This window comes from Diceros bicornis, chromosome 7 (assembly GCF_020826845.1).
Source record: "Diceros bicornis minor isolate mBicDic1 chromosome 7, mDicBic1.mat.cur, whole genome shotgun sequence".
Taxonomy (NCBI): domain Eukaryota; kingdom Metazoa; phylum Chordata; class Mammalia; order Perissodactyla; family Rhinocerotidae; genus Diceros; species Diceros bicornis.
The window spans coordinates 66971400-67113763 of record NC_080746.1 but is presented as its reverse complement, the minus strand read 5'-3'; the positions used below and the strand labels follow the sequence as shown (position 1 = coordinate 67113763).

General features: G+C 47.0%; 3 protein-coding genes and 1 long non-coding RNA gene across 14 annotated transcripts in view; 2 read left to right on the top strand and 2 right to left on the bottom strand.

Annotated features, from left to right (window-relative positions):
- The window catches only part of LMO1 (LIM domain only 1), a 41470-nt gene extending 33993 nt beyond the window's left edge, over window positions 1–7477 (top strand). The window contains exons 2-4 of the mRNA XM_058545919.1: window positions 2612–2825; window positions 5446–5571; window positions 7106–7477. Coding sequence (XP_058401902.1) covers window positions 2612–2825; window positions 5446–5571; window positions 7106–7211 — 446 coding nt within the window. The 3' untranslated portion in view covers window positions 7212–7477. The remainder of the gene's footprint in view (window positions 1–2611; window positions 2826–5445; window positions 5572–7105) is intronic.
- Window positions 7478–31675: 24198 nt separating this feature from the next.
- Window positions 31676–58589, bottom strand: LOC131408855 (uncharacterized). Its single transcript, XR_009220817.1, has 8 exons — window positions 58536–58589; window positions 58301–58439; window positions 46585–46730; window positions 45973–46016; window positions 44929–45001; window positions 39363–39475; window positions 37209–37367; window positions 31676–32733 (listed from the first exon to the last, which is right to left on the bottom strand). It is a non-coding gene; the product is annotated as an uncharacterized LOC131408855 (long non-coding RNA).
- Window positions 58590–58709: 120 nt separating this feature from the next.
- RIC3 (RIC3 acetylcholine receptor chaperone) lies at window positions 58710–111632 on the top strand. 8 transcript variants are annotated; one of them, XR_009220816.1, is made up of 8 exons: window positions 58710–58854; window positions 82337–82563; window positions 83781–83856; window positions 86125–86218; window positions 95142–95287; window positions 106309–106670; window positions 107043–108118; window positions 110911–111632. XR_009220816.1 is itself a non-coding variant. In XM_058545915.1 (8 exons), the coding sequence occupies exons 1-7, from the start codon at window positions 58731–58733 to the stop codon at window positions 107151–107153; spliced, it is 1140 nt and encodes a 379-aa protein (XP_058401898.1). In that variant the 5' UTR covers window positions 58710–58730; the 3' UTR covers window positions 107154–107197; window positions 110911–111632. The 8 variants fall into 8 exon arrangements, 7 of the variants coding, with proteins under 7 accessions (XP_058401898.1, XP_058401897.1, XP_058401895.1 ...); XM_058545915.1 differs by having other exon boundaries at window positions 107043–107197; XM_058545914.1 differs by having other exon boundaries at window positions 107043–107197; window positions 107724–111632.
- TUB (TUB bipartite transcription factor) lies at window positions 111264–137117 on the bottom strand. 4 transcript variants are annotated; one of them, XM_058545907.1, is made up of 12 exons: window positions 136806–137117; window positions 127603–127654; window positions 126954–127116; window positions 123323–123466; window positions 121900–122067; window positions 120743–120864; window positions 120081–120278; window positions 119667–119779; window positions 118670–118787; window positions 116972–117070; window positions 116580–116751; window positions 111264–116096 (listed from the first exon to the last, which is right to left on the bottom strand). In XM_058545907.1, the coding sequence occupies exons 1-12, from the start codon at window positions 136841–136843 to the stop codon at window positions 115963–115965; spliced, it is 1521 nt and encodes a 506-aa protein (XP_058401890.1). In that variant the 5' UTR covers window positions 136844–137117; the 3' UTR covers window positions 111264–115962. The 4 variants fall into 4 exon arrangements, with proteins under 4 accessions (XP_058401890.1, XP_058401893.1, XP_058401892.1 ...); XM_058545910.1 differs by lacking the exon at window positions 121900–122067; XM_058545909.1 differs by lacking the exon at window positions 123323–123466 and having other exon boundaries at window positions 136806–137116.
- Window positions 137118–142364: the final 5247 nt, after the last annotated feature.

Sequence of the window (142364 nt, the reverse complement as noted above, 5' to 3'; positions counted from 1 at the left end):
CAGGGGATGGGGGACCTGGGGCAGCCTGTGACTTCACTCCTCGTGGCCTCCCTGGGTCCTGTAGGTGCCAGGTCCCACTGAGGATGGAATTGCCGGGTAGTGCTGTAGCTCATAGCCCTGCAGGCTCAGTGGCCAGGCGTGCTGGCACCTGAGCTTGAAAGGCCAGCCTGTCCTGGAGCCAAGCCAGATGGAAGAAGGACCGGGACAGACACTCCTAGTGCTGGGATCCTCCTTCATTTTGGGGTGTAACAGTGGGCCTGGCGTATCCCCTGAGTGTGGGTGTTCCAGCCACCCACCCCCCCTGCCAGTGACAGTACAAGTGTAGAGGCCTGGGAGAGCCCAGGACTGCGGGGAAGGGAGCCGGGCCTGCTGCCAGCCCAGGTGTGCAAGGCGAAAATCAGCCTTGGTGGAGCCACGCTAGAGGCCTGGCCTGAGAGTTTCCAAGTTGGTATTTATATGCAGAGCATAGCTGGCTGGGTGCTCCTTCCACAGGCCCCAGGGACCATAGTCCCGCCTGGGACCCCCAGACCTCCCCACATCCAGCTCTCTTAACCTCTCCCCATTTGCCCACATCTGGTTCCTCCCTGTAGGTCAGGCCTTGGAAGAAGCCCACAGGCCCCCTTTGCTCGCAGGAGTACCTGCACCCCAGCTGGCATCCACAGGTTCCTCAGAGCTCTGTGACCAGGCTGGACCCTGCTGGAGGAGACACGGGCAGGCCTGAGGACATAGTCATCCTGAGCCCCATCACTCTCTCAGACCAATTAACCTTTAGAACTGCATTAAGAAAATTAGGTAGTGGACTTGCCAGCTATTAGACAGCCCTGCAGGGCTGGAGGGGGGAGGAAGGAGAGAGCCCACAGCAGCCTGCACTGCCTCCTCCCTGCCCTCACCTGACCCCCTGCTCCTGGGCTCTGGAGGGCCGCCCTGGCCCAGGGGCCACCCCTTCCCCAAGAGAAGTCTGAGGAGGCAGTGAGGCTGAGAAGGAGCACAGGAGGCAGGGAAGGGGCCCCGGGGCCAGCTTATCTGTGGCTTACACTAGCACCTCGGACAGTCTGGGCCTCAGTTTCCCCATTTGTGGAATGAGAGCATTTGCCTAGAGGAACTCTGAGGGCCCTTCTGACCTGACATCTGTGGATTCTGGGACTGAGGCCCCTTGGAGGCTGGTTCTCCACTGAAGCCTGAGGAAGGGTCACACCTGGAGGAGGGAAGGGAGAGGAAGAGCTCAGACTCTGGGCTGGGGGCAGAGAGGGGAGGGAGGGAAAGGAACTGAGCCTGGAGCCCTGGAGGGTGCAGGCGTCCCTTGGAGAGGATGGGGCCAGGAGGAGGGGAGACGTCCAGGGCTTGTGGGAAAGCCAGGGAGGCAGGAAGGAGTGGACTGTTCCCTCCAGAGTCCACCTCTCTGTCCACCTGAGCCTTGGTCAGGGAAGGCACCCCCCGACCCCCACCGCCTTCATGAGGGGCTCTCAGGCAGCTCTCACGGGCAACCCCTTGTCCAAGTCGGGGCTTCTGAGCCTCCCTCACTTCCCTCCAAGCCGAGTCTTCACCACACTCAAGCCTCAGGGCTCCACGTGTATGTCCAGGCTCCCCGACGTCTCTCCCCATCTCCTCCTCAACTGTCACTCCTTGTGGCCCCAGGGCCAGGAGCTAGGAGCCCATGCCTCTGTGCACATGCAAGCCCATGCTTGTACACTGTGCCTCTGTGCATGGGGTGTGCGTGAGTGTACACGCTTGCCTGCTAGGAGGTCTGGCCCTCCCTCCAGTGAATGCCTTGCCGAGATTCCTGGCTTTTGTACTGGGCACTTGCTTTTACATTGGGAAGCTCATATGGGCCCTGGGAGAGGCCCAGTGGCTCAGAGATTCTTGTCCTGGTGGGATGAACAAGGATCCAGAGGCTCGGAACCTCCCCTCCCTCAGGCCAGGGCAGGTAGGAAGTTTGAATCTAGCTAGAAGCATTCCTGAGAGCCCCAACTAGGCCAGACTCAGCTGCCTCCCGCACGTACCTGCCAGGAGCTCCAGAGCTCCTGCTCCCTCCTGGGGATATCACGGGGCCACCTCACCTTCTTCTTAACACCTCCACAGTTCTACATGAATAGACCCAGAAGCTTATAGACTGACTTCTTTGGTTAAAGTAGTCAAACACACAAGCAGTGTGAGGAAGTTTTGAGGTGGCAAAAAGATCTGGGAGTTCTAGTGGACCTCAAGCCCATTGAGATTCTGTTCTCAGAGATGCTGAAAGAACCGATGGGATCAGACTACCGTGGTTCAGACTGCACAGGGGGCAGTGGCAGGATGGGGAGGATCAACTCAGGGGGCTGGTCCTCCGGACTACGTGTGTGCCCTGCAGCAGAGCAGACATGGGGCTCCCCATTGCCGCCTTCAGCTTCTGGAGGGACCTTCACAGGGCAGGGGAACAGGCTGTGCCGTGCCGCCCAAAGGACGGGACCAGGGCCAGGGGAGGAGTTCGCTGGGGAGAACGTGGGGGGCCCTGGAGCCCCAACCCTGAGGGGCAGCAGGAGAGGCAGTGGGCTCCGTTCCTGGAGGTGTGTCCCCTGAGGCCTGGAGCCACAGCGCCACCCTTGTGTCCATCTGTCTGTCCTCTGTCCACCCGCAGGCGTGCCGATGCTCTCCGTCCAGCCCAAAGGCAAGCAGAAGGGCTGCGCGGGCTGCCACCGCAAGATCAAGGACCGCTACCTGCTGAAGGCGCTGGACAAGTACTGGCACGAGGACTGTCTCAAGTGTGCCTGCTGCGACTGCCGCCTGGGCGAGGTGGGCTCCACCCTCTACACCAAGGCCAACCTCATCCTGTGCCGGCGCGACTACCTGAGGTGCGCCGCCGCCCGCCCGCCCCGGCCCTGCTGCCCACAGAGCCCGTCCTCCAAGGCCCGCACTCTGCCCCTGCTCCAGACCCGGTACCCCGTGTGCCCGCCTGTGTCTGCTCCTCCCAGACCGTCCCGCCCCTGCCCTGCTCCCCCAGACGCCCCAGGAGCCCCCAAGGGCAGGGCCCACCTTTAACTCCTTGGACTCATTGCCCAGCACAGGTCCTGGGCAGGCGTTTGTAACCGTTGGGCACCTGCGATAAGCTTCCCCAGGGCACCAGCCTGGCTCTGCCCCTGCCTTTGCCAGATGCTTCTGACCCAGCCATTCCACCTGGAATCTGAGAGGGGATGCCTCAGAGGGGCTTCCAGGAACAGGTGGGGAGGCTCTGACTTCCCTGGGCCCCTGCTGCCTGAAGTCTCCTTCCCTGCTCCTCCGTTGTCGGTGGGCCCTGAGATTAGACCCGGATGTCTGGGGAACCTGGCAGGTGGCCAGACCCCTGGAGAAAGACCCCGGATGTTGGAGCTTAAAGACCTGGGCTTGAACTAGCTCTGAGCCTTTTGGCTTCAAACCTTCTCCAAGCCTCAGTTTACCCTTCTGTGAATGGTGAAAAGACTGATGCTTCCCCGCCTCGCATTCCTCAGAGCCCTAACCCACCCTCCCCTACAACCTGGATCCTGTTCCCTGGGGCTGCCTCCCCCAACTAACCCTCCCTTAGGCTATCTATGACATCAGCAAGGCTGGAAGGAGGCCACAAAGCAGGGGCCTTGGCTGAGACCCAGCATTTGCATTTGGCTCCCACGCAGGCTGCTGGGTGGTGGCTGGGCCTTACGGGGAAGGAAGGCCCATCGCATTAATTAATAGGTCGGGGCAAGGGCTTTGTGGTGCTTCCTCTGCTCAGGACTGGGCATGTTAGGGGGTGGGGTTATCGGCGGAGTTTCTCCTACTTCCCAGAAGAGCCTAAGATTTACCTGCCTGCACTTTCTCTTTTAACTTCTGCCTTTTGCAGGAGTTTTTAAAAGTGGTGCAATAAACCAGGATCTGTGACTCAGTGCTCCTGGCTGGGGCTGGAGGAGGGAGGCGGGGCCAGGAGGAGGGGTTAAGGAAGGATGCTCTGGGGACTGACCCCTCAGCAACCTGGAAAGGACCTCCAAGTCCAGAGGTTTAGGACATCACTGGGGGCTGAGCCTACCGGGTCCAGGGGAGGTGGCAGACCATCTGATGAGTCCACAGGACCTGGAGAGGGAGGACCACCGTGCAGGATGGGCTTGTCAGCAGAGCGGAAGGCCCCACCAGCATTCTGGGCCCTGCCAGCTACTGGAGCATGGAGGTATCTTTCTAGGCTCCAGCAGAGGCCAGAGAATGACTTTGGGGCCAAGTAGGCCAGTGGGCGGGGTGGGGGTGGGGCTTCCTTGATCTGCGTAGCCCCAGTGAATGGCTGTCCAGAGCCTGCCCCTCTGCAGCCACTGCTCATGGACTGGGGGCAGTAAGCCCCCTCCTGCCGAGCAGGTGCTGTGGCCCAGCCTTTGTCTGCCTTAATCTGAGCCACCAGGCAGCTCGGGCTGGTGAATAATGGAGCCAAGGCCGTCTGCAGGCGCCTGAGCTTGTACTGGACAAATCAGGGATTAGAGGGGCCTCCTGCCGCCTCTCGGCCCCTTGCCTCACTTGGGGCTTGCTCTGCCCATGTGCAGAAAGGAAGCCAGGAGGAGTCTGGCTGGCTCAGGCCATTGGAACATCCAGGCAAGGATTGGTCTGCATGGCGGGGAGTGAGCTCCCCGTCCCTAGAGCTTTGCCACCAGCAGCTAAGAGGAAGGGTGCCTGCCTCAAAGAGGCGTTGTGCCAGATGTCCTTGGAACTGGCTTTTGGCATCAGTCCTGGTTTAGAAGCATCTTTGAACAGGACCATCTAGAACACACCCCCATTTTAAAGAAGGATTAAATGAGGTCCAGGAAAAGGAAAAAGGGACTTAGGCAAGTCACACGGTGAGTTGGTAGCAGAAAAAGACACCCCCCCCACCATAGGATTATTGTCAGGATGAAATGAGTTGATCTTTGTAAAGCCCTTAGAACAGTGCCTGGTGCAGGGTAAATACAGAGGTGTTTACTCAATGAGTTGTTACTGAGACTTTACAAAAGTTTTCACAACAAACCTGTGAAGAATGTATTTTGGTCCCCATTTTACAGTTGAAATAAATGAGGCTCAGAGAGACTCAGTGACTTGTGAGAACACACAGCCCACGGTCAGCTGACTGCCTCTAAATTCGGGCTTGTGTGACTCTGGAGTCCTCGCTCAGGGTCCAGCCCAGTGTTCTCCTGGTGGCCCCAGGTGCTTGGAGGATCCCAGTGGGAACCTGGGAGGGAGCCCTGGCAGCCCAGCCTGGGGGTGGGCAGTGTCAACCGACCCCTGAGCCCCCTACACTCACCTCCCTGGGTGGATGTGCCGATTTTCTCTGAAGCCTGATCTCTTAGCAGAATCTCCATGCTGCCGTTTGTGCTCCTACCACCTTGCCCAGACCCACCTGCTAAGCCCACAGGGGTGGGAGACAGGTGGGGCCCCGGGTAGAGGCAATTCCCCTGCCCACCCCCCAGCTCCTTGGTGGGCCCCTGAGCCCTCTGTGCCCTTCCCCTGCAGGCTCTTTGGCACCACAGGAAACTGCGCGGCCTGCAGCAAGCTGATCCCAGCCTTCGAGATGGTGATGCGGGCCCGGGACAATGTCTATCACCTTGACTGCTTCGCCTGCCAGCTCTGCAACCAGAGGTGAGTGCTGCACCGGTGGCAGAGCCAACCGACTCACCAGACTCCAGCTGACGCCTGCTGGGACGGACCAGGAGCGCTGTGGAGGCGTGCATGCAAATGTGTGTTGTGTGTGTGCACGTTGTCATGAGCATGCACGTATGTACATATGTTTTATGTATGCCTGAGCCCTGTAGCCAAATGTGTGCACTCAATACTGCGTGTGCACGTTTGTAGGGCACAGTTCGTGTAAAGGTAATAGATGGGGGCCTGCATGAGCTTACTGTGTATGCACAGTGTGAGAGTCATGTCATGTCTGCATTTTTAAATGTCCATGTACAAGGGGGGCATGTGTGTGCTGTGTGTGCATGATGGGTGAGTATGCACGTGCACGTGTGTTTTAAATGTGCACGTACAAGGGCCCTGTATGCGTGCCCTATGCCCTTGTGCATGTGCCACGTGCATGCATGTACGCTCTAGTGAGAACGGGTTCCAGACCTGAGGGCGAAATCCCTTCCGAGAATGGCCACTCACTCCTGTGGTTCTGGTTCCAGCCCAGCCTCCTTTCTGGTCTGTTGGCTGCTACACAGTACCCCAGCCCTGTGGGAGGCCCCAGGGACCTAAGGAGCCAGAGCCCTTCAGCCCTGGCTGGGGGCCTAGCCCAGAAGGCAGGCCCTTTTCTCAGGAGCCCTCAGGTCAGGAAGAAACTCATGCTAGTGTTCCCAGAGGGTCAGGTCCAGAGGGACCTCCAGGGAACTCTGGTCTGGCTGGGGCTCTGACTAGACTCTCTGCTAAGAGGGCTCGGTGAAGTTGCAGCGCCACCTGGTGGTTGGACTTGGATGTGCTGGGACTGGGCCTGTGACCCTGGGGTCCCACTAAAGGCCTCAGCCACCCTGGGGGCATCTTGGGGGAAGTGCTGAATCCTCCAATACTTGAGGAGGACTGGGGGCGGGGAGTGCCAAAGCAGGGCCTTCTTTGGGCAGAAGGGAAGATAGTGGGACACGGCCACCTCTTCCTGGGATGATGCTCCAGGAAACCCACAGATTCTGTTTAGAGGAAAAGTGTCCTTCACTGAGCCATCCTCTCAAGTTGGAGAGGGGAACAGAGGCATGAAAACCCAACCATTTTATCCATTCCGCCTTCTCCATCTCTCCCTCTCTCCATCTCTCTCCTTTCTTGGTCTTTTCCTGTTTCTTTGTCCTTCTCTCTTTCTCCTTCTCTGGGATGAGGGAAGTTATTCCTACACCTTCCCACCAACCCCACCCCTGGCCCCACCTCCATGGAGACCTGGCTGTGGAAGGCCTGTAGCCCAGGCTTGTCTGTCCATCTGTCTGTCCTACACCCCAGACTGCAAGGCCTGGCTGAGGGCTGGGCTGACCCGGGGTGACTGACCAGGTTTGCTGTGGGACTTTTGGGGAACCGCTTCGGAAAGTTCAGGAGCAAACTCCCCAGAACCTCACTTCCCACATGTCCACCTCCTGGGCTGGGCTGGGTCCTGTCTGGAGCCCGCTGTCTGGGACCCCTCCAATGGCCTCTCTTTCCTGCTTGGATTTTCCAGATTTTGTGTGGGAGACAAATTCTTCCTGAAGAACAACATGATCTTGTGTCAGATGGACTATGAGGAGGGGCAGCTCAATGGCACCTTTGAATCCCAGGTTCAGTAACGCCCGGCGCCTGGCCTCCAGGCCAGTCTGTCTGTCCGCCTGCCCACCCACCGCCGTCTGCCCGGCCAGCCGCTCTCCTGCAATTAGAACTCCTCTGTCCTTGTTGGGAGGGATGGCCCCCCCTCGCCGCCGCCCGTCTGTGTGTGACCCTCCTGGGGCCAGGCTGGGCCTGTACAGTCTGTCTTCTGTATATAAATGGGAACATTTATTTTATGAAAAATGTAATGCGATTTTATTACTGGCGTGGATTAAACTTATGAATGTTTCCGGGGAGGTTTCTCTTCGTTGATCACATGACTGACACAGACCTGGGGCCCCTCCCCTCTGCTTGGGAGTGGGGCAGGGCCCTCCCCTTGGCCCCTGCGGGGGCAGGCATGGAGCAGGGCCTGGGGCTCCAGCTGTGCTGTTACCAGGCAGGGGAGCTCCAGGTGGGCTTTAGGGGGAAGAAGCTGGAGGGATGGGGACAACCCCCAGCCAGAGATGGGAACAGGGTGTCCTCCCCCTCCCTTGGCAGAGCATATTCCCTGGCCCCCAAGATGAAGAGAGGCAAGATGAAACCCTCTCTTGCCTGGGTTCCTGTGTTACATCTCCCCACTGAGACCCCCGACTGCCCAGACAGGGACCCAGCTCTGACCTCCTCCACAGTAGGAGCCCAAATCCTGCCCCCTACCACGGGAGTACCATCCTTAAACCGCTCTTCCCTTTCAGGGTGACGGGCAGTGTTTGCTGTCTCCTCCCTGCAGCGGGGGCCCAACCTGGGGCCTGGCTTTCTATTCTTCTGGGTGAGCGAGAACAATCGTGTTGCCCTGTAACTCAGCCCACACAGGTGGAGGTTTTCATTCATTCAATCAGCAAACCTTAATCCGCTCCGTCTCAGCCCCATGCTGCAAGCACCAGACATGAGGATGAATCATGGATCGGACACAGTCCATGGCCTTGAGGAGGATAGAGAAAGCCAGGGAAATAAACGGAGCACATTATGGTGAGGACAAACACCGCAGGGAGACCTGAACAGGCCCGTTCCCTCCAGCAGACACAGGCCCAGAGTCAGAGGCAGGCAAGCCAGTGCACACTCAGTCAGACAGATACATGTGCTGGCAGGCAGGAAAGGTGGACACACAAGTAGACCGGTGTGTAGGTAGAGATAGGTAGGGACAGACAGACAGGCAAGCTGGCAGGCACTCAACTCAGGCCAGAAGACAGCCAGACCAGCAGCTGACAAGCAGACGCCAGGGCGTTTTCCCTCCGCCCGCTGAACTTGGCTCCCCCAGGGCAGCAGGGATGCGGTCAAGGTCTTGGCTGCAGCCACAGCACCAAACACAGAGCCTGGAACTGGAAAGGTATCACTGAACAGTGTTAAAAAGAAGGCTGTATGGACAGGCTCCCCCCGCCGTCAGGCCACTCGCTCCTCCTTCCCCGGGGACTGTTTTTACCCTGGCCGAGGACCAGAGCCCAGGGCTGATGGAGCCAGCCCACTGCTTCAAGCTCTGCCTGCTCCTGGGCAGAGAATTGGCTGCCAGGGTTGGGGCAGGGTTGGGCTGGGACCTCCCATAACGCCGCCCCCAGGCCTGCTCCTCCACTTCCAGGGAAGCGAGAGGATGGCTGGGCTCTTGTGGGCACTTGGAGGAGGCTGCGTCTCCCCGTTGTACTTTTGTGGTCAGGGGTCTGGTCTGTGGAGAAGGGATTGCTGGGGCCAAGGATCTTGAGATAGGAGTTCTCAACCTTGGGGCATCCACCTTCTGTGAAGGAGCTGCACCCACGTGCGTGAGAGAAGAGAGGCAAAGAGCCGGTCCTTTGGCTGCAGAGGGTATTTTTGCATGAGTCCCACGAAACTGGGGAGCTGTCTGTATGTGACCATGTGAGATTGTGAATGAGCTGAGTGCATGAGGGTGAGGGCTGGAGTCCGCATGTGGCATTTTCCTTGCTCAACATGAAAAAGCAAATTATTTTCCTGGATTGTAGCAGAGGCCCCAGTGCCAGCCCCTCCCTGGGCCCTTAGGTCGAGGATGGCTGTGCCCATCCCAAGGGCCCCAACTCCTAACTTCAGAGTTTGCTGCAGATAAAGTTGTAGCACAAGTTAATGACATGGTTATCGAGAGATAACGGAGACACTCGAATGCAGTTTCTGGGCAATTACAATTGTTTCCAACAGAGTTACCATATTGCAGCCATGAAATAACATGTCATTTTGCAGTAATTATGTGATTAACTTGTCTTACTACTCTAGGTTGCACAACAATTAATTCACTCCCAGTGAGATAGACTCAAAGTCAGTCAGCCAGGCTTTGAAAGCCCCCAAGAGCAGCGCTGGCCTTCTAAGAGGACCCCAGCCCGACTCTGCCCACCCCAGGCCTCGCCAGCGGGCTTCCTCAGCTCAACATGGAACGGAACACGCCAAGTCCAGCATCGTGGCCCCACTTACTGCCGTCTCGCCATCCTCACCTAGGAAATGAGGATAATCTGTTTCCTGGGGCAGCCACAAGGCTGAGATCTACACTGTGAAGTGCTGTGCTTACATGAGCTGGGGTCACCATCCTGGACATCATGAAGTCCTGGTAGGAGACCCTTCACCCAGGAAGTCCCATAGCAGTCCACAGCTGCCCCCAAGAAGAGGCCACACAGGCCTTTCCCCAGCAGGTGTGGAACCAATAGGAGGGAAGGGGGGAGCAGAGAGGAGACCAGCTTTCTCTATAGCAGGCAATAGAGGTGGGGCTGGAATGGGTACTGGGGGGCTGGGATTTTGCACCTGGAGAGGTTTCACAACCTTGGGGGACCCAGGAAAAGCCACCACCCCCCTCCCCCTGCAGCCACTGTGTAGGATAAACTTGGTTTTCAGTGTAGGGCATGAATGGTCCTGGCCTGGTTCTCCTTGGGCTGCAGCACCACAGAAGACTGGGGTACAGGGGATTCAGGGAGTACTGACCATGAACCATTAGAGGCTACAGCAGCTCGAGCCTCAGCCTGGGGCAGTGGATGGTGGGGGTGTGGATGGGCATTGTGCTGTGGCTGTGCACGACTCCCTTCTGCCCCAACCAGCCCATGGGACCCCATCTCCCCTTCCTGCATTCCTTGGTGGCCTGGTGTCAGAGGTACCCTAACAAGGGACCTGAGACTCATGGAATATGGCACCTGCTTAGCCCCTGACTCCTGGGCCTGAAGCTGGACCACATAGTCTGTGCTTGAAAAGAAGTTTGATTCCAATCTTGACCCTGCTGCAGGGCCCATCATGAAATCTCATGTGGGTCCTCTCTTCTCCCGGGCCTGGTCCCAGAAACCATGCCCCACATCATGAGATATGCAGGAGCCATGGGCAAAATCCACGTGAAATTCCTGCCTGGAAAATCTCATCTCTACATGAGACAATTTCTCTTTCCCTTAAAGCTGTCAGAGAACGTCACAGCCAGATGAACTAAATCTGGTGCTGAGTGATCCCCAACACCACTGATCCGGGGATGCCACCACCAAGTGAGGGTAGGTTCTGGAAAGATGCTTTTTAGCTGCAACTGTCTATCAACCTTGGTGAAAATTCCAGTGAGAGAATGCTGTCAGTCTAAGTTGATATTTAGCTATATTTTACCTCTAAAACTATAATTGCCAAAAAATGAATGAATAAAGATGGGCCGATATGAAGACGAGTTGGTCCAGAAAAATTCTTGGTCAAGCCTGGTTTAGCATGATAAAATAATCATGATATATTTAGCATGATAAAATAAGACGAAACACACACACACACACACACACACACACACACACACACACACACACACAGAGCTAAAACCCAGAAAAGAGTGCTAATTAATCAGAACCTCATGAGCAAACCTCATTTCTGCCCCTGGCGCCTGGGGACAGACTTTCCTACTGCCTTATCCCAACAAGGGCGGGAGTCTCCTGCCCCCAGACATGAGGTGGGGGGTGTCCCAAAGCTCTCAGACTCTTGGCTTCTCCAGAGAGGGTTTTTCTTGAGCTCCCTCCGGTTGGGGCCCTATTCCTTGCCCAGCAACAGCCTCTCCTGCCGGATCCGCCCCCAACACAGCAGTGCCTCTCTGCTCCTGCCTGCTCCTCTGCCATGTTGACCGACCTGAGGCCCCGGTGTTCTCCAGCACTCATCAACTCTCCATTCAGGGCTGGGTCCGGTGCTCGCATAATAAGTTTCACATCAAACTTCTTCCACCCTGTGGTTTCCCCCTTTCACCACCTGCACCCCCTTCTTGGAGCAGGGACCTCCCTTGCTGGGGCTCCTTCTACCTGGGTTACACCCTCATGACCCTCTCTAGGGGGTCTACGAAGGGGAATGCAGTTGCTGCTCAGAACATCCATCAGGCGTGCGGGGCAGAGGGGAGAGGCGCTTTGCTATGAAACTGTGAAATTGCCAGAGAAGGAAGAGGAAGAGGCTGGACCAGGCCCTGGGGCAGGCCTCAGGGGAGGAGGGAACCCTGCCGCTCAGAGAGAGAGAAATTAGCTTCTTGGTTTTTTTTTTTGGCAAGGAAGATTAGCCCTGAGCTAACATCTGTGCCAATCTTCCTCTATTTTGTATGTGGGACGCCGCATACAAGCATCAAGCGTGGCTTGATGAACGGTGTGTAGGTCCACACCTGGGATCCAAACCTGTGAACCCTGGGCCACCGAAGTGGAGTGTGCAAACTTAACCACTATGCCACTGGGCCAGGCCTGAGAAATTAGCTTTTAAAGCCTACTTCCAATGGAGAAAAAAAAAAGACTCAGATTAAATACTTCGGAGTCTCCAAAATGGTTTTTATTCTGGGGCACCATCCTTCTCCTTGATGAGAGCTGACAGAAACCCTGTCTGCTTCTGGGTTCCCCAAGACGCCAGTGGCTGCCTGGGGCACCCAGGTTGGGGTCTGCACTCTCTCGAGCCCCTGCCTTCTCTGGGGGCACACCCAGATTCCAGAGAGGAGCTGGTCCAGGGACTCCTTCCTGGGGCTGGATTTACAGACCCTTACCTCCTGCGTCTGCTCTGTGAGCGAGTGGGGAGCCCTGTCTGTTGGGGGCTGAGGTTTCCTACAGTTCTGGCAAGTTCAGTTTTGTCTTCCAGAGTCTGAAGCTGCTAAGAGACTGAGGCAGCTCCTGCGCCACACTTCTTGTTCTAACGGGTCTCCCTGCTGCACTTGGGGAACATGGGGGCTCTTCCCACAGGGGGTCCTAGGGCTCCTCAGAATGACCCAGGCTCCCCTTCTCCTGCCTCACTCCCCATCTGCCAGCACAGATCAGGGGTCATAGATAGCACACTTACGTGAGATGGAGAGAGGAGCAGGGGAACAGAGAGGGAGAGATGAGAGAGGGGATGAGAGAGGGAAGGAAGGGAGGAGAGAGAGAGGAAAGCGAGGAAAAAGAGGGGGAGAGGGAGAGAGAGAGATGAGACAGAGGGCGAGAGAGAAGAGAGGGAGAGAGTGGGCGAAGGGTCTGAGAAGAATCTTCTACCTGCAGGGAAGGCGTGGGGTGAGGGTGGCCGTGGTGGCAAAGGGCAGTGTGGCATGGTGTTGGCATGTGGCCCAGAAGCCTGATTACGCAGGTTCAGATCATAGCTCCTCCACTTGGCAGCGGCACAGCCTTGGGCAGCTTGCTTGCCCACGTCTTACAAATGCGGAGTGTCCTTATCTTTGCAAGGGGGATGTTGCCAGTACCTGCTCCTTGGGGCTGCCCTGGGCATCAGCTGAGTCGTCGCGTGGACACACTCACTCACAACTGCAGCTGGCTCGTGGTCAGCACCAGGACACAGAGTTGCTGCTGAAACATCACTTTATCCACCCAGCACTGCGTCTGCTGGTTCTGAGGACTTGGCCCAGTTCTAGGGCAGCCCCAGGGCCCCCCTGCAGGAGGCCTGGGCTCCCCACAGCAGCCTCTCGCCTCACCCCGCAGGCAGTTCCTGGGCATCGGTGTGTGCTCACTGGGAAGGGCACTGCACCCTGGGACCACTGGGTTTTCATGAATAAAAACAGGCCTAACCCGTTTAAGCCACTCCCTAACTCTATTAGGGAGATGCCATTTTTATCATCCCATTGCTATGGGTGCTATTATTATCATCACCCCCGTTTTACAGTCGAGGAAACAGGCTCAAAGAGCCATTCTAGTAACTAATAGCATCTGGATTTGAATTCAGGCCTGGGCTGACTTCAGATTCCATGCAGGTAATTCCTGTGTGAAACTGACGCCTAGAGGCAGCCGCTTGCAGTGAAAGGATCCGGGAGTGCACAGGTAGACTCCACCCATGATAAAGCCCCTAGAACCCCCACCTTGCCCGTGTCTCTCTCTACAACCCAACCCCCCACTGAGAACTTGTCCTTGTGTAAGGGGGGCCCTTGGGCACGTCTGTCCCTCATCGCACATCCTAACTGAGCCTGTCGCTGGGCCGGGCCTGTGCTGGTTGGGATGAACAATTCCAGATGATGTAATCAGAGGCAGTGCAGGGTGGAGCAGTGGTCCAACACCAGGCAGCTCATCCAATCCCTGGGCTGGAGGTTTCTCAGTGGGGCAGGGCCCAGTGCATCACCGTTCATTCAGTCAGGAAGCCAGCCCATCAGTCAGTCAACAGACATGGATCAAGTGCCTGCTACGAGCCAGGCATGGTGCTGGGCGCTGGGGAATGGAGACGCCAGTGGAGAAGGCAGACAGGGTCCTCCGTGTGGAGTTTACAGTCTAGTGGGGGAGACAGACGATAAACAAATAAAACATAAATAACAAGCTAAAGATAGTGCAGAGTGGCTGGAGGGAGGCCTACTTTAGATAAAGCAGGAAGGAATGACCTTTTTTTTTTTTTGGTGAAGATTTGCTCTGAACTAATACCTGAGGCCAATCTTCCTCTTTTTTTTCTTTTGCTTGAGGAACATTAGCCCTCAGCTAACATCTGTGTCAGTCTTCCTCTATTTTGTATGTGGGTTGCCACCGCAGCTTGGCTTGATGAGTGGTGTAGGTCTGCACCCGGGATCTGAACCCACGAACCCAGGCCACCAAAGCAGAGCACGCCAGACTTAACCACTATGCCACTGGGCCAGCCCCGAATGACCTTTTCTTGCCCACCCTTACAGACCATCTTATCCAATGGGCTCACTTTGGGGAAACTGAACAGAGAGGAAGTGATGGCCAGGGCCCACTGAGCCAGCCTAGGTTGGGCGCCTGACCTCCTGGCCTCAGCCTGGCTCAGGGCTCTGTCTCCTGCATCCTGGGACCTACATTCCTGTCAAGGATCCCACACAGGCACAGTGCATGGAGGAGAGGAAGCGCCACTCAGCCCTGACTCCTGCTCAGTGCTTCTCTCCCTTTGTTTTCCAGGTTAATAAGAAATATTATTCTTTAAAATAGCAAGAAATTAGGCTTGGGTCCTTGGCTGCCATCACCAGTCTCCCTAGCCCATAATGCCACTAACTTGGGACACGTTGGCTGGATCCATGGCTTCTGGGGATTCTAGCCTGATTGTTCTGGACACTTGGCGTTACTTTTCTCTACAGAGGATGCATCAGGAAAGTAGGTTTCTCTGCAGACTCTGCATGACCAGTTTTCCAGGGAAAGAGAGGATTTGCTGTAAAAGCAGGAATTGGCGATGCCCAGAGGACCACAGGACATTGGGGGCCGGCACGACCAGCCCTCCTTCTCCTTTTCTCCAGACCTTATTGCCTTCAGCCCAGCTGGTCTGTTAGGAGGGTGGAGGAGCTCCTGGTTGAGGCTCAGCCTCAGGGCTCCTAATGGACTGTCCTGCCTCCAGGGATCCAGAGGGGGGCCAAGGCAGGTGGATTTCTCCTGGCTGTGCATAACAGGGCTGAGGTGTGGGGCCCCTGTCTGCTGCCAACAGTGCACCCATCAGGCGCCCCCTGGAGGAAGGGTTGATTTGTCTGGCTGCTGTGATGCCCTCCCTGCTTCCTCTGGGCTTTCACGCAGGGCTGTGGATTTCCAGAATCCTGCCAACAGTAGTGCCCCTCGCTGCTAGCCTGAGGACGTCAGGCCACCATCCACCCCTAGCCTCCCAGAGTGAAAGAGTGAGGGGAATTTGCACAAAGTAGGGTTGGGGTGGGCACTGGTTCCGTGGGACTCAGGAGACCCTGGACTCCCTTCTCCGAGTTCCCACATGCTGGCTGCCCCTCAGCCTGGGGCCCAGGGGGCCCGGCCCCGTCCTTCACTCCCTCTCCTGCACCTTCCTTCTTATTTAGGGCCTATTTGGGAGCTAATCCCTTGCTCATTAAGTGACCCCTCCTCCTGCCCCTCTGCTTTCATTAGAGACAAGAGAGCTAATTACCAGCCCCTCTGAGGCCCCACTACAGGCCATTTTAGAGCTGACGCGGACCTTAAAATGATTTAAAAATCCCATTTCCCTGCAATGAAATGGGCTACCCTTGCCTTCCTGTTAAGGCTAATTACTACGGACTTGCTATCTGAGGAGGGACCCTGCTCCTTGTCCTCCTACCCAGCCCTGCCTCAGGCAGAGGCTCCTCACGAAGCTTTTCCAGGATGCTGGGAAGGAAGGCATTGGAAGCATCAGAGGCTCTTCTCCCTCCAGGCAGATGTCCCAGTGAATCAGGAAGGCTGAACCTGGAGGAGACTGGGCAGGACAGGCCCAGGGTGGAGGGGTCGGAATGAGAGAAGGTGTTGAGAGAAGGGACAAAGGCAAACTCAGTTTTGAATGGTGGCCACCAGCTCCTCTTGGGCCTCAATATTGCAAAACTCCCCGGCCCAAGTCCAAGGCTTGAATACACCCATGGGAGCGGGGAACCAGATCAGGGCTGCAGAACTCACTGGAGCTCTCCATGGTCCTGGAGTTTCTGAGCCTGAGCCCATGATCAGATGCACAGAGTGCAAGGGGTGGAGGAAGTCACCTCCAAGTATTACGATGTGGCCCTCGCCTGGAAAACAAGAGCTCACCACCTCCAGAAGCAGCTCGATTCTATGAAATGAGGTCCCTGCTCAGGCCCCTCTGACTCTGAGAAATGATGCCAACACTGCCCTTCACTGTGACCTTGTCTTCTTCTCCTCTGGGACCTGCAAGGTAGAAAGACCAAACTGAAAAATCAGACTATCTAAAAAGGAGCAATCTCAATTTCAGCATGTACGTGTTTGTTTCATTTCAAAAGTATAATTTTATTTTGCACTTTAGATGTTATATTTATTTTAAATCACATAGGGAGATGCCCTAACATTTTTTTCTTTAACTTAGAGCCTCTACCTTAGGCTCCTGACTCCATCTGGCTCTGCTCCTCTGTATTTATTGGGGAATGTGCTATATAATCCTAGAGGTCCCTCCTCCTCCCACATTCTGGGATTCCTTGAGCCCCCACCCAAGGACATGTGGTGGTAGGCTGTCACTGCATGCCCTTGTCCCAGCCCCACCAGCAATAGACACAAACCAAAGTTTAGCCCATAACCAATGGGATAACCAGTAGATAGCCATAACCACCCATAACCAGTAGATCCACACCAATGTTTAGCCTTGTTAAAGTAGGAATATAAGGGAAAAAAGTGGAATGATCTGTCCTATTGTGGACCCCAAGGCCTCTGCAGTGTAAGCCCTGGGACCTCCTCAGGCCAAGTAGGGTCAGACTCTACCTTCCACCACCAGGTTTGTCTCTGGTGAACTTCACCATTGGCAGTGCTTTGAAGAGTGAGGTGCCATATTCCTATCTCCCCTTCCTACACTCTACCAGTCCTGTACACCTTCCAGCTTTACCTTCTAATCTTTGCAGGGAAACAGGCAAAGATAAAAAACTCCATACAGAGGAAGGGACATAGGTTCCAGAGTCCCACAATAGATATAGGTTCCAGGCTCTTGACCCCATTTGGGTGGTGACCAGACCCCCATTACACTTCTGGTTGTCTTTATTCCCTAGGGGAATGCTCAAATTTCCACCTACCCCCACTGCTCATCAGTAGCCCTTTTGTCCAGCAAAATAATGCTTTTGGGCCTGAAGAGACCGCAGAGGGAGGATAACAAGGACCCCTTGTTCTCCATGGGCAGTTTACATTCCTGTGCTCTCTGGGAACTTACCCACCCAACAGGGTCAATGACAACTGCCATAACAGAAATGCTTCTGCTTATTGAAGCCCTGTCACCTCCATTGCTGTATTGTGCCTCACAACCTCCCTGGGAGTGCGCAGGTTAATATCCCCACTTTACAGGTGAGGAAATAAAATATGTTGTACTGTAGCTAGGTGGTATGGAGGAGAGAATAGAAGTCAGCTCTTCTGCATCTTGGGACAGGGTACCTCCTCTGTGGTACCTTGGGTATACACCACTAATATAAGCAATACGTGGTAATAATGAATGGATGAGTACCATGTTACGAGAACTCTGGAGAAGGGAGGGCCCATGGGGCACAAAATATCTGAGAGGAGGCAGATGCTGAGCTGCCTCTTGCAGTAAGAATAGCTAGAGATGAGGGGAGGCCTTAGAGGTACAGGACAGAGTCTAGAATCATGACCAGCTGAAACAGAAAGGGGCCATTGGGAAGTGGAACTCGTTTAGAGTTGAGGTGGGGGACAGGAAATTGGAAGCTGAGCAGAAAAGTTTAAGGCTTTATGTACAAGGTAATGGAGAGCTTTTGTAGGTTCCTGAGCAGAGCATGGCAGACAAGTCCTCTGTTTTCTAAGTCATAAATCCCATGGACACTTTCAATATGTCCTTTCCTGCAGGTGCACAGAGAACCTCATTGGGCATCACTTATTTAAGTTCTCCCTTAGTAAGGGCAGAGCGACAGTCTGCAGTGGAGCAAGAGTATCAAGGAAGAAGGCTTTTGGTAGGTGGGGTTGGGGCCAAGGAAGCAGAATTGGCTTATTTGAGGTGGGTCTAGGATTGGTCTGGGTGGAGACGTGGAGAAAGGACATTCAGGCTGAGGCAAAAGCAAGGGCAAAGGCCTAGAGGTGGGACAGTGCTTGGGGAGCTCTCGGAGGAGCAGGCGGCCAGCTGTGCTGAGGGGTCTCCTAGAAGTAGAGAAGGAGGCTACAAGTAAAGGGGTGTAGTTCATGGAGATACGGATGGTCCCTGACTTGGGGAACAAGGCACAGATCGGGGTCAGGGGGTGCCCTTTATGAGGGAGGATTCCAAGCCCTGATAGAACAGAAGGGTTCAGCAGGTGGCAAAGTTCAACACAATGGGGTGACGTTTTTAAATGCCACCTCTGCCGAGGGTTAATAACATTGATTGAAAGTAGATATGACCACTCTGTTGGCTAAAAATTGAGCATAACATGGCCTAGGGCAGAGCCCTGTGGCTGGTCACTAAGCACCTTCTATCAGGATACCATTATTTGGTGCTCTTTGAGGGCAGTTCTTCAAACAGCTGAGTAGTACCATGTCAAGCACAGTTTTCCATCACAGGCATGGATGAGGTTATGAAAGAATTTATCAAAAGTCTAGACACCACAAGGCATCCCAGATAGCTATCTAGTGACCTAGGTAGAAAAAGGTGAGGTTGGTTTAATTCATCCCTTCCTCCCTCCTTCCATCCTCCTTTCTCTCTATCCAATGTACGTGGAGTGTCTGATGTAGTGTAAGACAAAGGAGACACAGAAGAACCAAAGCAAAGTTCCTGTCCTTGAAAACTCTCACAGGAAGGAAGCAAGTCAGGAGCCAGCCTGGGAAAAAGTCATAATTCAGTGTGGCTGGGGTCATGGTGGAGCTTCAGAAAGAAGGGAGAGAGGTGACTAACTCAGCCTGGGAGACGGGAACGTTTCTGAGGAAAGGATCCTGAATCCTCGAACAAGGGAGGATGAGCACAGTGGGCAGTGGATGAAGGCCCAGAAGTGGGAGAGAGTGAGGCTGGGGTGGAGGGTGGCCCAAAGCTCCATGTGCCTGCAACAGGAAATGCAGAGACCCCGGGGGAGAGCAACAAGGCTGCTGGCAGGGGCTCTCATGCCGGGCTAGGAAGATGGCCTTTATCCTCGAGGCAACAGGGAACTGTCAGAGCTTTGCAGGTGGAACAAGGACATGATCAGATCTATCAGATCTGCACTCTTTGAAAGATCGCTCTGGGGTGATAGAAAGGATGAATCAGAGGGAGCAGGCAGCAGGGGTGGGGACACCCGCAGTTTCAATTGCCCAGGTGAGAAATGAGTTTTGCATGACTTGCTCTTCATGAGCCCCTGCTAGGCATTTTTATTTTTATATCCATTCAAAAAATGTATACTAGAACGCTCCCGGGGATGCAGAGGAGAAATGCTCCACCCTGCCATAGTTTCCAAGGTCTGCTTTTTCCCTTTGCTGAAAACTCACCTTCCCAGATCTCCTCCTAAGGACTTTGACCCATGTTCTGCTTCTCGGGCATCTTCAAACACAGAGAATAAAATGGCTGAAGGAAAGGTGTTCACATTGGGCAAACAATTTCTTATGAATTGAGATGGACTGTGGCCACCTCCTCAGCCCCCATTACCAGGGAAGACATTTGGGGCTCGTAGAGAAATGAATTGAGAATGGTGCCAATACCCAAAATGACTCAAGTGGGGGCATTTTTTGTGAAGAAGACCCTGTTTGATCCATTTTCAGGATCAGAAATGAGTCAAACACTTCCTTAGCACAGTAATTCCAGGTCATAATTATTGGAGAGAAATAAAAATCGAGTCACTAAGAGAAATATGCATTCCTCTGGTAAGAATCAGCTTTGTTGCAGTGGTGAATTTCTCTTAGGTAAATCCAGGAGGAAGCAATGCATGTCTGGTTGAGAGACTGACCCAGAACCTAAGCATGAACATCTTCTCTCTCATAGGGACAAGGGAGCATCTCCTGGAGACACCCTCTGTGGTGAACATTTGGTTGACTCCCAACCTGCATTCCACAGGTGATCGGTCTAAATCAGAAAGGTGTACCTGGCACCTATTATTGCTCCAGCGTGAGTAGGTATCCAAGTTGTCCTGATCAGACTAAGGACTTAGATTCCATGACTGGAGGAGAGGTTTTCTGTCTTTCTTTTTGCATATGAATAAGGAAACAAGTAGCCCTGTTTGCCACTGGAAGCATCTTATGACCACAAAGGAAACCAGCTTTAGAATGAAGCTAACACCAAGGAAGGAAGAATGGAGGAATGGAAACACCTGTGTCCTTGATGGCTTCATGAAGCTGCTGGTCGTACACACTTGGGGCCTGCCCTACTTCTGATGTCTTTATTCTTCAAGTCCCTTTGAGTCAGGAATTTCTGTCACTTGCAGCTCAAAGCATCTTTATTAATACACCTTCCAAAGGACTCCAGAGGTGAAGTTTTGTACCCCCTTGGTGTGGTACAAGGCAACATTTTGGCTGCATAGGAATCTCACGCCATGGTCTTCTAACTTCCTATATTGATCTGGGGTCCTTAGTTGAACCCCTCCACAGAAGCACTGGTTGCACCCCCACCCACTGGAGTTGAGCATGTGTTAGACCCAGGGAAGACAGGCAGGGTGGCATTCAGAGAAGGGGCAGGACCTTCTCCTTCATCCTCAGATGGGGCCCTGGGCCTGCCTTTGGGTATCACCATCCAGACAGGATTTCAGACCATGGACAGATCCCCAGACCATGGACAGATCCCCAGACCATGGACAGATCCCCAGACCTGAGCATCCAAGGGCCAATTTCCTGATCTTCCTCTCAAGAGAATATCGACAGACCATACACTCACTTCACTTGAGGGTCAGAAAGGAGGGCCTTGCATTGCAGGTGAGGGGTAGCTGTTCTCTCCATATGCAGCAATGTATTCAATCCCATCCACCCTTGCATTTTCACCCCCTCCCTGACCTTGTGACTTGAGGAGGAGAGCCATGCACATACAGGTAGTACTGGGAGTTCCACTGTGTGTGGGCCAGAGCCCAGCTGAAGCCCAAGAGAAGTGCCCCAATGGGACAACTGGCAGGCAGGCAAAAGCTGGAAGCCACTGTTCTCTCGGTCTGAGGTATCAGCTAGGATGGGCTCCTGAAAGCAGGCCCTGTGTGGGGTGTAGCCTGCCCTAGCTCCAAGGCATGGCCTAGCTAGAGCTGTAGGAACCACCAAAACTTCTCTCCCTCCCCTCCCTGCCTTGGGCACACGAAAGGGATTCTGATACCCCATGCTGGTCTCTTTGATATCCAGCCTTGCCCACTGAGGAGCCCTTCCCCTCAGTGCTCTCTGTCTCTCCCTGTGACTCTTGCCTTGCTCCCCTTTGCCTCCCCCACCAACTCTCCCTCTCTCCTTCACTCCCAGGCTCTGTATAGCTAAGATATTTTTCCTCAAGTATATCTGAGTCACCCTATGCAAAATGGTTGGGCTCAGTGGAGAGGCTGCCACAGGGCCTTGGTTGGCCCAAGCCTGAGGCTGCCCATCCCACACTCTCCTTTCTTAGAAAGGACATGAGTATGTGGATGCTCATAGATGGTCCTGCCTACAGGAGAAATTGGAGCCTATCTTTGTGATCTGGAGGGCTCCCCCAGATTCGAGAATATCCCTCAACCCACTGCCTCGAGCCCCAAATTCTACCATTATTATTTAAGCCACTGGGAACCCCCCTCCCCCAATGCACCAACTGATACCATGTGTGAGCCTCACACTTTTCCTCTGAAGCACCCCGATCATCAGAGGAGAGGGAGTGTTGAAGGGGTATGGTCTGCCATACACACAAGATTTTGTTTAAGTTTCATGTTTTGTCTTAAAAGTTCACGTGCATCTTTGTATTTTAGTTCACAATACATCTTTTCTAAAGTATGCTTTTAATTTAAATATAACATAAACAAAAGTGCTGAAATCATAAATGTTCAGCTCAACGACTTTTCAAAGTGAGCAAACCTATGTCACCAGCACATACACAAAGAAAAGGAATATTATCAGCACCCCAAGAGCACCCAGTACCCCTTCCAGTCACTACCCCCCAAGGTAACCGCTGTCCCACCAGTCTACAATATATGCTTTTCAAAATATATGTTTTAAATTCCTTTATACTTAGTTAAACTGTTGCTTGAAGAAGCCCACGTTTATCCTGTGGCATCGACTAACTCCAGCATAGCCCTGGGTACCCCAGATGGGGAAGTGCAGACCCTCTTCTTGCCCAATCTTCCCAAAAACTCCATGGAATGAGGACTAGCACTATTATTATTACTACTTGACAGCTAAGAAATTGATGTTCAAACTAAGAAACTGATGTTCTGAGAGATGTGACTTGCCCAAGCCACTGAGCCTGAGTGGTGAGTCAGGGATTTGAGATTCTGCCAGGACTCCTTCAGGTCCATCAGAGGTGGCATCCTTGGGCAACAGAGATTTACTCCCTGGAGCCTGAGTTGTCCCATCTGATGAAACGATTCCTGTTGAGAGCCTTGAGAATATCATATTAGGGAGGTACTGGGGGCAGGGGAATGGGGTTTAAGAATACTGACTCCCAGAACGTGGCCATGAGAATGAGGGCAGGACTCCAGGCAGCCTGACTGAGGTGGCCAGTGGGTGCCCCCTCTAGAGAACCAGGTTCCTGAGAGGGGCTGACCTCAGTTCTCGGAGCGAAGTATGACCTATGGCTTCTCAGATCCATGACCAAACACTCAATGGCCCTTCCTTAGGGGCAGAGGAGAACAGAGCATGGTCCTGCCCCCTAGTGTGGCTGGGTGACCTTGGGCAGGTTTCTCCTCCTCTCTGAGCCCCCACTCCTCTTTACAAAATAAGAAACTGGTAGAAATTTCCCAAAAAGACACAATATGGCTTGCAGCCCCCAGGGCAGCTAGCAGGAGGTGTTCTGCCAGCACTGGAGGTTCCTGTGGGTCACTTACCAGAAAGGGGCTCAAATGGTCTAGAAGGGTAAAGCCAGGTCTGTACAACTTCGCTGGCCTCTTGGCTGGAGGCCTCCTTCTCTCCACCCCTAATTCCCTGAGGAGGACTCCAGCTGTCAACTCACTGGGATCAGAGAAGGGTCCCTGGGCAGATTCTGGGGGAGATCAGGCCAAATTCTTCCAAAATTCAGAGGATTGGAGACAATGATTTTTTTGGCTCCTTTTCTAAACAATGAGTCTAAATTTGGAGGGTAGGAGGTGTTGTGGAGGGGCGTGACCCCTTGCTAAGAATCTTATTGCTGACCAGGCTGCATTGGCAGAGTATAGTGTCTCAAATGTGGAAGGTGACAGGCTCACTCCGCTCTGTCCTGGCCAGACCACCTCTGGGCTCTGGACTCAGGAACAAAGTCCAGGATGGCAGAGAGAAGGGAGACCTTGTTAGACGTGGAGCGTCCGCAGCAACTGAGCTTGTTGACCCTGCAGAGGAGCAGCCTCGGGGTCATGGTTTTCCTGACTGTGAAGTAGGGTGGTCAAAAGGGGGGGCTCTGGGGTCTAGCAAAGTGGGGTTTGGTGTCTGGTGCTATTACTTTCATCAATGAACCTACCTAGGTTGTATCATGCCTGTGCCTCAGAATCCCGCCTACCTCACAGGGATATTAGGAAGACTAAATGACGTGATGCATGACAGGCGTCTAGTACTGTGTGTGGCACATAGTAGTTCCTCAACTAATATTAGATACTACTATGATTATAACTGTTATTAGGTGAATGGCTGTCATGGGGAGAGGGAGACTTTGGGGGGGTTATAGGGAGAAGCATGCAGACTCTATATAATGACAACCCTTCTCGTTACTATAGCTGCCTCAGTGGTTGTGAGCTTCCCATCCTGGAGGTGTTCAAAAAGAGGCTGAATGACTCCCTGGCCACCTCCAGTTCTGACCTAGATTTTTGGGGTCCCTTCCACTTTTGCACCCAGTGGGGATACCCATGACAGTCTGTCAGTCTGTCTGCTGGGACTTGATTCCGACCCAGAGGAAAGGAAATGGGCAGATGGCATGGTCCCAGCCAGTGTCTGCAGAGAAGGATGCAAGAACTCCTCCCTGACTCATCTCTCTGCTCAGAAGACCCTCAGAATTCCTCTTTCTGAGCACAAGCAACAGGACAGGGACAGGGATGAGGGCAGGAAGAGGTGGCTTAATAAAAAATCCCAATAAAGCTCTGCAGCCCCTGGCGGCCAGGGGCAGGTCCTGGGCACAAGCCTTCCTTAGACCCGCCCACCGGGGGGCCCTGACTAATATTCCTGGAGCCTCTGCCTGCCCCTGGCTTCATTAACAATGCTGAAGGGGCTGAGAGGTCCAAGGGGGCTCCCCAATGCTGCCTGATAATATTGCTGAGCCGTCCAGGCCAGCCCCACCCCAGCACACATACTCCTCCTGTTCCAGACCCTCTGCCTAGGAATGGGTTTGATTGAATCAGCCATTTGCCTGTGGGACCGTCCAGGTCAACTTACTATGGGTAGACGCCAGCTCCAGGGAGCCAGGCAGCCCTGGTGTGGAGCAAAGACTTATTAAAGAGCAGCAGAGAGGTGCTGGGATGGGGTTCTGTTCCTCCAAAGCAACCGGACCCAGGGTAGGCTCCAGCTAGGGGAGACCAGTCTGGGGGCTGGAGTAGGTGAGGGCAGGTATCAAGGTGGAGCCCACAGTGGGTGCTGCCCTGCTGGTCAGAGCTGGCCCCCCTCCACTGGGAGCTCTGGGTGCGTCAAGCTCAGGCCTTGTTCCCTCTACCCACGCTCTACTATAAGGCACAGTGCTTTAAGGAGTTTGGGCTGAGAAAAGCTAAGTGTGGCCAGTTTGAAGACAGCCAGACAAAGGCCTGATGCAGCCCGCCCGGAGTGCCTTGGCCCCCAGCTGCCCACAAAATGAAGGGAAAGGAGTGCGGACATTGCAGTTCAGCTTAACAAACAAACCTGTGAAACAGAGCCAGCCCCCCTGCTTCCCCCTTGCTCCAGCATTAGCAGGAGGGGCTGAAAACATTTGTTCAGAGAGAGAGAGGGGGAAAAAAACCCTAAGTGCTTCTGCTTCCTTTTTTTTGCCAAATCATGCAGAAGATGCTGGCAGCTGCAAAGATTCAATTATGCACAATGCGAAAAATCATTTACAAAAATAATGGCACTCGAAAAAAATGGCCTCTCCAGAAATGGTGTGGAACAATAAATCCGTTAATTAGCTAATTAATATTCAATTGGGGTCAGTGGGCTTAATAGAACCTTTCTTGGAGACCCAAGAAATTCTAAACTGCCGTGAGGCGCCTGCCCACCGCCATTATCTCGGGCGAGCAGGCCCTTATCGGGCTGCCAGCTGTCCCCGAACAATGCGGGCCCTTATCAGCTGGGGCAGCAGCCCTGGCCGCTCGCTCAGGCTCCCTCCGCCCAGAGGAGCACGCAGCCTCTTGGTAATTGATATATGGTGCAGCTTTGTCTGAGGCTGTTTGCTCTGCTGGTATTTAAGGCAGCGCGGGCCCCCTGATTGATTGCCATTGGCCAAGTTTCTGCCACCAATGACAACCTGTCAATGAGGGACCAGCCAATGGCAGTGGCTAACACTCTTGATGCCCTGGCCATCTGGGCCAAGCTGGAGGCCCGACACGTGGCAACATGGCCCACTTGGGTTTGGCTTGAGTTTTGTAGCCCTTCTCAAGTAGGAACTCGAGCCCTCATAGATGGGCATTCGCATGGGTGGCCAGCATCCCCTGCCTTGCTTTGCTGAGGGCATGGACCAGATCCTTGCTGCTCTAAGTGGTCCATGACTTGCAGCATCCATCACCTGGGAGCTGGTTAGAAACACAGATTTTTGGGCCCCACCTCAGATCTACTGAATCTGAATCTCTGCGGATGGGGCCCAGGAATCTGTTTTATCAAGCTCTCTAGATGATTCTGATGCATGCTAAAGTTTGAGAAGCAGTTGTCAAGATCAGAGTTCCTACCCGCAGCGGTGTCTTAGAATCACTTGGGGTGAGGGTGAATTAAATACACAAATTCCTGGGTTGTGTGGTGTAGAGTCACTTTCCCTCACTCACTGAAGTGTGTGCCCTGAGCACTGGTGGGTTCAAGGCACTCTGAGAACACTAGGACCAGCCAGCAAAGAGTCAGGGAAACCGGCTGCCATGATCATGGCTCATCACAGGTCCTGTCCAGTGTGGAAAAAGGCTGCACAAGTCCAACAATGTAGACAAGCTCTGGCTCTACAGGACTTGGGCTCCAGAAACACATTTGGGAGCCATTAGGTATTCAGAATGCATATTCTAGAGAAACGATGTTCCACATGGGAGGAAGGGTCTCTAGGCTAGCCCCCAGATACTGTGAGACCCATAATGGAGCTGAGTCTCAGCACCTCTCCTTAGCAGGAGGGGCCACGGGATGGGGAAGGGAAGACAAGGAAGTAGAGACAGTCAGGGAAGAAGAGGAAGGAGGGAGAACTTATCTTTTCTCTTCCCAGGGCTCACGACAGTCAGGTCTTGGCTACTTTCTGAGTGGGTGAAGTTTCTTCAGTGTCCTGCATTCCGATTCTGCCCCATCTTCTCTCTTCACTCCACTGACCCATCCTCTATCATTTCACCCTCCCAGGCCTGCCCTCGCATGTAAGGCTCAGAGTCCCATAGCTCTGCCTTCTCCCTGCCTTCCCTTAGCCCAGACCCACATATCCAGAGTTGCAAGCACTCAGGTGGCAGGTTGGTGGTGTCTCCACCTGTAAGAGAGCAAGCTTGAATCACCGAGGCAGAAGGGCTTCGGGGGACCTGGACTTGGAGCCGGCCTAGGATGAGGAAGTAGGGAGAATCCCCCACCCTGATTGCATGCACCCCACCTTCTCTCAGTGCTGCATGGGAGTTAGTCAAGCAATAGGAACCAGGAGGTCATAGGTAGGGGCAAACACCAGACATAACCCAGCTCAGGCTCAATGCCCCCGACCCCACGCAGCGGGGGAGGAACCTGCAGATCGTGGAGCACCGTGATAGGAATTCAGGGCTGTGCTCCTCCGAGAGCCAGGGCCAAGTACAAGGAGGGCTGAGCATCAGCAGGCAACAGGGCCCCAGCCACAGGGGCTGGTGGGGCAAAGCTAGTCTAAGCAAAGGGCAGCTCGAAGCTTAGGACAATGGTGTCCTGGGCAGGTGACTTGGTGGGACCTTGAGCCCCATAACAAGTAAAGGATGAAGTGATCAGCCTGGGGCCTGAGGCAGGGACCAGGTGCGATACTGAACCCGAGTGATGCCTCCTGGGCCACACTGAGGCCACAGATGGAGCCAAGTGGCCGACGAGAGAGGAAGAAGGAAGCCCAGGGAAGCAGCAACTGGCTAATGTGAGCAGTTCCTTTGTCTCTAATGCAACTCAGCTGCAAGGGCTCAATGTGCTGCTCCTCCCAGGTCATTTGGTCTTGAGGAACATGGGCCTTCAGGGCCTCAACCTCTGTGGGAGGATTAACAGGCATTTCTAGTGCTGCTCAGGGGCTCTGGGAGGCGCAGCCAAACGCTCCAACTGTGTGGGCTGTGAGTCACCAGCTCTCAGCATGGGAAGGAGCATGGGGAATGCTCCAGGTCCCAACCAAATGATCCTTTCATCAGTGCCCTCTCTGGGGCTCTCAGTGCATGAAAAGGCTGTGGAAGAATATGATAGGCAAGTATCCATCACCTGTCACTCTGCCAGATCAAATACCTGCCATTCTGATATGTTAAAAAACCCTAATGAGAAAAATAACCTTCTGTTAAGTAAGCAAACCATTGACCTGAGAACCCACGGATTAGCCCAGGCCCTAACCTACCAAGTGAGCAATTAGCCTCTAAAGCTGCCCAGAACACCAAAAACAGTCCCTTCTTTCTCCCATGTGTGCTCACACACTTGACTTTTGCCCTACTGGGGCTCCTTGATCCCTCACTGAGCAAGTCTGCTTCTTTGGACAACTTGAGTTTGGCCCATCTCGTTGGATCTTGGGATTGAGGCCAAAGATGGGCCAGAGTCTTGGCCCCATCCCCTCTGGTGAGTGAATGTGTGACCCCAGCTTGGGGGTGCTGCCCTGCACAAGCCAGTACAAGAGCAATCTTCCTCTCCCAGATCAAATCTGTTTTGGTTATGTTTCAGAAGGCCATTGGATGCCAGCCTCCCTTGGAGAGGCTCCCACAGCCAGCTGTTGGTGGAAGAGAGAAAAAGAGAAAGAGAAAGAGAGACAGAGGAGAGGCAGTGACAGAACACAGACATGGACAGAGGCATTGAGAGATTCAGAGACAGACTTGGGAGAGAGGCAGAGAGAGACCTCAAGAGAGCTGACTGGTTGGTGCGTGAGTGAGATGAACTCTAGGCATTGGTTAAATTATCTGAGACTTTCCTTTGGCTGCCACAGACTTCTCGTGTCTACGCTGACGGATGCCAGGATGGGAGTGATGGTGGGCTGGGACCCTGCAGGTTTTCCTGACTCCAGATCTCTATTCCGGTATTGAGTCTCTGGTTTCCTGTGAGCCCACAGTGGCATCCTCCTTGAGCAGGGGAGGGCTGAGCTTGCTCCCAATTCCCGATGCCTCTTGTCCTCGAAACACCAGATTATTGGGAGCCTTGGACCAGTGTCCACCCTGACTTTATAGATGAGGAAACTGAGTCTTAGGTTGCAACAGCTGCCCAAGTACACACCGTACACACAGACTGAGGTTCTGGGCCAGAACGACACTGCAGGAACCGCCCCGCCCTGCCCACACTTCCCCTTTAGCCGTCCACCTACTGCCCACCCCTCATTGCCCTCGCCTGTCTCCATTGCAGGGAGTTCAGGCCCCACCACCAGGGGAAAGAAAGTTTCTGCTCACCTGAAAACCAGCTGCAGGAGCAGGAGGCCCTGAGTGCGCCTGCGGAGTTTGGAGTTCCTTCAACTTCACGACTAATTGCAGAGAGGCAGTGGGCGGGCTCTTGGCAAGCGATTAGCTGTCCCACTGCATGAATAATTTGCATAGAAAATGCTTTATTTTGGCAATCTATTAAAGGGCCCACAGTGCTGTGGCTTATCTCTGTCTCACAGCAAGGAGAAGCCTTGGCTATCTCGTTAAGTTCTGTTGATGCATAACAATTTGAAATGGGCACAAGCTAGTATGACATTTAAAGATGCCTTCACTTAATTATATTACACAAACATGGGGTTGTTTATCCTTGGGAATAAAGTCTTTTTGAAGTCAAAGTTGGCATGTGCATAAAGGAGGGCATTTTAACTGATTTTTCAAACTTGGGGGGTTGCATTTCCCGAGGGCCTCGTAACACAGAGTGTTCTATGGCTGAGATGCAGACTTTGAGATTGGTTCTCTTGTTCTTCTTCTCTGGGGGTGGCCTACAGTTTGGCACTTAATACAAAATAGTGGAAAGAAAAGCTTATTAGAGGAAGGAAAAGAGACTCGCTGTGTGACCTTGGGTGAGCCCATCCCCTTCTCTGAGCCTCCGTTGCCACATGTGCAACATGTGGGGTGCGACTTGCCTGCTCTAAGGCAGTGACTGGCAAACCACAGTGTATTTTTGCTTTCTCTTTGCCTCTCATCTTGTTGACTCTGTAAATAAAAGTACAGCCTCTTTGTTAAAAGCCAAAGGGAATTCAGGGTCCGCATCACACTCTTTCTAAGGACTGGAAATGTGCTGGAGGAGGGAGATGAGGAAAAATAGGAAGGGGCTTGTAGCTGCAGCAGGTATTGGTACATTTTTGCTCTGCCAAGCCAGAAGGCCCCAGGAGACTATAGGTAGGGGCCTTGTCTCACTTCCTTGAAAACTAGGAATTGGGCTCTGGCTGGAGGGAATGCAAGGAGAGCCATAGGGGCGTTGAGAAAATCCATGAAGCCCTGAGAAGCCTGCCTTGCCCACAAGGTGCTCATGGAAAAGCTGACAGATGCTGGCTAGCTCTTCACCTCTGGGCATCCAAGCAGAGACCCGTGCTGCCATGGGAGGAGCTCTGGACACAAGGTTAGGTGGGCTGGTTTCTAGCAGGGCAGAGCCTTTGATGTTTCCATGACAGTGCTGCCTGAGTAGGTCATTCAACAGAAGAAGATGCAGAGAAAAGGAGGGCTTTGTCCAGGACCCTGGCCTCCAGGCTGTGTGTTCCTCCCAGATTCAAGCTTTCTAGAAACAGGCTCCCATCCCACCTCCCATTCCCCTCCTTTCCCTTCTACGATTGAGGACAGCACGCTTCTCTGCTAGTCAACATGCTCCTGCTTCTGCCTCTTCCCGGCAATTAAAAAAAAATATTTGTGATTAATGGACACATTATCTGTGATTAAGTATAGGGACAATTCCAATTCCATTAAGGCTTTCTAGAAATAAAACTCTCTGTTTAAATAATTGAGAGAATATTAATTAACATTAATAGTTAACTTTATATCTAACTGATGTGGACCACTTTGAATAAGACCTAAAGAAATGCCAGCTCCTAGACACAATTAGGTAACTCCCTGGCTGGTCTTTAACTGTCGTCAATCACTGCCTGCTCTAACATGATTGTCCCCTAGTCTTGAGTAAAACTAATCCATTGAGTATGTAAACCTTGAGTCAAAACCTTCCTGGTGGTGCTAGCAAGAGCCTCATCTCCAAATGTCAGTGCTAGACAAACAGTCAAGGTGAGAGAACTCACTGTTAGGCAAGTACCTCCTGGATAATAAGAAGTGAAGGTACCAGGTACTGAGCAGTTGTTCTGCACCAACCCCTGTGCTAAGCACTTTGTTAGGTTGAACCACATAAAGCTGGTGTTTTTGTAGTTCAAAAATAGCCAAATGGTGGCAATTTCACATGGTTCAACCTAACATTATCTTATTTAATCCTTACCATACCCTTACCATTGTTATTATTCTTTCCATGTTACAAATTAGGAAAATGAGGCACAGAGAAATTCAATAATTTACCCATATTTCAGATCAAGCAAGTGGGGCCAGGTGCCAACTTTGGAAGATCAAGAGCTCTGACTCCACAGGCATCTAGCCCTGACCTTCTACCAAAATGCTTCCATAAGTATTTCACATATTTCAATCAACAAACACTGTTAAACTGAACCTGGTACATATTGTGTTTATTAAATAAATTTGATGTTATTAATGTTTATTAAATAAACAGATGAATAAAGAACTGATTACAGGGGTGCCTGGGGCTCCAGGATCAGAATGGTATACAGGAACAGGCCGGCTGGATGTTGCTGAGCCATTGAACACTTGGCATGAGGCTCCTCACATTCTCTTCTCCCAATATGACTCCCCACACCAGGTTCATTCCCAGAGTCAAATATGGGGCCAGACATGGCTGCAGGGCAGGGAGGGAAAAGGAGATAGACCCAGGAGCTACATGGCTGTGAAGGCAGAGCACTAGGATAGGGGGTCATTTTGAAGAAGTAGAGGAAGGAAGAGGAGGGTGAGCAGAACCATCATGCCATGAGCCACTGTGATTAGGTTCGGAGAGGCAGAGCCTCCCTGGATCTGGATTCCTCCCTCCAAACCAGTAACAAAGAGGCTGAAAATGTCCACTAACATCAGAGAGTCCTTGTGCCATATCCATCACTTCCTGAGCCCTTGGAGTCTTTTCTCACTGAGCCCCAGGTCTGTTTTCTGGGCTCAAGTCAAATCTGCCCTTTCCCAGCCACCTAAACCTCAGCTTCTTCTCTCCCCTTAACATTGCCCTGTGACAGTGCCCAGGGGACTGAGGTTGGGCATCCTCAATGGCCAGCCGTAGAGGGAGGGAAAGGCATGTGGGCACTGGCACAGCAGCTCCAGAGGACACCCCATGGTCCCAGACATGGTATGAATCAGTGAGTTAGACTGTAATTTACACATTTATCAATTTTTGGTTAAACATAACTAAGAAATTGAAAACTGTAAAACGACACATAGATGCACAATAATTATAGCTACCCTATTGAATAGCTTCCAATAACAAGAAATGGATGTAGTTAGCTTAATTGCTGCTTTTCGTTTCACATTGAGGGGTGTTTCCAAAAGAGAATGATTGATTAACAGATGCTGACATTGTGCATTGCCCTCCCTTTGGGTAGTCAGCTACATTGCACCCAGTGATGATAAAAGAAGTCTATGGTGACAGGAGTACAGAGGGGGCACCTGGCGAAGTTGGAGGCTTCAGATTCCAGGCTCTTTCCTTGAGGCCCAGAGGGGTGGGTGGATGGGTACAAAAGGAGGAGCAACTAATCCCTGGAGAATAGCAGATGATGGAGAGCCTCACCTTCTTTGGATCTAAAACCTCCAGATCTGGGTCGCTACTAAGGGGCTTCTGAAGAAAGAAACTCAGTTCCATTCAATGACTTATTCCGCATCTATGTACTGCCCTTACTGGGCCCTGGGGGACTACAGAAAAGAATCACCCACATGCTCTGCTCTCAAAGAGCTTGCATATTTTGCTTGGCTAGATCTTGTCTTATCTTGGATGCCACACTTGATGTCATTAGCATCACAGTCCTACCCCCATGTACCATGTTTTATAATCTGTGAAGCTCTTTCAATTCACTAGCTCATTTGATTTTGCAGTGCCCCTGTAAGGGCGGAGATAATTATTCCCTGGGGAAACTGAAGCCTCAAGAGTAGGTGACCCTTCTAAGATCACTCAACAAGTCAGTAATGATGAAGGCACCACGACACCAGTGTTTAATTTTGAGTCAGAACTCCTCCTACAAAAGCACACTACCTCCTGGGTTGGGATGGTGGGAGAGGAGAAGAACTCTGCTCTGCCAGGATTGATCTGGTGTGGTACTAACAAGGTAGAACTCATCTGGCCTTTGGGGCTCACATAGAGAGCAGGAGTCTTCATGAAGCCGGGCTGCAAACAGACTCACCTGGATGGAAGAAAGCAACAAATGGACAAACCATCTTCCAGACATGCCCACGCCTGTGTGAGTGTCCTGAGTCATTTATCATTCATTCAACAAATATTAACTGAGACCCTACTGTGTGCCACACACTGTCCTACAGGACATCCTGGAGGTAGAAGATATCCTGTCACAATCCCCAGACTCTGCCCTTTCCCTCCCTCCTGCCCTCAGTGGGGCTGTCACAACCCAGAAAGGGAAGGCAGAGCAGTGGTACCATGGACAGCTCAGTGCGTGTGTCAATGAGTGGGATAAGCCAGGAAGTAAGGCCGAAGGCCCTACCTACCACCTCCTTTCTTCTCAGGAACATCCTTGTTTCCTCTGGGAAAATCCAGGAAAAACCTGGTGTCATGCTACGTCTCCTGAACATTTAAGTCAATCTATACTCCCATCTCTGTGGCATACGGCACCCAAAGGCCAAGAAAGATTAGCAGGATGAACAGATAGGCTGCTCGGAGAAATCATCCAGATCCACTCTTCCTTGTTCTTTCTTCATCTGCTTTTCCTTGTGGCACCATCTCATGTGACTCTGAACTATTGCTCCACAACCCAAATTCTGATCCTGCCACTATCCCTTTGGACTTCAAGTTTGTCTGAGTGTTTCTAGTGCATGAACTTTGATTTTTCCTAAAATGAGGTCTGATTTAGCTTGCCCCTGTCTTGCCTTGGATAGGAGCCCCCATATGGCACCCAGACCCCCACATCAGCCACGTGGCTGTGTCCCCTCTGGGCTAAACACAAACAGATAATTGCTGTGGGCATATCTTCAAAGTGGCTCACTAGGAGAGGAAGGAAAAGCTGGAGTTTGAGAACTATTTAGATCGAAGCCAATAGACAGGGAGAGGTTGCAATTTGTTACTGATAGAGAAGGGCATCAAAGCAGTTGCCATATGAAGATTCTATTCCTTATGATGTTCTGATATGAGTGAAGTGGAGGGAGGTTAGAGGAGAAGGAATAAATTCTGAAATAGCTTCTGTGGAAAGCAGGAGACAGAGAGGTACTGGGGACCAATAGAGGGGAGGATGGGGAGTGTTGAGGACCCGGCAGAAAGGAGACCATTGTTTGTAGGATTCTGGTCCTTGTGTTTAGGTGACTGTCCCCAGTAGCACTCAGCTCCCTACATGCAGAGAAGGAAAGATAAATGCTTGGATTGATCCAGGACTGAGAGTTTACTAAAAAGGGCAGCGGGAAAACAGACGCCAACGCAGTTGAGTGTGTTGACAAGACAGTGGTAAAAGTGATGGATCGATGGAGGGATTGAGAGGAACTAAAGCCAGGAGAAGACTGAAAGACTTCTAGGAAAAGGAGGACTTGAGGAGCTGTCAGGCACAAAAAGGACCAAAACGATGGAAGCAGGGGCAAGTAAGTGTGAACACCCAAAAAGCATGAGGTTGTAGCCACAGGGGAATACTAGAGGATAAGGCTTCACAGGTAAAGTAGTTCGGGTAAGGACAAGGTCAAGAGTGTGCCTGTAGAGAAGGGTTGATAAAGTAGTGTGAGGGTGAAGAATGGAGTCATGTGCAGATGGAGGAAGGAGACGCTGAGAGGTCAGGTTGTGGAGTGGGCCTCTCACAGATATCTGAGTCTCCAACCCCACTACCCCATGATGGCTAAGAGTGTGCTCTAGGGGGCATAAGTTGCAGAGAGGCATTGACAACTATGAGAATTTCATGTTATATGAATTTTGAGAGCAAATATGGGGCATTTAGTGCAAAAGAAGCTCCATGGTTTCCTTTCCCCTCTCAACACCCAGTTAAGTCTACATCTAAGAACATTAGATCTACATACAAGGCTTAGGAGCAGTCCCATGTGTTTCTGCCCTCAAGAGCTCCCTGGGTCTATGCTTAGGTCCCCTCTCTGGTCACCTCCTTCCTGCCTGCCATGGAACCTCATGGTCAGAGTTGCGGTGTGTGGTAGGTTACAAAAATGGCAGAAATTATTCTTCTTCTATTTGCCCATTTGAAATGTGCTCTGCAGCATCTCCCATCAAGAGTCTTTCCTAAGATGAAATTGTGCCACTTGTGACAACATGGATAAAACTTGAGGGTATTATGCTAAGTGAAATAAGTTAGACAGAGAAAGACAATTACTGTATGACTTCACTCATATGTGGAGGATAAACAAACAACCACATAGATATGGAGACCAGATTGGTGGTTACCAAATGGGAACGGCCTAGAGGGAAGGCAAAAGGGGTAAAGGGGCACATATGTATGGTGATGGATGGCAACTAGAATTTTGGTGGTGAGCATGACGCAGTCTACACAGAAGTCAAAATACCATGATGTACACCTTAAATTTATATAATGTTATAAACCAATGTGACCTCAATAAAATAAATAAATAAATAAAGAGTCTTTTCCCTACTCCTTGAATCTGGAGTGGTTTTTGTGACTTGTTGGCCAAAAGAATATGGCAGAAGAGATTTTGTGCAAATTCTGAGCCTGGACCAAAAGAGGTCTTGCATGCTTCCACTTGCTTTCTTTGAACCTTGAGCTGCCATGTCAACGAGTCCAGGCTACCTTGCCAGTTGATGAGAGACATGTAGCCCAGTTGCCCCTGCTCCCCCAGATGACAGCCAGCCAACTTTCAGAAGTAGAACTGTCAGCCATGTAAGTGATGCCATCCTGGGTCATCCAGCCCCCTGCTGAGCCTCCAGCTGAAGGCAGACACATGAAGAAGCTTAATCTAGATCAGTGAAACCAGGCTCAAATCAGCAGAACCACACAGCCAGCCCATGGACTCATGAGCAATAATAAGCGTTTGTTATTTTAAGCTACTAATCTGGAGGAGTGTCTTAGTCAGACTGAACTGCTATAACAAAACACCATAGACTGGGTGGCTTAAACAACAAACACTTATTTCTCACAGCTCTGGAGGCTGGGAAGACCAAGATCAAGGTCCTGGCTGATCTGGTTCCTGACAATAGCTCTCTTCCTGGTTTGCAGATGGCCGCCTTCTTGTTGTACGCTCATGTGCCAGAGAGAGAGAGATCATCTCTCTTGTGACTCTTCTTATAAGAGCACTAATCTCATTCATGAGAGCTCCACCCCCATAGCCTAATTATCTCCCAAAGGCCCCACCTCCAAATGACATTACTTTGGACACACTGGACTTCAACATATGAATTTGGAGGTGATACAAACATTCAGTCCATAGCAAGGAGGGTTAGTTTGTTATGCAGCAAAAGCTAGCTGATACAGGGTGGAATGGAGAAGAGATAAGAGATGCATTGCCCTAAGTAATAAAAAGGCTATGTGCCAATCATAGTATCTGACACATCTCAGGGCCACTTCTCTTCTGCCCAAGGTACCGCCGTCTCCCTTCCTCTGGGCTGATGCAGCCTCACACAAAGCTGCATGGCTTGCCAAGGAGCGCAGATGGAACAACAGCCCCCTCCTGCGCCCTCACCCAGGCACCCCTGTGCAGGGCACCACTTGCCAACTGTAAGCAGCCTCCTTGCATGCCATCACAGTGTCTGAAATTGCCCTCTCTAGGCAGCAAGTGTTGTACGACACACACCCTCAGTGCAGCCAACTGGACAAGAATTTGTTCTCTGACAGGAGATGCAAATTGGATTCTTGCTTTTGGAAATCTGGATCAAACACAGAGGGCACACAGAGGGTGCATGGAAGAGGAGAAGCGGACACGCAGGGAATGGCTCAGTCGGGTTAGTGACAGCACTGCAGCGAGGAATGTGAGCACCTGCCACTGAGGGCCTCCAGCCACGAGGGATCTGGGAGCAGCCCCCAGCCCAGGCTCTTGACTCCCTGCACTGTTGGGGTCTGGCCCTATCCTTGGGTTTCTGGAAGACTCAGATTTCCTGCTTATTTACCTCCCTTACTTGGGGTGCTCTGTTCCTTGCACGCAGAAGACCCTTGAGTAAAACAGAAACTTATCCCCCAAGACCCAAGGCCTCACAGAGCTAAAGTCAGGTGAGCCTTATCACTGCTCATCTGTTAACCTTTTTCTCTACAGTCCAGCCCCGGGGCTCTGGCGATGGGACAACAAGAACCTGCTATCTGCTTCTCTGGCCCCGTTCTTTAGGGCACTATGGGGGACACACAAAGTTGTGCCTAGGTAAGGGGCCAGGTCAGTGAGTCTGAGCTGTAGGGGCTACTGAGGACAGGCTCAGGGCCTACCCAACCCACCCACGCTGCAGGGCCCTGGAGCCAGGATGGAACAGATGGACAGGGGAGAGCTACCCAGAAGTAGCTTTAACCTGAGAGTTGAGAACACAGTGCAGTCACAGAGCTGGCTGCACAAGGGCAGGCTTCCCTGATGTGGGGGTGTCCTGAGGGCCTATGGTCAATCCTGACCCCACCCAGGCCCACAGAAGCCGAAGCACTGGGCAGGGCAGGGGGGATCTGATCCTGGGAGAGAGGAGACCCACCACCATTGGGCCCAGCACTCCTGGACAAGCCTCCCCATAGCAGCTCACCAGGGCAGTTGGTGAGTCTTCAGCAAGACAGACTTATCTGCTCATCCCCCTCTTTGACAAGAGGGTCAGGGGTCCTTCTCCCGCTCTCCAGCCTGCAAAATCATGCGCTGGTGATGCCAGGAGCCGTTGCTTTGGTTCCCATACGCACACTGCCATCTGCTGGGAGGACGGAGGAGTGATCCAGAGGCAGCCCTGAGTTTGGGCCCAAGCCAGAAGCCCCGCCCCTAGGAAAGCCCTTCTCTCCTGCTAGTCCCGGCTGGAAGGTTCCCAAACCTCCCTCCCTGACTCCCTTCCTGCTTCCTCTGGCCTCCCAAGCCCTCTCTCACACCCCCTCAGGGCACCAATCCCTCTCTGCCTGAGGTTTCTCTCCCAAACTCCCCACCTTAGGTGCCTGCTTGCTGAGAATGGATTCAGTCCCAAGCACAGAGGTGCAAGCACAGAGCAGAGACCTTAGGGCATGTGGCCTCTCAGGCAGGAGATGATGCCTGTCCCCTCCGTCATGCTGGACTAGGCCAGGCAGGGGAGAGGGTGCCATGGGGCCCAACCTGTCGTAGGTCTGTGGGAGAGGCTATACGGATGTGTGGCCTCCAGTCTGCCCGGGGGCTGCCAGCCCAGAGAACCAGGCCCACTTCAGAGCTAGCTGCACTGAAGCCAGGAGGGGCAGGGGTGTGGGAGTGGAGGGTACCCCTTCTTGTGAACTCTGGAAGAAGTCAGGGGGATCAGAGCCCCTAGCAGAAAGCCAGAGAGAGAAGAGCCCTCTGTGACTGCCCATCAGAACCCCCACTTTATGGATGAGAAAACAGAGGCCCAGAACTTGGGTGCACCACACTGAGCCTCCTGATAAGAGGGACTATGACAGCCCATTCCTGAAGGACTCAGAGGACATCTAGTCTCATCCTTTCACTTATAGATGGGGAAACCAAGGCCTGGAGGGTAGCAGGAGGGAGGGAGGCTGACCCGCTCCAGGTTGCGGTGCTAATTAGTATCTGTCCTATGCTTTTTCTGCCCCAGTATGAAGAGGGCAGCTCCTAATGCAGCGTCTGCTTGAAGACAGGGGGACACTGGGGGAAGGAGTGTGCAGGGAGGCTGCCCAGCCCTCTGGTGAGGAAGAATGCTGAGGGGAGGTGGGGGAGGGTGGCGCCCAGCCTTCCGGTGAGGAAGAATGCTGAGGCAGCAGCCACCACTGCCCTGTCTTGCTGTGATGTTCCTACCATTTCCCTCACTGCTCAGAGCAAGGCCAAGGTAGGTGGTTTATTTATTCCTGTGCTTTTATTTATTCATCTTTTATTCATTCACATCCTGTCAGCGTATATTGTTTACATTATAAATCATATGTATTCCCACACTCCCTCTTAAGGAAAAGGCCCAAGAATACAGATTGTTGCCAAGCTGTGAAAATGGTTGGTGGCGGCGGCGGCACTGTGTCTCCATCCCCGCTCGGCCTCCCAAGGGGGCTGCAGAAAGCCCTCATTATGCCAAGCTGAGGGCTGAGACCACCTAGAGCCCCCAAGCACCCACTCAATACAGCATGTACAACAGAGGGAGCATGAGAAGGAGGAGGAACGAGAGCAAGTGGGGGTCTTCAGGGAAACCTGAGGGTGGCATTCTTCCGCCACTTCTTTCCTGAGCTGGCCAGGCAGGGCTGGGCGGGGGCACCATCTGAGGGGAGTGAGCTGAACCCAAGCTAGTCTATAAGAAAGCCTCAAGCCACCAGAGAGATGGATTGCAAATGCCAAGACCAAAGGAAGAGAAGCGGATTCGTGAAGGAGAGATGGAGCCAAGAATTGTGGCATTTGAGCAGAGGCAAGTCAGGAGCAAATACAGCAGGCCCAGCAGGGGTCTGGTGGGCAGTCACAGTTTGCATTTATAGACTGACTTAAGTGGAATGGGAGGACCTGGAGTTCTGGCCAGACTGGGATTTCAAGAACTGGGCTGAGCAGATGTATTCTGCAGCTGTGAGACCGAACAAAGGGGACCTGGGACATATATCTCCAAGCAGGAAAAATAAATCATTATTTTAATTGCATATCAAAACCTTTGGATATGTCTAAAGCTATACTCAGAGGAAGAGTAATAGCCTCAAATACACTGTTAGATAAGATAAGTAACTAATAGCTAGCACAAGAGGCAAACCCTAAAATTGCAGTGGCTTACTGCAATAAAAGTTATTTCTTGTTCACGCTACACACCTGTTCAAACAGTCACTTAGGGCTGCAGGCTGATGGAGGATCTTCTCCCTTGTACCCATACCATCTGGAACACGTGGCCTACAAGACATGGTAAAAGCAGAAGAAAGAGGAGGGATAAAACGCACTGGTTCTTAACTATCTCAGTCCAGACAAAACATACATCACTTCTGCTCACAGTCTATCGGCTAGAACCAGTCACATGGCTGAAACTAAACTTTAAGGGATGCTGTGATATGGAAGAGAATAGCACATATGTAGCCAGGGAGCACTGTCTCAGCCACACATTACACATTAGACAAGAAACAACTAAAATAAATGACTTAAGCATCCAACTAAAGAAACTAGAAAAAATAACAAAATCATACTCAGAAAAGGAGTAAGAAGAAATTAATACTGAAAATAGAAATTAATTCATTAAGAGCAATTTATTAATTAACTGCCCAACTGATGACAAGGCTAAAATAAAATAGATAAACTACTGGTTAATAAGACTGAAAAAGAAGCAAAGAAGTATAAATACACAAAACAGGGAAATAATCACAAATATGTAGAAAATTAAAATAATTATAATTTTAAAATTTCACAACTCTATGCTAATGTATTTTAAAAACTGTGTGAAATTATTTCTAAGAAAATGTTATTACCAAAATGGACTAAAGATGTGTTAATAATCATGGAAGATATTGAGAAAAGTGTAAAAAAAAAATGATTCTCTTGTATGTTTACACACACGCGCGCACACACAGTTTCACAAATGAATTCCTTCAGGATTCTTTCTCTGAGGAACAAATAATTCTGGAGTTGAACTATTCCAGTGCATAAAAAGGAAAGGAAATCTCCAGGTTATTTTTTATAAAAGCTAGTAAAATATTGATAACAAAACTGGACAAGGCACAAAAACTACTACAGATTAATCTCACTTTTAAATAACAAAGCAAAAATCTTAAATAAAATATTAACAAATAGATCTTAGCAGCATACTTTTAGATAGTACATAATTATCAAGTGAAATTCATACCAGAAATGCAAGGGTGATTTAAAATTAGGAAGTATAATTTACCATATTAATACACCTAGACATATGTTCTCAGACTAAAAGTTAGCATCATGCTTAATGTTGAAACATTAGAATCACGTCTACCAACATCAGGAATAAGATCAGAATGTACTCTAACACTACTATTGTTTAACACTGTTGTGCAGTTATTGACCAATATAAATAGACAAGAGAAGTAAATACAAGGCATAAAATTGGAAAGAAGAGGTAAAATTATGATTATTTTTAAGTTTATGAAAAATCCTAACAATTCAATGGAAACAACAAATGGTAAATGACAATTAGAAAATTGATATATGAAATTAAATTTTTCCTTGGGGCTGGCCCCATGGCATAGCGGTTAAGTGCGCGTGCTCCACTGCTAGCGGCCTGGCTTCGGATCCCGGGCATGCACTGACGCACCGCTTGTCAGGCCATGCTGTGGCGGTGTCCCGCATAAAGTGGAGGAAGATCGGCATAGATATTAGCTCAGGGCCAGTCTTCCTCAGCAAAAAGAGGAGGATTGGCACGGATGTTAGCTTAAGGCTGATCTTCCTCAAAAAAAAAAAAATCAAACTTTTCCTATATGAAAAATAATGAGTTACAAGACAATACAGGAAAAAAATTCATATTTACAATAGCAACAAAAACAGAAGTACATTTAAGAGAAATTGTTCAGAACCTATAAACTTCTCCTGAAGAATTAAAAGACTAGAATAAATGGAGACACAAAATTAGTGTTTGGCTGGGAAAACAATTTTATGAAGATGGTAATGATCAATAAATTGATCTATACGTTAATTGTGATATCAATCCTATCAATCAGCTCAGAAAGTGATTTTAAAGTTAATATAGAAACATATATTTGTAAGAATAGGCAGTAAAATTCTGGCTAAGAAGAGAAATGATAATGAATCAGCTCTGCCAGGTAACAGAATATATGATAAAGCTTTGGTAAATAAAACCGTACACTAATGACACAATACACCAATCATTGGCACAGAATGGAGAGTCCAGAGAGAAATCAAAACATATATATGAATTTACTATAAGGGTAGCATTTTGAATCAAGGATTAAAAGACTGGTTAGTCAATAAATGGTGCTGACTCGCTAGCTAGTCTTTTTTAGGGGGCAGGGAGAGGAGGAAGATGAGAAGAAGAAGAAGCAGGATTCCTGCCTCACTCATTTAGCAAAGTAAATTCCAGATGGATCTGATATAAATGTGGAGAATAAGATCATAAAAGTGCCAAGAGAAGATACCGATGGATGCTTTTCAAATTCTTAAAGTAAAGAAAGCTTTCTTAAGCATAAAACAGAACCCCAAAGCCTTAAAGGAAAAGGCTAATAAATTAGGCTACAAACAAGGCAAAATATTCTCTTTGACAAAATCTGCCATAAATTGAAGACAAAAGAGAAAAGGTATCTGCTATACATTTGACAGGCAAATTAGGCACCCCCCTTAGTTCCACGGCAGGAGAGAAACAGGAGAGAAGAAGAAGGATGAGAAGAAAAAAGAGCAAGCTAGAAGAGCAAGAGGAAGGGAAGAAGGTGGAAGGAATCAAGACAGAGGAGAGGGGAAATAGAAAGAGAAAACTCCATCTCCTTTGCTGGAAAGTTGCTTTCCTGGGGTAAGTCCCCCTCTTTCCAGTCCACTCCTGGAAGACAGTGTGGTCGGCTCTTCCCTGCAGACAGGGATGTCGCAACACCTGGTGACTGTGGAGGGCTTGCTGATCACAGGAAGAGTTGGTTGATCACTCAGACAAGGTTGCCAACTCCTGGCCTAGAGAGGTAGCTTAGACCTGGGTAAGTCATATCTCATCATCAGGAAGCCCCCAAGACCTTCAAATGGCAGAGATGACTGCCTTTAAGCAAACTAGGTGGCTTCTTATGGGTGCTAAGATATCCCTAGACTGCACCTTTTAAGAAGACCAGTGTTTTTTTGCATTTTTTTCATAGCAGAACACTTGCTTTTCAAATAAAATCTACAAGGAAACCCAATATAGAAGCAGATTGTAGTAGTATTTTATTAGTATAACTACATTTATCGTCAAATTTAAAACATTTATTATAAAGTCAAAAAGAATCTAAAGTTGGTAGTATAAAGGCATTTTACATTTTACTTTTCTTGTTCAAAACACACCACAAATAAGAAACACAATGAAAAACAGAGGTGAGAAATACCATTTTCATTGAAACAAAGAAACAGCCACAATCTCAACCTGTCAGCTATGAGGTATACCTGACAAAGGCTATGAATAATCTGGGACAAAATGAGGGGGGACCCTCAAAGATAACACATATGTCAAACTTCCAGCAGGATATTGTTGTTCTGCTTTGTCATAGCAGATATCAATATTTTGAATATCCAATCCAATACACCTTCGATCAGCAATGAACACAACCTTGGCCACACGTTCTAACCCTTTAGCAGATATTCTAGTTAATACTAATACCCAAGTCCCATCATAGACCAATTAATTCAGAATTTCAGGAACTGAGGTCCAGGCATCAGCATTTTTTAAAGCTCCCAGATGATTCTAATGTACAGCTAGGGTATGAGAGCAACCAGATCCTGGGACATGGACAAGTCACAGTAGAATGACTGTCCACTGAGATACCTAGTTTCACACGGAAGAAGAGTAAGGTAGATGAGTTGGATGGAGAAATGATGCCAACACACAATTATTACTGTCTACTACTTAGACTCCTAGCCAGAGGTGAAGTGTTATGGAGGAGGAGCTTAAGTGGGGGTCATGAGATCATAATACAGAGAATCTGTCACTTTAGGATCCCTGCTGTGAGCCTTGTGGATGTCTTGAAAGCTGGAAACTGATGGAAGGCAGGCACCCAGAGTAGGAGAAATAATATTGCTGAGAGGTGGTTTGCCACTACTCGCTTGAACTGAAGCTGCGAACTGTCTTAGCTCACTCCTCTCTCCTCTCCCCACACTATTCTTCAACAAACAGCCTACTCCCTTGTAAACTGAAATCCAATCAGCCAGAAGTCATACAGGACCTTAGCAAATGGTAGGGGTTGAGGATATTAAGGAAAGGGACATAAACAGAAAAACAGATAGAGGACATACATTTCAAGAGGAACTAACAAACAAAGGAAGGAGTCAGACAAACAATTTTCCACAGCCTTCATTAAATTATAGATCACGTGATCTCTCTTTCTAAAGAAAAGTATAGAGAAGAGACACAAGGACGTAGAGAAGAGCTTGTAGGACAGTAAAATGAAATAAATAAGAAGTTGGCAAAAGTCAAGAGAATAAATGGAAGGAAAAAAAATGAGAACATTATAGAGAGTGACCTCATGTTAGAAGCAACAAATAACAGAAAAAAAATGAGTGAAAATACAGCCAGAGTCCTCATGATCCGAATTAAGGAAATCACACAACATAAAATGGAACAAAAACAAAAATAGAAGCATGATTATGAAGAAGTTGATAGATAAGGAAGACTAAAGAAATCCAATATATATAAGTGGTGTTTCTTGAGATGAGAAGGTCCTCAAACAAAATAAAAACTACCAACTTATCTATCTTTTACACATTTATCTTTTTTTTCTAGATCCACCTGTTTATATGCACAGAGATTTCGGAAATAATGTTCATCAAGAGTTAGAGATGGTTGTTTCCAGGTGGTAGAGTTTGGGAGTGAATATTAGCTTTCTTCTTTGTATCAGTATTGTTTCTTATCATAAATATGTATTAGTTTTATAAAAACAAAATCATTATCTTTACAAAAAGAAAGTTAAACAATTAACCAATGTTTTTGCAATGTCAAGAATTAAAAGTGAGGGCCGGCCCCGTGGCTTAGCGGTTAAGTGCACGCGCTCTGCTGCTGGCGGCCCGGGGTTCGGATCCCGGGCGCGCACCGACACACCGCTTCTCTGGCCATGCTGAGGCCGTGTCCCACATACAGGAACTAGAAGGATGTGCAGCTATGATATACAACTATCTACTGGGGTTTTGGGGGGAAAAATAAAATAAATAAATAGAATTAAAAGTGACTGTATACAAAAGTTAACTAAAAATGGATAATAGACCTAAATGTAAAATCATAAAACTCATAGAAGAAAACATAGGAGAAAATCTATCCTAGATATGACACCAAAAGCACAATCCATAAAAGAAAATATTGATAAATTGGACTTCATCAAAATCAGCAACTTCTGCTCTGTTAAGGATACTGTTAAGAGAATAAAAAGATTAGCCACAGATTGGGAGAAAATATTTGCAAATCATATACCAGACGAATGACTTGTATCTAGTATATATAAAGAACTCAATAATAAGAAAACAATCCAATTGTTTAAATGGCAAAAGGTTAAATAGACACTTCCCCAAAGAAGGTACACGGATGACAAATAAGCCCATAAAAAGGTGCTCAACATCACTGGTCATTAGATAAATACAAATTAAAACCACAATGACATACCAGTATACACACATTAGAATGGCTAAAATTATAAAACAAAATCTGACAATACCAAGTGCTGATGAGGATGTGGAGCAATTCAAACTCTCTTACACTCCAGTAGAAATGCAAAATGATACAGCCCTCTGGAAAACACAGTGTGGCAATTTCTTAAAAAGTGAAACATACATTTACCTATGTCCTCACAATCCCATTTCTTTGTATTTATCCTGGAGAAATGAAAACCTACGTTCACACAAAAACCTGTACACAAATGTTCATAGCAATATTTCATAATCACCCAAAATTGGAAACAACCCAAATGTCCCTGAATAGGTGAATAGATAAACTGTGCTACATCCACACAATAGAAGACCACTCAGCAATTGAAAACAATGAACTATTGATACACACAACAACTTGGATGAATCTCAAATGCATTTTGCTAAGTGAAAGAACTCAGTCTCAAAAATTACATATTGTTTGATTCCCTTTATAAGACATTCTCAAAAAGGCAAAAATATGTAAACAGAAAACAGATCAGTGGTTGCCAGGGTGGGTGTAGGGGGAGGGTCTGAAGACAAAGCACGTGGGAATTCTCTGGGATGTTGGAATTGTTCTGTACCCTGTGTGACGTGGTGGTTATAAGAATCTATTTATGTGTAAAAACTCATCGAAAAAAGGGAATTTTACATTTGTAAATTTAAAAACTTAAAAAAAAATCCCTGGTAAACATTCAGCTTTCCACATTCAAAACCTTGAGGTGAATGAACAGCTGTATCAACCCAGAAAGTGGGGGAGGGGGTACAGAATAATGCCTGAATCTACAGGTTCCAAGACTTGATGAAGATGTGAACTGTATCCTTATGGTGACACTAGTTTATTCATTCACATAGCTGCATCAGTTTCATAATAAAAAAAACAAAACCCACCCAAAGTATCACAAATACAAAATAATTACCATTTCAAAAAAATATGGAAAGCAAGGGTTATTGAGGAAAGTTTCTGCCACTTATCAGTTTTGGCACCCAATTTATTTCTGCCTTTTGTTTTGGTCACATAGTATGGAGAACATTATGATATCCAGAGAATTGTAGTGAAAACATTTTAAGTTCACCTTGCCACCTCGGGATAATCTTCAATTAACAACTGTTTCAGAAGCTTGAAAGAGAACAATAGAAAGCTGTTAGTTTTTTTCCCAATAGAGAATCACCCAAGTTATCTAACTGCTTGCATTCCTTATTAAATAAAGTGTCACAAATGAAGAACTTCAAATTTGTAATCTTTTCTGGACATATTTATAAGAAATCCAAATATATTTCTAGAAATGGTAGAAGAAATCGTTATTCTTAGGCTCTACTTTTTAAAAAATGAGTTAACCTGACAGTACCAGTTAACACATCAGGAATAGTCAATACATTGAAATTTAATATATACTGCATTTGAGAATGTATTTTATTTTCAAAATAGTTAAAAATATATTTGAAAATAAAATTAAGAACAAATATTGAAGGAAGGTTTGCAGCACCTGAGTTTCTACAGAACACCATTTAAGCACTACTCAGCTACAGCACCACAAACACCATCTAAGCTGAACGTGAAAATGTAGATGATCAATCGTTCAATGCAAACCTGTTCTCACTTCATTTACCCAATTGTGGTTTTCAGCTGCTACATAATATGAAAGTAAACTTATTTCCAGTTTAGGAGCTTTTTCAAAGTACTTTACCTGTAGAATCTAGACATTGTCATCTTCATTCATTCATCCAAAGAATATTTAGTGAAGCAGACCATGTGCCAAGCACTGTTCTAGGCCCCAGGGGTCGCAGAAGTGAGCAAAATGGACCAAACTCCCTGCCCTCACCAGCTTATCCTCTGGAGGGGAGACAGAGGAGAGAAATGAAAGTAATAAGCTGTAGAAGGTGATAAGTGCTGCTATAGACTGAATGTTCGTGTCCCCCCGAAATCTGTATGTTGAAACCTAATCCCCAGTGGGATGGTATTTGGAAGTGGGATTTTGGGGAGGTAATTAAGTCATGAGTATGAGGAGCCTCATGAGTGGGATTAGCATCCTTATAAGAGAGACCCCAGAGAGCTCCCTCGCCTCTTTTGCCATGTGAGGACACAGGGAGATGACGGCCTCCATGAACCAGGAAGCAGGCTCTCACCAGACTCCAAATCTGCCGGCACCCTGATCTCAGACTTACAGCCTCCAGAACTGTGAGAAAGAAAGTTCTGTTGTTTATAAGCCACCCAGTCTATGGCGCTTTGTTAGAGCAGCCCAAACTGGCTAAGACAGGTGCCATGGAGGAAAATAAAGCAGGGTAGGAAGATATAGAGTGTCTACCTTAAATAGGCTGGCCAGGGAAGGTCTCCCTGAGAAAGGAGATGTTTGAGCAAGGACTTGAAGGATGTGAGGGGTTGAGCCATGCAGATGTTTGGGGCAAGAGCATCCCAGGCAGAGGGCAGAAGTGCAAGGGCTCAGGGTGGTGCTGCCCAGGCATGTGTGAGTGAGGGCAAAGAGGCCAATGCAGGTGGGGCTGGAAGCAAAGAGATGTCACAGGAGATGTGCTCAGAGAGGCAAGGATATATACAAACTCGGGCGGCTCGGGGACCCCTAACCACATCATAGCAGGCTCCAATCCTCCTCTCTGCCCCTTCCCCTTCGAGGATCACTGTCTTCCAGTGCATTTGGGAAAAACAGCCTTTGTCTCAAGTGCATTCTTGACCGAACACGCTGCAGCCTGCTTCTCTGCCTTCACCTGGCCACCCGGCAGCCCCCTACTCACTGTCTCTGGTCACCTTGGCTGTTGGGATTAGCATTCTCTACTGATTCAATGCTGCTACCTCTGCCCTGGCCTTATAAGAGGAGATTCCCTTGCTTCAAGTGAGAACCAGGCCCCTCCCTTATTCTCTAGCACCAATGACACAGCCTAGTGTCTGTCACAGACTTTTCTAAAGGCTTGAAGAAACCATAAGGGAAACTTGCATATCACCTTACTAAAACCACAGCCCACCAGGCATCTGCCCTCCCAGGGAGCTCTTTCCTGGCTGCCTCTCTATGAGGCTCAGCTCCTCCACAATCACAGGTCTTCAAACCCTACCCTCTCTTCCCCAGTCCCTAGGCTGTCAAATTCCTGTCTCTGGGCCTCCAGAAGTCCCCAATTTTACAACATAACAACCTTTCATTGAAGGAAAACATCACTCTGATTTACTCTAAAAAGCCCCTTAGTGCTCATTGTCTCAATCCCTACTCAGTCCAGATGACCCCACGGGCCTTGCCTTTGCCTAACCAGAAGATTCATGGAAGCGTTTTCCCTGTGCCAAGATCAAGTCCTCCACCATCCCTACAATGCAGAAACATCCGCCAGCAACTTTTCTAAAAATGGCAACATTTTACTTCTATGATGCTTGATACAATTAAAAACTATTCTGTGTTATGGAAAATAGAAGGCAGGAGTCACATTACTAAAATGTTTTAATTTCTCTTAAAATCAGAAGGAAAAATGAATTTTTAGGTAGAAAATGTCTTAATGTATAATAATAACTTATTTGTCTTTATACCAAAGCAATCATAAAATATCATTTTAAATATGTTTTATGGAGGATGGGGCCCATCAAGGCAAAAACACCTGTGCCCACAACAATCCTAATGTGGCCCTGCAGCCAATCAGAGCCTGCCATGACTTGAACCTGACTGGGGCATGCACGCTGAGCAGTTTGTCTATGCCACTCAGATTTGGTAACAAAATTATAGCAAAACCAACTTGGCCCTTAAGCAAAATAGAATAATATTTAATTTCTCATTGTTAGTGATCAATAGGAAGACAGTAAAGCTATAGTTATTGATTGCATAAATACCTCCCAGTGAGAGAGAAAGTGGGCATCAACCCAATCAAGTTATGAAAAAAGACAAAAGGGAGGACATTAAGTAGAATTAAACTGACTTCTTCTGTGACTCTTTTCTAGGCTCTAGGTCCTTGATCCATAGTCCCTCTGGAAGCAGGTCAGACATTGAATAATAAGAATATGCACTTAATAACAATAGTAGTAGTGATGGTAGCAGCAGTTAATCTGAGGCAAGCTCTATTGTAAATGCTTTGCGTGCAAACTCACTTATCCTTTGCAAGAGTCATGATACTTTCAGTTGCAAGAGAGAGAGAAACCCAACTCAAGCAAGCTTAACACAGACAAAAAAAGAGGAGGAATGTATTGGCTCACATGGCTGGGAACGGTTCAGGGCACCTCACAGAATCAAAGGAGAGGCAGGAGCCAGGAGAGTCTTGGGGGTGGAACCAGAATTCAGCACCACCAGGCTCCCTCTCCATCCACCTCATTCCTGCTTGTTTTTGCTGGCTTCACTCTCTCCTCCTTCAGACAGGCCCATTCCATATGGCGGAGAAAACGGACGCCAACCTTGTGTCTGTCTTAGTTTGGGCTCCCCCAAAGCAGACTCTAAGGGAAGAGTTTGGGAGCACTGCTCTATTTGGGAGATGGTCTCAAGAAGCATGTTGAGGGGGGCGGGGAAGTGAGATAAGGAAGGAAAGGAAGCCCCGAAATGGGTGTGTTGATGAATGGGTTAGTGGAGCTTAATCCCACTAGAATGCCTTGGAAAGAACGTGCAGAGCAGCCCTCAGGTTGTCCGCCTGAGGTATTTATGTATCAGCTTCCCTCTCTCATCATTTGAGAGTCCCTCTGGAGGTGACAGTTCTGCAGCAGGTCTAGCTTGCTCCCCAGGTCAGAGAATGGCCTTATGCAGAGAAACACAGGACCCCAACTTGTGCACAGGAACTGTCTGCAGGTGACCTCAAGGGTGGACCCATAGGTATGGGTGGCGCACCTATAACATCCACTACTCTTTCCAGCACCATGGCCCCCAAAGCAGCGTGGAGATGCTTCTCCTCCGGCTGGAGCCCATGGAGGCAAAAGCACCTAAGGCCCATGATATCCTAAGGTGGCACTGCAGCCAGCAAGCCCCACGAGGGGCCCTGATCCGGAGGCTTAGGGCAAGGGCACACCGTGAACCAATCACAGGTCCAGGGGAGCAGCTTCATCTGTTGGAATAGAAAAGGCTCCCCTAGTTCTTTCCTCCACCCTCTTCAGTAACTAGAACCTAGATTCACTATGTAAGTACTGGGTGGTAAGGAGACAGGCACTGATGGACACAAAACTGCCCACTTCTCCAGTTTTCACCAACTTGATCCCCCTGCAGAAAGAGAACCATCATTATCAAAAAGCCCATTGTCACTCTGTCTCTTTAGAAAAATTCCCATTAAAGATCAAGCAAATTTTAATTAGATTAAGTATCCAATTACTGTAATTACATTTTTTAAAAATTCACATCATGAAGATGACCCTTTTTAAAAGGGTTACAGGAATAATTAGTGTATTCATATTAACCAAAATGTATTGGATAATATTTATACCCAGAAGACTAAGTACATTACACACATTTCACCTTTGGGGAAAGCTTGCGAATGTTTTGGCAGTGGCATGAATATTTATAGGCGAGACTGTGCTTTAGCAAGATTATGTGAGGAAGCATTTAAATGCTCACCAATTTTTACCCAGGGGTAAAGTATACAGAAAATGTAGTGCAGAGATTATGGATATGCAAAGTGTGACTTAAGAGGGGAATTTCTATCAGTTTGCTTAATTAACTGGAGCCAAAGACTATTTCTTCTCATTCAAGGCAGAAAGGCCCAAGGTATCCAACTGTGACTTCTCTCTGCCCTGTGTCTTCCAGGGGCAGGGGCCAGCGAGGAGAGCTGGCAGGAAGGCAGTAAGGACATTCTCATCTTGACCACTCACCACCAGGAAGCCTGGGTCCTCGTACCCCCGAGCTTTACCCACCCAGTCTCAGGTGGATAAAGCTTTAGGGTGAGGAATATGGGCCTTCTAGAGGCTTCCTCCCTATAGGTTTTCCTCTGAAATTGTCTTCCCTTTTCTGATTCCAATTTTCTTCCTTTCAATCTGCCTTCGAGCTGCAGCTACTGCTGCTGTTTCAGTCTCACACACGATTGCCTTCCAGGCTCCATCACATTTGCTAGCTCAGGGGAGGGAAGCAGCACAGTCTCCATTTCACAGATGAGTAAACTAGGGCTCCTGAGCTTGGAACAACTCCCAGAACCAGGCCACAGAATTGGCCTCATAAAAGAGCTTTGCTGCCACTGACCTGAGACCTGCATGGCCTCTGCTCTGCCTGTCAGGGAGCTGCTTGTGGCAGCAGGTTGGTGTACCACCAACCACAGGAACATCCCACCTCTGCTGCCACCTACACCTCCCAAAACAAGCAGCCTAGGCGTTGCTGTTTCCTCTCATAGATAACTTCCAAACCAAAGTCAGGTACGGGTATGTCTGACTGGGGAAACAGAGTTACGGATCTGCACCCTAGTGGCAAGGGGAAATATAGTGTGTTGGATTCTACACTGAGAATGTGAGATTCTCAATGTGGATAACATCAAAGAAAGAGTATTCAAAAGATATTGGACATCCACGATGGCATGCATTATTGCATTCCCCTTATCCCTGATGGAAATTCTACCCATCTTTCAAGGCCCAGGTCCAGTATACCCTCTTGTGTGCATCCTATCCCTCTCCTGCCTTCCCTCTTTTGCCTCTTCATTCTGGGCTTTGGAGTTACAGGCCTTGCTCCCTTCTGCTCAGTGTGCTGGTACTTAGGTCTCATTTCCCTGCCAACCACCCTGATTTCCTGCCTCTAGTAAGGGTCCATGACTCCACAACGGGCCTGCTGTGGTCCCTATGGGATCTTCTTTAAAATTGTTTTCAGAGACCAAGATACATCCTTGGAATCTCCTCTGGGATGGAAAAGCCTCAATCACAGGGGACTTACATTTTTGGAAGTAACCAAAGTCATTGTATTAGCCAGGGTTCTCCAGAGAAACAGAACAATTGGATGTGTATGTGTGCATGTAGAGAGAGACAGAGAGAGATTTATTTTAAGGAATTGGCTCATGTGATTATAGAGGTTGAGCAAGTCCAAAATTTAGAGGGTGGATTGGCAGGCTGGAGATCCAGGGAGAGCCAATGCTGCAGTTCAAGTCTGAAGATCTCCTGCTGTGAAATTCTCTCTTACTTAGGGGAGATCAGTCTTTTGTTCTATTTAGGCCTTTAACTGATCGGGAGAGGCCCACTCACATTATGGAGGGCAATCTGCTTTACTCAGATTCCACTGATTTAAATGTTAACCTCATCCAAAAACACTCTCACAGAAACACCCAGAATAATGTACGACTACATATCTGGGCACCGTGGCCCAGCCCAGCTGATACATTAAATTAACCATCACAGTCACTAGAGGGCAAATTTGGTGGATAAGGTAGAGTGGCCTACGGTGGGCAAAATCAGTGACTTTTTGAAATGAGACTCTTTTGGGTGACTCTTTTTTTTTAACCATGTCTTTTTTTTATTGACATATGTTTAACATATAACATTATATTAGTTTCGAGTGCTCAGTGTAACGATTTTATATTTGCATATATTGCGAAATGATCGCCACAATAAGTCTAGTTAACATCCATCACCAAACATAGTTCCAAATTTTTTTCTTGTGATGAGAACTTTTAAGATCCATTCTTTAAGCAACTTTCAAATATACAATATAATTAACTCTAGTCACCATACTATACATTATTTTCTTATTTTATAACTTATTATTTATTATTTTATAATTTATTATTTAGGACTTATTTATTTTATAACTGAGTAAAAAGGCCCAACAAGCCCATGAGAAACAGTGTCCACAGGAATTCAGTGAAAGGAAGAGTCAGCATGGGCTGGAGTGTCCAGGAGAGCTTCCTGGAGCTCAATTTGTTTAGGCCTTATAGATTAGAGAAGATCAGCTGTGAAAGGGGAGGAGGAAGGAAATCAGGTAAATTCCTGAGAGAAGAATAAGCAGAGCTCATGCTGGTCCAGAGAGAAGGGCATGATTCAGGGCAAGAGGATGAATTATACAGGTCCTTGAAAGGGAGGCCAATGAGCTGGGACTTAATATGGCAGCCAAAAGGGAGCCACAAAAGGCTTTTGAGCAGAGCAGGGCCCAGACCTTGGGCTCAGGAATATTAGCCTTGTCTGGACAGGACTGGCAGCCTGTAGGCAGGGAGTTTACGAGAACGCTACTGTTTCATGGCCATTCTCTTCCTTCTTCGTCTTTTTCTTTCTTCTACTTTCTCCTCCCTCTCTTTCTCTCCTATGTTATTTCCCATTTAGAAATTCTTCCTCCTCCACATGCTTTGTGTGAGTTCTCCTTTGTCCTCCCACTCCTTCTTCCCTCAGTTCCTCGCGGCTCTGTCTTTCAGGGAGACCTCATATTTAGGAGTAAAAGAAACAGCTGTCAATTCAATCCTAGTAGAAATTAACTTCACAATTATTTATAAATTAATGCCTTGAATTATATTTCCCTCAACCCCCACCTCCCCCATGTAAAAATTCAACCAGTGCTCCTACGTTAAAGAAATTTTGATGTTAGGGTTGATTTCATGGACCAAGTCTTCCAATTAACCATGACAAACATTCTGGGGCACTTCCTCACGGGCTGTCAGATAGGAAAAGGACACAGGAAGCAACAGATTTCTCAAATTCAGCAGATGAAGGGTCTAGCTATAACTTTTAAAGATGATTTCCTCTTTACCGCCCAAGGAACTGGCAGACTTACAGGGACCATGTGAGGTGTGGAGAGAGGGCTGGTCTGGGAGTTAGGAGAACTGGATTTCAATCCTGGTACAGCCACTAATCATCAGGGTAATCCATGGCAAATTCCTTCCTCTTTACATATCTCAGTTTTCCCTTTGGTCCAATAACAAGACAGCTTAGCTAACTGATCTCCAAGGGGCTCTGTGGTCTCCTCTCCCTCCTCTTCCCACCTTCGGTCTTCTAGCATGGGTCCCTTGGAGGCTGCCAGTCTCAGGGGACACTTGGGGGATGCCAGATCCCACCCCGAATGTGCTGCTTGGAAGATACTCTTACTCTACAGGGAGAGAACAGGTAATCCCTGGCTGTCTTTAAGCCCTAAAGGGAGCCCCTTTGCTAAGCTGAAATGTTTACTGAACACCTCTTTCCTTATTTCCAAACCTTCACCACACTCAACAAGGCCTCTCCCACCCTGCTCACTCTCAGATAATGGCCTGACCATATCCTTTACCAAGAAGACCGAGGCAATGAGAAATGAACCCCTTTAATTTGCTGCCCCTACGCCACCCCTTTTATGCATGCCTCAACTCATTCCCATTTCCTTTCCTCTAAGCTGATCCCTACTGCTGGGTTCTTGATGTCTGTTCCTCATGTCTGCTCCAGAATCTGGGCTCTGCTTCAACCCTGGTCCCCCTTGCTCCTGCATTTTCCATCGTCCCCTTTCTAACGTCTTCCCCCTAAATGTATAAACTCTCTGAAGCCTCTCCTTTGTTTAGAAAAGAACAACCCTCCCTCATCCCTCAGACACCCTCCAGTTACCACCGTATCTTTAATTTTTCTTTCCATGCAAGCTCCATACAGTGTGGGCTGTACTTGCCCTCTCTACTTCCTTGTCATTCGCTCCTTCTTTAGCCTATAGCCATCAGACTTCTGACCTCAGTTCTCCACCGATATTTTACTGGAAAAACTGAGCCCTCACTTCAGGGGGTAAGATCTTACTTTTTCGAGAGGTCTTGAATCACAACGCACGCCTGGCTCCACAATACCATCAGTCACCAGAGGGCAGCCATACCAGGCCCCACTCCCAGCTTCCCCAGCTCCAGGAGCCCTGCTCCCCTGAGGAGGCCCCTACCTCCTCCAGGCCCACACCCTGCCTGGCTGCAATGATGAACATGGCCCCAGCTAAATACTCTGGACTATAGCTTCGTGTTTCTACCTTGTTCTAGGCCACTTCCAGGACAAACGTCATCATGACCCCTGCCCATTCCCCTTGGCCACCATCCTCAGTCCAAGCCTCCCAGATCATCTGTCGTCACATACCACTCATCGCCATACTGCTCAGTATGTATTTTACTCTGACTCCATCTCCTACCTCTCTCTGACTTCCCAGAGTTTCTGCTTGCTGTGCTTTCTGGACTCAAGATCTGTCACGAGAAAAAATCAAGTTTGAGAATCACTAATGTAAGTTACAGAACTAAGTCAACGGCCTATCAGAGAGCTGGCTACAGGGCAGACTATGATCAATGACCACGTATGCGCTGACTGAGTGACTTTGTGATGCCCCTTGTGGAGGAACAGTTCCTGGCCCCCAGCCAGGCTTGGTCGGCAGCAGCTGCAGTAAAGTGGCTCCAGCTGCAGGGCCTCAAGGGCCTCATATCAGGGAGCCCCGCTGGTCATTACAAAGCAGGGTGAAAACAGATTCCAAAGAGAAGGAGGCAACAGAGGTCTCCCCACTCCTTGGGGCCTCAGGCTGGGAGAATTCCTCTTTGGCTCCTACTGCATGCACATTAGAGGAAGGTAGGTTCTCATCCTTGAGTCTTGAGGCCAATGAGAAGTTTGTTTCTGTGCTGCAATTGGGTGTCAAGAAAGTGGAAAGAAGGTAAATCAGGAATGTTGGTAGGGTAACGAGCATGGGGCTATGAATGCCAGCAACATAGGAGAGAGCTGCTAGGGAGCAATTTACAAGTTCTGTGATAGTGGGACTGCAGGTGAGACACCAGAGGTTTGTTCTGAGTGTAGAACAATGTAGAACAGAATTGGATCAAGCAGTTACTAATAAGAGCTGGCATTTACTCAGGAAGTTTTGTGTCATCATCAATGTATTTCCATATGTAAAGCACTGAGAAGTGTGCCTACGAGTGCCTACTGCTGCTGCTACAGCTACTCTACAAACCGACCAATAAACAAAAAAACTACAGTGCCTTAGAAGAGGATGGCATTTGGCTGCTCATCATATCCTCCATTCCTGTCACCTTCCAACCCTCCAGTGACTCCTCATTCATTCAAGATTTTGACACCTGGACCACTATCTTCTTTTCCACCCCACTTCCGTCCTCTTACTTGGGCACTTCAACATAATGGTGTAACCTAGGTTTCCACCGTGTCTTCTTATCACCGGACATGAGCACTCTTGCTAATGTTACCTTCTCCCAGAGTTCATTTACTATTGATTGGCAGATCACTTCCATATTTATTTCCAGTCCAGACATCTTTTGTGAGCTCCAAACCCATATATCCAACTGGATAGCTCTACACGGACATTTCATGGAAGCTCAAACTCAACTAGTTCAGAGTCTGAACTCATCATCTTTCTCATAAACCTGATTCTTCTGTTCTCCAAATCTTGTTATACAGAATCAATGTCTAACCAGTCACCCAATCCAGAATTTGGGGTGTCATCCCAGATTCCTCTGTACCTCTTAGAAGCTGTATCCCATCAGTTACCACATCCCTAAGCTGCATCTGTTGTCCATGAGTCTGGAGCTTCTCTGGTTCCAGAGAGTAAAAGTAGTAGTTACGAGGGCAAGTCCTGGAGTAAACGTGCCTAGATTCAAATAATAGCTTCCAATTTATACTGTGTAATGGTTGGCAGGTTACTTAAGCTTTCTGTTTCTTGGTTTTCTCACCTGTAAAATGGCTATACAACAATATTGCTTACTTCATAAAATTGTTATGATATGTAAAATACTTGGAACATAGTAAGTACTCAAAACCTTTTAGAGATGTTGATGATATCAACGATGATGATGTCTGAGTGATGTCAGCAAGGGTAACCTCCTGGCTGCAATAACTGAGGAAATAGATTTAGAGAATATCAACTGCTTTTTTTTTGATGAAGGAGACTTTTCCTCCCACAGGCTTTTTTTTTGTGTGTGTGAGGAAGATCAGCCCTGAGCTAACATCCATGCTAATCCTCCTCTTTTTGTCCAGGACGACCAGCCCTGAGCTAACATCTATTGCCAATCCTCCTCCTTTTTTTCCCTTTTCCTCCCCAAAGCCCCAGTAGATAGTTGTATGTCATAGTTGCACATCCTTCTAGTTGCTGTATGTGGGATGCCGCCTCAGCATGGCTGGACAAGCAGTGCGTCGGTGCACGCCTGGGATCCAAACGCAGGCCACCAGTAGCGGAGCAGGCGCACTTAACCGCTAAGCCATGGGGCCGGCCCCTCAACTGCTTTTTAACCAGACTTGCAACCAATCCTTCTTTATTCAGCCCCACTCCACATCTCTGCCTTTCAAGGTACTCAGTGCCTCCAATTCCTAGGACTTTATAGGTTCTGGGAGGAAATTAGTTTGCATCTTAGAGGCTTTCCCTCTGTAGGCACTTCACTTTTTATGCTTTACACCTGCACTGTCCACTGACAACTAGTCACATGTGGCTATTAAGCCATCGAAATGTGACTGACTAGTGCTACACATGTTGAAATGATAATATTTTGGGTATATTGGGTTAAATAAAATATATTATTAATTTCACCTGTTTATTTTAGATTTTTAAATGTGGCTACTAGAAAATTTTAATTACATATGTGACTGGCATTATCTTTCTATTGGATAATGTTGCATCTTACAAAATTTTGACACTTCTTGTCTGCTGTCATGTTTTCTCCCATCCTCTTTAGTCTGGTAGTTGATACACTTTATCTCTTTATTTTTATTTTTGTGAGGTATCTGGGGAAAGCAAAAATAAATGGGTGTGTTCCATCTGCCTTGTTTAACTGGACATCATATCCAAGCTTGTCACAATCTAGCCCCTGCTTATATTTGTAGTCTTATCACTTTATGTCTTGTCACCAACCCTATGGTCCACGTAAAACAAATTACTAATAGTTTTTGGAACACACCAGGAAGCTTCAAGCTTTCATGCCTTTTCTTTCTCTGCATCCTTTTCCTGGAATACCCTTCTAACTCTTCCCACCCAGCCTAGTAACTTACTCATTCTTCAAAAACTCAAATTTCATCTACTCTCAGGAGCTTTTCCTGACTCTTCCTCCTTCCAGTTCAGCCCATTACTCCAGAGTCCAGAGTATTTTCCTGCATTTTCTTGTTTAGATACCTATCTGCCCCACAAGGGAACCCACCTTATTCATCAGACCCTGTACTGCCATTTCAGGGTTTGATACATAGTAAGAACTAAAAGAATGAACTAAAATAAGTGAATCAAGGCAGTCATGAAGAATTGTGGAGACACAGAAGGAGAGGCTGATTGAAAAAGTTTCATGACGGTAATATTTTTTCAGCTGTTCTTCAGAGAAGTTTCTAACAGGTGAAGACAGCATCAGGAATTTTCCAGGCAGAGGGAACGAGACAAGCAAAGGTTCCCTGAAAGCAACGAATATGCTGGGGAAATAGCAAACGATCCAACTTAAATGCAGCATTGGTATGACCAGATCATGTAGGGCCTTAAGGTCATAGAAAGGAGTCTGACCACTGTTCTGAGGATAAAGAAGAGTTTTTGAAAGGTGTTAATTAAGCTGGGGAAAGAGATAATTAGACCTGCGTTTCAGCATTATTACCTTTGGCTGCAGACGGAGAATGGATGCGAGGGGCGTGGGTGGAAGCTGGAAGACTGAATTCATTGTAGTCAGGAGGGAATGGATGGTGCGGCCTGGGGCGGGGGTGAGCGGGATGGAGGGAAGGGCACGACCATCTGCTCTGTAGGCGGGAGAATGCACAGGCGTTGGTGGGCGTGAGGGAGAGGGAGGGGTGTCCAGTTTGCACACATGGGAGGGCGGCGCGGGTACCATTTACAGTGCCGGGTGACGGCGCGGGAGGAGCCTGTCAGCCCCCAGCCGCGGAGCTGGGGGCGCGGCGCCCGGCACTTGTCCCTCGCGCGTCGCCGTCGGTGCAGCCCGCAGTGCGGTCGGAGGAGGCCGCCGGCGCTGCGGTTCCGGTTCCGGTTCCGGTTCCGGTGGGCGTCCGCACTTGGGGGGAGCCTGAGCGGCCATGGCGTACTCGACGGTGCGGAGGGTGGTCGTGGCCTCGGGGCTGGTCCTGGCTGTGTCGCTGCTGCTGCCCAAGGCCTTCCTGTCCCGCGGAAAGCGGCAGGAGCCGCCGCCGGCGCCCGAAGGTAAGCGCAGGCCCGCTCCCCCTCAGCGGCGCGGCGCCGGGCGATGCTCCAGGGAGGGCGACTCCGGGAGTCTCCGTCCCCTCCCCGACATCCCCGAAACGCAGATCGGCCGGCTTGTGGGAGGTGCCAAGCCCCAAGTTCCCTTGGCATCCACGGGCAGCGGCCCAGCTCCACCGGGCACCGGATCCGGACCTGCCGCAGGAAGGGCCATTAATGCACGCATACATGCCTGAGCATCCTCTAGGTGACATCTCACACAATCATTGCTCGCAGCCTCTACCTCCTTCCCCTCCCAAGCTTAACTCACCCTGTCACCATCTGTTCAGGTGCTTTGAGTCAGGAGGGCTCCCACCTGGATTCCCGTTGTAGGGTTTCCGTCCGTGTGCTTTCTGTCGTGCTGCGTATGAAATAAAGTCAGTTGGAATTGGTGGTGTTAACCTTAATTCGTCGTGTACTTTCAGTTTGGGGTTGGGCGGCCACTGCTTCAGGCTCTTTTTGTGCCTTTTAAAAGATAACTTGAAGATTGTAATAATCCAAATTTCAATTGCCGAGATGAATTAATCACTTTACATCCCTTACTTAAACAGTTCTTTCTTTTCTTCTGTGAGAAAGATCAGCCCTGAGCTAACATCCAAGCCAGTCCTCCTCTTTTTTTTGCTGAGGAAGATCGGCCCTGCGGTAACAGCCGTGCCCATCTTCCTCCACTTGACATGAGTTGCCGCCACAGCATGGCCAGACAAGCAGTGTGTCGGTGCGCACCTGAGATCTGAGCCTGCGAACTACTGGCCACCGAAGCTGAGCGTGTACACCTAACCACTTGCGCCACTGGTCTAGCCCCCTTAAACAGTTATTTATGTCTTAATCATTTGTTATTGACATGATATATGTGGTGTTTAAAAATCCATCCTGTTGGTTGTGTTCTGGCTTTTACATAATGAGTGAGTGTAAAGGCGTAGATGCCAAAGGCTGGCAGAAGGAACTGGAACAATTCTCTATAAATCGTGAAGTTCTACTGGTAACTTTCTCCTTTAAATTATCTCTGTAACATCCTCAAGACATGTTTTCACCGTCTCCGAATACTTCCACTGATGTTCAACCTGTTGATTAAGCTCCTTTTGAACTGAATCCGCCTCCCTCTAGTTTGTGCACACAGCCTCTTGCACATCATAGATTATAAACACTACAGAGGCAAAGCACCAGGCTCTAGGAGTGGAGGGCACATTGACTCTAGAATTCTGTTTATAGAATTTGCTTGATAATCTTTATGCTTGTACAACTACTTACCTGGAAGAGACTTCTAAAAAATCTTTACGTTTGTTCTTATTTTATTCTTTCTGTCTTATTACAAAATCCCAGAGGTTTTACTCACTTTGTCTAATGATATTGCCTGCGTTGAAGAAGAGTAAATTCTTGATCATCTTAAGCAGTAAAGATCCTTCTAAAGCAGTATTTTACTGACTTGAATTCCCATTATGCTGAATTATCTTGAATAAGCTCTGCTGAATGAGTGGGAGACACTCTTCTGAAGGTTGTAGAGTATAGAGTGGAGATTAGACATGGCTCTCTCCCGTGAGAACTCAAGTGCTGGTATTCAGTGTTCTCATTTTAGAATTTTGCACTGTCTGTTCTCTTTATTCCTGAAGTGGTCTTCCCTCAGCGTCCTTCTCATTCAAGTTTCAGCTCAAATGTAACCTCCTCAGAGAAACTTCCCCTGATGTCCCTAGCTAAAATAACTCTTTCCGCTTCCACCATTCTCTATTGCATCATGTTGTTTTATTTTCTCTATTGCACACATTACTATATGATATGAAATTTTCTTATTTGTTTACTCATTTATTTTTTGTCTCCGCCTTCTAGAATGCAAGCTCCATGAGGGCGTGGACTTTGTCTTGTTTACCACTATTTCTTCAGCACCTGGCATGTAATGGGCAGTCAGTGATACTTTTAAAGGAATAATTTAAGATTATGAAGCTACTGATATTGTGAATTCTCTTTTTGCATTAGTTACCAAAGTAGTGTAATCTAGGCAAAAACTTATCTTGAAAGATATATTGCAGTAACTGAAATTTGCTAACTAAAATCCCTGCCCTGGTACACTGACATTTTAAAAACAGTGACTCCTAACCATTTTTAGGTTACATATAACTTTGAGAATCTGATGAAAGTTATGGATTTTCTCCCTAGAAAAATGCACATACTATTTATACATACATTCAGAATTTGAGTAGCAATTCAGAGAATTCACAGAACCCGGAAAACCCCTGCGTCGGAGAAAGGGACAGCCCCGAGTATTTGAAAATTCTTAAAATTTATGTCATTGGGGCTTCCATTTCTGCCCATTGTGGGTATGTGAAACAAACACAGTCCCTTTGCCACATGACAGCCGTTAAGGTAGTCTTTTAGCAAATATTTATGATGTACCCTTTAATATAGTATACGCACAGTGTACAGATACTCTGATTCCAAGAAAAAATTAGCCAGATCTCTGCCTTAAAGAGTACACAGTTTAGTAGAGGAAAACAGACATCAGATAAGTGCAAAAAAGCCTCAGTTGCAGGTACTCAAGTCCTTGCATGGAACAGTGGAGACACATAGTCAAATGGTCAGTTTTATTGGGGGCCCAAGAAAGGTGTCATAGAGGAGGAGAGTCTGTGTGTGTAACAGCTTTCTTGAGATATAATTCACATACTATACAGTTCAGTATACATTTAATGTACTATACTATATATATTATATACTATAGTATGTGTATAATATACTATACACATACTATACAATATACATTTAAATATATTTAAAGTATACAAGTCAATGATTTTTAGTATATTTACAGAGTTGTGCAACCATCACGGCAGTCAGTTTTAGAATATTTCATCACCACCCCCAAAATCCCCACACACTAACCATCACCCTCCAACCCCCACCCTTCAGCCCTAGGCAACCACTAATCTACTTTCTCTCTGTATAGATTTGCCTGTCTGGACATTTCACATAAATGGACTCATACAATATGTGATTTTTTTGACTGGCTTCTTTACTTAGCATAATATTTTCAAGGTTTTTCCATGTTGTAGCATGTATCAGTACTTATTAACTTTTTATGGCTGAATAATATTCCGCTGTAAGGATATACTGCATTTTATTTGTACATTCATCCGCGGATGGATTTTGGGTTGTTTATATTTTTTGATTTTTATGAATGATGCTATTAACATTTGTGTACAAATTTTTGTGTGGATATATATTTTTTCATTTCTCTAGGGTATATACATTTGGGAAATGTGAGCATTTTAGTGTAGCTGGAAATAAGAATGGAATTTCTGGGTCATTTGATTGCTCTGTGTTTAACCGTTTTAGGAACTGGTAGACTGTTTTCCAAAGCAGCTGCACCATTTTACATTCCTACTAGCAACGTATGAGGGTTTTAGTTTTTCTACATCTTGCCAACACTGGTTGCTTTCTGTCTTTTTGGTTATAGCCATCCCAGTGGGTATGAAGTGGGATCTTATTGTGGTTTCATTTTCATTTCTCGACAAGTAATGACTTTGAACATCTTTTCATGTGTTTGTTGGCTATTTGTGTATCTTCTTTGGAGAAATGTCTATTCAGATCCTCTGCCCATTTTTAAATTGGGTTACTAGTCTTTTTATTGTTGAGTTGTAAGAGTTCTTTATTTTAGATACAAGTCCATTATTAGATATATGATTTGCAAATGTTTTCTCTCATTCAGTGGGTTGTCTTCACTTTCTTGATGGTGTCTTTTTAAGAAGAATAGTTTTAAATCGATGAAGTCCAATTTATCTAATTTTTCTTTTGTTGCTTCTGCTTTTGCTGTCATATCTAAAAATCATTGCCAAATCCAAGGTCATGAAGATTTACTCCTGTGTTCTCAAGGTTTATAGTATTTCCTCTTACATTGAAGTTTTTGATCCATTTTGAGTTAATTTTTGTATATGGTGTGAGGTAGAAGTCCAACTTCATGTGAATATACTGTTTTCCCAGCACCATTTGTTGAAAAGATGGTTCTTTTTTTGTGCGTGTGTGTGTGAGGAAGATTGGCCTTGAGCTAATATCTGTTGCCAATCTTCCTCTTTTTGCTGAGGAATATTGGCTCTGATCTAACATCCGTGCCCATCTTCCTCTATTTTGTATATGGGACACTGCCACAGCATGGCTTGATGAGTGGTGTGTCAGTCTGCACCTGGGATTCGAACCTGCGAACCCCAGGCCGCTGAAGCAGAATGCTCGAACTTAACCACTATGCCACCAGGCTGGCCCCAAAAGACTTCTTTTTACATTGAATTGTTTTGACACCCTTGCTGAAATTCAGTTGCCTGTAAGTCTGAGAGTTTATTTCTGGACTCTCAATTCTGTTCCATCCATATAGATATAAATAGACACAGAAAGAGGTGTCAGATATACCTATCCTTATGCTAGTTCCATACTGTCTTGATTACTGTAGCTTTGTCATAAGTTTTGAGATTGTGAAGTGTGAGTCCTCCAACTTTGTTCTTTTTCCAGATTGATTTCTGAGTCCTACGACCCAACATTTCCATATAAATTTTAGGATCAGCTTGTCAAAATCTACACAAAAAGCCAGCTGAGATTTTGATAGATGACGTTGAATCTGTAGATCAATTTCAGGAGTATTGCCGTCTTAACAATGTTAGTCTATCAATCTATGAAGACAGTATTTCTTTTTATTTATTTGTCTTTAATTTCTTTCAAAAAAGTTTGTAGTTTTCAATGTACAAGTTTTATTTTGTTAAATGTATTCCTAAGTATTTTATTCTTTTTTTTTTTGTGAGGAAGATTAGCCCTGAGCTAACATGCGTTGCCAATCCTCTTCTTTTTGCTGAGAAAGATTGGCCCTGGGCTAACATCTGTGCCCACCTTCCTCTACTTTATATGGGACGCTGCCACAGCATGGCTTGACAAGCGGTGCGTTGGTCTGCACCCGGCATCTGAACCTGCAAACCTCGGGCCACTGAAGCGGAGTGCGCGAACTTAACCACTAGCCACCGGGCTGGCCGTGATACTATTGTAAATTAAATTATTTCATTAATTTTACTTTCAGATTGTTCATTAGTAGTGTGTAGAAATACAATTGATTTTTGTGTGTTGGTATTATATCCTGCAACCTTGCTGAATTGTTTGTTAGCTCTAGTACATGATCATGTTGTCTACAAATAGATATAGTTTTACTTCTTTCTTTCCAATCTGCATGTCTTTTATTTCTTTTTCTTGCCTAACTGCCCAGGCTAGAATCTCCAGTACAATGTTGAATAGAAGTAGTGAGAGTGAATGTCCTTGTCTTGTTCCTGATCTTAAGAAGAAATCCTTTATACCATTAAGTGTGGTATTACCTGTGGGTTTTTTGTCGATGCCTTTTATCAGACTGAGGAAGTTCTCCTCTATTCCTACTTTGTTCAGTTGTTTTTATTATGAAGGGGTGTTGAATTTTGTCAAATGCTTTTTCTGTGTATATTGAGATGATCATGGGGGTTTTGTCCTTCATTCTATTGATATGATGTATGACATAATTGATTTTTTGACGTTAAACCAACTTTGCATTCGTTGGCTAAAGTGAGGAGGTAGCTCTTAATGTATGTTTATCAGTCAGATTAAGAAGGGCATTCTAGGCAGAGGGAACACAGAGCAAAAAAACCCTGAAAACCCAGAGCCTTGAAATAGCCTTTGAGTTGTAAGAGATGAGACCAAAGAAGTTGGCAGGAGCCGAACCGTGAAGATTTTTTTCTGCCATAGCTAAGGAGTTTAGATGTTATTCTAAAGGCAGAGGACGCCGTTGTGAGTTTGTAGAGGAGAAACATCCAGTCTGGTTTTTAGGACGCCGTTGTGAGTTTGTAGAAGAGAAACATCCAGTCTGGTTTTAGAAAGGACACCTGGCAGCAGTGTAGAGGCTGCACTGTGAGGATTTCTTCAGGGAGAAGATTGCTGCAGTAGCCCTGTTGAGACATCCTGAGCATCATTAAGCCAGTGTCGTTGGGCTCATCAGTTAGGATGCTCATGACAAGTGACAGAATATTCAGCTTGAACTGCCTTAAGACAAAAAGGGAATTTATTGTCTTGTGTAAATTAAAAGACCCTGGGTTAGAACTGACTTCCAGTGTGGTTTGATGCAGAGATTCACAATCTCATCAGGGCTCCAGCTATGATTTCCTATGTACTTTTCACTTCTGGGTTTCTTCTCAAGTTGGCTCTGTCTTCTGACTGCTCTTCTGACAGTTGCTACTGACTGTAGCAACAATGGTTGCAACAGTTCCAGACATCTCCCCCTCACATTCCATTGTCCAGAGAAAGGGAGAGTGTGTGTTTTCTTTTAAACCTTCCTTCACTCCCACCTCACTCTTATTTCTTCCCTCCCTTTCTTTCTCAGTAGTTTGAGCTAAGATATCTACCCATCTTAATGGCTTGCATTTTTGCAGTGCTGTGGGTAGAAAGAATATGCTGATTAACCACTCTGGAGTTGAGAGTGATTCTCAAGGGAAATAGAGGTCCTGAGGAAGAAGGAGTAAATGGAGCAGAGGAGGCTGTCAACACTGGGTAGGAGGGAAGAGAACAATTTTAAGAGACATTTTTAAATAGAAGTGGAAGGCGAGGGAGAAGGAGGAGTCCTGGATTACTCTCAGGTTATTGGCTTAGGTGAATAGATAGATGGTGATACCCTTGACCAAAATAGGAATGGGAAAAAGTAGATTAAAGGGAGAAGTTGGTGAATTCAGGAATTTGAAGACTACTATCATGTCGCCTTCTTCAGTCTGTTTTCCTGTATTGACATCCCTAGCTCCCTCATCCCTTCTTCATATGACGTAGTTCCCAGTGTCTCCACACAGCCCTCTCAGAAGGCAGATAACAGCAAGCGTGATCCAGTTAGCTTATGGGGGAGCAGCCTGTTGCTTCCCCCCACCCTCCTTTTTTTAATTCTTTACTTCTCTTAATGCATCCTGGGGATTGCCTCAGATTTTTGGCATTTTACTTGCTGACTTTGCTGTATATTAGAATCCTAAGCTTTTTTGTTTATTTTTTCTTTTAATAGTTGCTGCTCGTCTAGGTTTTGTCCATTTTGTACTATTCGCTTGATGTTTGGGATCAAATATAGGACTTCATAGTCTTCCCTGTTGCATTTTATCTGTTTAAATTTGGTTCAGAATTCTAGCCTCTTGAAATTTTTTCAGGGCATTCATTGTTCCATTCAGTGTGTTTGTTTACCATCTTTCTTAGCTCTATGCCATTCTTGATTTTTTTTATTTATTCTTTTTTAAACTTATTATTTATTTATTTATTTTTTGAGGAAGATTGGCCCTGTGCTAACATCTGTTGCCAATCTTCCTCTTTTTTCTTTTTTTCTCCCCAAAGCCCCAGTACATAGTTGCGTATCATAGCATTCTCGATTTTTTAGGTTGTTTGTTAAAGACATTCTTTAACAACTTTTTTGTTAAAGACATTTTCAAACATAAGCAAAAGTGGAGAGAGTAGTGAAATGAATCTACATCCCTCTGCTTCAACAGCCATCATCTGTGTCATGGATATCCCCACCTACTTTTCTCCCTATACATGTGATTATTTTGAAGCAAATCCCAGACATTGGATCATCTCCTCCTTAAATACTTCAGTATACATCTCCAAAAGAATAAGGATGCTTCTTAAGATGTAGCCACAATACCATTATCACACCTAAAAACACAATAATTCCTAATGTCATTAAATATCCAGTTGGTGTTCAGATTTCTCCCACTGCCTCATAATTTTTTTTTCACAATTTTACCCTTGACTGTGATCAACATGTCTTCTTGATAGATCATTCAAATTATTTTTTATAAGGTATCAGTCATCCGAAACTGCTCTTAAGGTTGCACCAGTCTATTCACTGAAACCTTTTATGTCGAGTTATTCAACCAGTTGGTCATTTGATTGCTTTACTCTGTCTTATTTTGTTCTTCGACTTGGTCTGCCTGCTTCCTGCCTTCTGCCTTTCAGTCTGTTCTCAACACAGCAGTCATACTGATCCTGTTTAAAGCTAAGTGTCTCCATTCCACGAAACTCGAAACTCGCCAGGGCTTCCTGGCTCACTCAGATAAAAGATAAAGTATGTATATGCCCTAAAAGGCCCTGCTTAATCCTCTTCCCCATTTCCTTCTACTTTTCCCTCTTTCTCACTTTGCTTTGACCACACTGGCCTCCTTCTCGCTCTTCCTTGAACATGTCAGACATGCTCTCACCTCAGGGCCTTTTCATTTGCTGTTTCCTCTGCCTGCAGTGCTCTTTCTTGGATATCCACGTGCCTTTCCTTCGTCATCTTTATGTCTTCACTCAAATGACATTTCCTGAGCCTTCTTCAGACACTCCAGCTAAAATCTTTACTTTCCCCTGATGTGTCCTATCCCCTTTGCCTGCTTTAATTTTTCTCCTTAGTATTTATCATTATCTTGTTATCTGTTTTTCCACTTAGAAAGGAGGCTCCATGAGGGCAGGGGTTTTTGTTTGTTTTGTTCACTGCTGTGTCTCCAGCTTTAGACCAGGCCTGCACAGAGTAGACAATAAGTATTTATTAATGAATGAAAGAATGAGTGAATTGAGTGAACTTATGAATGCTGGCTCCCAGGGATCATGGTTTCCTCTATTAGCATTTGTAAGCCATTACCTTATTATTATTATTTATGGTTACATAAATTATTGTGCATCCATGTGATAGACCATTATGAATATAGTAAATTATATTCATGAAGAGTTTTAAATTATATGGTAAGATTATATGCTTTAAGTGAAAAGTAAAGATATACTCGCTATATATGTTCACTAGAAAGAAATAGGCCAACATTTTAACAATGGTTATTTCTGGATCATGGAATTATGGGTGGTTGTTATTCATTACACTTTTCTGTACTTTCTCAATTTTCCATGGGTATGCATTTCTTATATAATCAGGAAAAAAAAATAGTTTCTATCTTCCCACATCCACTCCATCAAAAAAATGGAATCCTTTTTAGAATCTAGCCCAAGAGCTACAACGTGTTCACTTCTCTCTAGTTGAAGAGTCCACCATCCACTTTCTACCTTTTGCAAACTGGAACAATAGATATCTATCTCCATTCTTTCAAGATTTCTTTTCTTATCAACATAATTTCTTAAAATTTTCTTTAGTTCAGTGACCTTATTCACAAGTTTTCCCATTCTTCTTGGCAGAAATTATTTAGTGAACAGACTTGAACTTATCCTTCTCACCCATCTGGGACTTTATTTTTTTTTCCTTGAAATTGTTAATTCTCTTCCATTTAACCCAAAATTCCTTCCCTCTGATAGAGAATATGAAAGCAAAATAGAGGTTGAGAAGTTCTGCTTTCTCAGCATTACATTTTATCATCAGGCAAATTGCCTTTTTGCTCTAAAAATACCCCTTTTGCTTTGCTAGCCTTTTTGTAAATCTTAATTATTTTAGACCTTGGCCTTCTCGTGTGGTTCTTCCAAGTCTTGCCATTCATTCCTGCTGATTGCTTATGTGTCTTGCTGTTCATCTTTTGTCTGTTCTTTTAGAAGAGCTACCTGTGCATCTACTTTTTTTCCTCTGCCTTTCCTACCTGCTTGAGAATTTTTGAAATGCCCAAGCAGAAATGCATATTAAGAGCTTTCCTCTTAGAGAGGGTCTCATGCCATGGTACTGTCTCTCTACTTTCAGAACTTCGTAATTCTGCCTTCCTAGAGCCTGTGCCACACAACCCCTGCTTTGTTCACAAATAAATTGGGACAGTCTCTTTCCCCTATGGTTCTCCTTTGATTTCACCGACCAGTTTCTTCTCTGGCCAGAGTAGCGGTTCCCTGCTCACCGTAGGTGCCTGTGGAACATGAAAGTGTCAGCACACTAGGTCAGGAACTTGTCAGTTGTTCGATGTTAGCTGCCTGAGACTTTGAACAGGTGCCAGAGCAGTTGAAGCCCTCCAGATGACAGGTATGCTGCTTCTGTGCTAGAGTCGGCCTCAGGAGAGTCCTGCCCACTGCTGGGGCCTGTGGTACTCCCATGATAATGTTGTATCTGGCATCTCTGCTGCTGACCCTGCCTGCCCATGTTTTCCAGTGAGCATCTCACTTTGAATGCCCATAAATAGGGTTTCTCACCAGCCCCTCCCAGCTAGCCCTGTTCCTCTGGAATAGCTCAGACTCTTGTGACCATGTTCTCCTCAAGCGAGGCCTGCCCAATGAGTCCTGAGCTCTCTGAGATGTGAAAATACACACACACACACACACACATTCATACCTAAGTCTTTGTTATATTAAATTAGCTCTTTGTGTGTTGGTATCTAAGTGCCTGAGGACAAATGTATTATTTTGGTCTCTTACCTTTTCTTTTCTCCTAATGAAATATCAGATATCTACTCTGAAAGAGTGTCAAAGGTGAGAGGAGACAATTTGAGAGCCTGTGAATGCATGTAAATTAGATACTTTTTCAAGTTCAGAAACTTATAGGTGAGTGGGTATGGAGCAGAGTGGTGGGTGTGGGGCACCTTGATTAGTCACCCTGACTGCCATTTTCTATTCTCAAAACGGAAATTAAAATCACTGAGGATAATGGAGTAAAAAAGTATTTTTAGCTCTGAGAGTGACTGAAAACCTGGGTCTTAAGATTCCATTGAAGGCCAGTAGGCACAGTATAAATCATCCAGATCAGTTCAACAAAGCATACAGCATGCAAGACCCAGAGCATGCCCTGTTCGGGACCCAAGCATAAAGAAAACACTAGACTTTTAGTCAAAAAGTTCTTGGTTTGTCCTCCAGCCACAGAGCACCAGGAATACACCTGTAGTTGAATAAGTTGGGTTTATTACTTGTTGCAGCAAGGGAGAATGCACACCGTGGGGCAGCATGTGGCATCTCAGTAAGGGTGTGCTGGAAAAATCTTATTATAGGATTTGGGCATATGTTAGGTGATTTTTGAGGAAGGTTTGGGGCTTTGCTCTGGATTGGATGCTCTCAGGAAGTGGGGCACATTCTATAGCTGGGTATCTTAATAGAGTTTATCTAAAGAGAGAGCAGACTAGAGAAAAGCTAAAGCTGTAATTGGTGAAGAAGCAGCAGTCACTCGTTATCCAGGAATAGGGGGTATTTGATTTTTTTTGGCTTGGATGGTATTCATGTTTTGTCTGTGTTGAGGCAGATTACAGAGTGGTCTTACTTTTTTGTCTTGATCCATCGTGGTCACAGAATGATTTTGTCTGACGTTGATGTTCTGAAATTGCTTATGTTTAACAGGAGAACTCCAAGACCTAACTGTGAGTGCCAGGCCAGCTCATAGCAACACCAAGACTTAGTTGACAGTACCAGGCCAGCTTCTGGATGTCAGAGGCTGCTTTTCTTGTTCTCTGATGTGATTTGTAGGTTTCGGTCAGCACTAATGGTACTTAGTCAAGGATGGGTAGGTAGAAATGGTATTTAGTGGAAGTTGTTACCTATTTCTGTTTCCCAGTCCATTCAAGTAGAGGCTGTAAGACACATAAATATAACTCTTGAATAAGGCTAAGTGTGGTAAGTGCAATTAAAGAGGTTCAAGCAGTGTGTTCTAGGTGCATGGGGGTGACATGAGAAAATGCTTTGGAGGCGAGGGCAGTATTTGGCCTGGACCTTGAAGGATAGGCTGGGTTAGATATGTGGAGTTAGAGAGAAAAGGAAAACCATTGGAGTAAGCAGAAAGCAAAAGCTTTGAGGCAAGAAATCACAAGGCTGGCTCAAAGCACAGTGAAAAGTCTAGTTAGGCTGAATCAGGAGTATGTAATGGGAAGGAAATGTGAAGAGGTACTTTTGGATTAGATTATGGAATTCAGTTGTTTAGGAATTCAGTTTGTAGGGAGGGAAAATCAGAATTTGTTAAATACCTACTGTGTGTGCTGGGTGCTTTGTATATGTTATCTTATTTAATCTGTAATCCTGTAACAACCCTGAGAAGTAGGTATCATTATACCCATTTTACAGAGGATGAAAATGAGCTCTAGAAAGGTTAATTTAACCCCTACTTAAATAGTTGGAGGAGCAGTCAGGATCTTAACTAATGACCAAAACGACGGTACTCATTTTACTTGCTTTTGCTGCCTCCCGTGTAACACAGCCTCTTGTCATCAGTGGGAACCATTGAAAGCTTTTGATCAGAGAAATAGCAAGACCAGTTAGAATTATGCTTTAGGAAGATTACTCTGGTAACAAAACAGGAATAGTTAACATATATTGAGTATATGGACTAGGCCCTGTGCTAAGCAACTTAGACACGCAAATATCTCTTTTAGTAATGTGTAGGATGAATTGGGAGTGGGGAGGTTGGTAAAAGATGAAAAGATTTGGTTAAACTAGTAGAAACCATCAAAGCAGTGGTCAGCAAGGTAGAGTTAGGTGGGAAGGGAATGTAACAAGATTGGGGGCCCTTGGAGGAGACTGGTGAGGAACAAACAGTCAGCTCTTGTCTCAGCCTCCACTTGAAGTCATGTTGAATTAAATATGGCCTCTAGAACTTCCTCAGTATTTAGAGAGAAGATTACATATCTTAAGGAACTAGCCTATTAAGACCTTTCTTGAACTGCGGTAATCAGAAACATAAACACGTCCAGTTCTTTATTGATTTGTTTGCCCTAAGAATGAAATGCTGCACATGGTTTAATGTTGCTTTCAGAAAGCTCTTTTGTTAACAGTGCTAGAGTTTTTGTTTTTGTTTTTAGCGATAGGGATGGTTATTAACAAGGGAAAGTAGAGCTTCACTCTGTAAAATCCATTAAGTTTTTAGTCAAGCTTAAATGATATGCTAAGTGAAATTTTAATAATTAAATAAACCTAAATACGGAGAAAGCTTTCAATAAACAATTGGGATTTAGTCAAGTTCCATTTTATAGAATACTTAAGTACATGTAGAGATAGTGAATGCAGCTGTTTTCTGTTTTGGAAAGTCTGCAATTTTAATGTTCTAATATCTTTAATGTTCTGATCTCTGTAGCTGCTTTTCTTTTGTTAAAGCAAATTACAAACAGGATATTTTTTAATGTAGCTATAAAGTAGAATGTTTGTAATAGTGAAAAATAGAAAATAACCTAAATGTTCCTCAGCTGGAGAGTGGGTAAATAAATTGTGATACAGATATACAAGGAGATGCTATATAGCAGTTTGAGTGGATGAACTAGAGCTACGTGCATCAACATGGGTACATTTCTAGGCCAAATATTGATCCCCACCCAGAAAAAAGGCAAAAAAGGGAAGTTACAGAAGCATGAGTACAGTATGATACCATAATATAAAGGTTTTTTTTAAATTGTGATAAAATATACATAACATAAAACTTATCATTTTAACCATTAGGTGTAGAGTTCAGTGGCATTAAATATATTCACATTGTTATACAACTATCACTACCATCCATTCATAATACGAGGTTTTGAAACACTCGACAATACCGTCTATTGTTTATGGACACATGCTTCCATGCTAAAGTCTAAAAGCACACATTCTCATGAGCACCAAATCCAGAGTCATGGCTATCTCAAGAGAGAGTGGGAAGGAGAGTGTGCAAGGGGCTCCAGTTACAGCTGCGTGGTAGGTAGGCATACAAATGCTCCTATGTTATCATCTGTACTTTTTTGTACACTTGGAATATTTCACTTCAAAAATTTCTCTTTTAAAAAATAATTTCAACTAGACATCTCCACGTGTTTTAGTCATCGACTTTTTAAACGTTCTGGGCTGTTCAGTTCTAAGAAACATGATGGTACCAAGATCCAAGAGGTGAGGTTGCTCCCTGTTGAGGACAGTTAACTTTAGGAAGAGGAAAATTTCTTCCACATTCAGCATTCTGACCCCAGCTTGCCACAGGTGACAGAGGTTATAGGTCTAAGGCCTAAAGGTCTGAGAGAATGATTCTACAAAGGAAAGACATACAGGAGGAGAGCAAGGTTTGGAAGGTGAAAATGAGTTTCATTTTTAGGTTTGAGATTACAGACATACAAAAGGACATATGTACTAATGCGATTTAGAGATAAGAGACGAGCTTGGAGGAAAGGTCGGAACTAGAGCTATACATTTTGGAAATGATAATGGATCCTTTGAGAATGAATGAGTTTGCCAAAGGAAAAAGGATAAAGAAAGAACAGAAGTTGAGACAAAATCTTGAGGAGAGGGGATTAGAGAAGAACCAGTGGAAGAGATAAGGACTAGGTTGAGGGATCAGTCAGTGGGGAAAGAACAACTCAGGAGAGTGACGTGTCGTGGAGATTAAGGCAGGAAAGTTTGACAAGGATTTATTCAGATTAATCCAGTATTTATTGAATGACTAGTATGTGGTAATCACTTTTTTGTGTTTCAGAGGAGTCTTGTGAGTGAGAACTGAGTAAAAGCCGTTGAATTTGATGGTTAAGGTACCATCACCATATTGCTGTAATTATACTTCTTGTCTGTAAACTCTGTAAAGATAGGGACTCTGTCTTATTTATCATTTTAATCTCAATGTCTGGCACAGTGCCTGGCACATTATTAAGTGTTCAGTAGTAAATATGTGAACTATTACACTGAATATGAAATGCTCACATTTCTCCTAGGATATGAAACATATTTTTACCATCTAGTTGTCTGTCCCATTGCTCTCCAGTTCCCTCTCCTACCTTTGAAAATAGTGTTTTCTCCTTTTTCAGCACCTCTTTGATTCCAGTCTACAATTTCTTTATCAATAACCTCTTTTCAAATTAGTTTTACTGTGTTTCTCTACTTCTTGCCACATCGTGCTTCATTCAGTGTTGCTCTTTGAAACCCTGTGTTGTTCTTCCTTTCTTACTCCCATTACTCACTTGTTAACTCAGTATAAAGAAGACAGTTCTAACAGAGCTGTACCGAGGTGGCATGGGCTTCCTGGGGGGAAGTACTGAGTTTCCTGTTTGATGGTATTCAGCAGAGTCAGGACCACCACTTAAGGGAGGTTAGGGTATTGAACACAAATGGTTAGACTAGATGACTCTAAAAAAATTGTAGCTCTTTTGAGATGTAATTCACATACCATGCAATTTACCTATTTAAAGTGTACTATCAATGGTTTTTAATATAGTCACAGAATTGTGCAACCATCACCACAATCAATTTTAGAACATTTTTATCACTCTCCCTCAAACAAAAAACCCATACCCATTAGCAGTCAATTTCCTTCCCCACACACCCTCCCCCAGCCCTAAGCAACCACTAATCTACTCTCTGTCTCTATAGATTTGCCTATTCTGGCCATTTCATATTAATGGAATCATATAATATGTGGTCTTGCATGACTGGCTTTTTTTAACTTAGCATTATGTTTTCAAAGTTCATCAGTACTTCTTTCCTTTTTATAGCCAAATGGTATTCCATTGTGTGGATATACCACGTTTTGTGTATCCATTCATCAGTGATGGACATTTGGCTATTATGAGTAATGCTGCTATGAACATTTGTGTACAAGTTTTTGTGTGAGCATATTCTTCTTGGGTATATACCTAAGAGTGGAATTGCTGGATCATATGGAAATTTTACCCTTTTGAGGAACTGTCAGACTGTTTTTGAAAGTGGCTGCACTATTTTACATTCCCACCAGCAGAGTATGATAGTTCCATTTTCTCCACATTCTTGCCAGCACTTTTTATTATCTGTCTTTTTGATTATAGCACCCTAGTTGGTGTAAAGTAGTATCTCACTGTGGGTTTAATTTACGTTTTCTTGATGACTAGTGGTGTTGAACGTCTTTTCTTGTGCTTATTGCCCATTTATATATCTTCTTTGGAGAAATGTTTATTAAGATCCTTTGTTCATTTTTAATTGGGTTATTTGTCTTTTTATTGTTGAGTGGTAAGAATTCTTTCTATAATTTGGATACTAGACCCTTATCAGATATATGATTTGCAAATATTTTCTTCTGTTCAGTGGGTTGTCTTCGTGTTCTTGATGGTGTCCTTTGCAGCACAAAAGTTTTAAAATTTGATGAAGTCCAGTTTACCTATTTTTTCTTTGGTTGCTTATGCTTTTGGTGTCATATCTAAGCAAACGTTACCTAATCCAAGGTCATAAAAATTTGTGTCTGTTTTCTTCTTAGAGTTTTATGGTTTTATCTCTTACATTTAGGTCTTTAATCCATTTTGAGTTAATTTTTAAAAATTTAGTATGGTGTGAGGTAGCGGTCCAACTTCATGCTTTTGCGTGTGGATATCTAGTTGTCCCCATACCATTTGTTGAGAGACTGGATGACTTTTTTTTTTTTTTTTTTAATATTTGTTTTATTTTATTTTTATTTATTTTTTTTTTTGGTTTATAACATTGTAAAAATTTCAGGTGTACATCATTGTACTTCTATTTCTGCATGGACTACATCATGTTCACCACCAAAACACTAATTACAACCCATCACCACACACATGTACCAAATTATCCCTTTCACCCTCCTCCCTCCCCCCTTCCCCTCTGGTAACCACCAATCCAATCTCTGTCCCTATGTGTTTGTTTATTGTTGTTATTATCTACTACTTAATGAAGGAAATCATACGGTATTTGACCTTCTCCCTCTGACTTATTTCACTTTGCATTATACCCTCAATGTCCATCCATGTTGTCACAAATGCCTGGATTTCATCGTTTCTTATGGCTGAGTAGTATTCCATTGTGTATATATACCACATCTTCTTTATCCATTCGTCCCTTGATGGGCACTTAGGTTGCTTCCAAGTCTTGGCTATTGTGAATAATGCTGCAATGAACACAGGGGTGCATGTACCTTTGCAAATTGGTGTTTTCAAGTTCTTTGGATAAATACCCAACAGTGGAATAGCTGGATCATATGGTAGTTCTATCTTTGATTTTTTGAGGAATCTCCATACTGTTTTCCATAGTGGCTGCACCAGTTTGCACTCCCACCAGCAGTGTATGAGAGTTCCCTTTTCTCCACATCCTCTCCAACACATATTGTTTCCTGTCTTGTTAATGATAGCCATTCTGACGGGCGTGAGGTGATATCTCATTGTAGTTTTAATTTGTGTTTCCCTGATAGTTAGTGATTTTGAACATCTTTTCATGTGTCTGTTGGCCATCTGTCTATCTTCTTTGGAGAAATGTCTGTTCAGGTCTTTTGCCCATTTTTTAATTGGGTTGGTAGTTTTTTTGTTGTTGAGATGCATGAGTTCTTTATATATTTTGGAGATTAAGCCCTTATCAGATGTATGGTTTGCAAATATCTTCTCCCAATTGTTAGGTTGTCTTTTCGTTTTGTTGATGGTTTCCTTTGCTGTGCAGAAGCTTTTTAGTTTGATGTAGTCCCACTTGTTTATTTTTTCTATTGTTTCTCTTGCCCGGTCAGATGTGGTGTTTGAAAAGATGTTGCTAAGACCGATGTGGAAGAGCGTACTGCCTATGTTTTCTTCTAGAAGTTTCATAGTTTCAGGTCTTACATTCAAGTCTTTAATCCATTTGGAGTTAATTTTTGTGCATGGTGTAAGGTAAGGGTCTACTTTTCATTTTTTTGCATGTGGCTATCCAGTTTTCCCAACACCATTTGTTGAAGAGACTTTCTTTTCCCCGTTGTATGTTCTTGGCTCCTTTGTCAAAGATTAGCTGTCCATAGATGTGTGGGTTTATTTCTGGGCTTTTGATTCTATTCCATTGATCTGTGTGTCTGTTTTTGTGCCAGTACCATGCTGTTTTGGTTACTATAGCTTTGTAGTATATTTTGAAATCAGGGAGTGTGATACCTCCAGCTTTGTTCTTTTTTCTCAGGATTCCTTTAGCTATTCGGGGTCTTTTGTTGTTCCATATAAATTTTAGGATTCTTTGTTCTATTTCTGTGAAAAATGTTGTTGGAACTTTGATAGGGATTGCATTGAATCTATAGATGGCTTTAGGAAGTATGGACATCTTAACTATGTTAATTCTTCCAATCCAAGAGCACGGAATATCTTTCCATTTCTTTGTGTCTTCTTCAATTTCTTTCAGAAATGTTTTATAGTTTTCGGTGTACAGATCTTTCACCTCTTTGGTTAAGTTTATTCCTAGGTATTTTATTCTTTTTGTTGCAATTGTAAATGGGATGGTATTCTTAATTTCTCTTTCTGCTACTTCGTTGTTAGTGTACAGAAATGCAACTGATTTTTGTATGTTGATTTTGTATCCTGCAACTTTACCATATTCGTTTATTACTTCTAAAAGTTTTCTGGTGGATTCTTTAGGGTTTTCTATATATAAAATCATGTCATCTGCAAATAGTGACAGTTTCACTTCTTCCTTTCCAATTTGGATCCCTTTTATTTCTTTCTCTTGCCTGATTGCTCTGGCTAGGACTTCCAGTACTATGTTAAATAGGAGTGGTGACAGTGGGCATCCTTGTCTGGTTCCTGTTCTTAGAGGGATAGCTTTCAGTTTTTCACCATTGAGGATGATATTAGCTGTGGGTTTCTCATATATGGTCTTTATTATGTTGAGGTACTTTCCTTCTATACCCATTTTATTCAGAGTTTTTATCATAAATGGATGCTGTATCTTGTCAAATGCTTTCTCTGCATCTATTGAGATGATCATGTGATTTTTGTTCTTCATTTTATTAATGTGGTGTATTACGTTGATTGATTTGCGAATGTTAAACCATCCCTGCATGCCTGGAATAAATCCCACTTGATCATGGTGTATAATCTTTTTAATGTCCCCATACCATTTGTTGAGAGACTGGATGACTTTTAAGGCTCCTTCTGACTCTGAAGATTCTACGATGCTTTGTAGTTTATTGGTTTCTTTTATTGTCTAATCAAGTGGACAGTCAGGATTTCATGTGATGGCCATCCTTTTCCCAAGAATACATTGTGTCTAAAAACAGGGATTGCTATTAGTCTTTTATCAGTTTCTTCTAGACTTCTCAGTTGCTTTCAATTCTGTCCTCCTTTGCCTTTTATGATATTGGTTTGCTTCTGGTCTTGTTTGACCAGCTCAGTTTTCTTTTCTTCCTCTTTTTGCAGATAAGTTCACATACCCCTCCAGCCTTTTTGGAATGGGAACCATTCATCATTTAATTTTAATTAGCTTTGTCATGTAGGTGGCTTAGAATTTCTTCTCAAGCCTCACTACAGTCTAATAAAAATTTCCTCTGATTGTGCCACCAACACCTGGAATTGAACGTGTGAAAAATATACTCAGTCTTCCCTAAGCATAAGCCCTTCCACTTTCCCTTACTGGCTTCTCCTAGTATCTTAAACTTACCCTGGAGTTTTCTGACCCCCTCCCCCACTAGCTCTCTATTCTGTTCAGTATTACATGCTGCTGATCATTACATGGTAAGAGCCCTTGGACCTATCCTTTCCTTTTTGCAGCTATACCCTGCACCTCAGGCCCTTGCATCTCAGAGCTAAATTACTGCCTTTTTGCTTATTTCCTAGACCCTAGTTTCTTTCTCTCTGCGTTAGACCCTATACTCAACTGCTAGATCAATCCCCCTCAAACACTCTTCTCATTAAGTCATTTCCCTGATCCTAGACCCACAGTATCAAATTTATACACCACAGGTTAGCACTTAAACTCCTCCCACCTCCACTTCCCTCTCCTGTCTCTTGTTACTTCCCTAAATGGAGCCAAACTAATTTGGTAGTTAGCCTTATTTATTCTTTATTCGTATTTCTTTTCTCACGTCTTTCTCAGTACACACATTCTTCTTTCCTCCTGGTGTGCCTTTGCTCCTCTGCTATTCTGAATCTCATTCCCTTCAGTGATTGGTCTCATTTGACTCCTCTCCTCTTTTTTTCCTTTTTGCATTCTTTCAGGACGTACTTAGACATTTAGTTTGTCTAGTAATAAGGTCCATGATAACCTGTCCCTTTTTTGTTGTTGTTTGTTGTTTTGGATGTACTACTTTTTGAAAACATTGTTTCATGTGAGAACTATTGTTTCTATTTCATTTATGGCTCTTCTCCTTTCCTACCTACAGCACAGAGTCCTGAACATAATAACTGTCCAATAAATCTTCCTGGCTGACAGAACTATAAAAGTTTTGGGGGGGATGTGTAATGTTTAGCATCATCATCATTTTTCAATTTTAGAAATGCAAAATAATGCCTTTTGTGCCATTACATGATTTTAATTTTTTATATTTTGTTTTATGCCAAGTTTTGCAGACAGTGTTCTCAGTACAGAAAATGAAGTTCAACAGCATATTATTACAAATATTAAATCTAGTGTATTGAACAGTAGCCACCTGATATATCAGATTCTCTCAAGAGAAAGGTTAGCTTCTTGGATGAAGCTTCTAGGCATTTTTTGAAGATACATTATAGCCTTAAAGCCAGTGTTCACCGTTTAACGTATTAAGATCCTTGGCAATTTAATAGCAACATAGTCACCAGCACCCAGAATGAGTGGTGACCTGGTTTCCTTCTTCTGTCTGAAGCTGAGCTTCTGTTGCTGACCTGCTCTTAAAAAAGAAGCATTTCGGGCCGGCCCCGTGGCTTAGTGGTTAAGTGCGTGTGCTCCGCTACTGGCGGCCCGGGTTGGGATCCTGGGCGTGCACCGACGCACTGTTTCTCCGGCCGTGCTGAGACCGCGTCCCACATATAGCAACTAGAAGGATGTGCAGCTATGACATACAACTATCTACTGGGGCTTTGGGGGGAAAAAAAAAAAAGGAGGAGGATTGGCAATAGATGTTAGCTCAGAGCCAGTCTTCCTCAGCAAAAAGAGGAGGATTAGCATGGATGTTAGCTCAGGGCTGATCTTCCTCACAAAAAAAAAAAGAGAAGCATTTCTTCCCATAATTTCCATGTCATCCAAAGTCAATATCAGGAGGGAAAGGAAGATTTTTTGAGTGGAGCTTGGCTGACAGAGAATACAAGGCAGAAGGCAGCTCCCAGGCCATTCGCTAGCTGTCTCTCCTCCCTGCCTGCCCACCTGCCACCTTTCTCACCTCAGGAGCAGAGCTGACTTCAAGGTAGTCCTCAGTTCATAGCACCTGATTAATGTCATCACTGCAAGTTTCCTTTCTTGTTTTGTTCTTTTCTTTTTAACCCTTTATCTTCAATCCGCATACCCATTCCTGTCCCCGTTCATATGCACTCACTTCAGTGTTTGTGTTTTATGTCCTTATACCTACATATTTGCTTGAAGGATACGTAGTATAGTGATGATGTGTCTTCAGCTTACAGAATGGTATTTGCTTAGTTTTTTTTGCTCAATGCTGTGCTTTTTAAGATATATTCATGTTGCTGTAGGTACATTTAAAATTTGATTTCTAAAAGCTACATAGAATTCCATATTTGTATCCACTCCATTTTTATTTTTCAGTCTTCCAGTTATGGAAATCAAAGTTACTTCAAGCTCCTTGGTACAACATCATCACAGTGAACATTCTCACACAGGTCTATAAAGCCTATAATTCAAATTTGGATATAGACAGCCTTATTTGAGAGTTTCTCTGGAATTTATCCACCAGAGTGGGATCACTGGATCATAGGGCATAGACATATTTAATGTCCCTAAGTACAGCCAAATCGCTTAGCAGAATGGCTTATCAGTATACTCTTACCCACAGTGCGTGAGAGTTCTTGCCTCCCCACATCTCTGCCAACCCTTGTGATAATCCACCATTCTAATTTTTGCCCTTTGGGCAGGTTTAAGTGCTATCTCATTGTTTTAGTTTGTGTTTTACTCATTGGTTTTACTTTGAATTTAATCATCTCTTTATATACATGTTAACCACTTAAGCTTCTTTTTCTGTGAGTTTCCTACTCATATCTTTTGACCATTTTTTTTTTTGTGAGGACATCAGCCCTGTGCTAACATCCGCCAATCCTCCTCTTTTTTTTTGCTGAGGAAGACTGGCCCTGGGCTAACATCTGTGCCCATCTTCCTCCACTTTATATGGGACGCTGCCACAGCATGGCTTGCCAAGCGGTGCATCGGTGCGCACCCAGGATCCGAACCAGCAAACCCCGGGCTGCCGCAGCGGAGCGCGCGCACTTAACCGCTTGTGCCACCGGGCCGGCCCCACTTTTGACCATTTTTTTATTGGGTTTCCTGTGATGGTCATATTGAATTGTAGGAATTCCTTGTCTATTCTAGAGATTTAATTCCTTGTCAGTTTTAGATGTTGCAAAAGCTTTTCCTTGTCTATCGTCTATCTTATCTCTGTTCATGGTATTCTTTATTGAACAGAAGTCCGTAATTTTGTTGAAATCAAATCCAGTAGTTTTTCACTGATTAGTTTCTATTTTTAGAGTCTGATTTATGAAATCTTTCTGCTCTCTAGTGTTTTCTGCTCTCTATTGTTATCTCCCAGTGGTTTTTCCACACAAGCCTGTTTACATGGCCTTTTGAAGGAATGTCTTTATTTTCTTTCCCGCCTATCGCTCTCAGGGAGGCTTGGCAGTTGGTGTTAATGTTTGGCTGCTCCTGATGGAGGAAAAAAATGCAAGAAAATTGATGGACTCTCCTTTCTCTAAGCCCTGTGCTTCCACTCACAGGGGTGAGCCCCTGTGACCCTGTTTGTATTGCATGAATCCTGTCTGCTCAGCTACAGCTGATTGGAAAGGAATGCATACCTACCCAAGCTGAGTATTCAAAATCGTCTTCCAAGCAATTTGGAATTATGACTAGTCTCTGCTGGCCTCTTGAAGGACACGCAAATTGAGGGGTTTGGGGATGAACATCTACCTCCATGTTCACAAAGAAGCTAAAGAAATGGTCTGCAGAGAAAGGAGAATGAAGAAGGTATGCACAGAGAAACAGAAAAAGGCCTTATAGCCCCATAGAGAGGGAGAAAGATTTAGACAGAATGTGAGAGTAGCTGTCCTGGATCCTGATGGCTTTCCAGTTTCTGATTCTATTCTCTTCTGAGACCAGATTGCATTTCCTTATCTGTATTAGTTAGAGGTGGCTGACTGCTGTGACAGATACACTCCAAAGTGTATAATGGCCTTAACACAGTAGAAGTTTATTTCTCACTCACATAAACAGGTCCAGATGGTTCTAAGTTGGTGGAGTGGCACCAGTGGAGGGCTCTGTGCCACACAGTTATTCAGGAACCCAGGTTGATGGAAGCTCTGCCATTTTCACCACATGGCTTCCAAGGTCTCCCTAGGTGTCAGCATCCAGCCTGCAAAAGGGAAGTGAACATGGAGTTTAGTACATGGGAAGTTCTGTAGGGCAGGCCTTGAACTAGCACATATCACTCGCAGTCCTTTGGCTGGAATTCAGTCACGTGGCTACATTTAACTGTATGGGAGGCTGAAAAATGTCATCTAGCTGTGGACCCAAAAGGAAAAGAAAATGGGTTAGGTGAACAGTTAGAGACTACCACATCATATTATCTTTGTGATACCTTCATATCCTTATAATTATAAGTTCCCATTTTTTCTTAAACTTGTTTGGGTTGGCTTCCGTTATTTGTACCTCAATGCCTGAGATGTTTTTATAATAACCATATTTAGAATAGTAGAAGAAATAAAGACTGATTAATTTATTTTCTCAGGAAAGTTGGGTCGATTTCCACCAATGATGCATCATCACCAGGCGCCCTCAGACGGCCAGACCCCTGGGGCTCATTTCCAGAGGTCTCACCTTGCAGAGGCGTTTGCCAAGGCCAAAGGATCAGGTGGCAGCCCTGGAGGAGGAGGTAGTGGAAGAAGCCTGATGGGGCAGATTATTCCCATCTATGGTTTTGGGATTTTTTTGTATATACTGTACATTCTATTTAAGGTGAGTGGAATCATCTTGATCATATTACATCAATGAAAATCTAATATCATCATAATAAAAATCATTGTTGGCATTAAAACCCTTTACAGTTCATAACCCTTTTTCAAATCCATCATCTCTTTAAACCTTGCCTCCTCTTTTTGAGGTACTTAGGATAGCAGTTATCTCAGTTTTACAGATGAGAAAATCTTCACTCAGAGCTTAAATGATTTGCCCCAGAATTCACAACTGAAACTGCAGAACCAGTACTTGAACTGGGATCTTCTAGTTCCTGATCCAGTGAGTGGTAAAGGTCAAGGCCCTCTCCCCCAATTTTTTATTTATTTATTTATTTTTTTGTGAGGAAGATTGGCCCTGAGCTAACATCTGCCAGTACTCCTCTTTTTGCTGAGGAAGACTGGCCCTGGGCTGACATCCATGCCCCACGCCAAGCAGTGCGTCAGTACACGCCCAGGATCCGAACCAGTGAACCCCGGGCCGCCGCAGCAGAGCACGCGCACTTAACCGCTTGCGCCACCGGACTGGCCCCCCCCAGTTTTTTTTTGACTGGACATCTTTGCAAGCTGAAAAGGCATAAAGATGTTCTAAAAAGAACTTTATTATTAGGATTGGCACAGTGATTTCCAGGAAGCTACTATGAGGCCAAATAAGGACCATACCAACACCACTTTGTCTTTCTTTCCCCCTAGGAGTATGAGGTTCTCTTTTTAACATCATTTCCAGTAATTCTCCTGAAACAGAACTGCCACATCCTGAAACTAAGCCTGATATTTCCTAGTTCTGAGGAGACAAAGTTTGAGTCCTTTAAAAGCAGACTCCCAGTTAAGTTCCGCCTCCAGGCAGGCTTTGGCAGGCCACGGGCCTGGGCACTGTGAAGGGGAGGCAGGAGCGTCATTTCACCCTTCTAACTAAATAAGAGGCAAGTTCCTTCTTGCCCAGGAATTCTGCAGGCAGCCTGAGTTGAGTCTTAGAAGAGCGTGGGCAAGGCAGACGACCTGTAGAGAGATTTTTTTATTTTGTGCCTTGATACTTTTTTACATGGAAACTTTCTATTGGCTTTTTTTTGAGATGTTTCTCTAATGTTGTTATTTGATTTGATTTCTGGCTTAATTTTTGTCTCCCAACCTTTTTTTTTCTTTTCATTTACTATGAGGGGTTCCATGACTTTGAGGTTCTGAGCTGCTGTTGATGTGTGCTGTACCTCCTTCAATTCTCAGCTCTCTAAGGGGAAGACTGCTGCAGAGGATCGGAAATGCTCCGCTGCCACTCCCGGGAACACTCACAGGAAAATTAGTGAGTGCCCCTTTTGGTATATTCACAAGTTTTGAGTCAGGCAGCTATAATACAGCCAGAGGGACAGTCTGTGGATATGTCTTAAGAGCATTTCTCAAAAGTTGTCCCAAATTAATCTGATGCCATTTTTACCTTGCCTCTGGGAATTCTCAAAAGTTTCCATATTGATGTTGGGCTTTTAAGGGAAGGATAGTTACAAAAAGTACAAAACTGCCAGTTCATTTTTTTATATATTAGCAAATTAATATTTCACATTTGGAATGGGATACTTCTCATTTCCAGACTTCAGAATTGGTAGCAAATATCTTTATTTCACAGAGAGGAAAACAGAAAGATCAACTCATTGCCAAAGTCAGTTATTAGATCTAGGGACAGAGTTTACCACTCTGACTCTTGAAACATGGTCATCAAATATTGACTAACCTACTAGAATATTCTCTGCTCTCCGGGGAAATGAAATGTACATGGCATGGGTCTTCCCTCTAAGAATTTGTAGTCTAGGATAGATGTCAGGAAAAATAACTTGTGAAAAGTTTACTACCAAGAAAGAAGAGATTTGGTGAAAGACTTATGGGAAATCACGGCTAACTGGGTGGCTGTGGAGGAGGGCATGTCAGATAGATAGGATGGCTTGAGTAAGACACAGCCTGACACAGGGCAGCTGTGGAAAGAAGCCTTAAAGAGTAGGTAGGTTAAGCCATGTTGTTGAAGGCCTTGGAGGTGAAACTGCTTTATCCTGTGGATAATGAAGCCTCATCAGAGGTTTTTAAAAGAAAGACATCAGTAAAATGAAGTGAGGCTAGACCACTTGAAGCATGTGCCCATGGCCATAATTGCTTTTTGGATTTACTCCAGATTCTCTGTGGAAGTAGATATCTCAGTCACATTCTACATCCCATTTGGAAATCTTAAATATTCAGGGAATCCTTTAAGAAAGCTGCTGTGTTCTTAGTTGAGACAGTGTCTAACTAACAGCGATGGTAAATGCATTAGTAGAACAATTTTTAAAAGATTTGTAAACTCTTTATAGAGTAGCAAATTCTGTATCCTGTCACATAATGCATTTAAAACAAAAAGTCATGCGTCGCTTAACGACGGAGATACATTCTGAGAAAGGCATCGTTAGGCAGTTTCATCGTTGTATGAACATCATAGAGTGTACTTACACCAACCTAGATGGTATAGCCTACTACACACCTAGGCTACATTGTACTGGTCTTATGGGACCACCGTCATATATGTGGTTCGTCATTGACCTAAGTGTCGTTTTGTGTCACATGACTATAAATAAAATGAATTCCTAAGAGCAGCTGTTTTATAATGTAGTAGCAGTTATATCAGCTTCTTATCCTTCAATTTTGGATCATGCGGAAAATAAAAATAACCTAAGCATTTATGTGGCACAGTCCTCTAGACACTTTACAAATGTTAACTGTATGAATAAGAATTTGTTCCAGAAGTATTAAAAGGCCTTTGAAATATTACATTTTACAATGACCCTCTAAATATATCTGGGTAGCATGGTACTCAGTTATGAAACAGAAAAACTAGATTACCTACATAATGAACAACATCTTAGTTTCCTACTGCCTAGTTTATTTCCTGGTCCATTTCATGTACTGATTGAGTGATTTATTTTTTCTGTTCTGTTTTTAGGGTCTTAATGTTAGTTTCAATAGATGGATGCGCTCTCTACTGACCCTTGTTGAGAAAACTACTTCTGGGAGTCAGGGTTACACCACTTCGCCCCAGGTCACTGGGGCCGAAAACCTTGGGCAAGGAGGTCTCAGCCCTAGTTCAAGACTTCCTCTATTGCAGGAGTCTAATATTTAAACTATCCTCGAGATGTTTTCAACCCTTAGGTGCAAGTGAAATATTGCTCCTTTTAGGGTCTTCTCTCCTTTTCTGAAGTACCTTATAGGTTTAGTACTTTACCCTTAGGCATCATTTGGATTAGAAAGGGTATCTAATTCTAGGGTATCTTCTTTATTTCTGCTTGGGTGACTGTGTAGGGGTGTGTTTTTCGCTCCTAGGTATTTTCTTAGCTGGTTCTGCTGTATTTCTGTGTGTAAGAGAGAGTGATTTGTTCATCAGTGTTAAACATGTGTCCTTTAGACTCAGTGCCCATGGTGTCCTGATTGGATTAGCGGGAGAGACTCCATCGTTTCTCTGAGTTTCAGGACTACCTTGGATTATTGTAGATAATGTTTCAGAAAAGAGTTTAGGGAGTTGTGTATGATGGTTCTTAGATTGATGCTTATTTTTCAGCCAATTTTGAGCTTGTTCAACTGCAAGAAAAACTGAAAGAGACAGAGGAAGCCATGGAAAAATTAATCAACAGAGTGGGACCTAATGGTGAAAGGTAGGTTTTCACATAATAGGACTCAGGCTATTTCCCATTTAGAGAATCAATTCAAAATTTTGCATTTCTTTGATTTCTGGGCCACTTTTATTTTATATAGTTGTCAACTTATTTGTTATTTACATATTATTTCTCATTTAACGTTTCCATTTTCATACTATCAAGCAATCTCAGTTTACAAGTATATATGTTCTGTGTTGTGCACATTATTGTGAGCGAGCAAATCTGTGAGCAAATCCTGCAGGGTGAAATAACTGGGTTTTAAGGAAGACAATTTCCTAGCTATCTAAAAAGGCATAATTTTAAGTAGAACCAGATTATTAAATATTATGCTCTTCATTTGAGACAAAATGAGAGAAGAGAGCAAGTCTGATCAGCTTAGGCATTTGTGTGCTGTGTTGACTGTGCAAGAACAGAATTAGAGATGTTAGATAGGTGTCAGGAGCCAAACTAGCCCTTTAGGATGCCCCACAGGCAAGACTCACTCTTCTTGCTACAGGGATGGCCACGGATCTGAAGAGGTAGGTGGTTCATGGAAGTGGGCAACAGCTAAGAAAACATGCGTGTAGGAAAGCCAGGGAGGAAAAACCGGAATGTGAGATTGAGAACAAAGACAAATTCAGTTTGAGCTAGGCCTTCTGACAAGAATGGAGGAAGAACTGGAGGTGGATAACAAAATCCCATGCAGGAGGATGTGTTGAACGGTCCCTCGTATAGCTCCTTGGGCTCATTGTGGAGTCTTTGCCCAGAAAACTGCTGCTCCACCTTGGCCTCTTCTCTTTGCCATTCTTGGTGGTACTAGTGCCGTGCCCCTTTCTCTGCTTCCTGGCCCCAGCCTTGCCCATCTTTGGCTGGATAAGAGAAGAGTGAACATCTTCAGATTGCAGCCGCTTTACTTGGCTTTTCCCTGCAATATCTACAGTGCTGCTGAAAAGACATTTATGAGGATGAACCTTGCCTATCTGGGCCCAGGAGCCTTGACCTTCTTCTGGTCCAGAAAGCAGAGTGACTACCTTGACTCTTCTCCAAAGTGGCAAGATATATGTGTGTATCTATACATGAGTCTATCTTTGTAAGTGTATAATAATATTTGATATTTAATGAATACTTACTAAGGACCAAGCTCTGAGCTAAATGCTTTATATACATTATCTAATGTATGAATATTTGTATGAGTGTGGCTAAACCATGTTGTGGCCTTTTCTGGCCCTACCCTGTACCACTCACAGTCTGGATAGGGAACAACCGGCATTTATAGACTCTCATGCCTCAAAAACTATCTGTACCCTGGCTGTGGTCCGTTCAAAGCCCCAGGCCACACCTAAGGGTCATTAAAACCATAGATGAATACCTGTGGGCAGGGCCTCCCACCTGGGAGACCCAACCCCTGGGCCTTGGAGTAAGAAACCACATGAATATATTTTTTCACTATTACTCACTGCTATTCAGACTCCTTTAGCTCAAATCAAATAACCCCACCATCTAACCCATGCATACCATCTGTCCATTGTCTAAGCTAGAGACGCAGTACTATAACCTCTAACTACTGTCTGTCCTTTTTGTGCCGGGATTACTTCTCCATGTTTTATGTGCAGAGGCAGAGTTGTTGTCCCCACTCTGCAGCTGGAGTTCTGCTATCCCGTTGTTTCTGGGGCTACCGGTCCTAGCTCAGAACGTTGACTCCTTATAAGATGCTGAGGTGTGGACTCATTGAGAACATATTGATTCCAGCCTGCCACATGGCAATGACTGTGTAAAACATTTTCCACAGAATCTCTCAGGAACTGGGGAGCAGCTCCCCATCCACTGAAGAAAGCATAGCTTGTGGCTGTCTTTCCTACATCTCTCTGTTTCCAGTCCATAGAGATGTGACTTTCTGACACTCTTCAATCTAACACTTTTTATCCTCACACTAGGCCCTGTGAGACTTCAACCCTCAAAACTGCAAGGGCTAGTAGCCCATGTTTTCCATTGTTTCCTTTTTATCCTTATATCCTTTCACCTCAGTTGCTGTGGCATTTGTTCTTCTACAAGTCTGTGCTTCTATGATTATTAGAAGAGCCCAAAATACCCTAGTATTTCTTCTGTCAGATCAAGATTTTATCACATCCCCAGGCTTCTGGGGGTCAAGGAGAGGATTTAAGACAAAGACGACGTGTTCACCTACAGCTTCTAAATCCTTTTTATATAATCACTCCATAACTAAGAAATTTTGTTTAAAATTTCAGAAATATGCAGTTTCTGAAACTTCATCTTAATGCTTATGTAAGAATCAAAATATGGGAAAGGTGTTTAATATTATCTAATAACACTTTTCAGACAGTTTTCACCTGTGAGTGATATATGTCTGTACATGTGTTTAAATAATGAAGCCTCCTGGAAGGTTAATTTTGTGCCATATTACATTTGCTATTAAGCACAATATCCAGCCCAAGGACACAAAGTCTAAGGAAAGGATCTAGGAATCAGAATCGAGGTGTCATCATTTCTGCCCTCGTAATCAGCAAAATTTCCTTTCTAGCATGTAGTGATTCACCTCCTAGAAACATGGCATGGCCTGAGGGGAGAAGTGAGGGTGCACCTCTGACAGCAGACAGCCCTGGCAGGCATGTTGCTTATGTGTGTAGGGCGGTATTCTAGCATGCAGTGCTGGAATATAAACTCTTTGAGGACAGGCTTAGTCTGTTTGGTTCATTGTGTTTTCACATAGTAGGTACTACATAAATACTTATTGAAAAATATAGATGTTCACTTTTGATACAAGCATTTCTACATACATTATCATGGTAGAAGATTAAGTCATGGCCATTCCCAGTTGAGATCCTTGTCTTCATTTCCTGATCTCTATGTTCAGGGTCCTACTAGACATATCTCATAGATACCTACCTTTATCCTCATCAAGCAATAAATGTCTCTTGCACAAATGAATGTCCAAAATGAAACTGATCATCTACCCTCAGCTGAACCTACTCTACCTTTACTATTCCCCATCTCAGCAAATGGCTCTGCCATCTGCTTAGTTGCCCAAAGCAGAAATTAGATGTCATTCTTGATTCACCTTTTCCTTCACTTAACCATATCTCATCAATTACCGTGTCTTGTCATTTCTTCCTAATTAATGAGTCTCCCTGCAAGAGACTCTAGGCTGTACTAGGGCAGGGATTTTCCTTCTTATTCCCAGAGCCTAGCACAGGCCAATAGTAGTATTGGTAAATACTACTAAATAATACTAGTAAAAAAGTATTAGTTGAAATGGAAGAATGAATGAATGAATGCCTTTACTTATGACATGGGTCGGAACTGTCTCATGTGGTTTCTTTTTCTCTAATTTTGCCTTCCTTCAATTCGCTTTCTGCTTTCCATGGGTTATGTCTTTTTTATTTTTGTGAGGAGGACCAGCCCTGAGCTAACATCCAATGCCAATCCTCCTCTTTTTTGCTGAGGAAGACTGGCCCTGGGCTAACCTCCGTGCCCATCTTCCTCTACTTTATATGGGACGCCACCACAGCATGGCTTAACGAGCAGTGTGTTGGTGCACACCCGGGATCCGAACCGGCGAACTCCGGGCCGCTGCAGCGGAGCATGCGCACTTAACTGCTTGTGCCACTGGGCCGGCCCCTGTTTTTTCTTTTTTTATGAGGAAGATCAGCCCTGAGCTAACATCCAATGCCAATCCTCCTCTTTTTTTTTTTTTTTTTGCTGAGGAAGATTGGCCCTGAGCTAACTATCTGTGCCCATTTTCCTCTACTTTATATGGGACACCAAAGCATGGCTTGACAAGTGGTGCATCGGTGCGCGCCCGGGATCTGAACCTACGAACCCTGGGCCACCGAAGCGGAGCGCTCGTGCCACTGGGCTGGCCCTATGTCTTTTGTTTTAACCCTTCAACAGGTCACTGTTGCTCTTGGTAAAGTGCAGAATCTTTAACATGGCTTACATGATCCTGGGTGTCATGGCCCTGCACACCTCTGTTGCGCCACTCTCTCTTGTCTCTCTCTCTGTGGTCCAGCCACACTGACTACTTGCTGTTCCTCTAAAATACTTGTGCACTTTTGCTTCTAGGACTTTGCATATACTTTTTTCCTTTTCTTGAGTGTCCCTCTGACCCCCACTCCACACACACTTATTTTAACTCTTGCTTGCCTTATAGGTCTCAACCTAGACATCATTTTCTAGACATCATTTCAGAGTCCTTCCCTCAACCCAAAACTTGGTTAGGTGTTCCTCCTGTGTGCTCCCACACCACCTATGTTTGCTGGATATTGTAAGTGTCATATTACTTTCTGATCATTTGTTAACCTTTCTGTCTTTCCTAATGTCTTGTAACCTTCTTGAGGATAGGAATTTTCATTGTTCAAATTTGTATTCCTAGTGCTGGCACATTGACAGTGTCAGTTACATGTTGAAAGAATGAATGAGGTAGATCTGAAAAAGTACTTTAAAGCAGGCAGTTTCAGCAGTAATAAAATATCTTCTTTGGTACCTATTTTCATTTACTCTGCTGCTCATACAGCAGCCCTGTATGGTTGTCAGTGGTGGTATTATTTTCTCTGTAAGGAACTGCCTCTCAGAGACAAAGTCTGCTCTAGGAACATGTATTAGTTTTCTATGGCTGCTGTAACAAATTATTACAAACTTAATGCCTTAAAACAACACACATTTATTATCTTACAATTCTGTATGTTACAAGTCCCACAGTGGGCTAAAATCAAGGTGTTGGCAGGACTGCATTCCCTTCTGGAGGCTTGGGGGCAAAATCCAGTTCCTTGCCTTTTTAAGATTGTAGAAGCTGCCCACATTCCTTGGCTCATGGACCCTTTCCTCCATTTTCAAAGCCAGCAACAGTGGGTTGAGACCTCCTCACATCGTATCACTCTCACCTTTTCTGTCCCCCTCTTCTCCTTTTAAGGACTCTAAATTACATTGTGTCCTCCCAGATAATCCAGGATAATCTCTGTTTTAAGGCCAGCCGATTTGCAACCTTACTTCCATCTGCGACGTTAAGTCCCCTTACATATAGGGTAATATCATTATAGGTTCCAGGGATTAGGATGTGGACATCTTTGAGGGATGGGGAGACATTATTCTGCCTACCACAGAAGGTCTTATGGAAAAGGGGGAATTTGAATAAGCCTTACAGGATGGAAGGATTTCGTCAGGTAGATTTTGGGGAAAAAATGTTTCAGAGGGAGAGGGTGGCACAAGCAGCAAACAAGGTAAGAGAGTCAAGGCATGTTTTTGGAACAGCATGTAGTCCAGGTAACTGGAGTGGAGTACAGCAGGGCTGGGGTAAATGGTTGGGGAGCTAAGTATGGGAGAAAAACTAGAAAAGTAAACTGAGGCCAGACTAGAAGCCCCTGAATGGTAGGCTGAGAAGTTTAGAATTCATTGTCTTTATAGTGAGGTGCCTCCGAAGGCTTTTAAGGAGAAATGTCATGGTCTTCTGTGCTTTAATATTATACAGAGCGGCTACATGCTAGAAAGTTATTGAACAAGTTCTAGCAAAAGGTAGTAAATAGTCCAGTGAGTGCAAAAGGGAGGCCAAATTAAGGGGACTTCATGGAGGAAAGAAAATCACAGGCTATATCAGGATTCCTTGGTTGCAAGCAGCTAACTCTGGATATCAAAAATTAGAAGAGGGCGACAGAATTTATTGGAACAGTGTGGGGTAGCTCATAATATCAGGGACTAGCTAAAGATCCTGGTTTCAGGAAGAGTGGGAACCCGAGCAGCTCTGGGGATTTAGGGAGCAGGAACGAATGGACAGTCTCTTCAAGGACTGCTGCCAGCATGAATTGATGTGAAGAGTTTTCAGATCAGCCTTCACTGTGTTCAAGATCCAGTTTTAGGAGAAAGTACACTTGGCCTGACTTGGGTCCTATGTATATCACTGATTCGATCACTGCAGCCAAGGAGGTGGAGTGTAATGATTGGCCATGAGCCACGTGGCCACCCATGAAGGAGAGGTGAAGGGATGGATGGCTTCCTCCTACCCTTTGCACTGTGAGCAGAAGTGGGGTTGGTTCCCCAAAGGAAAATGACTAACTAGATAAGAACAACGAAGGAGAAGAAGGAGATAAAGATGAGTTGGAGATGCACCTACAGCCCAAACTGGAAGGAAAATTACGGCATCAACCAAGATAAAACCACGAAAGAGGAGAAAGAAGATAAGGCTTGGGATAGGGATCATGAGTTCAGCTTTGAATATGGTTGAGGTGCCATCAGACCATCCATGTATAGAAAATTTGGGTATTGAGGTCAGAACAAAGAACGCAGGTTTGGAAGTCATTTGGCTGGGGGTAAGAGGTAAGGGCTGTGGGGAAAGATGAGATCACCAAATCCTTGAGGCATATCATGCTGTGTGGCAGTAGTCTGCAGTCTTCCGCTAATCTAAATTCGGTTCTAACTATGAATATTTCATTCTCTCTGTGCTTAACTCTTGGATTCAGAACTTGATTATTCCTCTGGGTTTATAGCATTCAAAAATCTGGTGAGGTTATCTCCCAACTTGACCTTTTATTTTTTTGGCATCTTGGAATCTGCCATACCCAGCCTCTCCTAGCCTGCCTGTTCATGCTCATGATCCTGGGCCCAACCAGGACCTGGTTTTGAAGGGTGAATTTAAGGTTAATTCCAGTGTAGTGGCAAGGCCTCCAGGTGGAAATGCCCTGGAGATAACTGGAGTTATGAGACTGGCTTTTGTGTGACAAGTCAAAATTAGAGGTAGAGTTTGGGCATCATCTGTGTAGAGGTGATGGTTTTATCTGTGATACTGAGTCAGCTTCCTGAGGGTGTGATTGTGAGAATGGAGCAATGCGAGTCCTGGGATTGAGCCTTCAGGAAAACCATGTTTTAGGAGGTGGGAGGAGGGAAGTGAGCCAGGATTAGAGATACAAGGAATGGTTAAAGAAGTGGAAGGAATACAAATGTCTCAGTAGCCAAGGGAGGAGGACCTTTCAAGGAGAGGATGGTCCACCGTACAGAGAATTCAAGAAAAATGAAATGTGAGAAGAAGACTTTTGGACTTGAGAGTAAAGTGGTCATTGATGATTTTCAGAAGTTTTGGTAAAATGATGGAATGGAAACCAGATTTCAGGGACGTGGGAGAGAATGGTTGGAGAGGAAATGGTGGCCAATCAAGCTAACACATATTTATTGAGCTTACAGTGTTCATGGTACTGTGCCTATATAGTCGTGAACTTATTACTGCCCTCCAGGAGATCAAACCAAGTTGAGACAATAAGGAATCCATGAAAAAAATGTTCATTGTGATAAATTCAGAAGTTATCATAAGGTGGGCCGTGATTAATTGCCTAATGCATGATATGGATGATATGAGTACACTTGTTCAGAGATAAAAGAGGATGCTTTAGTTTGGATTCTCGGAGAAAGCTTCCCTCGTCTGTTTCTGCTTCTCTTATCCTAGCCATCCCTCTTTTTAATTAAGGTTCTGATTTTCCATGGGTTAAGAAGCAGAATCAAGACAGTTTCATTCAGTAAAAATCAGAATATACTGAGTACAGTCCAGGGAAGTCACATGTGCAACCAGGGGGCAAGAGCTTTGTCATAAGCACATAGGCTATTCTAGCTGGGGTGACCTCGCTGGCTGAGAAGCCTCCCACAAAGTGAGTTGTTGTAATAGGAAGAAGCTGGGGGTTATGGAGAGCAGATGAGCGGTTGTGAGTCAGGACTCTTCTGATGGGAAGAATAGAGCTAGCTGTAAGAGGCCCGAAAAATGTGAGATTTTAGCTGAGTGTGCAGTGGACAGGCTTGTGCAGTGGACAGGCTTCTTCAGTTCATGGCTTTGAGGCCATTTAGTGTGGAAGAAGTGGGTGGAGCTCCTGGTGGTTTTGTTTTCCTCCCACTGAGGTCTGTGGGAATGTTGCACCTTCATTTTCCTCAGTTACCATCTTAATGTTGAAGAGAGAAACACTTTTTTCTTTTCCCTATTAGTCATTAAGGCTAAAGTTTGTTAGGCTAAGCATAAAAAGGAACGCAGGCTCAGGACTGGCTGATTAGAAAAATCGATGACACCTCCATGAGGCTGGTACAGAACATATCATTTTTCCTTCATGAGTGCTATATTGGCTTGGAGTGCTTTGGGTTTTTAAGAGGAGAATAAGTAGGCTCTATTAAATCTTGCCAATAGATAAAATTGGTCCCAAAGCAGATAATTTGCCCAGAGCCACCTAGCTAAGTTAGACTCAAACCCAGGTGTTCTAAACTGGAATTTGAGCACCGTGCTTTAAGAATTGCACAGAATGCTATCAGAAGCCAGGATACTTTAGTTTTAAAGTGCTGACATTAACTAGGAATAGGAATAAATGTATAATTTCCCTCTGTGGGCCTCAGTTTCCCCAGTTTCTCTGGTCTAGATGATTGATTTTTCAGAATGATCCAGCTCTGAAATTTTAGGATACATCTGTGTTTCTGCACAAGTAGATGCAGACTGGTGATTCTAGGGTTGGCCTAGGAGCATATTTTTCCCTAATTGAGGCTAATCGCCCAGCACATTTTCTTTTGATGACCTCGCTTCAGAGAAAAGTGGCTTGTAGTAAATGGAGTAGTACAGTAATGGTGAAATTGTTTCGAGATTGGAGAATCAGGGCAGGGAGGGATACTGAACGAACACTGACCTGGAAGCTGAGACATCTGGGGTCTGGTCGCAGTAATGACATTGATTCATTGGGGACCTTGGGCAATCACGTAATCTATTCTGGGCCTTAGTTTTCCCATTCATAAAGTCAAAACATGAACTAACATGTCTGGTTACCAGCTGTGCAGTTCTGGGATCAGTTCCTAGAATAAGTAATCTGCTACTGTTAGACTTCCTATTCTAGGATCCAGACAGATCATAGTGATGTTTATGTTCATTGCCTAGAAGTATTTACCACTAAATGGCTGGATTGATATTTCTGAGCAGAGCACAGACTGTGACTTCTGACCAAGAAAAGCGGTTGCTGCATCAGCTCCGAGAAATCACCAGGGTCATGAAAGAAGGAAAATTCATTGACAGACCCACTCCAGAGAAAGAAGCTGAGGAGGCCCCTTATATGGAGGACTGGGAAGGTAAATAGTCTTCTCATTTCTTTGTTAGGTGTCAGCCCAGAAAAGAGATCTTACAAACGGTTTAAAAATCAGCTTTATTACTAAAGTATATATACAATAAAATTCACCAATTTTAAGTATATGGTTGTATGAGTTTTGACTAATGTGTAGAGTTGTGTAATTATACCACAATCATGATATAGAACATTTTTATCATCTTGGACAAAGTTCCCTCCCCTGTTGCAGCTAATCCTCTCCTGTTAACAACTGAACTGCCTTCTGTCCCTATAGTTTACCCTTTCTATATAAATGGATCCTACTGCACATGCTCTTTTGTTTCTGGTTTCTTTGTTTTAGCATAATGCTTTTGAGATTTATGTGTGGAGTGTATCAGTAGTTCTTATTTTTTTTTATTGCTGAGTAGTATTTTTTTGTAAATTTTTATTCAATTTATTTAAACTGAAAAAAAAAACCAGTTCACGCATTTCTCCTACTCCCCACCACCCCTGTCTTTTGCAACCACCAATCTGTTCTTTGTATGTATGAGCTTGGTTTTTTTGGTTTGTTTTTAGATTTCACGTGTAAGAGGGATCATAAGGTATTTGTCTTTCTCTGTCTGACATTTCACCTAGCGTAATGCCCTTGAGGTCCACCCATGTTGTCCCAAATGGCAAGATTTCATTCTTTTCTGTAACTGAATAATATTCCATTGTGTGTGTGTGTGTGTGTGTGTGTGTGTGTGTATGTATATCACATTTTCTTTATCCATTCATCCATCGGTGGACACTTAGGTTGGTTCCATATCTTGGCTATTGTAAAAAATGCTGCAATTAACATATTGGTGCATATATCTTTTCAAATTAGTGTTTTTGTTTCCTTCAGGTAGATACCTAGAAGTGGAATTACTGGATCATATGGTAGTTCTATAATTTTTTGAGGAACCTCCATACAGTTTTCCATAGTGTTGGCACTGATCCGCATTCCCATCAACAGTGCACAAGGGTTCTCTTTTCTCTACAGTCGTACCAACACTTATTTCTTTTCTTTTTGATAATAGCCATTCTAACAGGTGTGAGGTGATATCTCATGTGGTTTTGATTTGCATTTCCCTGAAGATTAATGGTGTTGAGTGATTTTTCATGTACCTATTGGCCATTTTCTTTGGGAAAATGTCTATTCAGATCTTCTGCCCTTTTTTTTTTTTTTTTGTGAGGAAGATCAGCCCTGAGCTAACATGCGTGCTAATCCTCCTCTTTTTGCTGAGGAAGACCGGCTCTGAGCTAACATCTATCGCCAATCCCGCTCCTTTTTTTTTTTCCCCAAAGCCCCAGTAGATAGTTGTATGTCATAGTTTCACATCCTTCTAGTTGCTCTATGTGGGACGCAGCCTCAGCGTGGCCGGAGAAGCGGTGTGTTGGTGCGCGCCTGGGATCCGAACCCGGGCCGCCAGTAGCGGAGCGCGCGCACTTAACCACTAAGCCGCAGGGTCGGCCTGTGCCCATTTTTTAATTAGATTTTTTTTTGCTGTTGAGTTGTATGAGTTCTTTATATATTTTGGATATTAGCCCCTTATCAGATATATGATTTTGAATTATTTTCTCCCATGTAGTACATTGCTTTTTCATTTTGCTGATGGTTTCCTATGCAGAAGCTTTGTTTCATGTAGTCCTACTTGTTTATTTTTGCTTTTGTTTCTTTTGCTTTTGGTGTTAGATTCAAAACATCATCGCCAAGATCTATATCAAGGAGCTTACTGCTTATGTTTTCTTCTAGGAGTTTTACTGTTTCAATTCTTACATTCAAATCTTTAATCCATTTTGAATCAATTTTTGTGTATGGTATAAGATAGTGGTCCAATTTCATTGTTTCGCATGTGGCTGTCCAGTTTTCCCAACACCATTTATTGAAGAGACTGTTCTTTCCTCATTGTATGTTCTTGGCACCTTGGTCATAAATTAATTGATCATACTTGTGTAGGTTTATTTATATGTGTAGATTTCATATTTGTGTAGGTTTATTTCTGGGCTTTGTATTTTGTTCCGTTGATCTATACGCCTGTTTTTTTGCCAATACCATACTGTTTTAATTACTGTAGCTTTGTAATATAGTTTGATATCAGGGAGCATGATGCCTCCAGCTTTGTTCTTTGTTCTCAAGATTGCTTTGGCTATTTGGTGTCTTTTGTGGTTCCATACAAATTTTAGGATTGTTAGTTCTATTTCTGTGAAAAATTCCATTGGAATTTTGATAGGAATTTCATTGAATATGTATGTATATTGCTTTGGGTAGTATGGACATTTTAACAATATTAACTCTTCCAATCCATGAGCATGGGATATCTTCCCATTTATTTGTGTCGTCTTTAATTTCTTTCGTTAATGTCTTATAGTTTCAAGATATAGATCTTTTACCTCCTTGTTCAAATTTATTTCTAGGTATTTTATTCTTTTTGATGCAATTATAAATGGGATTGTTTTCTTAATTTCTCTTTCTGATAGTTATTAGTGTAAAGAAACACAACAGATTTTGGATTATTGATTTTGTATCCTGCAACTTTACTGAATTTGTTTATTCTAACAGTTTTCTGATAGAGACTTTAGGGTTTTCTATATATAATATCATGTCATCTGCCAACAGTGACAGTTTTACTTTTTCCTTTCCATTTTGGACACCTTTTATTTCTTTTTCTTGCCTAATTGCTCTGGCTAAGACTTCCAATACTGTGTTGAATTAAAGTGGTGAGAGTGTATATCCTTGTTGCTGATCTTAGAGGAAAAGCTTTTAGTTTTTCACTGATGAGTATGATATTAGCTGTGGGCTTGTCATATATGGCTTTTGTTGTGTTGAGGTATGTTCCCTCTATATCCACTTGTTCAGAGTTTTTATCATAAATAGATATTGAATTTTGTCAAATTCTTTTTATGTATCTGTTGAGATGATCATATGATTTTTATCCTTCATTTTGTTAATGTGTTGTATCTATCACATTGACTGATGTGCAGATTTCAAACTATTCTTGCATCCCTGGAATAAATCCCACTTGATCCTAGTGTATGATCCTTTTAATGTATTGTTGAATTCAGTTTGCTAATATTTTGTTGAGGATTTTTGCATCTGTGTTCATTAGGGTTATTGGCCTGTAATTTTTTGTGTGTGTGTGGCATCCTTGTCTGGTTTTGGTATCAGGGTAATGCTGGCCTTGTAAAATGTGTTTGGAAGAGATCCCCCTCTTCTGTTTTTTGGAGGAGTTTGAGAAGGATTGGTATTAATTCCTCTTTGAATGTTTGGTAGAATTCACCAGTGAACCTGTCTGGTCCTGGACTTCTGTTTCTTGGCAGGTTTTTTATTAGTGATTCAGTCTCCTTGCTAGTAATTGGTCTGTTCAGATTTTCTATTTCATCATGATTCAGTCTTGGTAGGTTGTACGCTTCTAGGGATTTATCCATTCTTTTTCTGGTTTCTCAAGGTGGAAGCTTAGATCCCTAATCTGTTTTTTGGCCATTATTTCATTAATGACCTTTCTCTCTCCCTATTTCTCTTTCCCCTCCTTCTGGTTCTCCATTTGCACATGGGTTATACCTTTGATATTGCCCCACAGGTCATGTATGATCTGTTCTTTCTTTTCAGTCTCTTTCATGCCATACTTAATTTTGGATAGTTTTTCTTGCTATGTCTTCAAGTTTATTGATCTTTTCTTCTGCAGTATATAATCTGCTCTTATTCTCATTCAGTGTATTTTTAATTTCAGATATTGTCATCTCTAGAAGTTCCATTTGGGTCTTTTTATATCTTTCATATATTCTTCTACCTTTTTAAAAGGATGAGATGCATTTATAACAGCTTCTTAACAGTCTTGCTGCTGATCTTATCATTTGTGCCATTTCTGGGTTTGTTTCTAGTGATTAATGTTTGTTGTTAGTGCCATTGAGTCAATTTTGACTCCTAGCATCCAGGTGTACAGCAGAGCAGAAGCCTGCCTGGTGTTTTTGTACCATCCTCTTACCTTCTGGCGCTGTATCAGACAGTGCTCTGCTGCTATTCATAGGATTTTCATGGCCAATGTTTTTGGAAGTGGGTGGCCTGCTCCTTCTTCCTAGTCTGTCGTAGTCTAGAAGCTCCACTAAAACCTGTCTACCATGGGTGACCTGGCTGGTATTTGAAATAGCTCTCAGCATCACAGCAGCATGTGGCAACCACGTATGACTACCAACAGACAGGTGATGTGGTTCCCTGACCAGGAAACAAACTCAGTTCATGGCAGTGAGAGTGTCGAATCTTAACCACTAGACCACCACCAGGATCTGGTCTAGTGGTCTAGTGATTCTCCTTGTTACAGGTCCTAATTTCCTCACCTTTTTGCATGCCTGGTAAATTTTGATTGGATGGTAGATATTGCAAATTTTACATTGTTGGATACTGAATTTTGTTTTGTACTTTAACTAGTGTTGGACTTCTTTCTGATGCACAGTTAAGTTACCAGAAATCAGTTGGATCCCTTTGAGGCTTGTTTTTAAGATTTGTTAGAGTGGGTCCAGAGCAGCCTTTACTCTGTGGCTAATTTAGCCCCACTAGTAAGGCAGTACCCTTCTCAGGACTCTACCTGATGCTCCACAAGGTCTTTCCACTCTGGCTAGTAGGAACATGAACTATTCCCAGCTATCTGTGAGCTCCAGGAATTTTTAGGCCTAATGCTTTCAGTGGTTCTTTTCCTGACCTTGGGTAGTTCTTTCCCATAAATGCACAGATCAGAACTCAGGTAAAAACATGAAGAGTTCCCTGTGAAGATCTCTGGAGCTCTTTCTCTATGAAGCTCTTTTCTTTCCAGTATTCTTCTCCGTAAATTCCAGCTGCCCCGACCTCCCTGAACTCTACTCTGTCTTCCCAACTCAGTGAGACCACTGGGCTCTGTTTCCCTTTTCTCAGGATCATGCTACACTACCTATTATGTAAGGTTTGAAAATTGGTGCTTCTTATGTTTCTTTTGCTTTTCTAGTTGTTTAATCAGAGGAGTCTCCATGCTTCCATTATTGCCAGAGCAGAAGTAAGAGCCTGCACATTTAATAGCAAAATAATTCCAGATATACTAAATAGTTAAGGAGGAAGGAGAAGAACCTTAAAAACTAGAAGAATGGTTGTGAATACGTACTGGCTTTTCAGCCAGGAAAGGACTTGTTGAGCATAAAAGCAATGCAAGATCCATTCATAATAAAAACTCTCAGAAAAATAGGAATAGAGGGGAATTTCCTCAACTTGATAAAGAGAATCTACAAAACCCTACAGCTAACATTACATTTAATGTGAAAGAGGAATGCTTTCCCCTTAAGATTGGGAACAGGCAAGGATGAGTACTCTTATTCATGCAGCATAGTGCTGAAAGTTCTAGGTAGTGCAGTAAGGCAAGTAAAGGAAATACAAGGCATACAGATTAAAAAGGAGGAAATAAAACTGCCCCTGTTTGCAGATTAATGATTGCCTATGTAGAAAACCATGAGGAATCTATTTAAAAAAACTCCTAGAACTAATGAGTGAGTTCAGCAGAGTTGTAGGATACCAGATAAACATACAAAAATCAATTGTATTTCTGTATACTAGCAGTGAACACGTTGACATCAAAATTTAAAATATTTACTCATTCAAAAAAAATGAAAGACAGGTATAAAGTGTAAAACAAAACATGTAAAATAAAACATGTACAGGACTTGTGTGCTGAAAACTGTACAGCACTGATGAAAGAAATCAAAGAAAGTCTAAATAAATGGGGCGACAAGTCATGTTCATAGATTGGAAGACTCAACATAGTACAAATATCAGTTCTTCCCAAATTGACAAACAGGTTTCACGCAGTCCCTATCAAAACCTCAGCAAGATGTTTTGTAGATACAGATAAGAGTATTTTAAAATGTATATGGAGAGGCAGAGGAAATAGAATAGCTAAACAATTTTGAAAAAGAAAAAGTGGGAGGAATCAGGCTACCTGATTCCAAGACATATTATATAGTTACAGTAATCAAGACAGTGTAGTACTGGTACAGGAATAGACACATAGATCAAAGGAACAGAACAGAGAACCCATAAATAGACCCATATAGATATGCACAACTGATTTTTGACAAAGGTACAAAAGCAATTCAATGGAGGAAAGATAGCCTTTTTAAACACGTGCTGGAGCAATTGGATATCCATAGCAAAAAAATAAAATAAAATAAACCTCAACTTAAGTTCTATATGTTGTACAAAAATTAAAAATAGATCATGGACATAAATTTAAATTGTACAGCTATAAACCTTTTAGAAAATCTTTAAGATCTACAGTTAGACAAAGAGTTCTTAGACTTGTAGGAGCCCGAAACTGCAAACAACCCAAACATCCTTCAGCAGGTGAATGGGTAAACAGACTGTGGTCCATCAATACTGTGGGATACTACTCAGCAATGAAAAGGAACAGACTATTGATACATGCAATGACTTAGATGAATTTCCAGATAATTATGCTGAGTAAGGAAAAAAGCTAATCCCAAAAGGATACATGTTATTTATATAACATTCTTGAAATGGCAAAATGATAGAAATCGAGAACAGATTAGTAGTTGCCAGAGGTTAAGGGTTAAATGGGGGCAGGAGGGAGTAGGTGTGGGCATAAAAGGGCAACATAAGGGATCCTGTGGTGATAGAAATGTTCTATCCATATTGACTCTATCAGTATTAATATCCTGGTTGTGATATTGTAGTATAGTTTTGCAAGATGTTACCATTGGGAGAAACTAGGTAAAAGGCACATGGGATTTCTGTATTATTTTTTATAAGTACATGTGAATCTACAATTATCTCAAAATAAAAAGATGAGTTTTTTTAAAAGCAGTGTAAGAAATTGAAAGGGGAAGGATAGTGTAACTTGAATACATAAAACTTTTACCTTCTGTAGATCAGAGAATACCGCAAAGTTTAAAAGCCACCACTAAACTGGAAAAATATTTGTAACAAATATGACTGGAAAGAAGTTAATATCTTTAATATATAAAAAGTTCTGTAACTAATTTAGAAAACACTGATATCCTCCTATATAAGCAGTGCACAAAAGAAAAAAAAATGCGACTGGCTACAAAACATGAAAAAGTATTTCAGTCTCACTAGTAATCAAGGAAATGAAAATTGGAATTCCTTTTTTCCTCCAAATTGCGAATCTTCATTATATAACCTTGTTCTCAAATAAGGTAAAATCTTTATCACATTTATTTGCTACCTGCCTCTTGAGGTGTTGTTGAAATTATTTGGAATTTCATCTACAAGTGTTAACTTTTTTTTTTTTTAATTTTTTGTTTATTGCAGTAACATTGGTTTATAACATTGTAAAAATTTCAGGTGTACATCATTGTACTTCTATTTCTGCATAGATTACATCATGTTAGCCTTTTCTGTTTTAAGTATTTCTTAGCAATGGCGTTAAATTTCTAATCACATTATCAATAATTATTTTACATTGATAATTCTTACTGAGTCATTGTTCACCATTTTCTTATATATAGTATCTTCTTTCTTGAATTTAAATCTTTGATTAATTTTTGTTATTTGTCAGAATACTTCCTTAAGTACCCCACTGCCCCCATATAGAGTGGGGTACTTTCTGTATTTGGACATCTACAAGATCATTTTTCACTTTTATACAAATTATTGTTTGGCTGGTATAAAATTATGTGATCATGCCATTTTCCCTTATAAATCTGAATACATTGCTTCATCCTCTACTTTCATTTGATCTTGAAAATGAGAAATCTTATCCCAGTCTGATTCTTTTTCTCAGTAGACAACCTGTTTTTAGTTAGTTAACTAGTTTGTTTGTTTTCTGTCTGGAAATTTGTATTCTTTTTATACTTAAACTTTTTAATTTGGGCAGGTTCATTGGCATATTTCTGAGTATATATGAATATGTGGATTTTTCATAGTATTTTTGCCTGGCATTTAGAGAGTCTTTTCCATCTGAAGACTCAAGTCTTTCTTCAGCTAAAGGATATTTTCTTTTATAATTTCTTTGGTTATTGCTTCCATTTAACGTATGCTGCTCTCTCATTCTAGAATTCTAGTAATTCTGAGATTGGATATCCTGGATCAGTCTTCCGTGCCGCTTATCTTTTTTCTCATAATTTCTGTTTCTTTGTCATCTTTATTTTTGTCCTAGGAGAATTCCTCAACTTGGACTTCTTTTTTATTTTTTTGCTGGAAAGATTCCCCCTGAGCTAACACCTGTTGCCAATCTTCCTCTTTTCTTTCCCCTCCTCCTCAAAGCCCCAGTACATGGTTGTATATTCTAGTTGTAAGTCTTTCTAGTTCTTCTATGTGAGCTGCCCCCACAGCATGGCTACTGACAGACCAGTGGTGTGGTTCCATGCCCAGGAACTGAACTCGGCTGCCGAAGCAGAGCGTGCAGAACTTGAACCGTTAGCCCATCAGGGCTGGCTCAACCTGGACTTGTAATGTACTAATTTGGTTTTCAGCCATGTCCATTTCAATGTGCTATTTTCTTCCTCTATTAAGTTTAAATGTTTTTTATAATTATGACTTTCTGTTTCTAATAGCTCTGTCTTATTTCCTGTTTGCTTCTTTTTTAGAAAAAATATTGAAGCTTGTTTGGTTTTATCAATGCAATATCCTTTTGAATGTTACTGGAAGTATCAATTTTAAGTTGACTACCATTAACTCCTATTTCCTGCATTAACTTTTTTAGGGGCTCTTTACATAGTTTGCTTACTTTGGTTCCCCTGTTTGAGCTGCTGATTTCCTCATAAGACCAGTGAGTTTTTGTTGCTTGCTCATTTTTTTTTTTTTTTTTTTTTGCTGAGGAGGATTGGCCCTGAGCTAACATCTGTTGCCAATCTTCCTCTTTTTGCTTGAGGAAGATTGTTGCTGAGCTAACATCTATGCCAGTCTTCCTCTACTTTGTATGTGGGACACTGCCACAGCATGGCTTGATGAGTGGTGTGTAGGTGCATGCCTGGGATCTGAACCCATGAACCCCAGGCCACCGAAGCAGAGCGCACAAACTTAAACACTACACCACCAGGCCAGCCCCCTGTTGCTTGCTCGTATTTTTAATGAAGTTTTTGAGTGACCAGTAATGTTGGCTGATATGGGCTACCTCACCAATTGTGAGAGTCACTATATGATTTTCCTCAGCAAGCCTCCCCCTTTTAAAACAAAGCAGATAGCCATGCAAGTCCAAAGGTAAGCATTGTTCTTGGTGTGGGGAGAAGGCAAGAACATGCCAGAAAATGGACTTCTCTTAAGCTTCCAGTGGCTGGGAGCTTACTAGCAAGTAAGCTTCCCCAGCCCCTGCCCTTTTCAGGCTGTGAGGGCCTTGGGTAGCTAAGCTCCATTTTACCTAACATTCCGTCTACAGTAAGTTAAGCCTGGGAATTAAGACTGTATTGACAAGATTCTTAACATCCTACTGTCAGTGAAGGTGAGGATGTTATAAGATGGACAGTTTTTTACATCACTGGTAGGACTAAAAATTTTTACCCTTCTTCTGGAAAGTAATTTGGCAGAGTATAAAAAAAAAGCTTTTAAAATGTTCATTCCCTTTGGTCTAGTTTTCATATTTCTAGAAGTATATCTTAAAGAAATAGGGAAGTGGACATGGATTTATATTCAGGGATCTTAACTGCTATGTTACTTTTAATAAGGACAGTTGGAAAGAATCTAAATGACGTACAGAAGAGGCGTGGTAAATCATGTCAGTTACGTAGCTGTGTGATGGCGTATTTTGCAGCCAACTTTAAAATGCCTAATGACATGGAGAAATGCTTCTGGTATGTTGAATGAAAAAAATTAGGGCACAACATTTTATACACAGTATGATCCTTCTTTATTAAAAAAGAAAAAGAGAAAAATATATGTTTATAGATGATAAAAAGGCTGGAAATAATACCACAAATTACTATCAGTGGTGGGATTCTAGGTGATTTATGTTTTCTTTTTAAAACTTGTCTGTATTTTTCAAATTTTCTACACTAAGTCTGGATGACTTTTATAATTAGAAAAAAACAATAAATGTTGTAAAAATGTCTCTCCACGCTCTACACGGCACCAAAAAATACCCTTGCCTTTCAGAATTTGTAGGCGAAACGTGGTTTATGTTGGGGTTGAATTTGCCAATTACCATAATGTGCAAATGGGTTTTCAATTCTCCAGCTTTTTACATTGTGTAGTGAGCACGGCTGCTGTTGCCAGTACTGGCATATGAGCTCCAGCACAGCCCATCTGCTGCTCAGGCTCGGCTTGGCTGACACAGATTTATTTCATTTCGTTCTTTAATTTGGCAACACTTTCTCTTTTCTCATTATCATAGCTGGGATTCAGTACCAGTATTACTCATTTTGTTTACCAGTTTGTTGTTTTCTTTTGTTCCATTTTGTGAGGACGAAGAAGCCAACAATGAGAGTTCCGTCTTCTGAAAATGCAGTGCTGGTCCTTTGGGATCTTGGGCATGTCTTGCTAAAGTGCTCTCTGTTTCTGACACTTGCAAGCCATTTCAATTGTTTGGATAAGTAGAAGCTTCCCAGTGTAGTTTTCAAAGAGCTCAGCATTCCTTTCCCCCTCCCCCCTCCCCCCCAGGAAGATTTGGAAATGGTTCCAAATAGAAATTATAAACATTAGCCTTGTGCTGTGCTCTCCCCATCTGGTGTTTGGTACTTTTTTTTTTTTTTTTTTTTTTTTTTTTTTTTTTACTGAAGGCTCCTGTTGTTTGTTTAATCTTCATCACTACTGCAGAAGCGGGAGGTGTGAGACTTACACTCTGCCCCAAGCACCCTGCACTTAAGAAGAGATTTTCATCTGAATTGGTTTGTATTTCAAAGAGCACTGGGATAGTCAGCCAGATCCCTAAGAATTTGCTCAAGTGAAACTTTAGAACTGTTAGAGTCGTCTTAGCGATTTCTTGGATTTGTTGGGATAGGATGACTCCTGCCTGAGAAGCCTCTTTGAGCCTGACACTTGATTTATTTTGAAGAGACATTCTTTGTAAGACTTTGTGCTGCTTTTCTCTCTAGGTTACCCTGAAGAGACTTATCCAATTTATGACCTTTCAGATTGCATCAAGCGTAGGCAAGAAACAATTCTGGTGGATTACCCTGACCCAGAAGAGCCCTCTGCTGAAGAAATAGCTGAAGGGATGGGAATGCTAGAAGCAGCAGCAGACCATTTGGGGTGGGAAGTGCCCACTGACCCTGGAGCCCAGGAAGATAATTCTGTTACCTCATGTGACCCAGAGCCAGAAACATGTTCCTGCTGTTTTCCTGAAGAGGAGGATCCTGCTGTCTTGGCAGAGAATGCTGGATTCATTGCAGACAGTTACAGTGAGCAAGAGGAAGCCACCAAAGAAATATGGCCCCAAGACTCCAGAGATGAAGGGGTGGGCATCAGCACTGATAAAGCATATACAGGTGGCACGCTGAGGAAGCGGAACCCCGAGGGTTTACAGTGAAAACAGCCAGTTTGGTGAAGTGTCCATTACTCTAGTCCTGAGGTGACCTTTCCCTCCTCTCTCAGATTTCATCCTTGGCCTTGTGCCCTGTACTTCATTCTCTGTGTTTAAATATCATAGCCAGTCAGGCCACTACCCTGGATATCATGTATCCTTCCTGGTGCTCACATGCCTGTCACCTTGTAAAACATCATAGGGATTAGTATGAACACCAGACAGCTTCACTCTTTCTCTTCCTGCCTTCCCTCCATCAGCGAGTTGATCCACTGGGTAATTATGTTTGATTTATCGTGATTACAGATGAGAGCACTCAGGGCAGAGGTCCGACTCTTTGTGCTAGGAGGAACAGATGGTTTACCTGTGAGCATACATCAGCTTACACATGATGAGGACTTAAGGTTGCAACAGTGAAGATTTCAGAGTCCAAGATGCCTTATTCTGTGGGCCTTGAGCAGGTTAGTGGTCCCCAGGGTTTAAGAAGAGAACATTTTGTTTGTGGGATGATGGGGCCAGAGCAGGGTAAGAACTCTGCTGTCTGAGCTGAAGCCCCTTCCTCACGGCGAGGGCCTCTTTAGGAGCACTGATGCGGCCTCAACATCCGCTTTTCTCCAGAGTAGCAGAGACTCGGACTGACCTGAGAATGAGCCCAGGGGCCTGTTGGGGCCTGTGTTGCTCTGATACTGCCTGAATCTCTAGCTTCCTTATCCCTGTTCTGCCTAACAGAACTGCCAAATGTAGAAGCACCTTTGTACCTCTGGTCTTCAGTGGCCAGAGGAAGCTTTAGATAGAGACTTTAGTCTTTGTCCTGCAGGGCCGAGATTTGAGCCTGCAGGAAAGCCTGCCCAAGGGTGGTGGTCCTGGTATGAGATGCTCCGAAGGCCAGAGAGCCAGTGACAAAGAGAGAACCCTTGCACTATGGAGAAGTCCTTTCCTAGAAGCTGTTTCTGAATGTTGTGTCCTCTGGGAAATTTGTTCTCACAGCCACAAATGGAAGCAGAAATGAGAAGGACTGAGGTTGTAGACAAAGTGCCAGCCCAACGGAGAAGTTGCAGAGCGTCTCTTGTGGAGAACCAATATAGCAGTGCCCAGGGAAGAGACCATTTGTTCTATATTCGGATCTCTGGGTCCTTTGAGAGAGCTGGGGAAGCAGGAGGTAGATTTGGACTGGGAGGATTTTGACCGAACTAAAGGCCTAATCTCTAAGCTGCCGTCTGTCATGTGTCTTGAGACAGGATGGCACCCATGAATTCCGTCTAGTAAGGATGAGTGAACCCACAGTTTACATGTACAACCTGAGAGTTTAAAGAGGACACATTCCTGAGGACATTCCCAGTCATGAAATGCGGAAGATTTGAAAATTAAGAAATTATGTAAAGGTAGATATAGCTTTTAGAATCCCATTGTGCTGGCATGAGTAAGATGTCAGGAAAAGAGTTTAAATCACACGTAAGCATATAGACTCCCGGCAGAAGGTATGGGATCATAGTAAGATAATGTGTCAGCTACTACTAGGCCTTTCTGGCTAGTTACTGAACTACAGGGAAAAATCATTGAAGGTGGAGTCTATAGAAAGTATATTGCATCTCTCTCTGTGTGGAACATTTGATTCACTTGTAAAGAATGCAGCTTAAAATGTACTGAAAACAGTCTAGATGTAATGTAATGCTAAAGATAAAAACATAGGTGCTGTTTACGGTTTTGATAAATTATTTTTTGTTATTTCCCTTCATTCACCATGAGGGATTGATTTATGAGGAGTCCTGCGTCCCTGGGTTAAATTTCTTTTTTGCCTTAGGATATGGTTTCCTTATTAGAGATAGGTATTTGTTTCCTTCTAGCTCATTCATTCATTTATTCATTTAGCAGACACTGCTCAGAGCTAGGCAATGGGAACAGTAGGCTTAATTCTTCCCTTTAAAAATGCAGTTTAATGTGGGAGGCTTACCCAATTCATTTTTTTAAATGACTGTAAAAGGGCTCAAGATTGTGAATTCTGCAGGCAAGGAAATGCCAGTCATGATTCCATCCTTGACTGTTCTAGCTATAGAATCTTGTCGGCTCCTTAGCCCTTCTGAGCCTTGGCTTTCTCATCTCTAAAGCAGAGAGAGTAAAAGTCAGGTCTCACAGGGTGGTTATGAGAATTAAATGAAATCATCAGTGCCTGTAAAACAGCATTGGTCCTATCTCATACATGATAACCACTCAATAAGTGGTGGCTAAGTTTTTTGTCCAAGGTTTTATGCTATAATTGAGAGATGGACCCAAATCTATAGGAGCACAAAGAAAGAGATCATTTTTGCCAAAATACTTCCAAGAAACCTACAGAGGGGGTGGGTCTTGAGCAGGTTAAGAACTTCTCCAGGTGGGCAATGAAGAGAAAGGATTCTTGGCAGAAAGACTAGTATTAGAGAAAGCAGCAGGGTATGAAAGTATATGGTTGTTCAGCTATTTTGACGAGGCTGGTATATAAGGTATTGCAAAACAAGCTCTTTATTTTGAATGTTAATCTTTGGGGGAAACTGGCTTATGGAAATAGTTCCTGCCAGAAGTACTAAGACCTCATGATGGCTTTTGCTGCCCCAGCTCTTGGTTGGTTTATATAGCAGGAATATATTTATGTATTTATATTTTGATGTACTTTTTGATGTACTCTTCAATCATCATTTCAGATTAGAGTCCTTTTTGGATTTTACAGAATTATTTTATCCTTCAAGGATAACAATTATGTGTTTATGCAACCCAGGATGACCAAAATTGTGGGACTGGTTTTTTTGTGATGCTTGCTGTCTCTTCCTTCATGGTCTTCATTTCTCAGAACTGGTCTGGGCTGTGAACTTGATCAGTCCCCTGGCATTGGGTCTGCAGTGACTTTTGGGCACTGTGGCAGAGCACAGAGTCATAGCTCTGGGGCTTGAGAGTTGGCCTAGCAAACAACTGCATCCCCTGAGAGCATGCCTGGTAAATCAGGTGGGTGATCCAGCCAGGAGATCCCCTTTCCTGGCCATAACAGGAGCACAAGGACAGCACATCGTGAGCTCCAGGACTAGTGATGGGTGAGCTCCAGAAGTGAGGCCCAGGGAGGTGCGTTGAGGAGTGGAGGCATATTTGGCCTCTAGAAGAGATGGCCTACGAGAACCACACTCTCTGCACCTTTTATGGCTTGGGTGAGCAAACAACTTATGGTCCAAACTGGGACACTTTGAAAAAAGGGAGCTTTGATAATACTTATGCCAGGATAATAGATGTAAACCAGGACTATCCTGGACATACAGTCACCCTATCCATGGCCGTTTAAAAGACTGTCCTTAATCTGACCATTAAACAACAGAAATCTCTTTCCTTTTTAGTAATACCCTGCACAAGCTATTTCCCTCAGAGGCAGAGCCAAGGAGCTAGGCTATAGTTCAGGCAGGAAATGCTATTGGCCACATAAGAACTCCAAATCTGGGGTAATACATAAACCAACCCTACTTATGACCACACTCTTCAATTCCCTATTTACATGCCAAAGAAAAATCCAGTACTTCAGCTACCAATATTGAGGAAAAACATGAACTGTCCATGACTTTGCATTGACCATTTTTATACAACTCTTTCTAAAATATACCTAACCTTTCCTATTTTCTAATCAAAGAAAACAGAACAAATGTCTCCTTTTTCTTAGATCATTTGTTAACTTCTCTGAGCACCAATTTCCTCATTTTTGAATTGAGAATAATACCCACCTTGCAGGGCTGTTAGGATTAAACGAGATACTGTTTATAATGAGTCTGTCCCAGGGTGTAGCGTATGGTAGGTGCTCGTGACAGCATCATTGCTGTCATCAAGTCCTGTGCTGCTGGGCAGTCAGTCACACTTGACACCCTCCAAGGCTGCCCTGACAGGGTTCCATAGTCTCTGGGTGTTTTGACCTTGAGTTTTGACCTCTTCCCTCAGGATCAGACCGTTAGCTTTCGTGTCTGCTTCTAGCCACAACTGCAGCTTCCCTTGCTCTTGGCTTCAGATCTGACACAGGCTGAAAAGAAAATCCCCAAGTATGTCCAAGTTCTGTTTAAATAGGTTAGGCTCTACGTAGGGCCAGAGGAATGAAGTGGCTGGGTCTTCATACTTCTACTACCTGGGCCTTCCTCACCTTTTTCAGCTCTGTGGCCCTGTTTTTGTTTCCAAGGGCCGGGCCCACGAGGGATACTTAGGAACCAGCAGCCCGTTCTTCTAGTTGGCGCAGCTGACCCTGCAGAGGAGTGCTCAGACTTAAGTACCTGGTATCCTTCCCATTCTTCCAGCTCCTCCCAGCCTCCACGTGTGGTTCTGACCATCCTTAGACGTCAAGAACAGGGCCAGAAGGAGGACTGTTGCTGCCCACGTCATTGTTTGTAAACAAGCTATGATCCCCTTGTTACCACCACCCTCCTCCCCACCCTTGAGGCTCTTAGGACAGAAGGAATGAATGGTGTAGGAAAAAAACTTCTAGGTAAGAAATGTGTGTTTTTCTCCTTTTAAAAGAAAGAAAACATACACAGCAGTGTTGAAACAGTTCAAGTTTAATTAGTTGATATATGGTCTGTACTTAGACAAACACTAAGTTCTACAACATACATAATGTCAACATGGGAAAATACCAACTTTGTCATTGCACATACGAGTAAATAAATACATTTGCTCCAGAATACCAAAGAGTTTATTCAAAAAAGTCACTTAATAAAAGCACAGTTTTGCAAGTTCGTCTAAAACTCCAGATAATTTCGAACAAAAATAAAATGTCTGACCACTCCAAAATAGGAAAAGACAATCTTGTGCAAATAGACATACACATTCTAGGCATTATGAAAACTGGCTAAATGTATGCTCCCAGCAAGATAAGTGTCACCCGTCCTGACCAAGTCCCCTTTGTCACCAAGTGCAGGATTAAAGAGGCCAGAGTCGGGCTTCCCTTTCTCAGCCACTCTAAGTTACTCTCTAGGAAAACTCTGGATCTCAGCCTATCTCCAGCTCTGCCTGGACCTTGATGCGGGAATGGGGAGGGACAGTGGAACAGAAGAGGGGAGGGGTGTGACGTCTTTCTTAGGAAAGAAGAAAGGCACAGTGATGAGCTAGAAAAGGTAGTGATGAAAGCAAGGATCAACTTTCATTCACCCTGAATCCTACTGCAAAGCTTTGGCAGTCCAACCTCATTTTGTATGAAAAACAGACCTAGAAAAATTACGTGATTTGCTCAGTCACGTAGCTACTAAGTGCAGTAGTGCTTTCCATAAGACCAACTTGCCTCTCAACTTGTTTGAAAAATTCAAAACCCAAACCCGTCCCAGTACTTCTGCTCTGCCTCTCCCCCATATCCTGAGATGACAGAACGTTGCAAACAGGTGGCCAGTAAACTCAAACAAGAGCCTGTCCCTTGGGCTGTTCCTGGGGGCTGCTCTAGTTCTACAAGCCAGGGCCCAGGGCAGTGAAGGGTCCCAACTCTGGGCCCTATGTGCAGGGGAGTCAGGCCCCACTCAGTGCGGGCACCACATGAAAGCACTCACTCAGCTATCTGGAAAAGTGTGCTCTGAGGGCCACCTGGCATCCTGAGGTCACAGGAATATCTCGACTGGGACGAGGAATTAAGAGAGGGGAAGGCCAGTGTTAGCGCCTTCAGAAGGGAGAACCAGGGATTCCATCTAGGAGATGGGATTTGTGCCTGCATAACAGAGCACAGACACAGCTGGCCCAGCACCTCCCCTCACGGCGGGGTCTGCAGTGAGGAAAGGGTGGACCTCTTGGTTTGAAATCACTGTTGCTTGTTAAATTTAGAACTGCTTCTAAATAAATGGTGAATTTATTTAGAGGTAAATGCCCCGCTCTTTCTAGCTTGAAGCTTCTACAACATTGTTACCCTTCTTGTCACTGAAGGAGGCGGCTCCAAAGGTTCTCGTCTAACCTGTGATTGTCACACTCTCTGGCTTCAATCCCTGTCCTCAGCATGGTCTGAACCTTACACACTCCTTCTGAACTAGTGTCATGATTTTTTAAGGCACATTCACTAGAATATGTTCAAATTCATCCAAAAGCATGCATGCAAAACACCAATTTCTTCAGGTAATGCAGAATGGGAACTGAAAAACTACCAATTTTCCTGGATGGTGTCCTCCCAATCAGAACCTTGAGAGATAGAGCTGGTACTTCCCCAGGGATACTTTCTGATCAAAGAGCATGAAATGAATGAACAAAATCCACAGGTGATCACAACTACATCCTTACTCCTTTCCTACTCATCCTTAGAAATAGGATCGTAATAAGAAACCTCAGTTGATTGTTTCCAGATTGCCCTTTTCCCCAAATACATACAAAGACACAGAGACACAACAGATAGACACAGAGCACCTTGGAGCCAGAAGGAAAGAAAAGCTAGAACTGGAGAAGAGTTGGGCAAGTGAGCTTCACCACTCTGCAAAAGAACTGTTTTGGGGCAGAGGGTGTCGAGTTTTGGGGTGTGGCCCCAAGAGTTGTTACAGAGCCAGGAGCGATTACAGAGGAGCTGCCTAAGGTCCCAGCTGCCCGACACCCTTAGAGGCTGCTCATTCCATCATCAAGTTCCCTGCCCAACCAAGGACCATTTGGGTAGAGGGTGTGAAGGGCAAGAACTCTTACTGTGGGAGAGGCTGAGCCCAGGTGGTCTCCAGGGGCCCTGGCAGCTTCATGAGTCTTTGGGCCCATGGCTCTGAGGCCAGAGGTCAAGGAAAACCAGCATCACCAGGAATGGGATCTTAAAAACAGACCTTTTGAGGCTGGGTCTTGAGCAGATGACTCACCTGCTCTTACTTGTCACTCAGTGCCCAACAGAAGGTTTTTTGTTGCTGAGCTGACCTTCTCCACGCCTAGACTAGAAAGCTCAGCCCACGTTCCTGACCGTTCCAAAATATGCAGCCAACCCCCCCTCTCCTGTGTACCACAGGAGAAAGGAGGGGACACGAGTTTTCCATTGTGCTTCTGATTTTTCCACTCTGCCACCAGGATCCAAAATCAGCCTGTTCCACCTTAAAATCATAGATGCAGAGAAATAGCTTGACCAGACTTTAAAAGAGATCGTCTAGTTTCCATCATCCTAAATGTCAGCAGGTCTCTTCTCAAAGTCAGGAAAGGAAGAGCCAAACTGGGACCATGGAAAGGAAGATGGCACCACAGTACGTCACTGGAAAGTGGACCAGCTGCAGTACAAAAAGTTCTAGTGCCCCCAAATCGCCCGAAGTCAAGAGCTGTCTAGAAACTAGACCATGTTAACCAAAACAAGATCTTTGGAGGGGCCTCTCACAGAGATGGATGCCCAAGGTGTGGGCAGATCTGTGCTAGAACAGGTCTGCCTTGCTTTAAGCACTCAACATAGGAAAATCAATTACAAGGAAAGGAGAGCGTGCTACTTGACTTAGGTCAGAACAACTCCTTCACCTTACTCCGGAGCCTAACATGTTTGAAGTATGACTTTTATTTTTTAAAAATTCAATTTCTATGTAGCCTTTCCAAGCACATCTACTCTGAAGTGAGGAACAACTCCTGCTTCCTTCTCACTGATTCTGATCTCCATCTGGGCAAGTAGTCTCTGCCAGGGTAAATGACTAATAGGCAAGAGCTTAGAGTTCCCGAGTCTTCAGGGTAGATGGTGCCATCCAAGAAGGATGGTGGTGAGGGAGAGACCAGGCCCAGCCCCGGACTCACACCCACCTATCACACCTAGATAGAGAAATGGGCAGCAGCCTTACTAAGCCTGCTTGCAGGGAGGAGCCAGACGCAGGCCAGTCCTGACCAGCTGGACGTGCACAAAGCCAGACAGCTTTCAGCAGCAGGAACTGCCCAACTTCCTACTGAAATGGTTTCAAACTTCATACATAACGCGGACATTTCTAAGTCTCTGAAATCAGGCGAAAGGGAAAGGGCATGCAGACTGGGCCCCAGAAAGGCCAGAGAGCAAGAGACAGCAATTTCTAAGGGGCTGCCGGGAACAAAGAAATCAAGGGAGCTAAAGTTCTGAACTCTCCCACTAACCAGCCAGGTGGCCCACGGCAAGTCCCATTTTCTGAGTGTGTTTTACCTAAAGTGACAGGTTTGTACTAGTTGATCTCTAAGGGTCCCGCCACCTCTGATTTCTTGTGGTTCTAAAATACTCCCTGCTCTCCTCACCCTGTCCCATTCCCACCCAAGAAGAACCACACACGGAAGCCCTCAGCAACTGCGACCTAGGCTGACTCAGTGGGAGCTGAAGTACAGGCAAGAGCACCTGGAGCTGGAAGTGCTTCTGGAGCATGCCAGGGCTCAGGAATGGTGCCCTGCCAGCCAGAGCCCCAGGCATGCCTACCTGTGTACAGTCTGGGGCTGGTGACCTAGGCCCCGTCCACATTCCTGGGGGTTGTGCAGGCGCTGCTCAGCAGAGAGCTCCTGGGGCAGCTGACAGGGCTCCCAGGACAGGCCTGATCCAGGGAGCCTGTTCCAGGCACCTCCCGCCTGCTGAGCCTGTGTCCTGTATGCCCCATCCTCTAAGACATCTGGCCTTGAGGGCCTCCTCCTGCTGCCTCTGCACAGAGAAAGCCTAGAGAAATCAAATGAGCTAGAACCCCAGGCCACCAGCCACTTCCCACAGCCAGAGCCAGGCCCATGCAATCCTGACAAGGTCTCACCACTCACCTTGCCCCAACCCGTCACTTCTCCCAGGCCTGGCTGAGGCCTTCTCAAGTCCGAGGACTGCAGTTTTAAGGGCCCGGCTTGGCTACCAGGCCCTTTGCTATGTAAAGTCAGTGTGCCCTACACACGCTCTAACACACACACTCATGTGTCCTTTGCTGTTGGGGACCGTTGTCATCTGACTCCTGGGCTGAATGTATGGCTGGCTGGGCCCCAGCAGCCCTGCGTTGTGCTTCCTCTCCCTCTACACCTCTTCCTGCCTTCCCAGCTGAAGAGGCTGCCCAGTTGGCAAACACGATTGCAGAGGATACTAACCCACAAGTAGGGGTGTGTGCTGATCTTGGAGCACAGAAAGAATTCACTCTGGTCCCTTCACACACATCCCCCACTCCTCTGCCTCAGCAGTGGAGGCAGAGGAGCCAGTTCTTGGCTGGCTTGGCCAAGGAGCCCACTGAGAGCCAAAGGTTCATCTGGCAGGAGGCCTATGTACAGAGGGTAGGCGGGGCTGTCTCCACAGGCGGGCAGGCAGCTCCTCTCCAGGCTGGGAACCCCAAAGGGTACAAGGAGGCCTCTATTCGCAGGCCAGCTTGCTGTCAAAGCTGGACAGGGCGATGGCGAAGGCCTGCAGCGCACACAGTGGGTAGTTGTAATCCATGGTGAACACATCCTCTGCTACCCGGCCAAACTGCATCACGATGTAGTCCGCTGGAACCAGGCACAAGCGTGGAGAGAGGGACAGAGCGGGATGGTGGAGATGGAGAAGGACAGATAGACATCCAAACCACGAGAAAGAAGAGAGAGCAAGATGCAGAGATGCCAAAGAAATCCCAAAGGGGAGAAAACACAGACCACGTGGAAGAAATGGCAGGAGAGAGGGAGCAGGTGACAAAGGAAAAAGAAAGGTATACACGAACACCGAAGACAGGGAAGAACAGAAAAAATCCATTCAAAGGGTGTTCCCACACCTGAGACTCTGCTGAGTGCACAGAATCCTGGGTCAGGGATCCAAAGAAGGTTCTTCCAGGGCCTTCCAGTCACTATGGTTAGAAAGTTCTTTATGTCTAATCTAAGCCGTATAACCCACTTCCTTAAGCTCTGGTCTATATGGGCACAGCTAGGTGAGCTGAACCCTGAGCTAAGCGCCCCAGGTATCATGTGGACAGTAATGAGTAAGGGCAGAAAACTCACGGTCATTGCCATGGATGATCTGGAAGTTCTTCACGGAGGCCTGTGTGACGCGCCCATGGAAGTTGAGTACGTAGGACTGTGTGTCGTCATTCCAGACAGGCGTCTTGTTTTGCAGCTCGATGATACTCTCCGTGTTTTTATTCTGCCAGCGTGCTAGCAGCGTCTCATGCTCCTGGGAGGGCAGCCTCACCTGAGCCTGGCCCAGGCCTTGGCACCATGACCACCCCAAAGAGGGATCTGCCCGAGGGGTGGGGGTCCTTAGATTTCCCTAGACCTCCAGGCCTCCTCACACTGTGTCTCCTACACATATACACACCAGCTGGGGTTCTGCCCTTAGGAGCTCGTGCAGAGGCGGGATGATGGGGAAGGGCTGAGATGGGGCAGAGACTCACGTTGCGGGGCCGGATGGAGACTCTCTCGTGAACCATGTTCATGCCTGGGACAATCACACTCATCTTCCGTGGCCCCTTGAAACCTAAGACATTTGTCTCCTGGGAAACAGAGAGAGAACTGAACACTGGCCATCTGAGGACTCTACTTACCTACTGGAGAGACTGGTAGAGGAAATAAAGATGATGGGCTAGTTTTCACTGTCTCCACTTGAACAACTGATAGGCACCTCTCAACTTCACACGTCCAGAATCCAGCTCCTGCATCTCCACTCTGCCGAAACTAGCTCCTCGTACAGTCTTCCTCACCTCAGTTAACGGCACTCAGGTCTTCCGTTTGCTCAGGTCGAATACTTGGAGTCATACTCCACTGCTCTCCTCTCACATCCCATTTCTAATCCATCTGCAAATGCTGTCAGCTCTACTTTCAAATTATATCCAGAATTTATCGCCCACTTTTCCCCACAACCATCTCTCACCGAGATCACAGTAACAGCCTTTATCTGGACTCCCTGTTTCCCTCCTTGGCCCCCGCCCTCCTCCCTGTCATCTGTTCTCACACAGCAGCAAGTGGTCCTGTTAAGTCAGATTGTTTTCCTCCCCAGTTCACTCAGGGTAAAAGCTGAAGGTCTTACCTCAACCTGCAAGGCCTCACATGATTCTGCCCCATTACCTCCCTCTCCTCACCATTTACTCTCCCCTGCGTTCACTCCACGCTCCTCGCTATTCCCCCTATGTGCCAGGCATCCAAGACACAGCTGGGTCTCACTTCCTTCTGGGCTTTACCCACGCGCTCCCTGAGTGCGGCCCTCCCTGCTGTCCTTCCTAACAGCTCACACACACCTGGACATTTCATATCCCTCTTCCTTGCTTTATTTTTCTCAACACTTAGCAGGAACATATTTCTTGCTTATATGTCTGTTCTATAGCTTGTCTCCCCCTGTTGGGGCTTAAGTCCCACCAGGGTATAAATTTATTTTTCTTATTCACTACTATATTCTCAGTGCCTCAAACAGTCTCTGGAACAGGGTTGGGGCTCAGTTAAGTATTTGAAGAGATTTGGGCTGCCTCCCCACAACTGACCAGCAGGTGGCACCATAGGCTCATATAGAACAGCTGCGGATTCCCAATTAGCCTCCAAGAAGTGCCCATGCCCAGGTAGATCGGGGTACCAATCCCTCATTTTAAAATAAGGTGGAAAATCTCCTGTCTTTATATTCCAGTTTGGTCATTTATGAGCTGGGTGACACTGGCAAGTGACCCAACCTCTGAGCTTCAGTTTCCTTATCTGTATAATAAAGAAAATAGGATTGAGCTCATGGGTTGAACATTCAGTGAGATGATTACGCAAAGGGCCTTATACTCCACGTAGGACCTGGATACTGGAGGAAGGATTGGAGGGGTGCACTGACAAGAACCCAGGCCTCTTGCCCCCTCCTTTCCAGGAGACTCCCAGCCTGGGCTGCACAGAGCCAGGCCTGGTTCCCAGACCTCCCCAGGCAGATGGCCAGCTGTGTTCTGAGCTGTGAAAACAGAAGAGGGCCAGGGCCCCTATCCCAGACAGGGGCCACTCCACAGACAGCAGCCCACCTCTGCGCAGCCTTGTTTTCCCACATAGATGGGATAGCCCATGGATTAGGCAGCAAGTCCTGAGTGTCATGTCTAACTCAGAGACCAGAGACCCAGGAACGCAGGACTCACGTAGCACACAGCTGCCAGTTCCTGACGCAAGGTTCCGCTTTCCAAAGTAGAGGATGATGCCTTCTGAGGGTTGACTCCGTTGTCGTAAACGGTGAACTTAGTGCCCATGAGGTTGGACCTGAAGGACAGGCACAATCAGTAGAGGGTCATGTACCCTCTGCCCCAGGACAGGGAACAGCTCCGAGTCTGTCCTGTGAGGAGTCTGCAAAGCATTCTGGGCTGGGTCAGGAGCAGACCTAGGGGCACACTGCTCACTGAATCCCCATCTTTGAAGGCGCTTCATGGCCAGAAGGCCTGGACTTGCTCTGAGCTGAATCAAAGAGCATCTCAGTTCAGTGAGGGAAATTCAGAGAGGTCAATCTGGGTTCCACAGGAAGTTTCCCTGGAAGAGCAAGAGTGCTTCCCTCATGGGAGGTGAGCAAGCAGAATGGCATCTGGCAAGGCTGCAGAGGAGACTCAGCACCCCATGGAGCCTGGATGAGATCATCTTCTCTGTCCTGTCCAGCCTGTGAGTCTCGGTCCAGCCCCATCTCCAGCTCTAGCTCCTCACCTCTAAGCTTGATTTATGCTCCCCAAATCTGGCACTCTGTTCCTCAGCAAACCTTCCCTCCCTGAGGCCTAGCTCAGAGCCTTCCCGCCACCCCCAGGTTGCTCTCTCTTCCCTCAAGGGCTCACTCAGCCCTGCCCCTTCGCACTGACAGAGATGCTAAGGCGGCTCTTCCGTGGTGGCCTACATCATCAGTGACATCCTGGGGGTTGCTCCATCACTCTTGGTGGGCCTGTGCCCACCTGTTTGGGAGCAGCTTAGGGTGGGGTATGTGAGGCCCATCTCCAGGTCCAGCCCTAGGCCTATGGTTGGATCTGATGGACAGAGAGGATCCTGGAAGGGATCTGATCCCTGGCCTAGATCTCCTTCAGGGACGAGACATGCCTCTCCCGAGAGCCAGCCCCTGCCCCTCCCTCCCACCCTGCCTACTTGGCGGGAGAGAGCTGATACCGCAGTTTCCCGATGTAGCTGTCCCCGCCTCGAGACAAGTCTGTTGGGTCCACGGAGATGAGGTAATTGGAAGTTTTACTCTTCTTTCTCTTCCTTCCAGCCAGGAGGAACACCTTGGGGAGTGGAGCAAGGTCACGTTCCAGGCCCAGCCTCTGGTCTGCACACAATCATAGTGCCACTCAAATGCCCACGCTCACACGAGTGACTCTCTCTTGCTTCAACTCCCGAACACATATATGTGCACACACACACAAGTGCACTGGCAAACACAAAGGTATGCACCGACCAGGCATGGAGGCTTCTGTCTCTGGGGGAACTGGAAGGTCAGCGTTGGATCTGAAGCTTCCAGTCACGTTCCAGCCCCTAGGACCTCAAGCCTGCCTAGGTGAAACTGCACGTCCAGGCCAACCTCACCTTCTTCCCATCCTCGCGGTCCAGATGCAGAAAGTAGGTGGGGTACATGCCCCGGTCCATCCCCTTCTTGTCCCGCGTGATGCGGCACTTGATGGTGATACCCTGGGGGGCTGGTCTCAGTGCAAACTCCTCCAGATCCTGGACCTCAACATCCACCGAAGGCTCTGGGGCTGTCGGGCTGGGGGCTGAGGCTGCCTCCTATAGGGGAGAAGAGGAGCGTGAGCCCAAGGACTCTGAGCAGCTGAAACTGATGGTCTGGGGTCCAAAGCGGCCCCCGATGTGGTGGTGGGAGATAGGGCAGGGTCCCTGAGATGTGGGCCTGGCCATCCTGGCCCTGGCGTCAGCAGCTAACTTCCCAGCCCTTCCCTCACCTCCGCAATCCCTGGGGGTGGAGTGGGGGATACGGGCAGGTTCTCAGAGGTCATCCTGTCCAACTCCAGCTCCCCCCTGCTCCTGGCCTGGCTGAAGAGAATGGCAGGCAGGGTGGGAGGACAGAAGAGCCCAGGCCAGAGAAGCTGGATAGCCATCTGGGCCCAGCCTCTGGCTCCAGAAAAGCCAACTCTCCATCATTTCTTTACATTCATTCCCCCTCCATCCTGGATGACCAGCCCTCCGAACACTGCCATCTACCCTCCTACTGGGCATGAAAGCTCCTCACTCACCTTGATGGACTTCCTGCTAGTAGCAGAGCTGGGGCGGGTGTTGCTGTTTAGCTGGGAGGAGCTGGAGCTGTTCTCGTCCTCATCTTCCTCTTCCTCTTCAAAGCTCATGCTGCTGGAGACGCCTAGGCCAGGCAGAGGAGCAGGAAGAGATGAGTGGTCACATATACACACTCAGACACCTGTTCACGGACAGACTCTCACACACACACACACACAGCCGTATGTACACACATGCATTCACACATACTCCCACACATATATCCAGATACACACAAGGACACACACTCTCTCAGATGCATACATGAGCTGGGGCTGGTCACAATCCTCTGGGTACACCCCCTGCCCCAGCCTTGGGTGGGTGCTTCCATCAGACCCCCTCCTCTCTAGCAGTCGGTGTCCTGTCTCCTGTGTCCTAAGACCTGAGCTGAGCTGACCCCGCACTGGGAGCCTCCATTTCTGGCCTCAGGCCTATTAGAGGCCTTGGCTGGCATGGGCCACGGAATGTCTCGGGAAAGGCCTAGCTCCTTACTCAGCCTGAGTTGGTGTGGGGCCCACCGACTCCTCCTCTCCCCAGCCTGCCCAGGGCCCTCTGACTACATGCTTCTGCCCACCCGGAATGCCATCCCCAGCCTCAAGTTGCCTCAACAGCCCTTTCTCCAGGAAGCCGTCCCTGATCCAATTCCTCAGAAGGTGTGGCACTGCCAGGCTTCCCTCTGCCACCTCCCTGGGGCAGGCCTTATGGTGGGGAACCTGGGCAACAGGTTTCCCGGGAGGATCTGCCGTGCCTCTTGGCGTCCTGGCCCTGCTTCCCCTAGCTCAGCAGACACAGCAGGAACATTTTGCAAAAGCTTTTTCAAACGAATCAAAGAGAAAGGAAATCTGTCCCCAAACCTGGGCCTCGCCGGCGGCAGGAGCTGGGGAGAGACAGGGCTGGGCTGGGCTGGGGCTGGTTGGTTACCCTGGTTCACACTTCTTTCCCTTAACTTGGCCTCATCAGGGGCCCCTGCCCAAGTTTCTCCTTGGTCTCCAAGTGTACCCCCCACCAGGGCCTGGGCGAGGCTGGAACAGACACAGGAAGGCCATGCTCCCCAAGAAAGGTACATCTGAGAACCTAGAACTGAGCTTTGGGGGTGTCACTGGACCTCCACGGGGCTCACCCTTTCTCTGCATCTTGGCACGGAGATCCTGCCCGCTGGGCTGTGCGCCCCCACCAGCTGCTGTTTCCCCGGCGTCCTGGGCGTGGTCCGACTGGCCCACAGTCAGGATCTGCACCGGGTCTCGGGCCTCAGACTTGTCTTCTGCCAGTGCTGCTGGCCCGCTGGTGCCTGCAGGCCACGGACACTCCTGAGTCCCGTCCAGGGGTGGGGAGGGGAGGGGAAAGCCTGGATTCTCAGATGTCCATGAAGTGGGGGAGGGATGAGTAGGGGGACCCTCTGCAAAACTTTATTTGCAAAACTGATTTTTAAAAACTAACGACTGCTGTCAGCCTCTTAATGATTGGTAAGCTATGAAGGGACATGGGCTTCATTTCTTCTGCTGTTCCCCCAAATTAGTTGCCGAGGGTTGGTTTGCAATGCCTCACATCCCTAGGCAGACGGCAGCCATCTACAAAACTAACTGCACAGTGAAAAAGACGAGATGGAGAACAAGGACAATCCAGACCACAGCCGGGGCCACCACTCGTTCCCGGACCTGGCCAGCTACGGTTATCGGTGCTGATGTGCCCCACCCCTCTCTCTCTCTCACGGACAGACACACGCAGTAACTCACACACGGCATTACAAACATATGGGGCCCCCTGAAAAAGACTGAGGTTGGCAGACACTCGCCTTCCCAAATGGAGGACCTCCCATGCCACAAGTCGGCCTTCCTGCCCAAGTTGCCACAGCTTCAGTAACAGAAGCAAGGCCTGGCCCACACAGGTGGCGGCCACCCTGCCTGGTTGGGCTATGCCCCAAATGCTGCAGTCAGCTCCAGCAGCCTAGGGACTGTGACATACCACTGTCCAACCGTGACCCTGAGGCCTGGAAATCTCCGCCCAGGCACAAGGGCTGAGGAAACAAGGCGTCCAGCCAACAGAGACCGGCCTCGGGGCAGGGGCCACCATAACTGTCCTTGATCTCTCGGGATCTTTTCTGGAAAGAGGGGAGCAGAGGGAACAGACTGGAAGTCTCTGGAATTGGGACTGGAATGGAGGGTCGAGGAAGCCCACACGTTGAGTGAGTGCTGCACAGGCATGGGGCCAGTGCCTGGGAGGCCGTGCGCCCCACTGGAGGGAGTGTCCTGGGTCAGGATGGAGGTAGAGAGTGCGGTGGGGGACGGGCTTCCTGGGTCACAGCTGAGCTGGACTTCACTTCTTGGCAGTATGGAGGGCCTGCCCACACCCATGGCCCAGCCAAGGCCCCCATGAGCTAGATGAGGCCTGTGAGCCAGCTGGGTGCGGGCCCTGAGCGCCATTTTGTGCCTTCACTGAGGCTTCCCACCCTGTCCCTCACCTCCAAGTCTGGAGGATAAGCCCACCCCCAACGCTACAGTGGGGGCCAGGCCTCCTGAGGAAGACTGTAATGAAGGCAAGCCAACCTTTGTGCTTCCCCTTCTTCTCCTTCCTAGAGGCCCCACCCTGGCCCCCCGCTGCGGCTGCTGCCTTGGTTCTCTTGGCTGAGGCTGGTGCTGTTGGGTGGGCAGCTCCAAGCTGCACACTGGCAAGTGAGTCAGCCTCTTGAACTGCTCAGGAGACAGAGAGAGAGAGAGAGAAATGGGCACCAGGTGAGACTAGGGCTCCAACTCAAACACACATACCAGAATATTTCCCAGATCCACCCCCACAATCCACCCCCACCATCTGTACCACCCATCTCTACCAGGCAGAGGTGCCCAGGGCAGGCCAAGCTGGAAGGAGGTGGCACCCCCCAGCCCAGTATGACCCCCAGGATCAACCAAGAAGCAGAACAGTCAAAGCTCTGGGCCAGCAAACTGTCTGAGCCTAGGCAGTGGGAGGAAGAGCGTCTGGGAGAATGTGGGTCATTGAAGATGGCGGATGAAGACAGAAAAGGCTACATCTCCTAGAAGAGACCACAACTAGGGCAAGCAATCCAGGGATCCTGCACCCGCCCTCATGGGACGAGCCCACGGCAGCCTGGGTGCCAGAGCACCCTGAGGCAGGAGAATAACTCCGGGATACAAGGAGCTGCACACACCAACAGAGAGGTCTCGGAAGGGTCACAGCAGGTGGCCTCCAAATTCTCCACACATCAGAACCCCAACCTGCTCAAAGTCCTTGAACGGTTTCTCATTGCTCTTAAGACCAAGACCAGCGTTCTTGTGCCAGTCTGGCTCCTCCACCTCCCTTCCCCTCGGCCTCAGCCTCACTGCACACTCCTCAGCTCCCAGCACCCCAGGTCCCAGCCACACCCGCTCTCTCAGTGCCCTGTACATGCCGCATGCCCTCTTGCCACAGGGGCCTTGCTCCAGCTGTCCCACTGCCTGGACTGCGCTCACGACTGCAGCCCCCTCCCATTAACCTCCACACATCCTGCAGAGTCCAGCTCAGGCATCACCTCCTCAGGGAAGCCTTCCCTGACCCTGGTCTGGGAGCAGGCTCTCTGTCATTCACTCACAGAGCCCCCTTTTTCTGCAATGCACACCCATGACCATCTGTTTAACTCTCTCTCCCCTCCTAGACCTTAAGGTCCATGAGAGAAGAGAGACCACGCCTGTTTATGCTCACTCTGGACCCTTAGCCTCTAATCCAGAGCCTGACACAAAGTAGGCCCTCAATAGACATTTAAAAAATGGATGAATATATAATATGAATGAGCACAGCCAGCAAGTCAAAACCTGTTTACCAGGATAAACCGTGAGGGCTGACTGATGTCAAACTCCCTTATCTTCCTCTGGGAATGATCCCCTTGTATTGAACACCAAGAGCCAGCAGAGGGCAGAGCAGGAGGCGGCTAATGCTGCAGGTGGGGCTGGGGGGCACTCTTGGAGACGCGGAGCCCAGGTGGGCCAGCCCCGCGGGCAGCAGCCTCCTCATGGCTTTGCCCACCACTCAGAGCAGGGCAGAGACTGGGCCCCAGGGGATCCGCGTGCACCCTGCCTGGTCTGAGGTCTCAGCAGGGAAGAGCATTCAGCTGATTAGAGCTCGGAACACACCGTGGCCGCTTCCATTTTCAAAGCCCTGAGACTGAGAATTTTTCCTCACTCGACAGGGGAGGAAACAGACCCAGACAGGGTAAATGAGTTGTTCACAGTCACAAGTGAGCAGGTGACCAGTATTGGCCTGACTGGAGATTCTGTCTTCTGACTTCGGTCGTGCATTCTTTCCGGAGGTGCTGCTGTCTTTCTGCGGGCCTGGCATGGGCATGGCATGGCCCCGGCCCGTGGTCAGTGCTCAAGAAACACCTGCCAAGATGACTACACATCAGTGACTTGCAGGACTCTCTCAAAGCCTCAAGATGCTGGCCTCTGGCACAACCTGGCAGGGCTGTAAGTCCCAGGAGTGGGCTTCCATCCCATGTGCAGCCTCAAAAGGTCAGGTGCCAGGCTTGGCAGGGCTGGGGCTGTGACGCCCACATGGCAGCAGGCCAGGCTCCACAGGACACAGAGCACCCTTGGGAGGAAGTGTGATGCGGAGGCTGCAGGGAAGGGTGTGGCCGGGGGCCAGTTCTGTGCAGAGCAGTGGGGGCTGCTCTCTAAGACAGCAGAGCAAGGCTGAGGTCCCTGTCCCTCCCCTCTGAAGGGCCTCTCAGGTGGGGCACAGACATACCAGCTGTGGCCCCAGGTGCTGAACTGAAGCACACGTGGGGGAATTACTATGAAGAAGCTTCCTGTCAGGGAGGCAACATAAAATGGTGGAAAGGCCATTTGGAGTCCAACAAGCCTGGGTTCAAAGCCTCAGCCTGAGGCTCACTAGCAGTGTACCAGGGTGAGCTGTCGAACCCCTCAGAGCCCATCTCCTTATTGAGCATGTGTGGACAATGAGGTACTGTGGGGAGAAATGAGATAACGCAGGGAAGGCTCCTAGCACCATGCTTAGCCACTGGCCCAAAGACAGCCTTTATATTAGACGTGAAATGGGTTCCCTCAGAGGTATGAGTGCCCACAGAGGCGACCGAGCTTGTCTGCTATGCCAAGCCAAGACTGGGCAGCAGGTGAATGAGACTCTATGGTGTCCTCCAAGGCAGGGACAAGGGGACCCAGTGAGCTAAGGGCTGGGTTAGCAGAACCTGAGATGCTGTGGGGCAGGTGTGGGGAGGGCCCAGCAGTCAGATGAAAAAGCTTAGTCCTGAGGTGAGGCAACTACCAGTAGTTCCAAGTGGCTGGAGGCTGCATGTCCTGAGGAAGCCACAGAACGAGGGGCGCACCTTGGTTGCTAAGGTTCCTTCCAACTGCAAAAGCCAGATGCCTGCAACCTTCTTATAGTCACTGAGGAGAAGCCATCAGCATTACCAGCACCAGCAGGGGGCGGTGGAGACTGAGTCAGAGTGCTCCTTTCAGGCTCAGAGACACCAACTGTATGCGGCCTGGGGTACTCTTAACCTAATCTAAGCAAGAGGGATGTAATGAAGCCATCCTCCATCCAGGATGAGCTGCAGAGAACTCCTCCCGCAAGTGGGCTCTGCTGGGAACCGGAGTGTGCAAAGATGGGAGCTGGAGGCTGCTCATCACCATGACTCAGTGAAGGGACCTACAGGTCAGAAGCCAGGTAGACTGAGAGTGCAGGGAGCCCAGGGAGGGGAGGCAACAGGTGTCTGTCACCAAGAGACCCTAGCTGGTGTGGGCGGGATACTGAGATGGATTCCTCTCAGGAGGCAGAATGCTGGTGGGGAGCAGACTGTCCTGCTCCTAGGAGCTGCCTCTTGCTCTCGGTGGAACACTCCAGATCAGAAACCCAGACTGCTGAATTCCCAGATCCATGAAGTTTTAGCCTTCTGGCCCCGCAGCTGATTCAGAAGCCGACAGCCTGAGCATATGCAGGAGCCCAAGGCTCTAGGTCCCAGCCTCCCTCTGCCTGGCCCTGGGCAGAGGCTGGGACTCTGGGCTGGGAGTCATTTTCAGCCTGGGCACACCCTGACAGGAGGAGCCCCTCACCTGCCCAGGTCAGCAAGAAGTCCCTGAGGGGCTCCCCAAAGCAGTGCTGAGGTGTGAAGCCACAGCACAAGGGCTTCCCAGGCTGGCTGTCCCCAGCTGCCCCAAGAGCAGAGTGTACCTTGGTAGCTGGTGCTGCCGCTGCTGCTGAGGTAGGACTCCACCAGGGGGGCCTGCTCTTCCGACTGCCGGGCCCGCCGGCTCCGGGGCCGCCCGTCGGCATTGGCCTGCACCATCAGGGGCTCCTGGCGCTTCTTCTTCTGCTTCTGCTCCAGCAGTGCCCGCTACAGAGGCACCGGACAGGCACAGAGGTTGGTGCACCCTAAAGGACAGCTCACCACCTCCACCCAGAGGAAGGGCACCCAGACTGGGACCAGGGAGAAGGCCCTGCTCGCTCAGCTGGGTTCTAGAGGTCGGTCGCATTGGGGTCCACAGCCCACTCTGGGCCAAGGCCTCATGTCCTTGGTGCCCCGAGACTTGGGGTCCAGGAAAGGCAGGCAAAATCCAGCCCAGGTAGCTGCCCTGGCAGGATCACGCAGACATCCGGCCCTCTAACTGCAGTCACCCCAGCTGCCGGCCCGGCCGAAGCCCCATGTACTGCGGCAGTGCTAATGCTGAGCTGGAAAAGGGGAGAGCTGCTTCTCCCTGCCAGACAGGCTCACCCCAGGAAAGGGACAGCCCTCCCCCTCTGCCCTTGGAGACCCCAGCCCAGACTCTGGCCAGGACCGTGAGTGCTGACTGCCCTGCCGCCTGATCCCAGCCTCACTCACCTGCCGGTCAAGCTTCTGCTGCCTCAGGTTGCTGCCCTCATCATCTAAGACACTGCAGAGGGAGAGAGGGGTGTTCAGGGCCTGCCCACAAGGCACCAGGATACAGCCCAGAGCCCACCCCCAGCACAACCGGGTTCTTGAAACCCCTCCCATCATGGCTCCTGGGCACATGGGAGAGGGAGGAACGGTGAGGCTACTGTCTGGGAACCAGCTTGAGACAGAAAAGGGTGAGCAACATTTCTGCCCTTTGGGAGCTGATCTCCTACTGGGATTCCGCTGCCCCAAGGACTTCCCAGTCGGCCTGGCCCCAGTGAGTACAGGAGGAGACTTCCCCCTTGGGCCTGTGAGCAGGGCCAGGCCTGACTGAGATCCAGGGGAACCTGTCCAGAGGCATCAGGTACAAGCTAGGCCCAAGGCCTGGCTTCAGACCCAGAGGCCTGTCCCTGCAGCCCCCTCTCGGATCTCACCAGCTCTTCCCTCCCCCTTTCCATCCTTTCTGGAGGATGCGGGGTCCTCTGGGGCAGATCCTCTCCCCATCTGTTCAAAGCAAACTCCTGGCTCTCCAGGTGGCAGAGTGGAGGTGCTGACACTGCCCACCCCCTTCCCCACTTAGAGGGCTGAGGGTCCCCTCATCTGGGAGAGTGAAGCTAAGACACCAACCAATCTCACAGGGCAGGGCTAGGGCTGGGTGGGGACACAGCGCATCAATGCACAGCCCAGCAACCAGCCACTGCCCTTCCCTGGCCACAGATGTGGCGCAGACAGCACCAGGGCATCAAATCCTACAGTCACTAAGGTCTTGGGATGGGCAGCATCATCTCCCAGAGACTGGCCCTGCCTCCCAGGAAGGCAGAGCCCCAGTAAGGAACTCCAACCACTTAGCTATCTTTCTAGTCCAAGACACATGCATGAGTCCTAGGCCCAAATTCTACAGAAGACAAGGTCAGGACAGCTGCAGGGTGGGGGTGGGGATGGGGTTGGAGCCTGAGGATCTGAGCTCTGGAAACCCCCAGCTGCCCTAGCCCAGTTACGCTGGAGCGTGCCCCTGAACGAGACCCGTGTGTGGGCACCTGCACACGCATGCCAGAGTGCACTAGGTTTATGTGTGAAGCTGCAAGTCTGTCTCACCCCTGTGCACGCACAGGAGGTGTCCAAATGTGTGAGTGCATCTAAATGTGTGAGCGCATACCTGGATACACACGCACGCAAACGCCTGTGTGACAGGTGGGCGTGCTTGTGAGCAGATGAGTACAGGAAGTGTGTAAGGGGGAAAGCTGAGGTCAAATCATCCCCAAGACAGCAGAAGCCCTTCCTCGCTGGAACAGTCATTGACTCGAAATGTCCCTTCAGCTCATCCAAAAGACTTGTGTCTTGTGTTAAAGTGGACTGCAAACAGCCCACCACCCACCTCTGGCTTCCCCACCTGCCTCCCTGGCCACAACCTATAAGAACTCTGCATATTTTTATTTTTAAGACAGCTGTCTTACCTACTTGACATCTGGGAAGGCCTCTCCTGATACCCATGGGCTGCTCTGCATTCAAGAGGAGCCCCAATTGTGATCTGGAGGCATGCACAGAACAGCCTCACTCCCTGAACCCTCAGCTGCCAGGGCACAGGAGAAAACACTACTCAACAGACAAGCTTCTGAGTCAAGGCCTCAGTTTACCTAAAGCAGCCCACCTGCCTAAGAGCGCACAGCTGCACGTGGGACTCCCTGAGGGCATGACCAGGACCAGAGGACAGGAAACCAGCTCCTAACAATTCAAGCTGGCTGGGACGGTGAGTGTCTCATCACAGAAGGCATGCACCACAGGCCGGAGGGTGGCAGTGGTAGTTCTAAAGGAAGGGTGGAGGGACTAGACTGAGCAAGAGGCAGGGCCCCGCCAGGTCCAGGGGCTACAACTCATCCACCTGTCTCTCCACCTTAAGCCAATGGCCCGACTGAATAACGCGGGGGCAGAGCATCTGCTCACAAAGACTTCAAGGATCAGTCTGCAAACACCAGTGTCCTCCGCGGTCTGCTGCACGAGCAGTGCGTACTCACTCATGATTTCCAGGACATGGATGATAACGGCAGCCTGGGCTCTGTGTGGCACCCGGCTGACAGGAGCAACGGGGCCTGAAATCCTACTGTGCTCTGCTTGCCAAGCTCTGTGCCTGGGCATGCACGGAGCAGCCTGTAATCTCAGTCACGTGCTAGTGCCTGGTCACAGGAGCCCGTGTCACCTCCACAAGACGGTGCTGGCTCCCCTTCCTGCCAGCAGGAGAGGCCATTTCATGGCTTGCTGGGATGACGCAAGCCACTCGCACTTTCACAGGGCAGGGCTGGGCAGTCATCTGGGTCATCCCTGGCACTGGGCTTGGCTGAGCAGGACAAAGAAGATGACTTCCATGGTGCTGACATTAATAGCTAGGGTCATTCAGAAATGGGGACATCCAGCCGAGAGGTAAGCGCACATTAGCAAAGCCACCTCCAGAACTGCTGGGTCACAGTGGCTGCTCAATGGACAAAAGGTGGTTCCAGCTATGGTGGCCTCACTGCCCAGTACCCCCCTGATGTCCTTATCCATGCAGTGGGGCCTCTTCCCGCCACAGGCCACTGTCCTACTGCCATGGACTTCCCACACAGCTACGCCCTGGGGAGGAGGCTGCTTTCCATGAAGACATTACTTCCTCTCCCAATGACCAAGAGCCGCAGGCTTTAGGAACACTGGTTCCCAGGTAAGGCTACAGGTAGAATAGACTAATCACTGGCTTTCAGAGGAAGATGGATGAATACAAGGCTAAGCTTCTGAAGAGATTCCAGAAACTCAAATGCCCTGGAAGTGCCTAGAGAGCCGCCCACCACCTCACTCACCAGTGGGCATGTTGGAGCAGCTGGAGGAAAAGAGCATGCGGGGCTGGGGCGGCGCTGGGGAGAAGCAACATGTGCCTGGTGGATAAGAATGTGGTTGGCTGGGCAAGACCCATCCAGGAGGGCTGACGTAAACCCACCTAAATGAGGAGGAGGGCAGCAGCACATGGAGGAAAGCAGGCTCCTGGTGTTTCTAAGAGAGCTGCAAAGGTCTGAGGGGCCACAATCCCCCAGCAGGGACAAGCTCACACTGGGTGGGTGTTTCTGCCTAACAATGTATCCGCAGCACAACATCTGTCCCTGGTGGATAACAGAGACTCCCAGCAAACAGCAGCATGTTGGGACAACAATGATGGCTGTCCCCAGGGAGAGCAGAACTGAAGCTCCTCTGCCCTCCTCCCCAGCAGCCAGCCCTGCCTCCTCATCCCCCACCACAGCACCTTCCCCAGGCATCTTCCCTCTCACCCACACTCCCTGGCCTGCCTCTTTCTGATGGGCACTGTTCTAGGCAGCACGAAGCGATAACCACAAGAGGAGAACAGTAATGGCTTTTTAATGACTTGGGCTCCAATTATGGAATCGCTGCCAAGCCCTGGCTGCCAGCTGCAGCCCCGCCAGGAGACAGGGCACTGATGGATGGGTCTTCCAGCTGACCCTGGCGGCTGCTTCATTATGGTCGCCTGCTGCTGAGGGCCAGACCAGGGAGGCCCAGGAAAGCACTAGCCACTGGCTCATAAGGGTCAGAGAAGCCTGGTCTGCTGTGTCCACCAATCCATCCACTCTGCCCAGGGTCATCGAGGTGGCCCCTTCACCTCCCAGGGAGTCAGCCCCTCCACATTCCCTTGCTTCCCCTGAGGCACCCGACAGATATCTGAAGAGTGAACCATGCTTGACGACAAATGAGGGCAGGGCACTTCTCCCATGGGCAGGAAGAGCCATATCTAGAGCCAGACCAACATATCTAGGAAGCTGGTTCCCCCACCTTCTTCTTAGACCCCACCCAACATGCTCCAGCTAATCCATCAGAGCTGACCAGAGGCCTGGGGGCCAGGCCAACCTAGGGACAGACCACACTCCATGCTCCTTCGCCCTCCTCCTTCCTGCCCATGCTTTCTCCTCAGTCACAGTGGCAGCTGCCCCTGCTGGACCCAGGAAATCAGGGAACTGGGCTGTCAGGAGAGAAAAGACCACCCAGGGTGCCTGCCTGCAATCCCTGTGCTTAACGTCAGACCCCCTGGGACGTCCAGATCTGTGGCCTCTGTTGCCTAGTGGCTGCTTGGAACAACATGAACACACAGTGGGGGTGGGAACACACAGTGTGAGTGGGAACAGGGCAGGAGGGGGGTGGGTGCAGCTCCAGAAGGGAGAGGACCACGCTGCTCACAAGAGTTCCAGCCTTCCAGCCACTGGCTCCCAAACTTAGCAAGTGCATTAAAACTACTAGGGGCACTCAGCCCTGACTTGGTAATTCAGAACTGCTGGGGAGGTTGCCCCAGAATCAATGCCCCACCTCACTCTCTCTTTTAAAGCAAGTGACAGAGGTGATTCTAATGCTCAGCCATGCAAATGGGGACCATGAGCCACAGCTGGTGATCTCTAAAGAACAAAAAAGAAATTAGGGAGCTGCTACAAGGCTGGAAGTATGCAAATGCAGCCTTATGTTCAGATGGGGGAAGAAATTATAGTCTGCAGATCAGTGAGTCTAACGTAGGCCCCAGGTAAGACTGTGGAGGAGGTTAACTGAATAACCAGAGGGGTGGTTTGAATGGCTAGAAGACAGGTGATCACTAAGAGCAAGCCCAAGTTCACCAGCAAGCCAGGGCACATGTCCTCAGGCCCTATCAGGAAAAAATGGGAGGGCAGTATAGCCAGGCTCCCACATGGAATCACAGGCACCAGCGACGATAACTTGTGGGCAAGATGAAGCAATGTCAGTGGCACGCTAGTCCAATTAGACAATCATTCGAAGGTTTCTGCAACTGCAACAAGGGGTGATGCCACAGTCAAAGAAGGTTTCCAGCACCATGCTTCTCTTGGTTAGTATGTTTATTGATGACCTGAAGACGAGGCAGGCCTCTCAGCAGACTTATGGGTGTACAGAGTGGAAGAGATACTAGTGTTCACCAAGGCAGTATGCACTCAGAAGACCCAGGAAAGCTAGAGGAGAGCGTAACAAGCGGAAACCTAAGAGGAGAAGGTCAAGTCTTACATGTGGGTCCCCAAACCAGGTCTTCCCCACAAGGCAGAATGGAGGAGATAAGGCTGACATCAGCCTGATGAAAGACTTTGGGGTCTGTTTACAGAGGCCTTGAGGTGACTGGTCAGTGAGTCAAAACCATCCCACGGGACGGCGAGTGCTCAAGGGCAGCACAGGGAGCAGGGGTCCAGAGTGAGGAAATAACAGCCTCACTCTGCAGGATGCTTGACAGGCCACACCCAGGACACTGCGTGCAGCTCCCAGACCCTCACTGGAGGAGGGCAGAGGCCAACCTGAGGGCATCCGCAGGGCCCCTGCTCCGTCAACCATCTCTATCAACCTTGTGTTTACTGCTCCTTCCACCCCAGGCAGCAGCAAGAAGACTTCCCAAAGGGGTTGGGGTGGGAGTGGAGAGAGCTTCTCCGTGGACCTAGGAGTAGAGGCTCTGCTCCTCCTCCCTGCTGCCAGAGGTGAAGCAGTGGGCCATAAGGTCTGGGGCCCCTCTGAGGCTCCCCCCAGAGGCAGAACTGAAGGAGTCAGGAGTCTTGCTTAATCAGGAATCACTCTGCTCCCCAGAAAGCGGAGTGAGGACGTGGTGGGAGGATCCTAACAAGGGCCAAGAGGAGGGGAAACCCAGAGACATGCTTAGGCTCACCCCAAGAAAGAACTTTCTAATGACTGCAGCCATCTGATGGAAGGCTGTTCGCAGGGATGCTGCAGGGAGCATTCACAGAGGACTGGGCGGCCTGTGAGGGCCCTTCCAGCCTGAGGTTCTCGTTCTCTGAAGTAGAGCTGTGCTCTTCCAGCAGCACTCCAGGAAGCCCTATTGTGAGGGGAGAGTACTGCACCCCTCAGGTGTGCTGAGAACCTGGGGTGGGGCCAGGAAAGCCAGCAAGTCCAAAAAGCTACCTGGGGATGCCACTTTGATTCAAAGTAATGTGCATCTTGCCTGTGTGGGTCGTGCTAGGCACACAGCCAAGAACCAGATGTGGTCCTTGCTCTCCAGGAGTTCAAAGCCTGGGGAGGGAGGCACCAGGCAATGGCCACAGGACCAGGCAGACAGAGCACCTAGGACAGGGTCAGCCATCACTCCCACCCAGCACGGTCCTTCCCGACTCTCAGTCCTCCACCTACAACTCACAAAAGGTTGTGAAGTCCTGAACTAGGGGCATTTAATATTCAAGAACACAGGTGAAGAGAAAATAGCAGATATGGGAATTATTAGAATAGAAAAAAAGGGCAAAAAATTATTCCAGTTGTCAAACTTTATAAACTAAATGGCTCCCTTCTGAATCAGAATGTGAGATTAATCCATGATCATTATGAACTGAGCCACAATTACCCTTAAGAAGATTATCACCAACTGTCACTGCTTCAAAGAAAATGAGCCCAGCCCAGGGATGCAGGTGCAACCATCACAGAGGGAGGAAACCCCCCCACCAAGAGAGCTAACAAGAAATTGACCGAGCTCTCTCCCCCAAACCAAATGACACAGTCCATTCTGACATGCTGTGACATTAGGGAAACTTCACACCAGAGCACATGTACACGTGCCCATCCCCCGCATCTGCAAGTAAACTGCCTTTCCTGTCTTCTGCCCCAGTTTTCTCTGTAATCAGACAGGCATGTGGCTTTGACTGCAATCAGCAGCCCAGTTAACGCAAGAGGAAATCTGCATCTCCTCCTCTCAGCCCAGGTCTCCCCATTCTGGAAATCTACACGCCAAGTCCAGTGCTTTCCCAGACTCAGTGCAGGCTCAGAAAGACCTCAGCAAGGCAGGAGAGATTCTGGCAGCTTCTGAGTACAGACTGCCCCCAGCTAGACACACCTTCCTGCCACACAGCAAATAGGCAGGCGTGACGGAGTAATGGGACAGCAAGCAGGGCAGGGCCACAAGGGTGCCGAGCTGCTCCTCAGTGCTAGGTGTCCAGGGTGGCAGGATTCTGTGCTCCACGTGGAGTGTGTGGGCCCAAGAAGGAATGAGCGGATGGGAAGGTTGGGCCTGGGCTGGGGTAAGTGCCAAATCACTCCTCAGGATGCTAGTGCCTTGGACACTCACTGGAGGACAGAGCCATTTCCCAGAGACAACCCCACCTCCCTGGGGCCTCCTTTCCCAGAGGCAGGCTTAAGCCTCCCCAGTTTGAGGCAGGTCTAAGACCTGTGCACCCTACAAGCTTTGTTGGCCCTTGGCTCCTGGGAGAGGCTTCCTTGAACTATGACCTGACCTAGCCCCCAGTCTGCTGGATCCTAAACATGCCATTATATCCACAGCCACAAGTGCTGGCCCTTCCTTCCCTTATAAGTTAGTTTGTGGCCCCCACCCTGCCACCTGCATCCCCATACAGGTACTTCCACAGCGCAAGAGGCCACTCAGCCCACAGGCACTACCCAGGCACCTCTGCTGGGTGGCTAGAAAAGGTTAATGGTAGTTTGTGGGGCTGCACTGTCTTCTACAAAGTCCTCCAGCCACATGTGTCAAGAAAGCCAGGATGCTCCAGAAACTACCATGCCCCCAGCCTGCATGCCCTGTGTCAGGTGGCAGCTCTTCTGAGTCAGCACAGCCCCAGCCCCCTGATGGAAATCATCTCCCTGGTCCATGTGGGACTCTGAGGTGTGACTGCATATGTCTGCAGGAAACCCTTGGGGTGACTCATGTGTGCACGTGTATGTGTTGGCAGAAGGGGCACCCACAAATTCCAACCTGGGAAGCCCTGAAGCCCCCAAAGGACCTGAGATTAGAGACAACAATTCTCAAGAGAAATCCTGAATCCCCAGGCCAGTGACAGGTGCTTGTTTGCAGAAGGATCTGCTTTTAACAAGCCTCAGGCGGTTTCAGCTGGTTTCCATTTCGGATGCTGTCTGGACAGACTCATGGAAGAGCTCTGTCAGAATTATTTTCTATCAGCGACTGGAATCAGGTCCTTTCCCGAGAGCGGGCTGTGTTATAAGGCAGGAAGGTCCTGAGGGTCTGTTCCTACCACTAACAGGCATGTGCACCTGGGCCGGCAATAACATACGGGACCTTAGCAGTCCAGGACCCTTTTCACTCACAGGCCTCTCCAGGAGGCCTAGAGACAGCCCCGTAGCCCATGGCAACCAAGGAGCCAATGGGTGGCCAAGGATCTGGTGCTGCCATGGTGATAAGCTCCTTTCCAGTGGTAATGGAGAGAATGGAGTAGTGGATGGGGAAAGGCCTACACCTGTGTGAAGCCCCAGAGATCCCTCCCCAGCCCCGACCTTCACACAGGTGGGAAAGCCCAGTTGTCCTTGGGACAGACCACAGTGTCTGGGAACAGCGTGGCCATGCTTCCCTCAGCGTGCCTGGGTTCTTAAGTGCTCTTATGCATGCAAAGGTGGTTCTACGTATTGGGAGTTGGTGTGTGTCCAGGTATAGACCTGTTAGCAAGTAGATTTCTGAATCTCTGAAAGATGAGTAGTACTTGTGAGTGGGCAGCAGATGTCAGATATTTTCCAAATACAGAATGTGCCTGTGCACAGATATGCAGGAGTGCACCTATGTGAGCCCAACAATCAGTGCATGAGTGTGTGTGTGTGTGTGTGTGTGTGTGTGTGTGTAGAGATATTCTTGGTTCAGAATAACTGTCTCCAGGAATTCACGCTTTGAGTGTATGAATCGACCAGCAGGAGTGTCTTCAGCCACATGTGCCCACATCCTGTGGGTGCATACCTGCAGATGTATGGTGTGTGCGCACAGCTATCCTGGCCTGTGACCTGTGTGCTGGGCTTAGGAGGGGGCTCATAGCAGTGTGCGCTCCCTTCCCAATCGCCCAGCCACATGGCGCTGCCGGACGACAAGGCCCACACAGGCCCAGAGCACTGGCCCCTTCTAGCAACCCCGGCGGATAAGGGGCGAAGCAAGGCAGGTGGGTTCAGTCCGCCGGGCCTCCCAAAGTTGGCGTAGGAAGGTCCAGGCTTCCAACTCGAGCCCCCAGTGTTGGAATAGATGCGGAGGGTACCGGTGCCCTGCGCCCCGGCCCGGTGTGCCCCGCCAGCCCTGCGCCCCGAGTTCAGGGTAGTGGGAGACCCCGCCCGGCGCCCTCGACCCTGCCCCACGCTCTTCGCGTTAGAGGTTGGTGGGCTGGGCACGAGCCCCCGAATGGAAGAGAAGGTGGGGGCCGGCGCCCGCGTACCTGTAGGGAATCCAGTCGGAATGCGGCTTGGAAGTCATGTCTCTCGTGGGCGGGGCGGCTGCTGCGGCTCTGGAGTCCGGGGCCCGCGGGGGCCGGCGCGGGGGCCCTGCTCAGCTCCCGGGCCGCCCTGGGCCGCATCCTCCCGGGCCGGGGCGCTGGGCCCCGCCGAGGCCCGAGCTGCACGCCAGGGCCCCGGCCGCGGGCTCGGCGAGCGGCTGCCTGCGCGGCGCGATGGGCAAAGCTGCGGAGGGCGCGGGGCCGCCGCGGGCAGGAGGGCGGCGTGCGCGCGCGGGGAGGCGGCAGAGGCGGCCCGCACCGCCCAGCGCGGCGACAGAGGCTCGGTCCGGCGCGGAGGACCCCGGCACTGCGTGGCAGCGGCGGCCCGCCCCCTACTCCCTCGCCCCGCCCCCGGCGGAGACCCCACCCCCAGGCCGGCTCCCGCGCCTTCCCCGAAACCGCCGGGATCCAGGCTCCGCACACGTGACCGCGCCCGCGCCCACCCTGAGCGAATAGCAGCGCTGCCACTGGGCGGGTCGCCGATTCCCGAGCCTCAGTTTCTTCCTCTGTGAAACGGAGATCATTATAACACCTATCTACCTACCTACCTGGCCTACCGATCTCCAGTAAGGGATGGGAGACCGCTCTCAGATTGGAGGAGGGGAAGGAGTAGGGGGTGGGACCCAATTGTGCAGGAAGGGGATGATGCTAGCCTGGACCGAAAGAGGTCCCGGGAACCTTCAGGTCCGAAGCAGGCGGCTGGCCTTCCCGGTCCCATTCGCTCCCCCGGAGAGTTCCCACATGCCCCCCGGGAACCTTCTTTGGTTTTAGTAAAGGAGGTGTTTCCTCACAGCGGAGGAGGACTTCACAGCAGTCAGGGGAAGGATAACATTTACAGTCTACTGCATGCCCAGCTCTTATACATTTATATTATTTAATCTCCACAATAGCCTTGAGAGGCCAGTATTTTATTCCTATTTCCCAGAGAATAAAGCCTCAAGAATGCTAAGATGCCCGAGGACATAAAGCTAGGACGCGATAGAGCTGAAATGCAACCACAGTCTGTGTCCTCCGAAGTCCTTTCTAGGAGCCGCACTTAAAGGGAAGCAGAAACCTCTCAAAGATAATCTGAAAATCTCCGAGTGCTGAGGAGGTCCTGGCTGTGACTAGCACCAACTTGAAAGCGAGGCGAGGCATGTTGAGAGGAAGGGCAGAGACTCTGCAGGAGGGCTGGTGGAAACAGGGAGGAGAGGCCAGGTGATCAGGGAGGGGTCTGCTAGGGGGCACAGTCTCCACGTCCTCGTGTGCACCCTGGATTCAGCAGCGCCACTCCAACCGTGCCAGAAGAGTGTCCATGTGGGGATCCGCTGGTGCTGAATAGGCGGTCGTGACTGCAGGACATGGTGGGAGAGAGTGTGGGAACAGCCAGCTGGGCTGAGGGAGGGCCCCTCCTGCTGCCCTGGGTCCACAGCCAGGACTCCCCACCCCAGGACTCTCCCAGCCTGTCAGCCTTGCCTTGCCCATTAACTATAAAAACAATAATCAAGATATCTGGAGCATTTGCTGAGCATCAGGTGCTAGCTATATACTATAACTTGTTCCATCCTCACAACCACCCTAGGAGGTAGGTGCTATTATCATACCCATTTTACAGCAGAAGAAACTGAGGCACAGAGAAGGCAAAGATCTTGCCCAAAGTCTGGTAGCTGGTCAGTGGTGACCTAGGATTCACGTGCAAACGTTCTGGGTCCACAGCCCTTGCTCTTTAGCCTCCTTCCTGCCTGTCGCAGTTCGTTCAGTGCACATGCACGCAGGCATGCACGCACACCCAGCTTCTCTCCAGGCTTCCGGAGTGCGGGACGGGGCAGATCCATCTCTGTCTGGCAAGGCATTGACGCTCTCTGAAGGTTGTGACCTCTGATTATTTATCAACCTACAAGAGCTATCGCTGTTGCTAAAGACAGAGAGCAGACAAAATAAATTACCTTGGAGTGGGGTGCAGGGGCAGAAAGTAGGACTGTTTCTTGCCTGCTGGGACACTTGGTCTAGGCCTCTTTTCACCCTGTCAGGCTCCCAGGAAGGGCAGCAGAAAGGGGCTGCCTTAGAGTCAAGGCAGCATGGCAAAGCACTCCCTGAGGACAGGTGCCTTCCGGTGAGGATGAGCCCTGCCTAGAAGCAAGAGGCTGGCCCCGCCCTCCAGACCACCCCTCCCAAAGCTGCAATTTCAGCGCGGACTACAGCCTAGAAGACTTCCCCTTCAAGAATTTGAGGCTGCTTTTCCCTCTTTATTCCCGAATTATCTGACACCTTAAGGCAATCAGAATCAAGTTGGAAGGTCTCAGGAGCCTGGAGTAATTGAATCTATTAAATAGACACGTTAGGTTCTGTCCTAAGGGAGCAAAATCTGGAGGCAGAGTGAGGTGCAGAAATAAGACAGCTCTCCACGTCTCTTTCTGCGGAGGCTGTGCATGCATGCGCGGGATGTGTGGGAGCCAGTGGGACTGTGTGCATGAGTGTGGTGAGTGTGTGTGAGTGTATGTGTGTGTGAGATGTCCCTGCAGTCTGAATGGGTCTGCACAAGAACATTTGTTGGATGGTGTGTTGATGTGTGTGCATGGGGGGATCTAAGTGTGTGCTTCTGTGAGTTCTAAGGGGTGTGTGAGTGTTCACCCTCAACTCAGAACTGGCAAAGGGTTTTCCTTCAAATGAAGGGTTTTCCTGCTCAAATGGCTTCCCTGGTTGACATTTTAAGTGTATGCCCTTGGCTTCCATCAAAACGCCACACCAGAAAGCCATGTGAAGAATATTGTACTAGGCCATGGTTAAAATACAACTGTGCTGTACAGTGACCCTTGAAGAAGGGCCTAAGCTTTTCAAATTTAGCTTTAGGAACAAGGTTATCTCTGCTGAAATGCTGCCACATAGCAAGCCCAACACGCCCTCCTCACCACCTGTCCAAATCCTTCAGGGATGAGATATTTGGTGTGAATTTAAATTCTCCTCCTTGCATCTTAGGCATTTTCAAACATGGCCATGGTTTGTGAGGGGGTGAAGGAATGTGTGGGGACTGAAGCAGCCCAAAGGAGACCCTCAGATCTGCCACCTCAGCTGGGGGACCCCACTGCAGGCTCCCCTCAGCAAGACTACTTCACCCAAGGAAGAAGATTAGCATTTTGGCCCCTGCCTATTTCCATGTGGAGTCTTGAATTTTCTATTTCTAATTTAACAGTTTTAATGAGTGTGGGCCACCTCTAGTCAATTTTGGAAGTAAACGGGTATGAATAATAAATTAATATCTATTCAGATTGGGCACCAAGTCCCAAGGTGCCCTGCCTAGTAGCTTGGTGTTGTCTGCTTGCAGTCCGAGGAAGGCAATTCAAATCAATCAAACATCCACTCTATACCTGACTGGGCTCAAATGCCCATGCAGGAGTGCGGTGGCCTTGCCAGGTGTTGGGCTTAGTCCTGCTCTCAGGGAGCTTTCCCTCTGGCAGGAGACGGGAAGCACCAGGGTGCTGGTGTTACAACACAGGTGTACAAAGTGCTGGGGGCTGGGGACACAGAGGAAGGACAGTCATGGGTACTGGAGGGGGGAAGTCAGGTTAGGACAAGCCTTTCCTGAGAATGAAAAGGATGACAGTTGAATTGGACCTTGAAGGATGAGGAGGATTTTGATAGACTGATAAGAAACGAAGAGGGGAAGCTTACCAGTTACCAGGATTCTACAACTGGTCAGGCACTGTTCTGGGCTCTTATACCAAAGGGCATTCCAGACAGAGGGGATGATGTGAGCAAAGCCATGGGGAAATGAGATACATGACCAATGCACTTGAAAACCAAGGTGCAAACCAGTGTGGTGGCATGTAGGTGAGTGGTTCACTGTGGCAGAAGAAGGGCCTAGAAAGTTAAGGCAGGGCCAGATCACACAGCATCCTGAACACCAGGCTAGGGAGTTTAGATTTTAACCAACGGGGAACCACTAAAGGTTTTTAAGCCAAGAGTAACCTACCCAGATGTACCATTTAGAAAGACAGAATTGAGAGCAGAATGGAGGAGAGAGAGGGAGAAGGCTGGAGGTATTGAAAACTGCTGGGTGGCTAATGGGAAAGTCCAGGACAGAGGTGAGCAGCCCCTGTCAGAGCCCAGTGTCTTTTCAAAGCTGTCGGGCAGACCTCATGGCAAGATGGTAGCATGAGTGTGGGCAGCCAGAGAGTGCCCTCTGAAATTCCCATTTAAATAACTGCAGAATATACACAGACCATTGCCTCATTGTGCATGATTAAGGTGAGATAAATAGGCTTACTGATGTCTTTGAGCAAATGTAGGGTGACCACTAGTAGAATTAAAAGCAATATGTCTATTTTCCAAATCACTGCTGGAGATGATAGCAAATAAAAATCTCCACAACAGCAAGACAAACGTAGTCTAAAGGAAGTATAAAACAAGGTAATGGGGATAAAGCCAACTGTAGTGGTGACGAAGTGAATATAAGTGGAGAGCCGGTGAGCCCGGGTCACATGTGACTGTCATTTGTTGAGTACACGCGCTCTGCCAGGCATTCCTCTGCGTGTCTCATAAAAGCAAATGTGGGCAATAGGGTGATGACATGGAACTCTCCAGTTGAGGCTCCAGGTTAATAGAGATCACATTTCAAAGTGAGGTGGGATTCCACCAAATGGGACTTGGAAAAGAGGTGGCAAAAACCTGGGTCTGCACATTAGCCAGCACCCATCTCTAGTACATAAAACACTCATCTCTAGAGGCTGAAAAAAGGGTTATTGGAAATTTAAGAGGAATTTTAAAGAGAGACCAGTGAGCCCTAAGTGGGGAGGTGAAGGCTGCTGTCACCTTCACCGCAAATCCAGAGAGTGGGGCTTGAAGGAGACCCCTAGGAGAGCTTACTCTGTGGCCATGATGGTCTTGGGGCCTCAGTGCACGGATAACTGATTCACACCTGGGAAATTCAAAGAGCAGGTGGCAGCTGGCTGCCGTGATGGCCCAGAGGGTGCTGCTGCTTCAGCGTCAGCCACTCTCCAGTTTGTGGGGCAAAGGAGACATGAGTGTTTCCTGTGGAGCAATGTGGGTCCCAGCATGAGGGCCAGATGAGATTATCTTAGATTCCAGCCAAGAGGATCCCCTCAAGGGGGGAAGTGACACTGGAGGAGGGCATGAACCCGGGTTTCCCAAGGCCTAAGAAAGGAACCATAGTGTCCTATGGAGCTGTGGGGAGACAGCATCACCCACGTCGAGGGAGCTGCCTTCGGGGGAGACACCCCAGCAATGGAGTCGTCTCCAAGAACCCACAAAAGCACCCCAGTGACAGAGCCAGCCAGAGAATGTGACACCAGCCCATCAGAGACTAGTGAAGGAAGCACTTTCCTGCCCTCTCCCCTCCTCTTCCCCTCCTCCCTTCTCCTTGGCCCCTGGAAAGGGTCAGAACTGGCCTTGCAAGCTGGACCCTCTCCCACAGGCAGCTGGTCTGCGGCAGACCGTGATGGGCAAGAGGAGTTGGTGTACCTCAGAAGTTTAAAGATGTTTTTGTTACAATGGATGGAACGTATT

What these genes read in the sequence shown, in the direction of transcription:
- TUB (XM_058545907.1), bottom strand. Translation starts at nt 136,843, where the DNA reads ATGACTTCCAAGCCGCATTCCGACTGGATTCCCTACAG. An exon ending in AGCTACATCGGGAAACTGCG is followed by an intron (nt 118,788 to 119,666) that starts GTATCAGCTCTC and finishes CCTGTCCTTCAG; the next exon opens with GTCCAACCTCATGGGCACTA. An exon ending in GATCATCCATGGCAATGACC is followed by an intron (nt 116,097 to 116,579) that starts GTGAGTTTTCTG and finishes GCCTGGTTCCAG; the next exon opens with CGGACTACATCGTGATGCAG.
- RIC3 (XM_058545915.1), top strand. Translation starts at nt 58,731, where the DNA reads ATGGCGTACTCGACGGTGCGGAGGGTGGTCGTGGCCTCGGGGCTGGTC. An exon ending in TACTGTACATTCTATTTAAG is followed by an intron (nt 82,564 to 83,780) that starts GTGAGTGGAATC and finishes TTCAATTCTCAG; the next exon opens with CTCTCTAAGGGGAAGACTGC. An exon ending in GAACACTCACAGGAAAATTA is followed by an intron (nt 83,857 to 86,124) that starts GTGAGTGCCCCT and finishes CTTATTTTTCAG; the next exon opens with CCAATTTTGAGCTTGTTCAA.